The 137,195-nt window shown below is 39.0% G+C and overlaps 18 protein-coding genes and 2 long non-coding RNA genes across 27 annotated transcripts; 10 read left to right on the forward strand and 10 right to left on the reverse strand.

Moving 5' to 3' along the window:
- Nucleotides 1-6,256: 6,256 nt before the first annotated feature.
- Nucleotides 6,257-8,624, reverse strand: LOC116188281 (zinc finger protein GIS2-like). 3 transcript variants are annotated; one of them, XM_031517530.1, is made up of 5 exons: nucleotides 8,329-8,624; nucleotides 8,041-8,244; nucleotides 7,723-7,943; nucleotides 7,204-7,296; nucleotides 6,257-7,105 (listed from the first exon to the last, which is right to left on the reverse strand). In XM_031517530.1, exons 3-5 carry the CDS (start codon nucleotides 7,818-7,820, stop codon nucleotides 6,589-6,591), a joined length of 708 nt encoding a protein of 235 aa, XP_031373390.1. In that variant the 5' UTR covers nucleotides 7,821-7,943; nucleotides 8,041-8,244; nucleotides 8,329-8,624; the 3' UTR covers nucleotides 6,257-6,588. The 3 variants fall into 3 exon arrangements, with proteins under 3 accessions (XP_031373390.1, XP_031373392.1, XP_031373391.1); XM_031517532.1 differs by lacking the exon at nucleotides 8,041-8,244 and having other exon boundaries at nucleotides 7,723-7,898; XM_031517531.1 differs by lacking the exon at nucleotides 8,041-8,244.
- Nucleotides 8,625-9,169: 545 nt separating this feature from the next.
- Nucleotides 9,170-12,984, reverse strand: LOC116188279 (UDP-glucuronic acid decarboxylase 5-like). Of its 3 annotated transcripts, none has more exons than XM_031517528.1 (13): nucleotides 12,796-12,984; nucleotides 11,941-12,047; nucleotides 11,667-11,753; nucleotides 11,376-11,463; nucleotides 11,090-11,181; nucleotides 10,878-10,942; nucleotides 10,708-10,796; nucleotides 10,542-10,619; nucleotides 10,285-10,378; nucleotides 10,098-10,164; nucleotides 9,942-10,005; nucleotides 9,799-9,839; nucleotides 9,170-9,621 (listed from the first exon to the last, which is right to left on the reverse strand). In XM_031517528.1, exons 2-13 carry the CDS (start codon nucleotides 12,028-12,030, stop codon nucleotides 9,439-9,441), a joined length of 1,038 nt encoding a protein of 345 aa, XP_031373388.1. In that variant the 5' UTR covers nucleotides 12,031-12,047; nucleotides 12,796-12,984; the 3' UTR covers nucleotides 9,170-9,438. The 3 variants fall into 3 exon arrangements, with proteins under 3 accessions (XP_031373388.1, XP_031373387.1, XP_031373389.1); XM_031517527.1 differs by lacking the exon at nucleotides 12,796-12,984 and adding an exon at nucleotides 12,311-12,556; XM_031517529.1 differs by lacking the exon at nucleotides 12,796-12,984 and adding an exon at nucleotides 12,260-12,278.
- Nucleotides 12,985-14,333: 1,349 nt separating this feature from the next.
- On the reverse strand, nucleotides 14,334-18,149 carry LOC116189063 (UDP-glucuronic acid decarboxylase 5). Of its 4 annotated transcripts, none has more exons than XM_031518592.1 (13): nucleotides 17,994-18,149; nucleotides 17,048-17,154; nucleotides 16,770-16,856; nucleotides 16,569-16,656; nucleotides 16,281-16,372; nucleotides 16,070-16,134; nucleotides 15,900-15,988; nucleotides 15,733-15,810; nucleotides 15,481-15,574; nucleotides 15,296-15,362; nucleotides 15,140-15,203; nucleotides 14,994-15,034; nucleotides 14,334-14,823 (listed from the first exon to the last, which is right to left on the reverse strand). In XM_031518592.1, exons 2-13 carry the CDS (start codon nucleotides 17,135-17,137, stop codon nucleotides 14,641-14,643), a joined length of 1,038 nt encoding a protein of 345 aa, XP_031374452.1. In that variant the 5' UTR covers nucleotides 17,138-17,154; nucleotides 17,994-18,149; the 3' UTR covers nucleotides 14,334-14,640. The 4 variants fall into 4 exon arrangements, with proteins under 4 accessions (XP_031374452.1, XP_031374454.1, XP_031374451.1 ...); XM_031518594.1 differs by lacking the exon at nucleotides 17,994-18,149 and adding an exon at nucleotides 17,890-17,911; XM_031518591.1 differs by lacking the exon at nucleotides 17,994-18,149 and adding an exon at nucleotides 17,393-17,692.
- Nucleotides 18,150-19,910: 1,761 nt separating this feature from the next.
- On the forward strand, nucleotides 19,911-21,505 carry LOC116188922 (dolichyl-diphosphooligosaccharide--protein glycosyltransferase subunit 4A). Its single transcript, XM_031518372.1, has 2 exons — nucleotides 19,911-20,054; nucleotides 21,123-21,505. Exon 2 carries the CDS (start codon nucleotides 21,123-21,125, stop codon nucleotides 21,234-21,236), a length of 114 nt encoding a protein of 37 aa, XP_031374232.1. The 5' UTR covers nucleotides 19,911-20,054; the 3' UTR covers nucleotides 21,237-21,505.
- Nucleotides 21,506-21,680: 175 nt separating this feature from the next.
- LOC116188921 (CASP-like protein 4C2) lies at nucleotides 21,681-23,091 on the reverse strand. Its single transcript, XM_031518371.1, has 3 exons — nucleotides 22,482-23,091; nucleotides 22,225-22,360; nucleotides 21,681-22,118 (listed from the first exon to the last, which is right to left on the reverse strand). Exons 1-3 carry the CDS (start codon nucleotides 22,736-22,738, stop codon nucleotides 21,897-21,899), a joined length of 615 nt encoding a protein of 204 aa, XP_031374231.1. The 5' UTR covers nucleotides 22,739-23,091; the 3' UTR covers nucleotides 21,681-21,896.
- A 2,231-nt stretch (nucleotides 23,092-25,322) lies between these two features.
- LOC116189531 (ubiquitin-conjugating enzyme E2 14) lies at nucleotides 25,323-28,128 on the reverse strand. Its single transcript, XM_031519228.1, has 6 exons — nucleotides 27,963-28,128; nucleotides 27,746-27,848; nucleotides 26,903-27,000; nucleotides 26,711-26,811; nucleotides 26,008-26,085; nucleotides 25,323-25,737 (listed from the first exon to the last, which is right to left on the reverse strand). The coding sequence occupies exons 1-6, from the start codon at nucleotides 28,006-28,008 to the stop codon at nucleotides 25,660-25,662; spliced, it is 504 nt and encodes a 167-aa protein (XP_031375088.1). The 5' UTR covers nucleotides 28,009-28,128; the 3' UTR covers nucleotides 25,323-25,659.
- A 2,191-nt stretch (nucleotides 28,129-30,319) lies between these two features.
- Nucleotides 30,320-33,097, reverse strand: LOC116187061 (probable mediator of RNA polymerase II transcription subunit 37c). The gene is made up of 2 exons (XM_031515647.1): nucleotides 32,780-33,097; nucleotides 30,320-32,290 (listed from the first exon to the last, which is right to left on the reverse strand). The coding sequence occupies exons 1-2, from the start codon at nucleotides 32,991-32,993 to the stop codon at nucleotides 30,558-30,560; spliced, it is 1,947 nt and encodes a 648-aa protein (XP_031371507.1). The 5' UTR covers nucleotides 32,994-33,097; the 3' UTR covers nucleotides 30,320-30,557.
- Nucleotides 33,098-38,436: 5,339 nt separating this feature from the next.
- LOC116187062 lies at nucleotides 38,437-41,537 on the forward strand. Its single transcript, XM_031515648.1, has 2 exons — nucleotides 38,437-38,870; nucleotides 39,393-41,537. The coding sequence occupies exon 2, from the start codon at nucleotides 39,663-39,665 to the stop codon at nucleotides 41,181-41,183; it is 1,521 nt and encodes a 506-aa protein (XP_031371508.1). The 5' UTR covers nucleotides 38,437-38,870; nucleotides 39,393-39,662; the 3' UTR covers nucleotides 41,184-41,537.
- A 1,796-nt stretch (nucleotides 41,538-43,333) lies between these two features.
- Nucleotides 43,334-46,062, forward strand: LOC116187063 (heat shock cognate 70 kDa protein 2). The gene is made up of 2 exons (XM_031515650.1): nucleotides 43,334-43,675; nucleotides 44,101-46,062. The coding sequence occupies exons 1-2, from the start codon at nucleotides 43,462-43,464 to the stop codon at nucleotides 45,831-45,833; spliced, it is 1,947 nt and encodes a 648-aa protein (XP_031371510.1). The 5' UTR covers nucleotides 43,334-43,461; the 3' UTR covers nucleotides 45,834-46,062.
- Nucleotides 46,063-48,084: 2,022 nt separating this feature from the next.
- On the forward strand, nucleotides 48,085-50,747 carry LOC116187289 (heat shock cognate 70 kDa protein-like). The gene is made up of 2 exons (XM_031515943.1): nucleotides 48,085-48,324; nucleotides 48,650-50,747. Exons 1-2 carry the CDS (start codon nucleotides 48,111-48,113, stop codon nucleotides 50,335-50,337), a joined length of 1,902 nt encoding a protein of 633 aa, XP_031371803.1. The 5' UTR covers nucleotides 48,085-48,110; the 3' UTR covers nucleotides 50,338-50,747.
- Nucleotides 50,748-61,202: 10,455 nt separating this feature from the next.
- LOC116187997 (heat shock cognate 70 kDa protein-like) lies at nucleotides 61,203-66,073 on the forward strand. Its single transcript, XM_031517078.1, has 3 exons — nucleotides 61,203-61,557; nucleotides 61,686-63,503; nucleotides 63,587-66,073. The coding sequence occupies exons 1-3, from the start codon at nucleotides 61,344-61,346 to the stop codon at nucleotides 64,969-64,971; spliced, it is 3,417 nt and encodes a 1,138-aa protein (XP_031372938.1). The 5' UTR covers nucleotides 61,203-61,343; the 3' UTR covers nucleotides 64,972-66,073.
- A 289-nt stretch (nucleotides 66,074-66,362) lies between these two features.
- On the forward strand, nucleotides 66,363-66,827 carry LOC116187764 (RING-H2 finger protein ATL32-like). The gene has a single exon (XM_031516693.1). It carries the CDS (start codon nucleotides 66,363-66,365, stop codon nucleotides 66,825-66,827), a length of 465 nt encoding a protein of 154 aa, XP_031372553.1.
- Nucleotides 66,828-67,322: 495 nt separating this feature from the next.
- LOC116187998 (geranylgeranyl transferase type-1 subunit beta) lies at nucleotides 67,323-70,512 on the reverse strand. Its single transcript, XM_031517079.1, has 11 exons — nucleotides 70,133-70,512; nucleotides 69,650-69,725; nucleotides 69,414-69,472; nucleotides 69,171-69,310; nucleotides 68,827-68,882; nucleotides 68,667-68,743; nucleotides 68,463-68,508; nucleotides 68,152-68,276; nucleotides 67,953-68,020; nucleotides 67,783-67,870; nucleotides 67,323-67,677 (listed from the first exon to the last, which is right to left on the reverse strand). Exons 1-11 carry the CDS (start codon nucleotides 70,364-70,366, stop codon nucleotides 67,513-67,515), a joined length of 1,134 nt encoding a protein of 377 aa, XP_031372939.1. The 5' UTR covers nucleotides 70,367-70,512; the 3' UTR covers nucleotides 67,323-67,512.
- Nucleotides 70,513-70,527: 15 nt separating this feature from the next.
- LOC116187999 lies at nucleotides 70,528-73,356 on the forward strand. The gene is made up of 9 exons (XM_031517080.1): nucleotides 70,528-70,729; nucleotides 70,860-70,921; nucleotides 71,187-71,277; nucleotides 71,447-71,533; nucleotides 71,680-71,733; nucleotides 71,847-72,031; nucleotides 72,493-72,575; nucleotides 72,658-72,758; nucleotides 72,872-73,356. The coding sequence occupies exons 1-9, from the start codon at nucleotides 70,682-70,684 to the stop codon at nucleotides 73,076-73,078; spliced, it is 918 nt and encodes a 305-aa protein (XP_031372940.1). The 5' UTR covers nucleotides 70,528-70,681; the 3' UTR covers nucleotides 73,079-73,356.
- A 3,956-nt stretch (nucleotides 73,357-77,312) lies between these two features.
- On the forward strand, nucleotides 77,313-79,454 carry LOC116216056 (dof zinc finger protein DOF3.6-like). Its single transcript, XM_031551975.1, has 2 exons — nucleotides 77,313-77,624; nucleotides 77,846-79,454. The coding sequence occupies exons 1-2, from the start codon at nucleotides 77,565-77,567 to the stop codon at nucleotides 78,809-78,811; spliced, it is 1,026 nt and encodes a 341-aa protein (XP_031407835.1). The 5' UTR covers nucleotides 77,313-77,564; the 3' UTR covers nucleotides 78,812-79,454.
- A 10,489-nt stretch (nucleotides 79,455-89,943) lies between these two features.
- On the reverse strand, nucleotides 89,944-91,207 carry LOC116188950. Its single transcript, XM_031518402.1, has 2 exons — nucleotides 90,665-91,207; nucleotides 89,944-90,562 (listed from the first exon to the last, which is right to left on the reverse strand). Exons 1-2 carry the CDS (start codon nucleotides 91,158-91,160, stop codon nucleotides 90,057-90,059), a joined length of 1,002 nt encoding a protein of 333 aa, XP_031374262.1. The 5' UTR covers nucleotides 91,161-91,207; the 3' UTR covers nucleotides 89,944-90,056.
- A 9,620-nt stretch (nucleotides 91,208-100,827) lies between these two features.
- On the reverse strand, nucleotides 100,828-102,225 carry LOC116189155. Its single transcript, XM_031518700.1, has 3 exons — nucleotides 102,093-102,225; nucleotides 101,699-102,006; nucleotides 100,828-101,566 (listed from the first exon to the last, which is right to left on the reverse strand). Exons 2-3 carry the CDS (start codon nucleotides 101,964-101,966, stop codon nucleotides 101,049-101,051), a joined length of 786 nt encoding a protein of 261 aa, XP_031374560.1. The 5' UTR covers nucleotides 101,967-102,006; nucleotides 102,093-102,225; the 3' UTR covers nucleotides 100,828-101,048.
- Nucleotides 102,226-111,776: 9,551 nt separating this feature from the next.
- Nucleotides 111,777-112,986, forward strand: LOC116189275. The gene is made up of 2 exons (XR_004152369.1): nucleotides 111,777-112,612; nucleotides 112,720-112,986. It is a non-coding gene; the product is annotated as an uncharacterized LOC116189275 (long non-coding RNA).
- Nucleotides 112,987-117,582: 4,596 nt separating this feature from the next.
- On the reverse strand, nucleotides 117,583-118,228 carry LOC116189612. Its single transcript, XR_004152434.1, has 2 exons — nucleotides 117,800-118,228; nucleotides 117,583-117,679 (listed from the first exon to the last, which is right to left on the reverse strand). It is a non-coding gene; the product is annotated as an uncharacterized LOC116189612 (long non-coding RNA).
- Nucleotides 118,229-129,022: 10,794 nt separating this feature from the next.
- Nucleotides 129,023-129,670, forward strand: LOC116187767 (NDR1/HIN1-like protein 1). The gene has a single exon (XM_031516696.1). The coding sequence runs from the start codon at nucleotides 129,023-129,025 to the stop codon at nucleotides 129,668-129,670; it is 648 nt and encodes a 215-aa protein (XP_031372556.1).
- The last annotated feature ends 7,525 nt before the right edge of the window (nucleotides 129,671-137,195 follow it).

Genomic DNA, 137,195 nt, shown 5'->3' on the forward strand with positions numbered 1-137,195 from the left:
ATAGTTCATGAGGCCCCCATGGCCCCTACCTAGACTAATATAGTGTGGCAAGTTCCACGACCAGCAAATATGGCTAAGAATGGAATGGAGTAAAGAGCTGCAAAATGGAGAGAACATGTGAGAAGTTCCCTGAATCACTAAGTACAAATCTTTTATGCAGATCTGGTCATTCCCTTTCCTTCCAAAAATTCATTTGTATTCTAAAACTCCGCCATTGCATGCACCCGAGGAGATGAATATTGCCTATGAGCTCAACTTAATCCGATTTGAATTTCATTGCAAAATCTCTTTCTATGATTGTTTTGTGGGTTTTTCGCAAGAATCCAAAAATAAAAAAGAAATTAATAAATAATTATTTTTGAGATTTAAAGTCATTGATTAACATATATATTATGTAATTCAGAGTACTCATACGAGAGTCTCCCATTAAATTGACGGGAACATGCCACATAAACTCTTAAAAAGACCCGCAGTAGCTTTTAAAAAGACCCTCAGCTCTTGGTGAAACGTCCCTCCACCTTTCATGCATTTAAATATATATATACACACGAACCATAATTAATGCCATATTATTCTAATAATGATTTAATTGTTTTACTGAAATCCATCTTTGCGCGGGCAACTTGCCCTAGATTAGTACTTAAGTTTTAATTATTTGAATTTTATCAAATTATAGGATCTCCTTCCCACATTTAATCATTTCTCCTTTATGATTTTTTTTCTTTCTTTCTTTTCCACTTTATGATGTTTTCTTCTTCCTTCGGGCTGGAATAACTGACAGACAGAACGACAGAGGCTTAGAGGGAGAACAGAGATGGAGGGAGAGGGAGCGAAAGAGAGACTTCAGAGAGCAAGGAGGGCACCAGAAGTTCGAGGTTCCCATGTCCGGCGAGCAGTCCGCTCCAAATTCCCTTCTCCAGCCAAGCTGCAACTTCTCCGGTCTCTTCCACTGTCCCATCTTCTCTACCTTCGACCCCAACAAATCCACAATAGAGATGAGAAATGATATGAGCTCGGTGATGTGAACTGACCCAACTAGACGGAACTCGCGTGTTTTAATCCTGATCAACTATGAAAGTTCTTCTCTTTTTCCCGTTTGTTAGAAAAATAAATGGGTTTTGTTAACGAAAAACAAATTCCTAAAAGCGGCAATATTCCTCCATTTGGTTCTTGTTTCTGATTAGCTATGAGAACCCTTTTTGCCTCCTCTTTTATTGCCAAGGAGTATCCGAGATTGATGTTTTAAGTGCTGGAAACCAATTGGTTTCAAAGTTTCTGTGGGAGTGGCCTCCTCTTGTTTTACTATTTCGGTTTTCTACCATCTCATTTTCTGATCATCCTTTCATTGTTTATTCTTGGATATAATCGGTGTTACTGATCAGCTCTTAAATGCCATGGAGATTTATCCTGTTTAGCTCATTAGAATATAGTTTCTACCTTTTCTTGATCTTTGGGTGGAAATTCTTTGTGATTGACTGTAAGTTGTTTGGTTCTTTTGATTGAGATTCCCAGTTGGTTGTGAGTTCTCATTCTGTGCCTATGCTATTTGGCTGGTGTGATATTTTCATTGTCCTTGATTGAGGTTGAATTAAGTTCTTGTTTGTATCTTCTCACGTGCCCTGCTTCAATTGATAGAATTTAATATGGTTTGTGGTTGACTTTGACTGACTTTTTGATTTGGGCATGTTATCTTGACCTGTTGTGTTGAGAGTTGTGTTATATATGGTTTTGAATTGGTTTAGTGTTGATGGGGAGATGCATATATGATATTAAGGCAAGTTAGCATGATTAGAGCGACTGCTTGCGTAGTATATATAATTTCTTTTATAAGGACAAAGTTATGTATAGGTGGTCCTTTAGTTTATAATTGAAACATGTTGTGTGTTCAGATATGAACTTGTATGCTGGTCTCGGTAGAACAAAAATGGACATGACGGCCGTTGGATCCGACAAAATATAAGATGGGCTTGATTGGCTGTTGGACCCAACATAACAAAAAAGGGGTTTGATATTGACTACTAGATCCGATAGAACAAAAAAAGCTTGATCGGCCACTGGATCTGGTGAAATGTAAAAACATGGCATCATTGATCCCTGGACTTGGCAAAATATGAGAACAGGGCTTGATCAGTCGCTAGACCTACGGAATATCAAAAAAGAGCTGAACTAAGATATGCTTATGGTGTTGCATCGGTTGAGAGGGAGATGTACAGGTATAGGATGTTGACGAGTCGTGTCACGGTACCGTAAATTTTTTTTTTTTTTGCATAAATGGTAGAAACTTTCATTAATCAGAATGAATTTACATCAAGTCATTTACCCAGTACAACTCTTACAAAACTAAGATGCCCCAAGCTTCACCCTAAAGTATACCAATTAGCTATGAACAATATCATGAGTTTTAAACATGTGACTCACTAAGATAGAGTGTACAATTTTGTTAGAGATTCGAGGGTAGAGAAACAACTTCGCTTGCACATCTGTAAAAATCCTCCAAACTATAGCAACTGGTGATAAGATCCGCCCTTGGTAGATTCTAGTATTCCTCTCTCGCCAAATACAGTATATGTAGTGAGTCCATAGAAGCTTCAGATAGATAACATCAAGCTTCTTGCCACGAAGAGAAGAAATCTAGCAGAATTTCGTATTCCAACTCACCATAGTTCAGTGCAAACCAACTCAAGCCAATAAACTCCTCCAAATTCCTTGGGTGACCGAACATTCAAAAAAAAAATGGTCACGAATCTCCCACTGCATGCTGCAGAATTCACATTCCGCTACCGCGAGCTGAATCCCCCAATGTAGCATCCGGTCCTTCGTAGTTAACCTATTATGTACACAGAGCCAACTAATAAAGGAAGAACGAGGAAGTCGTCCGTCAAACCAAATTGCACATCTCCATTCCTTTTTTGGACCTTGAGCTCGTAAACACTTCCAAGCATTGGCCATGGAGTACTGTCCAGATTTGTGGAGTGTCCACAAGACTATATCTTGGCTAGAAGGCTCGAGGGCTGCAGCTAAGTCTCAAATCAAAGTACCTTGTGGGTCTGAGCTCCTCGGCCATTGCCATTGGCCTTCTACAAGAACTGCACTAACTTTTACATGCTCATTGAGTGATGGGAAACATTGTAGCCTTCTGCAACAAAATTTGATCAATGGGCCAACTGGTAGTCAGGTATCGTACCAAAAAGACACATTTGTACATGAGCCAACTCTGTAGCTAACATAAGGGAAGATAAAATCTCTAAGCTGCATTAGAGCAGTCTCCAGGTATCCGTAGTGACCAAATACTGCGGCCTTTTGTTACTATTGTATTGGAAAATCTTTGTGATATATATTGGATGTGAGATGATGTGTACTTTATTATTTTATTTCTGATTCATAATTCTCAGATGGAAATAGTCGTCTATGACTCAATCAAATGTAAGCAAAAGTTCTTGTTCTTGCTACGTTCTTTTTGTTGATTGTATTTAGCTGCTTCTGATGTTTGGAAGTACCAAAGGTGAAATGTTCAGGCGGGTTCTGCAATTATTCTTCGAGGTGATGACAACTCTCAGGAAAGAAGTGTCCGCAGCATCAATACATTATACTCCTCTGCCAAAACTCAGCCAGTAGATGATTACGTTCCCGAGTTCACAAGGGGTGGACACTCGCAGAGGTTTCACAGACCGTCTCTACAATTTCCTCATAGGTGCGGTCCACATCGTCTGGGATGACAAGGGGCTCTGGAGAAGAGATCGGTTATGAGCTTCTGGAAGGGATTGGGCAGTACGAGACTTGGAGAACATTCAGTGGTTAGATTAAACAATTCGTGACTTCTTTCCGATCATGAAGGACAGGAATCTTTGCTTCTGGTTGCATAAAAACGAGTGCGAGCCTTCTGAAAGAATTGGTGGAAGAACGTCAAAAAGTTCAACAGCCATATGATAGTTGATATTTGTACCCTGTGTCGGCGGGAATGGCAAATCAACATGTATGATCTAAACCTTTCTGACCTAGTTTGACTTTCGCATAACTTTTGGCCTCTGGCTGAATGTTTTTTCTTCGTTTAAATTCGATCAATTTGCCAATTCCAAGGATTTCTCAATGACCGTATGAAAATTCAAGAACTGATTTAATTATTCTGTTGAATGAGCGGTCCCCTGAAATCCTCGGATAATTCAGTTAGAGCATACTCTTAAATTGTGAATATACGATCCCCTGAAGCTCAGGAAAACGTCCTAGTCCTATCCCGGTTGAGCTCTAGCCGTGGATGCGGATAAGTGTCCGCTTACGGAGTTAGAGTTCCCGAGAGACAGCTTCATCCCAACTAATAGCCATAACTCCCACCATCAACACCCATTGCTACTGAAACCGAAAGAGTTTCGATCAGCTTCGGGGAAACATGGAAACTCGATTCTCTCTTTCTCTCTCTGTCAAACCAAAGCGACCCTTACAGTGCATGGTAAGGATATGGAGACCAGAAACCGAAATATTGAAAGGCCAGATCAACGCAATGAATTGGTAGTTGATATTCTTTGTATTCACAAGCCACCTTCGACTAAATCGTGCCACATAAGTGCACATATAATAGTTTTTGCTTGATGCATGTAACGCGCACTTTGGGAACAAAATAATGGTTCAATGATCGGATAACATCGGCGGACAGTTTAGGAATTGAGAGTTCGAAGAATTTTATTCCTCAACGGGAAAACCTATATCATGTGCTCAAAATTGTCGGCACGATCCATTCTTTCCAGGTACTTAAAAGTTGGAGAAGAGTGGATCAGCTTAAATTGGAGGCATTGGCATAGTTAGATATCCGTGGATGTAAAGCAATTAAAGTTCAACAAAATTGCCAGCACGAACCTCTGCATGCTGATGGTTGTGAGAAGCTACAGGAACTTGAAAGGCTTGAAAACTTGTGAGAATCTACTTGATCTATCAGATCTAACAATATTTCAGGATCAATTTCATTGAGAATTGCCCGATGTACCTTTTTATTTTTCCTCATTCAGTGGATGGAGACCAATTTCACTAGTGTTGGAGCAAATTTATTGAGAAAACCAAAATACTTGCAGCATTTATTTTCAGATATATACAATTTACTTTATGGCAGGGCGACGAGGGATCAGATTGCCTAGAAGATTCCTCTAATGAGGAATCAAGTGATAACTTTGACGAATCTTCCATTGAGAAGCAGCAGCGGAGAGGCTATTATATTTCCCCGACTGGAAGGCTGAATGTGTTCTAAGTCCCTTGTTAAGGTTCATAGGCTGCTTTTGGCTGCCAGGATAAGGATATAGGTTTTAAAATATATTTTTTTATGTAACTTTCATTATTGGTGGGCCGAGGATTTTTCAGCAGGATTCGTGCGGATTAATAGTTCGATAATAATCTTATGGAGGGTGGGCATATAGTTCAAATCCTATCCCATCCCCCCTTATTATCCTATGCTGTATATTCGACTGTTTTGACAACCCCTTAGCTCCGGTTGTTTCGAGGAAGACCGTCAATGGAACGCATTCCTTCGTTTCTCTAATCGATTAGATTGTCCCTCCCCAAGCCAGAAACCGAAATGGAAAGATGAGGTATCGACCTTCCTTAACCCTTCCTCCTTAACTCTGCCTACCACGGCCAATCGGGAGCCCAGCTCTAGGATCTCCGCCGCTCTCCAGCGTGTTTAGAAGCTCAAGCTCCCTTGAGAGGGAGAGTGGGTGCAAGGGTCCAGTGTGATCTGCCCCTTCAAAATCTTTTTTTTTTTTTAAATTCGAAAAATAATTATTTTATTCTTTATTTGAACATAAATTAATAAGTTACATAAAATGATGTCGTTTTAGGGGATATATTGCCGGCGTGACTTTTAACGGGCTAGGTCAGCAGATAACAGGCCAAATCGGCAATTTCCGTCAGGGACTAGATGAAAACTTGGACACAATGACCAAATTATTTTGACGTTTCAAATGGAGGGACCAATTAATATACCAAAAATCTTTTAGGGATCAATTTGTAGCGAGGGACCAATTAATATACCAAAAATCTTTTAGGGATCAATTTGTAGCGAGGTGTATGTTTCAAGGACCAAATTGTCAATTTAGTCCTTGCTCTAGGGGAGGTCAGGCTCCCTATTAGCGGCCCAAATGGTTGTTGGAGCCCCTAATTAAAAAGAACCAAAAAAAAATCGTTACTTACTCTATGTTAATCGTGCAATTCAACAGATCTCGAATGTGATTCTCGTGTGTGCTCCTGCGAATCACATGGGAATCCTAGAATGGTATTTCCTTCTCAATGATCTCAGGATTAGCTCCAAGTCCAAACATGTATTATTGATGTACATAGGCATACAAACAGCATAATCTGATCTTAGATGCAATAAACAAGCTGTACAATTTGGTGCTTACTGGATCAAACTCGAACATCAGCGCCATCACTTTGCGGTTTCCTATTGATGTACCCCCCACCCGCAATAAAAAAGAATGAATAGCTCAGGACTTTCCTCGAATCTCTCTCGCCTGGAATGAGCACAGGTCAAGCAATGAAGAGGCTTATCTGGCATATAAATCAATCATGTCTAGTAGATGGGAAAAGAAGCAGTAAGTCTCTGGGAAACTAGTATCTCCGAGGTCCACGTTCAACCAATCGGGCTGAAGGGCAAACGTAAGCCTCATGGCCTCTTCCCCCACAATTAGTACAGATGACGATGGACACGCAGTCTCGGCTGCTGTGGCCTGACTGGCCGCAGTTCCGGCACCCAATGGCCCTGAACGTGGCACCAATCTCAGACTGCAAGCCTGATTTGGAGCATTTGCGGGCCACGTGGCCCGAGATGCTGCATATATTGCAGATTGGCTCATTTGGGCAATCCCGCGCAAGATGGCCAGGCTCGTGGCAGTTGTTGCAGGCCCTCTCATTGGTGCATTCAGCGGCCAAATGTCCCGCCTTGTAGCAGTTGTTGCAGAGCCTCGAATCATGGGCAGGCAGCCCTGAGCCTGGGCAGTCCCGGACAAGGTGGCCCGAATTCCCGCACAGATGACAGACCGGGTCATTCGGGCACTGGCCAGCCACGTGACCATGCTCCTTGCAGTTCCAGCACATTGTGGTCAAATTGCACTCAGCAGCAATATGGCTAATGTAAATAACAAAATAATAATCAGAGAGAAACTGGATATGGCAGTTCATGAGTTCTTTCTTTGGGAGATAGAAATAAAGTAAACTGCATCTCACCCAGGAAGCCCACAATTGTTGCAGACAGTCGTGTTGGAGCAGTCTCGAGCAAAGTGGCCTGGCCTTCTGCATTTGTTGCAAAGATAATTCTGCCTGGAGACAATACAAGTTTCACATCACGTATGACGCCAAAATTTTCAGCTAACATGAAAGCATCAGAAGCATAAACAAGCGAACAATAGCCCATAGATCATCATTCTTCACAACCAAGAGTACCACTCAATCCTACTAACTTAACCCGAACCGACTTTGGAGTTGGGATATCTAACTCATTAGTCCGTGTTCATGTTCAACTCTTTTGATATTGATTTGCTGAGAAAAACTAAATAAACTTCCACGTAAAAATCGTCTCCATTTTATCCGAGATAAAATTACATGTCATAGAATAAAATTTACCAACACTTCTTCATAAAAGAAAAGCACAAAACACCCAACTGGAGATTGAAAATATGTTCACAACAAAGATAGTGTAATTAAACTAAAATTATGACACAAACTGACAATCTATTATATCCATACCTTTGGGTGCGATCCCGAGAGTAAGGAGCGTCACGATACAATGTACGCTCGTTTCCACGGAACCTCCTGGCTTGTGGTGGACTTCTGCTTCTATCCATAATGATCTTAATAATTATCTGCTGAGATCCAAAATCTAGTACGAGGGCAGAAAAGCAGGAGCATCCAGCTGCAGCCCTCTGATATCACCACCAGACAAGTATCGCACGGTTTCAGCTCATAATCTACATGCAAACAAGCAAATCCAAAACCATTCAGGCTTCGGTTCGTTTTTCCCAAAAACTCAGTGATAACAAGTGTTTCCATGTTCTCCGAACTAACCGAAAAGCTAGTGAAACAGAGGGAAGCATGCTGCACGCCTGATAATGGAGGCAGGGGCCATTTTTACGACCCATTTCGCTTCCTTTACATCAAACTTGAGAAGATAACAGCAAATATTCCCAAGGAAACAGCATTGCAGAAATCTCCATTGTCCTAATGGTTTCGTTTACTGAAATTAAACACACACCTAAGTTCTTCATTCCGCTGGATTTGCAGAGAACAATGAATCACAAAAAATCCCAGCATAAAAAAGATGGAACTTAGTTATATGGAAGAAACGTTGATTACCACTTCCGGGTGATTGGGCAGCAATCTCCCTCCCCAGAAGATTAGGGTTCGACACAGAATCGGGGGAAACTCGACAAGAGAGCCCTGTTCCTTGGAATTAATTTTGTCGGGGTAACGTCCCCAGACGCTGTCGTATTAATGTTCGGAGTGCGCGCGACACATGGCCAACCGACGGTAAGTATGGCATGCCTTGCAGATGAGGGGCGGTTCTCTGTTCACTCACATTCGGCCCCGCCTCGGCACATCAGATTCGGAGGATATTGAAGCAACTCTACTCGCGAGTCCTTGCAAGCAGACTACGAGGTAATGTAACGAGGGTGTGTCAATTGTGAGGAGTATTACAAGGTTAAGTATGTTTGATAACGGAGTAGAGTGTGGTTTAACTCGACTCTAAATTATTTAAAAAAAAATTATAAAATGATCTAAATTTTTAAGATTTTTCAAAATATGCCCCATCATCTCTCCCTCTCTCTTCCTTCCCAACTTCTCTTTCTTCTACAATCTGTCTCTCTGTGAATCTCAAACCCTCAACCGAGCCCCAAATCGGAAGATCGACACAGGTTGAGCCTTCAATCGTGATTGTGGAGCGAGGATGGTGTCTTCATCTTCTTCTCTGTCAGAGCTGATTGGAATAAAAATTAGGATTATTTCTGTTTTGGCGGCCGATTTGCAGAGGAAGAATGGAGACTGCAATTGATTGGAGAGGCAATTAAGCTCATTGACAGGAAGAAGGAGGGCCTTAGGAAGGCATACGGCGATCGACCGTCGACCCATAGGAGACAGGATTAGGATTTAGGATTTGGGGACCTCAGGGGCAAGATTAAGGAGGGGGAAAAAAAAATATGAAACTTTAGGGTGCAAATTATTATAGAACAGTAAACGGAGACAATTTTAAACTCCAACAAGAAAGAGAATCCTTCGCAGCTTTGCTGATAGTTTAGGAACATCGTATTCACCATACTGTATGTATATAGACCATCATCCATCACACTATTCAAGGAAATATAAAATGCCTATCCACTCAACCCTTTATTACACTTATGCAGTAAGCTATTCCCGGAGAGCACAGAAGACGTATGGAAAAGTCCTTTGATTCCGGTGAAGGGGTTCTCAGTTTGTCGGCTTCCCGAGCCTCGACCTGAAGTCCTCCTCCATGAGAGGAAGCCCATCGCGCAGCTTGATCTTGGGTTCCCACCCGAGCAACTTCTTTGCCTTGGTGATGTCGGGCTTCCTCTGTCGGGGATCATCGGGTGTGTTCTCAACCTTGGAGATCTCCACATTAGGATTGATAAGCTGCAATGAATATCATACAGCCCAGAGTTGGATCAGCTTTATTCTATCACTATGATACGTCCACTCATTATTCACGATATCAATGACAGCAAAATCGTCCCGGTTCTGAAAATCCTGAGCATCAGGTTGATAATAGTGATTAAAAAAAAAAACTGTATTTGAATAATGTTACTTTACCTCTTTGACAGTCTCTGCAAGCTCTATCATTGTGAATTCACCTACAAGACAATATGATATGGGTTCATACCGGAGCCTATACAGAAACGCTTCATATTCAGTAAAGTACTTATGAAGTAAAACAAAGACTGCACAATATTTACCGGGATTCCCGAGGTTGATTGGTCCGGTGTTCTCTCCTTCCATAAGTCGAATAAGGCCATCAACCTTCCAGTTCCGTAAGAATTAGTTTAGGGCTCCCATTCTCGACATATATCACAACTCGCTAATCACAACCATAAAGATACAATACTACGTACCATGTCCGAGACATAACAGAAGCTCCTAGTTTGTGTTCCAGGTGCCTGAACAGTCAAGGGTTCACCACTGCAACAAACAGGACACTTGAGTAAATATACAAACTCTCAATTGAAACATGACAGCAGCATCTATCCAAGCAGGGGGGAACCCCTTAATAAAAGTCGAAATGTAGGTACGAGATATTACCGAACTGCTTGGGCAATGAAATTGCTGACGACGCGACCATCATCGATATTCATGCGGGGACCGTAGGTGTTGAAGATCCGAGCAACCCGAATCTCTGTTACGGGTTCATTACAAAAGATAAAACAGAGAACATGGCACGAGACAAACTGTAAGTACTTATATATTTTAACAGAAAAACATCTGAGTTACTGAACATTTTTCACAGAGCTGAAATTCTTCTTTCTTTTTTTTTCTGCTACAATTAAAGAATGCCTTACCAATACCATGCTGCCTATGATAATCAAACATCAGAGTTTCAGCCACACGCTTCCCCTCATCATAGCAACTCCTGACACCTGCAGCATTGAAACATCCATGCTAAGTAGAGGCTCGTAAATATAGTAATAAGGATTTCTGATCTTTCTGAAAAGAATTTCCACATACCAATCGGGTTCACATTTCCCCAGTAACTTTCATCCTGAGGATGCACAAGGGGGTCACCATAGACCTCCGAGGTTGAAGTGAGCAAAATCCTGCCATGATACATGTATCATAAGCAGAATAGCGGCCTAGCAACAAATGATTCCATAGGAATGGTAGAGACGACTTCATACCTCGCTCCAACACGCTTGGCAAGCCCCAACATGTTCAGTGTACCAATCACATTGGTCTTGATTGTCTGCCCAAAAAAATGCAGCATTATTAAGATATGAGATCCCAGTCGGCGGCATTGCTTTCCATAAAGGTGTTAACTAATAGGTTTCAGCCGCGAGACGGAAAACAAAATTTCAATTTCAGCCATGAGATGGAAAACATAGTTTCGCACCTTTACTGGATTGTATTTGTAGAAGATTGGAGAAGCAGGGCAAGCAAGGTGATAAATCTGATCAACCTCGACTAGCAATGGTTCAGTAACATCTAGAAATGAACAACATAAAGAAATCAGGAACTACTCAGCTCACCCACTGAAGCACCATTCTATGATTATGTACGAATGTTCATATTGTAACAATATTAAGCAGTACAGGGCATATGGCTGAGAGGTTCTTATGATAGTCAAAAACCAGAGATTAAACATGTCAAACAATGAATATAAATAACATTGCACTAACCATGACGAATGAGTTCAAATCTCGGATGACCGATCCATTTCTTCGAGTTATCCTTGGAGCCAGTGAAATAGTTGTCTGCAACAATCACCTGGATATGATAAAACTATTAAAAAGCATTCCTCGATTTTAGAATATCCACGAAGTATCACGTTTGACAAAACTACATAGTACATATTCCAACTCGACAATCATCAGACAGAGTATTCATGTTTCTTCTCCTTAAAGATGTTGCTGCTTGTGCATCTAAATCGTTTGAGAATCGGGGATTCCTCAGTTGAGGTAAGCACTCACCTCGTTCTTCTCATTTTCCATCAACCTGTCCACCAAGTGGGAACCAATGAATCCAGCTCCTCCAGTGACCAAAATCCTCATATTGGGCTGCAATCAAAGAACAAACTTTCAGATCAGATGACAAAGAAGGTACCATCACATGGACATGCAGAATGCCAGACTTCATCACGGGGTCGAGCTATCGATGAAAAGAAAAACAAGAGTAACAGATTGTATGCGTGAGCCATAAAGAAGAGACTTGGGCCCAACAGAAATACGTAGTAAGCAAAATTACCTGAAAGAATTTGGAGAAACGGAGAGGAGATGGGGGTGGAGGTGCTTTTGCAGCAGAGTTGTTGTCGCCGTTTGTAACTTGCTTAGCCATTCTTTTCCACTAGAATTCTGCAACCAAACAGTATCAGATAAAAGTCAACCAAACCCATCAAACACAAGAACTTACTCACAAACAATGTACTCTCTGCGGGGGGTTGGGGGGGAAGGAAGAAGAACTCAATTCAGAATCACAAAAGCAGCTTCGAACCCAATTCAGATCAAAAAACAACAATACAATTCGCATTCGAGAGACAAACATTGAAATCCACCAAAGCAACAACCTTTGAAGAGACTCAGCTATCATCATCAGAAGAAAAGGAGAAAAAGAAGACCTTCTTCAATAAAATTAGCAGATAAAGGCAGAAAAAGGGCAGGGCTCAGACTCAAAGGACGGTCCCCTGAGCAGGTTCAGATCCCAGAATTCGTTCTTTCTGTCAATGCATGCAAGGTCAAACGATGGACCTTTATATATGCAGAAGCAAATTTGGGTCTTAACGAAAAGCCACCGAACACCACCAACTAGAGAGAGAGAGACACAGAGAGATGTAAACTAATCAAATCACAGAGAAATCCTTCAAAACCAAGGAAGCTGAAGACAGAGAGAGAAGGGGAGAGAAAGTGTGATGAAAGCTGCAGGGCAACAAGAATTCGATACCCACCCGACGCCAAATTAATAAAACGCCAGATCTGAATCTACCTCTTCCGGCGACCGATTAATTAAATATTATTCAGAATGACACCGAGACAGACTGACGGACAGAGGAAGACGAAGCAATGCTCGATCGATGATTCATCTCGTCTGAGGTTATTGCCTTACCTCGAAGAAGTGAAAAATCTGAGCTTTTGGAGCCAACGGAGAAGAATAGATGAATGAGGATAGAATAATTTGCAAGGGGTTTGTGTGTGTGTGTGTGTGGATACGGAGAGGAAAGGTGAAGAGCGTTTGATAACTGGTCTGAGCATATTCCTTTACTTGGGGAGGACAAGAGTCATAGATAGATATGGCGTTCCCCTGCATGCTTTCCATGGCCACTGCCCTTGGGCGTGCCTGCTGGGTGGGTAGAAATAGAACATTTCGATATGATGGGAGTCTGCAAACTTTACTGTCAAACGTGCAATTGCTTCCAGAGAAAAATGATGGGATCATTATGGCTACCATACAGAAGGGGCAAGCTCACAAGTATCCAGTTGCATGGAAATGCCATTGGACCAAAAGGCAACCACGTCACCTGGTTCTTTAAATTGGTCTGGTTTTTCTCCTTGCATCCCTCGGCAATTGCTCCATTAGTTGGCTTGCTATCAAGAGCGGAATATTGGTACTATTTGTGGTCTGAAGTTGTGTTGAGGGGGGGGAATATTGTGCTTTTCATGCAACTTTAGCAAGCAGATCCGGGAGAAGGCTCTATGGAAATGTGGCATCAGAAGAGCTGTTGGAGATTGGAACTTTTGAATTCATTATGGGCTGTCAATCATCTGAAAGGAAGAGCTGTGCAGACTGTCCGTCCTCCTGAAACTGGCACGGCATGCTCATCTTTATTTTGTTTGGAGGGCAAGAAACGGGAAGCTGCAGGGTGAGGAAACACATCCTGTGGAGAGCGTCTCGTGCAAGGGAGCATGACGGGGATCAAGGATTTGCAGATGAAGGCAGGACAACCCTCCCCAGAAGGCTATTTTAGCATAGCATAATAGGGAATTGTCGTTAATTGATTCAGATCCCTGAGCTCTGTTTTTGGGTTTCCATCCGTAATGTTGTTTTGGCCAAACAATTGGAATTGCAATTGATCGACTTTTACTTACTCACCATACTATAAATTGTATAAATCATTCCACGTTAACAAAGCATTAAATATACCAGTTTCGATTTGCGGGACATACTACGGTTTCATGGAATTTAATGGCCTGCTATGCTAATGTCTGCTGGTATTAAACTTTCCTAGAAAGAATTGCCAATCCACTTTTGGGGGTTCACCGTTCATTCAGCTGTAGCTGCAGAGGGAACTTCATTTAAAGAAAACGTGATGCTATAGTCCGCTTCTTCAGTTTTTTTTTTTAAATACTCTAGTACAGTAATTTTACTGTATCCCGCAAAAGAGGTCGAAAGTTGATTTGCTGCGTCCTGAAGTCCATCATTCGAGGCAATTTGGTCCACAACTAGAGTTTGGAGAGAAAATATTTAATAAGATTACTCATCCAAAGTGAATAAGTAAAATCCAATCAAAATACTTATAAGTGAAAATCCGTAGGCCCATTGTGAGGCCAACTCTCCACTTATAAGCATTTTCATTGAATATTATATATCTAAATAGATAGATAATACTCGGCTTATATTCGCTCGAATCTGGGGAGCTTAGTTTCTGGGGGCAAGATGAATCAAAATTGAAACTTTAGGGTACAAATTATAGAAGACAGTAAACGGAGACAAATTGAAAAACTCCCAACAAGAAAAAAGAATCATTTGCAGCTTTGTTGATGGCTTACGAACATCATATTCACCATGCTGTATATATATATATATATAGACACCATCATCCAAACACTCAACCATTCAAGAAAATATGAAATGCCTATCCACTCAACCCTTTATTACTCCTTATCCAGTAAGCTATTCCCGGAGAGCACAGAACACACACGGAAAAGTCCTTCGATTCCGGTGATGGGGTTCTCAGTTTGTCGGCTTCCCAAGCCTCGACCTGAAGTCCTCCTCCATGAGAGGAAGCCCATCGCGCAGCTTGATCTTGGGTTCCCACCCGAGCAACTCCTTTGCCTTGGTGATGTTGGGCTTCCTCTGTCGGGGATCATCGGGTGTGTTCTCAACCATGGAGATCTCTACATTAGGATTGATAAGCTGCAATGAATATCATATAACCCAGAGTTAGATCAGCTTTATTCTATCACTATGATACGTCCACTTATTATTCGCAATATCAATTCACAGCAATATGGTCCCACTTCTGACCATCCCTATCGTCAGGTAGATAATAGTGATAAAACCATATATACATAATGTTATTATACCTCTTTGACAGTCTCTGCAAGCTCTACCATTGTGAATTCACCTATAAGACAATAAGATACGCGTTAATACGGGACTCCATTACACCGAAACTCTTCATATTGAGTAAAGTACTTATGATGTAAAACAAAGACTGCACAATATTTACCGGGATTCCCAAGGTTGATTGGTCCGGTGTTCTCTCCTTCCATAAGTCGAATAAGGCCATCAACCTTCCAGTTCCGTAACAATTAGTTTAGGGCTCCCATTCTCGACATATATCACAACTCGCTAATCACAACCATAAAGATACAATACTACGTACCATGTCCGAGACATAACAGAAGCTCCTAGTTTGTGTTCCAGGTGCCTGAACAGTCAAGGGTTCACCACTGCAACAAACAGGACGCTAGAGTGAATATACAAACTCTCGCATGAAACATAACAGCAGCATATATCCAAGCAGGGGGAAACCTTAATAAAAGTCAATATGTAGGTATGTGATATTACCGAACTGCTTGGGCAATGAAATTGCTGACGACACGACCATCATCGATATTCATGCGGGGACCGTAGGTGTTGAAGATCCGAGCAACCCGAATCTCTGTTACGGGTTCATTACAAAAAATAAAATAGAGAACATGGCATGAGACAAACTGTAAGTTATATATATTAACAGAAAAACATCTGAGTTACTGAACATTTTTCACAGAGCTGAAATTCTTCTTCTTTTTTTTCTGCTACAATTAAAGAATGCCTTACCAATACCATGCTGCCTATGATAATCAAACATCAGAGTTTCAGCCACACGCTTCCCCTCATCATAGCAACTCCTGACACCTGCAACATTGAAACATCCACACTAAGTAGAAAACTCGTAAAAACAGTAGTGAGGATTTCTGATCTTTCTGAAAAGAATTTCCACATACCAATCGGGTTCACATTTCCCCAGTAACTTTCCTCCTGAGGATGCACAAGGGGGTCCCCATAGACCTCCGAGGTTGAAGTGAGCAAAATCCTACCATGACATGTGTATTGTAAGCAGAATACCGGTCTAGCAACCAATGATTACATAGGAATGGTAGAGACGACTTCATACCTTGCTCCAACACGCTTGGCAAGCCCCAACATGTTCAGTGTACCAATCACATTGGTCTTGATTGTCTGCCCAAAAAATGTCGCATTATTAAGATATCAGATCCCAGTCCACAACATTGCTTTCCATCAAGGTGTTAAATAATAGGTTTCAGCTGCGAGATGGAAAACAAAATTTCAATTTCAGCCATGAGATGGCAAGCATAGTTTCGTACCTTTACTGGATTGTATTTGTAGAAGATTGGAGAAGCGGGGCAAGCAAGGTGATAAATCTGATCAACCTCGACCAGCAATGGTTCAGTCACATCTAGAAATGAACAACCACAACGAAATCAGGAACAACTCAGCTCACCCACTGAAAGGACTATTTTATGAATATGTATGAACGTTCATATTTTGACAATATTAAGCAGTAGAGGCACATGGCTGAGAGGTTCTTATGATAGTCAAAAACAAGAGATTCAACATGTCAAACAATGAATACAAAATAACATTGCACTAACCGTGACGAATGAGTTCAAATCTTGGATGGCCGATCCATTTTTTCAAGTTATCCTTGGAGCCAGTGAAATAGTTGTCTGCAACAATCACCTAAATGATAAAAAGCATCCTCGATTTTAGAATATCTACGAAGCATCACATTTGACAAAACTACATAGTACATATTTCCAACTTGGCAATCATCAGCTGAGGAAAGCACTCACCTCGTTCTTCTCGTTTTCCATCAACCTGTCCACCAAATGGGAACCAATGAATCCAGCTCCTCCAGTGACCAAAATCCTCATATTGGGCTGCGATCAAAGAACAAACTTTCAGATCAGATGATAAAGAAGGTGGTACCGCCACATGGACATGCAGAATACCAGACTTCATCATGAGGTCGAACTATCGGCGGAAAGAAAAACAAGAGCAAGAGATTGCATGCATGAGGCATAAAGAAGAGGAATTGGCCCCAACAGAAATACGTAGTAAGCAAAATTACCTGGAAGAATTTGGAGAAACGCAGAGGAGATGGGGTTGGAGGTGCTTTTGCAGCAGAGTGGTTGTCGCCGTTTGACACTTGCTTGGCCATTCTTCTCGACTAGAACTCTGCAACCAAAAGATATCTGATTAAGGTCAACCAAGCCCATCAAACACACGACTGACTGACCCACAAACAATGTACTTTCTACGGGGGGTAGAATCTCAAAATCAGCTTCAGACCCAATTCAGATCAAACAAAACAACACAATTCATGTTCGAACAGACCAACATTGAAATCCATCAAAGCAACGAGCTTTCAAGAGACAAATTCATCATCATCGGGGGAGAAAAAGAGAAAGAAGACCTTCTTCAACCAATTCAGAAGGGCACGACTCAGAAACTTCAGATCCCAGAATTTGTTCTCTCAGTCAATGCATGTAAGCTCAAAGGATGGACCTTTATATATGCACAAGCAATTCTGGGTCTTACAGAAGACTCACCGAACAGCACCAACTAGAGAGAGAGAGAGAGAGAGAGAGAGAGACAGGGAGATGTAAACTAATCAAACCACACCAGAATCCTTCAAAATCAAGGAAGCTGAAGACAGAGAGAGAAGGGGAGGGAGAGTGTGATGAAAGCTTCAGGGCAACAAGAAGTCGAGCCCCACCCGACACCGAACAAAAACGCCAGATCTGAATCTCACTCTCCCGGCGACCGATTAATCAAATCAACAACAGGCAACCGGAAAAAAATAAAAAATTAAAATTAAAATTAAACCAACAACAAAACGAAGACTTTCTTTTCCTTTTTCCTTATAACAATTTCATAAATATATTCAGAATGACAGCGAGACAGACTGACAGAGAGAGGAGGAGGAGGAGGAGGAGGAGGAAGAGGAAGCAATGCTCGATCGATGATTCATCTCATCTCATCTCATCTCGTCTCATCTGAGGTTATTGCCTTACCTCGAAGAAGTGAAAAATCTTTGGTTTTGGAGGCCACGGAGAAGAATGGATGAATTAGGTTAGAATAATTTGCAGGGGGGTTAGTGCATGTATTTACATATGTAGAGGAGAGGTGAAGAGTGTTTGTATTGGATTTTTTTTGGGGAGCCACAATTGGATTAGAGTTTCTATTTTTGGCCAACAATTGGATAACAATTAATCGACATGTAAGCACGTTTGGTTTCAAAGTAATTCTACCCATAACAAAACAAAATAATTCATACAAAGTCAATGATGGATCTCATTTATATCATTTTTTTTCAAAATCAAAATCAAAATCAAATAATCCATATAAAGTCGAATGATGAGCCACATACATAATCATTTATACCACTCATTTTTAAAATTAAAATCTAATTTTAAAATATTACTTACAAACTAAACGCGCTATTACTCACTTACTATAAATACAAATTGCATCAATCATTTCAAGTAACATCCGATAAAAATATCATTCGACCGTACGAGTTTTACCATAAAAAAAATTCGTATATTAAGTCACTCGGTCTGTCAATACATCTGGATTCGATCTTATCCTTAATCGGACGCGCTTAAGCTTTTCTCGTGCAACATTAAAAGTAACCTAGCTTCGCTATACGAGTCATCCACGACAATTGGGCTGTGCTATAAAGTTTAGGGAAATTGTAGCATTTTAATTTAAAGGACATTGGGACCACACTGAAAGTATGGAAGAAGTTTGAGGACCAAAATTCGAATTTTATCTTCCTTGAACAGCAACCCCGCAAGACCAGCGCTTCACCCCCCATTTTTATGGGGGCCACCTCATGCAGATCGTGACTGGTCGTGACTTCCATGGACTTTTTCTTAATCACAGCTAAGATGCAATTTTTTTTTTTGTTTTGATGATAAGGTGTTGCTTAATGTGAATTGCCTAATATTGGATGTGGAATATTTATCCTGCCCGACTCGATAAGTTTCGAGGTGTAATTTTGAGTGGATTGTGCTATGTATATACCGAGATTGTTTTTTTCCCATTAAAGTTATGATGCCAACCACACCGCCACCATACGACTAATATATATCGGGATACCGCTGTATTATTTGACGAGGTTCCGTAATTCCACAAAGTTTGTGTAATTATGATTCCAAAGTTAGACCCAACTGAGGACGGTACAGATAGAATATAACCGTTTTTTTAAATATAATATATATAAGTAGATAGAATAGAACTTTGCTATGTCAGCATGAACCATGAATCACTAATCAGTTTCTTTTTTTTCTTTTTTAACCCGGAAAAGAAAAGAAAAAGAAAGCACCGTATAATTCGTACGGTAAGTCGGGGGGTAAGACGGCGTATCTACTAGTGGGGCTGGGAGAGGGAGCGACGGTGCAAGCGCGAGTCCACGGTAGTATGTTGTGGCGCGCTTATCTTCCACCTCCGATCCAACCAATCGTGTTTGACCATTTCCAAAAAAGTCCCATCATTCCACGGTGATGATTCTTTTCCTACCTTTTTCTTTTTTGGTTAAAAAAAAAAAAAGGAATTTGGTTCAATGGTTAGTCACACTCTCCCTAACTCCATCGTTTTACCAGCATGGCTACCCTACCAAAGCGCTAGTGGTGAGCAGGGGACATCTATCTTACTTGAAATCTCCCATATACGCTTAAATTTTAGAGCAACATGCAGAATTCTTGCATCGGGAGAACTGTGGTTGCAGAGGAGGTAACTCGGCCTCGCAATGTCAAGGTAACTTTCCCAAACTTTTACCACGTGTCTTTGGTGGTCGACGGTGATGATTAGTATGTCATCATTTTGGTATATAGATTTAAAAGAAAAAGGGCAATTTTGCTAATGGCCTAATGTCGGCCCATAGAGCCCAATAACAAATGACGGCCCGGCCCACTCTCATCCGACAGGTGAACGCTGGAAACCACAGCACGTCTCTCTCTCTCTCTCTCTCTCTCTCGCTCGCTCTCCAGTCTGCAGAGCGAAGTGGTCGTCGTCGTCTTCAGCTGAGATCTGTTCGCTCGAGTCCGAGATTTCAACCTGCTCAAGCAAAGGTAGATGCTTTCTCGCTCTCTGTCTGTGTTCGTGGAGTTTTTCATGTGAATTCGAACTCTCGGGTGGAGTATCGTAATCAGGAATGCGAACGTTTTGCGTCTTCTCGCCTCGTTGAGATCGTGCTGCTCTTTTGTTCCCATATTTCCGTGTCTGGTTATAACGGCTGTCTTGAATCAATTTCCTTTGTTCCTATGGAGAATCGAGTTCCTTGTGCAGCGCTTGTCACAATTATTCCCGCAGCTGAATTTCAACATTTTAGTTTCCCTTTTTCCTGCTTTCATTGATCATTCCCTGATATTCTTCCCGAATTTCAGTCGTTCAGTTCAGCAGAATTGAGGTTATAATCGTCGTCATATGTATGAGTTGAAATGGAAGGCCATGTACCCTTCCCTCAACTCCATCAGATAAAGTTGAATGATTTAGCAGTTAGCATCTGCATTGCCCCCTCCGGGAGTTTATGTTGAGAGCGTCAGATAAGATTTCTGTTTCTACGATGCAACAAATTTACTGAACCCGAAAGCTCTTGGTCACCGGTCGATGTCCGTGAATTAGATATGTATGTATTTCATAGACATCGCAGTACAGAAATCCATTCTATAGGTCTGCAGAACCACATAACATTCTCCCCGTTCTAAATTCCCCATGCTTCTTATAGGTGCCAAAGTTTATGCTTCTCTGGATGCATTGGGTATCTACAATTGTTACTTGAACAATTGCTCGGCTTGGTAAAATGTCTTGTAGTTACACTGGCATGTTTAGAACGCACTGTCAGTGTCAGAGTCTCTTTTCATTGCTTGCCATTGTCCGTTCCAAATACAGGGGATAAGCTTAGCGTTATGGAGTACAGAGGGCAATGGCAGTGCTACGGTGAATGTGGTGGTAGCATTTACGATATTATAGGCCCTGTTGCATACCTTATCACAATTTGACATGGTTTATTTTTTGGCTTTACCTTTGCTTTTTTGGTTTTATACTGTTAATTCCAAAGCCATTGAGTTTTCATTAGAACAATCCCTTCCACTTATGATGCCGAACGAATGTCTATCATTCCGCTTATATGTTTGCAGATGTTCGATGATCAGGACCTCGGATTTTTCGCCAATTTTCTCGGTATCTTCATATTCGTCCTAGTGATAGCTTATCACTATGTGATGGCCGACCCCAAGTACGAAGGCAACTGAGTCGACTTACCGGGCAGAGCCACTACATGTACTTCTTGGAGAGACATGATTAGATCGAGCTAACTATAAAATGGATCTCCGTAGCTTTCTTTGCTTGTCTCGTAACGTTGTGATGTCAGAGCAGCAGCAATACGCAACAGTGCTTAGTATTACCATGAATCTTTTGCTCATCGTACTGCTTGATATTATTCTAAAGAAAGCATTCATGATGTAGTTTGATGGGAAAATTGCAATGATTTCGTGGAAGATGAGGATGAGGATTAGGATCATATTGGACAGTTCTCTTTTAGCTGTCTGCCACTCCCCCCCGTCTAGTCTGTCTTTTCACAGAGATTCATGTCCATTGTGGTCTGCTGTTGTCTCTGTGATAACAAATCTTAGACAAGACTCGGTCGAACTTGACATCACTAATTGAGGAGAGTTTGGAATTATTTACCCAATTAGGATCCTGCAAAGCAATTTCTTCTGCAACACTTCTCATTTCAGTTCCGAACTTACATTCAGACAGTCGGAGTTAACCTCCGAAGAAGAAAAATTGAATATTTATCTTCATCATCAACAAATTGATACAATACACTCGGGGCTCGAAAAAAAATGGACACACTCCCACCCCCTTAACCAATCAATCAGTAAAATTAAGTACAATGATCAAAGGCATCTCTAGAGATGAGAGCGAGAGCCCCGGATGATGAAGCAGGCGACCCGGAAGCCCGACAGCAGGCAAGAGAATCCGATGAAGAGGAAGCCCGCGAACCCTAGGGCGACCGCGATGTCGGCCTGCAAGCAGAATGCGGTCTCCTCCTTGCACGCCTCCGACCCTTTCAACGTCTTCGCCAGCTCCGTTCCTGCCGATCCCGCTGACAGAAGCATGTATGCGAACACCTGCAAACCAAACAAACAAAACAAAACCGATCTCCCCTGGCTTCAGCTTTCAGGAGCAAAAATGGGAAAGAACTCGGAGCTCAGTGATTAGTTCTAGGGTTTAGACCTGGTCGTGGCCGAAGTCGAACCAGACTTGGAGGACTTCGGGGAACAAGGTGGCGCTCCGGGAGATATCCCACACGGACACGGCCAGTTCGAACAGAGAGTACAGCGTTACTATCGCGTTCGCCGCGAATACATACCTGCGAGCAATCCCAAACATCAAGTTGGAAGACAGCCATTTCTTTCATGGAAGAGAGCATTTTCAAAGAAAAGGCGCCCATGGGAGCGGAACGGTGGAGTTCAAATGAAGTTTTCATTTACCTGAAGGCGTCGAAGTCGTACCAGCGGGGGGAGCTAGCCCCGCGGTAGTCGGTGGCCATGAAGATGGCGGAGGCGAGGGAGAAGCAGAAGGAGGCGAGGCGGAGGAGGAGGGCGAGGTAGTTGAGCCGGCGAAGCTTCTGAGCGGACAGGGTGGACTGGAACTGCGGGCGGGGGCTGAGGTCGGGGCCGAGGGGCCGGCGCGGGGAGGGGGAGGAGGCGGCGGCGTCGCCGTTGCGTGGGGAGTGATGGGTTCGCATATCGCGGGCGGAGCAGCAGCAGCAGAGGAGAGAGAGAGAGGCGCAGTGAAGGGAGAGTCATGAGAAAGGTGGGAGCTCTTAGCAGCGGCAGCGTCGGGGAGAATAGGAAGGAAGTAATGGGAAGGTGATGAAGGTCACGGGGAACGGTGAGACTTCCATGAGAGCATGCCAGAGGGAGACAGAGAGGAAGAGAGAACCGGGGGGGGAGTGAGGAGGAAGGTGAAGGAAAGGAAAGGAAGCAGAGGAAAGGATGAGAGAGAAAGCAGGAGACAGAGTGAGAAAGAGTTCAAAAAGTGTTCAGCTTGTACTACAGGGGAGAGAGAGAGAGAGAGAGAGTGAGAGAGAGAGATCGTTTGCCACTTTTCCATAATTAGAGAGTTCAAATTCGATTTTTTGCCCATGCTAGATTTCTTTTTTAAAAATTTTTCAAAATAATTTTTAATAGATTTATGTCAATTTCTTTATTATCTTTTTAGTCCTATAATTTATTGATTCGTTTCTTTTAAATCCATTTACAAAAAAAAACCCTAATTTAATTATTATCATGAATGAATTATTTACAAATTTGCTTTAATCATATCTTAAAATAAATTTTACGTTAAGGTTTATGGATGAAATTACGAAATACATGTTAGAATTTTATTAGAGTTTTGTTAAATTAAAAGTATAAGAAACTAGGTAATCAAAATGTCTTTATGTAGAATAAAAAAATAATGAGAATATATATTTCTTTTTTCTAGATTTACGGGAATATATATTGACAATTGCAAACCAGTTAATAAGAAACATGATTATAGTAAATCTAAAAGATGTCGAATTAAAATTCTCCCCTTAGAAAGAGTCATAACTATGTACACAATTATAATAATTAAGATGTACAATCTTCACATAATCGTCATACATATTGAAAAATACACCAAATTTACAATAAACATGTTCTAAAGCATGCATGTACTAACTAAAACTACTCTCCGTTGTTTTATTCCCATAGTTTTAAATTATTTTTAAAATATTGGATTCTCTGCATAAAATTCTCAATAGTAGAATTTCTCCAATATTTCTATTAATCAAATAGATTTTATAGCTCACATACTCGGATTAACATAACTCTTAAAAGTTTCAAGAGAAATCTTTAGCAATTTTTTACATAAAATTTAAATTTAAATTGATGAGAGAAATTTATTAAAAATAATTTATTTGAGAATAATTACCAAAAAAAATATTTGAAAAAGAGTCATAATAATAAAACATATTTTTTAAAAGAATTTAGATAAAAGAAATCAAAAGTGGTTGGACTAGAAGGATTAGAAGAATAACCAAAAGAATAGTATAACTCTATTTTGGGAAATGGATTTTGAAGAAGTCTATTGTGAGAAATAGTTTCAAAAAGAAGTTTGTTTCGGTAAAAGTTCTTCAAGTTTCCACTTGTCGAATCAATCATAAATGTTGAGTTACGATATGAATTACGGATCAATAATTCAGTAAGATGTTCGTGAAAGTTAGTTGGGTTGATCTATTTTCCAACAACGAACGTGTCAATGAGATTCACTTCTTGTTTGGATTTCACCAACGCGGGCTTCTTGAATGTTAACTTCCGGATTTGCTTGCTCGTCGACTCGAGACCCCCTTTAGAGAAAATTTCGGCCTACCGGTAAATAATTTTGGATCAATCAGTGCAATTATGTCGGTTAATCAAGAATTTTACCGTAAACGTCAACGCATCAAAAAGTCATGAGCCCCCTTCATTGGTCTCCCCTCTTGGTGGGAGTAAGTTCAGTGAAAGAACAAAACTATTCTATTTTATTAAGAAACGTTGAAAACTTAATCACGGCCTTGATTATGACTGTTTTGGAATTTCATTGACGAAAAAAAAAAAAAAAAAAAAAGAAGAAGAAGACGAAGAAAGAAATTCGAAATCGTGGTTAGACATGATGCATAAACTAAGCAAAAGCTAATTTAGTGATCAAACTGTGAAGTACCTAATCTCTCGTGACCGACCGATGAGTTTACGAAAAAATATTATATGAAACTAACGCACCACTAAGAAGACATGCGCTAATTCTAATCAAATATCAAGAATGAGTAAATATTATGACCTTTGATGTATACATAATCTCACCTAATATTTCCTCAACTTAATAAATCGATGCACCGTTGGATCGGATGGGATTGGTAAATTTGATGGTGGCATCGGAATCCATAATCCAAGAAGAGTAATAATAGAAGGAAGATAAGGGCTGCCATAAAGAAAAGGTGACCCAGAAATAAAGGGGAGGGACAGAAAGAGGCTTTTGATTATATATCATATCATCTCTCTAGAGATATCTTCTTAAATGAATCTTTGCCATCCCCAACATCCATCATCATAAAAGGGTACTTTGCCCCTTAGCCCATCTCAATGGTCCTGTCCGTACAGCACCTATACTTACTCTTCTCAGTCCTTTAACATATACAATGTCCCGAGAGATCAAGAAAAATCCCACCCAACCTGCACCTAGAGTTTGAGTAAACAACTGCTTTCGACCGGAGAAATTGAAGGTTTCATGTAGGTAGTGGTACGGATCGATGATGGCTTATGAAAAGATTCGACGAGAACAATAATAATTGAATCATTATCAGGTCCATCCATGTCCAAACAAATCAAAACATTTAACAATCCCAGGAAGCAACCATTGTCCCAGAAGTTCGAGTCCCGAGTCTCCCAAGACACAGCACATAAGAATTTGAAGATGTTACCATCACTGCTTGAGAGGCAGAGAGAAGAAGTAAAAGAGAAGAAACGATAAAATAATCGAATGAAGATTCTACATGAAGCTATCGCGGAGCCAAACAACCCTGACAGTCCTTCCTTCCACTCCCTCACAGTAAACAGAATGATATTACAAGGAGGCAAAATCAGGCTAGCGGTGATGGGACAAAGGTCATAGCATTTCTTGAGATCGTCTCACGCAGCGAGCAACCTTCTTCCTGAACTCACTCCTGTTGTCTCTCCACTCTTTCTGCAATTTCCCAAAGTCAAGTGATAACCAAAGATAAGATGCTCGGATTACTGAGCGTGTCCGATAGAGAAACCAATACCCCCAATAAACACGAACACGAACACAGCTTTTTGGACCCCACTCATTAAGAAGAACGTCACCATGATCCTAATTAATTTTTATAGCTTTTAACACTTCTTTGTCAACTGCAGCGCTAAACATTTGCCAATGAAACAAACATATAAAATTTCAACAAAGATTCCTCAGGATTAAAAATTTAGAATTACTTACCGCTGCCTCGACATTTGCTGGGGATTCATCATTAGGGCTCGAGAGCATTGATATGATGCTTAAAACTATGCTTTCGACCTGCAAATCCAGGTCACATCAGAGAAAGTAATGATATTTCATTTCCAACACAGCTTCATTTTGGAATAACAGGAGAAAGTAATTATGTTGAACAGTAATGGAAGATATGACTTGATAAATTAGAATGAATTGTTTGCATGGCACACATCCCACTGAGATACCGCACACATCCTATTGAGATACCATCCAAAGAGACCAAATACGTGCAGATTCTCGCACATGACTGATGATTTATCACTTACAAATTTCCACGCCAGCATAAACAATCTTTTTGTTCTTTGAATTGCATGAGAGAGATGATTAGAGTAAGTTATGGTGACAATTTAAAGGGCGTAAAAATATTATGCTCACTTAGAGTGCATAACAAAGATCATTCCCCACCTCAGTTTAATTGTGTACAAGCAACCATATCACATTCTTGGGTGCTAAAATGGGGCTGAAGGTGAAAGCAAACTAAGCAATTTATTGATCGATTCAAAACCCAACGCTTGTTGAAGTTGATTTTCAAAGAGTGACAATCACTTGATTCGCTAGTAACCAAGGTGAGCATACTAGAATCAGCCAAGCCAGAGAAGAAGGAAATAAATGGCAGGGAGGAGATGAAAACTTCAATTTAAAATCTCACTGTGTGCACAGGCGTCCAGCGCTCGCTTGCAAGCTCATATCCATTCGGGTCATCACCAGGTGGGTGAAGAATCGAAATGCAGACTTTTCCATCAGGGTAAACTGATTCGTTCAGAAGGCAACAAATAAGACAGTTAATACTCAAACAAATCAATGAAGAAAATACTGCCAATCGGCATATAAAAATACTCACCATTAGGATGCCACATCTCCGAGGTAAACCTGACTGCTGGGGGACTAAGTGGATAATTAGGTGGGAAGCTCATTATGGCATTAAAAAAACCTCCATCGCTGCACAATAACACGATTGTTTAGTAATAACGTAGAAATATCATGCCTCGCTTTAAGGTGATCCTAGCAGTACTGCATGTTAATCAACAAAGGTCATCCGAGGAGCAACCGGGAAGTGAAGTAAATAATACACCATCTCGGTCGAAGGGTCCTCGTCATCCACAAAGAGAGAGAGTATCATAACAACATTGACGCATTACAAGTTAGCGCCGGCTCTTTATAAATGCCGAATTCCATAAAAACTGGTAATACGAGCAGCATCTTTATCAGCTAATAAATTTATTACTTAACCGATTAAGCAACCCTGAGAGAAGGTCACATACCTGATCTTCTAATATAATATCAGAGGTAAAGCCAATCTAATATCAACGAGATACTCTTAAAAAGCATATAGACCGATTACTTTGTCATACAATCCATAAACCCCTCAGCTAAAGGTAGAAAACGTAGACTTCATAGAATATTACAAGCACGCAAGGAAATCTCTTTTCAGAAAAAGCAATTAATCAGGGATTCAGGTAACCAATAACATCTCCATCACGAGACTACTAAAAATCCAGTCTTCAATCGAAGAATCAACACGACGATCAACAATCAAATCCCAGCTGCATAAACCAGAAGAAGTTCCAACTTCCTAAGCCGGGCATAATCGATCAAGCAACGAGAAACATCATCTAAAGCAAACAGCTCCAAATTCATCAAGGCAGCTGGTGATAAAGCTTCGAGATTGAGCTCGAGGACTCACTAGAGTGTGTCAGGAGGACCAATTATGGAGACGCTCCACTCAAACACGTTGTTCTCGTCCACCAGACCCGCGGAGAATCCATCAACGGGGTGTCTACAAAGATCTGCAGCAAATCAAGCAGAAAGTGAGAACAATCAAGCCCCGGAAGCCCCAAACCCTAGAAGGGGGGGAGCAAAGATCAAGAACCCCAGAAGGGGATTCGGCATAAAAATCGGACCTTTAAGCTGCTTCTGGAGGAGGAGGCTCGCTTGAGTGGAAGCCATGGGAGATTGGGGCACAGATTACTGGCGAAGGGAGAGGAACGATGATTTATCAGAAATTTCCCTCAGTAAAAAAGTTGAAACTGTTTTATAGATTGGGGTTCTTCTTATAGAACGAACGAATAGACGGAATGATTTGATTATCTTTTAAAGTCAGGAAATAAATAATTATAATTATTAAGTATAAAATAATTTGATACGAAGGAAAAGTATAATAAGAAACCAAATCTGATTAAACACCCCGAAAAGATTTTTTAAATTAAAATTATTTATTTTTTTTATAAATTTAAAAAGGGTTGCTTTTATTTAACCCCCCCCCCCCCCCCCCCCAAAAAAAAAAAGGGGATTGCTTTTGTTAAAGAAGCAGAAAACAAAGAAATCCGGTTGGTGAAATCTTTTCATGTCATCTTGTTATAAGGAGGAAAAAATGGGCATTCTAGAGCCTTCTTTTTCATGTTTTTCCCCATCGAGTGAGAGATCTTTTCAACTGATTCTTAGAATTCTCTTAATTATTATTATTATTATTATGTGGTAAAATTTTAATTAAAATTTCCTGAAAGGATGGATAAAATTCGACAAATATTAGGTGCTCATCAAACATGGCTTGATAATTTATATAATGTTAATTTCGCATTTATTCACAGGTTGGGTTATATGCAGTCCTCCTTATCAGTATAAGTGGCCGTATCCATTCGGCAAGTATAATATCCCTTTCCATTCATATGTATCGTTTATGTCTAGGGTTACCTTGGCATGATAGTTTTTAAAGGATATATAATTGTCACGCCAAACGATGTATTACAACAAGTCAACATTACACGATAGATGGTACGACGTATTACAAGTCAACATCACGTGATGAATTTATTCGAACGCTATTGGTTGGCGGGTGATTTTTATTTTTCCCCCGGGATAACAACCAGCACGATACCATTAAATATGTCCTTTCCGCTATCGATCAAACATGTGAATAATCTCGAGCATAAGAAAGTGTTTCGAATCACGAGTAACGGAAATCAGGCGTTGTCTTTCTCAGTGATCGATAAATATGGCATTATAAAGCATAAAAGTGGAGGTCTGCGGCCTTTCCCTTTTAGAGGCCAACATGGAGGAGCTGTTTTGTGCTCATCGTGGACCAGAGCATGCATGAATTGTGGTGAAGACTAGATAGAGATTCTATATTATGATATATACGTAATAATATCTCTATATATATATTTATTTCAGCGGTCGTTGATAAATATTTCTGTATCATGTCTATGTATATATAGGTCAAAGGCCTAATCAAGAAAGAGCTTTACTCCTCTATGAAAAGTCTTTACATTATCTTATCTCTACAGGAGATGGGCAGAAGAGGAAGATTCTCATTTTTAGTATTTTCTTTCAGCCATTACCATAAGAAGCACTTATTAATTATTATATGCTATAAACATGACGTAAAATACATTCGTCAGTTCTTTTAAGATACTTCTTTCTACCTCAGTTCTTCAATCATAGAAAATGCAAAATAGAGAATATAATGCTCCGTTTATTTTCAGGATCTGATTTTAAGATTTTAACTCTAACTTTAACTCTACTCACTACACAACAAAAATCAACTCTTCAAAGTCAAAAAGGTGGATCACATACATAAATCTACATACAACTCCATTATACTCAATTTAATTTTTAATATTAAATTCTCATAACTATTCATTACTTTTTCACACTTTTTCTCATAATTCAATACTACAATCATTACAATCCAATTAAAATCAAAATCAACCAATTAAAATCAAAATTCAACTCCCAAACCAAATGCAGCCTAATATTTTAAAAAAATGATATTACCCACGGTACAGCTATGCAGAAATATTGATCTGAATATCGTCCTGACCCATGCCAAGAACCAAAGTGAAAAGATTAATGTGAAATGGATCTATACCAAGAACCAAAGCGACAAAGATTAATGTGAAATCGACAGAGGGAGACGGCAAGGAGTTGGGTCAAACTATAACTTCGTCAGCAATTTGCAAAAGGCGGCTGCTCGAGTCGATCGATTTTGACCCCATCCCAGCCACAGGAGCTGCCTGCCCCAATAACTTCCGTCCGTCAAAGTGGTTGCTCTCTAACACAAGTGGGCCCATACCTGGGCATCACTGTCTATTTGGGGGGGGGGAATGATTCATCTTCAGTGGGCTGTCGACTATGGCAGAGTAAGCCCGCCCACTCGTGCTTGCCATTTATAATCCTAAACAAACCCCAATATCATGGGATGGTCCCACTTAAAGGAGCTTCGGCTAAGCGACTAACACACAATAATGAAATGAAAAACTTACTTCAAATGATTGCATAAGCATCATCGTAACTTCATCCCGAAAGAAAAAAAAATAACGTGAAATCATCCGATGATTTAACCTACCTGAGATCGGCAGGTATAACGTTCCAAAATTCAAACATAACCAAGTATCCCAAAAAAATAAAAACAGCACATTCCCTACTTAAACCTTGATAGCCTAAAAAAACAATAACAGCATCTCCCAGTCTCGTTCCAATTCAGCTCAACCTCTTACTTAGTCGACCTCCTCAATCTTGGGGCCTGCACCGCTGCTGCCAGAAGGAGGAGCATCCTCATCCATGCCACCGCCCATGTCTGGGCCAGCACCCTGGTACATCTTGGCAATGATAGGATTGCAGATGCTCTCCAACTCCTTCATCTTGTCTTCAAACTCGTCAGCCTCTGCAAGCTGGTTCCCGTCCAGCCATTGGATGGCCTGGTCGATCGCATCCTCAATCTTCTTCTTGTCGGCAGCAGACAGCTTGGCGCTTATCTTGTCATCCTTGATGGTGTTCCTCATGTTGTAGGCATAGTTCTCGAGGGCGTTCTTGGCATCGACCTTCTTCTTGTGCTCCTCGTCCTCAGCCTTGTACTTCTCGGCCTCCTGCACCATCTTCTCGATCTCCTCCTTCGACAGCCTTCCCTTGTCATTGGTAATTGTGATCTTGTTCTTCTGCCCTGTCGTCTTGTCCTCGGCCGAGACGTTCAGGATACCGTTGGCATCGATATCGAAGCAAACTGTAATCTGGGGAACACCCCTAGGAGCTGGAGGAATGCCGGAGAGCTCAAACTTGCCAAGCAGGTTGTTGTCCCTTGTCCTCGCTCTCTCACCCTCATAGACCTGGATGAGGACACCGGGCTGGTTGTCTGAGTAGGTGGAGAAGACCTGCTCCTTCTTGGTGGGGATAGTGGTGTTCCTTGGGATCAGGACGGTCATCACACCTCCAGCAGTCTCTAGACCGAGGGACAGTGGGGTGACATCCAAAAGAAGCAAGTCCTGGACCTTCTCATTGCCCTCTCCACTCAAGATCGCCGCCTGAACAGCAGCTCCATAGGCCACGGCCTCGTCAGGGTTAATGCTCTTGCAGAGCTCCTTACCATTGAAGAAGTCCTGCAACAGCTGCTGCACCTTGGGAATCCTAGTGGAACCACCAACAAGCACCACATCATGGATGGTGCTCTTGTCCATCTTAGCGTCTCTCAAACACTTCTCAACAGGCTCCATACACTTCCTGAACAGGTCCATGTTGAGCTCCTCAAACCTCGCACGGGTAATTGTTGAGTAGAAGTCAACACCCTCGTACAGAGAATCAATCTCGATGGTAGTCTGGGCAGTGGACGAGAGAGTCCTCTTCGCCCTCTCACAGGCTGTCCTCAATCTCCTGAGAGCCCTCGGGTTTCCACTTATGTCCTTCTTGTGCTTCCTCTTAAATTCCTGTACGAAGTGGTTAACCATCCTGTTGTCAAAGTCCTCACCTCCAAGGTGAGTGTCCCCAGCGGTTGCCTTCACCTCGAAGATACCTTCCTCGATGGTCAGCAGAGACACATCAAAGGTACCACCACCAAGGTCAAAGATCAACACATTCTTCTCACCGACGCTGGTGGCCTTCTTGTCAAGACCATAGGCAATGGCCGCAGCGGTGGGTTCATTGATGATGCGCATCACGTTCAGACCAGCGATGACCCCGGCATCCTTGGTGGCCTGCCTCTGGGAGTCATTGAAGTAAGCAGGAACCGTGACAACAGCATTCTTCACAGTCGTGCCGAGGTAAGCTTCAGCAATCTCACGCATCTTGATGAGAACCATGGAAGAGATCTCCTCAGCAGCAAATTGTTTCTCCTCACCCTTGTAGTTGACAACAATCATGGGCTTGTCACCAGGACCAGCAATGACCTTGAAAGGCCATAGCTTCATATCACCCTGAACTGAGGAGTCACTGAATCTTCTTCCAATCAACCGCTTAGCATCTGTCGATAGTATTCAAACATAAAAATAATCAGCCAGGAGGAAAACAATAACAGAAGTACATAGACACCACTCATAGCTTATATTTTTACAGCCATATTGCAATTTCTGACATCCCTAGAATATCTGCCCGCGATTAGTGGTCCAAACCAACCATCTTATGACGAGGTTGCAAACATCCAGCGCATCGTACCAACAGTAATACAATAAAAATCAACCCCAAACGCAGATCGAGCAAACAAGGCTAAATCATAAAAGGATCTCCAGCACTACTTAGGAAGTGAAGACCTTGATCTAGATATACACCACCACCCCACATATAAGATCTTAGCACAAACCTTTATACACATACAACTAAAACACTGGACTAGATATCAACTCATCAGCATATAAACCGAGGCAGCAGACCATTCGGACACAGATCTAACAAAGAACTAGCCTTTCAAACACTTACGAATCGAACAAAACAAATCCAGAGCTGGAGAGCTTACCAAAGACGGTGTTGATCGGGTTCATGGCGACCTGGTTCTTAGCGGCATCGCCTATCAGCCTCTCGCTGTCGGTGAAGGCGACATAGGACGGCGTCGTCCTGTTACCCTGGTCGTTGGCGATGATCTCGACACGGTCATGCTGCCACACTCCGACGCACGAGTACGTGGTTCCGAGGTCGATGCCGATTGCCGGTCCCTCTCCCTTTCCGGCCATTGCGATCTGAGAGAAATTTCACGGGAGAAGAGAGAGGGGAGGCGGGAGAGAGCTAGGGTTTGTAGATTGAGACGGGAGAGTGAGTGGAGGCGGAGAGAGGCTGCAGCAGGGGTTAATGAAGGACCAGATCTGGAGGAGCTGAGTTCCAGAATGTTCGATTCGTGCTCTCTCAGCCGTTGGATTCAGAAGGATGGACGGATGAGGACCTGTTGGACTCGGCGCGTCAAAGGGGAAAACGTGTTTTCACATTCACCTGTTGTATGTAAGCCCAGGAGACAAGACCGTGGTCGGCCCGGCCCACAAGTGGGCTGGGCCCACGCGTTTGAATCTGGGCCTACGTACGCCAGGTCCATTTCCTCGCACCGCTGGGTGGAGCGAATTTTCATGCCGTGTTGTTGTGGGTCGGATAATAATTAGTAAATTATATTCTGCACCCTGAAGTTTTGAGTGTCAACCATTACATTCACTCAAATTTGATTGTTGACAATTCGCGCACTGGAGTTGCAAGAATAGGACAAGAAATTACAAAAGTTTCGATTAATTCAACTTCATGCGAGCTGTCTAGGTCCACCACGACACATTGATAAGATCGTGATAAAAGTTGCGGGATGTGGATCGATCATAAGATTTCAAAATGCAAGGTAATGCCAGACTTGACAATGCAGAATTCGAGTTGATTGAGAATTTCCTTATGATGAGCAATGTAATATTTTGATAAAATTTTGAATTCATAATATGATGATTTGCGTCATTCACCTTGTACTTTTCCTGCTTTATTTGCTTTTGCAGTTAATTGAAAATTAGACTTTAGGTCCGCGTGTAGCGAACGTTCGTGATTTTTTTAAAATTTGTCTTAAATAAATAAATAAAATCTTTATGTTTCTATTTTTTTTAATGTTTATAGCTTATATATAGTATTATCTATAATAGATGTAATATTGATCAAGAGTATGGATTTATTATTTGCATATAGTATTCTTTTTTTAATAAAAACTTTTAAATTTATTTGTCTCTATAGATAGTTTTATTTATTTTTCATTGAAATTTATTCAGAAACAATATACGGCATAATACTAAATCCAATACAACTTCCCATATGAATAGTTATATTAAAAAATACATATTTTGCGTATCGATATTATAAAAATATGACAATTTATACATGTTGTAATATAGGAGTTACATATTAGTAACTTTTATCTTAAAAGTTAACATATTGGACATATAATATATGTGTCACTTTGCAGGGCTCAGAAGGGGGAGTCCTTGATCTGATCCCCCTCTCGGCGATCATCCAACCCCTCGACATTATTTTTTAAAAGTTTAATTCATTTAATTTATTTTAATTTCTCATTTTTCTTTAAGTTTTTAAATAAGTTTAATTTGCGACCACTGATAAATTACCACGTAGATAAAATTAATGATATCGAGTCCACATTAAAAAAGTTTTTTTAAAATAAAATATGAAAAAAAGCATAATAAAAATAAGAAAGTTTAATGGAAAGTTTTGAACACAAGACAATTGACACGATAATTATATTTCTACCACTACAATACTAATAAACTCATACTCATCTCTTGCATTCTTTAATTTTTTTAGTAGTTACTTCCGATGGGTTATTAAAATTAAACAGGATAATGAAAATACACTCAATTAAGAGTTGAAGAATTGCTCGAAAATTCTATGTAGCAGACTCACATCAGACAAACGAAAGCTCCTCATCGCAAAAGCTCAAGAAGCCTATTTTAAATACTTATAATAGATTGCAATCTTTTTAATTGAGAGTTCGTTTGGATAGTGCGGTGGGATGTTTCGTAATCACTTTTGTTTATAATCCTAAGCAGATTTGGTGTTTGGTAAAAGTTGTTAAAACTGTGATTTTAGTCGAAATTGTGGTTGCAAATATAATTTTTTCAAACAGGTTAATAGGTGCTTATAAAATTCGCTTCTACTTATAATATTCTAAGTATTAATAATTACTTTTTTTTTATTTTCAATAGTTTTCAATTGTTACCTCCCAAACGCTTTTACTTATTCTAAAATCAACACTTCTTTTTTAATAGTTATAATTCAGCACTTATATTTCAGCAGTGACATTTCCAAACCAAGTATAAGCGGTTTTAAAGTTGTGGAAAGGCCAATTAAGGTGACCTCTTAGATTAACAACGTTATTTTGGATAAGACAAAAGATATATGTTTTACCTAGGCACGTGTTTTATCAGTACAAGCAATCTTTAATCAGCCAACTTATTTTGTACGTTATTAGAAGTTGACTTGCCCTCCTTATCATTCGACTAGTTTTTTCAATAGTTCCAGGTGATCTCACGGGCTTCCGTTCATTCGACCAGACACGCATATCTCTAATGATTTCAGTAACTTATAATTAAGTTATATGCGGCCGACATATTGATGAAACCTTAACAACGTCGCAACATATGGATAAGCAGATAGCGTGAACATATACTCTTTGGAAAAAAAAAATGGTTAGTCACGGGACTACTATCTTTTTATATTAAATTAAATTAAACGTTAAATGCAATGATGATGATAGTATCCCTGGAAATAAATAAACCCATGTGCGATGTATTTTTCTCGGATGGAAAAGCAGCTAAGCAGCCGGCCAAGAATGACCCCAACTTCCCCATTGACAAAACGCAACACAAGGAACGCAAAGACGTGATTAAAATTATGTTTCCATTGTCGGAGGAGGATAGTACAGTGACATATATCATCATATGATAAATAAGAAATTTTTAGATTTTATATTTAGTGAGACCATCATATTCAATTATTAATTATTAAAATTTATATTTTATTATATTAAACATATAAATTTCTCTTACAATCGAAAAAATATCTTTTAATAAAATTGTGAGATATCCTCAATCAATTTAATTAAAATTTATCTTTGTTTGAATTTTCGCTCGATCCTATCTATCTAAATAATCACGAGATACTTCTCATGAATTTTAATGGTTTCAAGTACCAATAAAGGCCAATTACGAACAAGGGCATGCGCGATAGTAAGTAGAGGGAAAAAAGAATAAAAAACTCGGGGGGTTTGATGTTCAAAATGTTTGACTATGTTAAACATGGTGGCTTGACATGTGTTGAGTTGCAGCCAATGGCGTCCGAGATCCATGGATCGTCCACTCATGACTTGAGAAGGTGCGACCTCCCTCGGGTGATGCCTTTCGCACTGCATGCAACGGGCGGCGATGTCTCAGGGGGACATTATTTGATAAGATAAGAGAGTCCAAATATTAATATTATTTTAATCAGTTTGTTATAATAGTTCAACGCACGTTTCCCCCCACCCTTCTTGAAAAGAGGACCAATAGTTGCGGTGACGGTGCAACCATTTTCTCACTTGATTTTGGATAATTAACCAAATCTATCACCGCTTTTTCAATCAGTCAATTTGTTGTGTAATGGCACCATTGTATGTAGACAGATATCCGGATTATTGAATCGGTATGCACTAAACTACAGTCATTCGTAATCGTTCGCTGCACTTGAATTTGCAATATTTTTTCGTTAAGTATCTAACTTTACGATTCATCTTCAATAAAGGTGCCGACAATAAGGACTTAAAATAACTTCACATGTAAGAAAGAAAGATTAAACTATACTCAGTGCATATATAATTTTAAAATTACGTACTTTTTTTGGTTATTTTAGTTCTATTTTGTGGTATTTATATTTACATAAATGAATTTTTTCAATATGTACCATGATATTCAGAAATTCAATGAGGCATGACTAATTCAGTTTGAGTCAGGTCGCCCACTAAAAGGTAAAGTTTTCCTAATCGAGGAAGACTCGAATCCAATACTTTATTTAAGGAGAATAAATGCCGAATCGATTGAATCAACTATTATTGATTTCACATAAATAAATTTTAAAAAGATTCAAATTCAAAGGAATTAGGGTTGTTAGAAAAAAATTAGAGAATTGTCAAATTGGGCGATTATCCTTTATCCCAGTTTCACTCATTCTTAGACTATCTAGTAACAGTTCATCAAATATAAGTTTCCCGACCTCCCGTTGATAACGCCTCGTGTTTTTTTTTTGTCTTAATTTGGATTTTGCGATTCTTTTTGGATAACTAAGATATACGTGCCAAAACTGGATATCAAATGCGATTTTTAATGCATAAGTGGTCATTTTCCTAGTAAGACTGCATATGGTCTCGATGCATAAAGTAGTGCTGAGCTAAATTATGACACGCTTTTGCGATATTACAGCGCACTTATACGATTTTAAGACATTATTATAATGGATTTGCAAGTAAAAAGTGGATACGTCACCCAACAACCAGCTAAATTTTATATTTTATTATGTTGTACATAAACCCAACATAAGAAAATTGGAAGAATGCCTAGCTGGGTACATTATTGCAGTTTTTAAATAAACATTATTGTAGCTTCCAATGCCTACATATATTTATTATTTATTTATTCATTTTAATCGTTAGAACTGATTGGCAATAAATTTACCATTCCATAGTGCACAAAAGTCGTTCATCAGATAGGTTGGTAGATGTATGATAGCAAGTTATTATTGATCGCGATCTTTAAAATGTGCTCAAATTTCGTGCCGGTGTGATAATTGGATTAACTTATATATTTTTATAAGCAACGCATTTGTTTATCATCGTTATTACTAATTATGGTCACTTCCCAAAACCAAAAATATACAAAAGTTACTATTTTTTTCCTTTTGTCGTACAATTTTTTTTTTTCTAAAATTCCAGCTGTTCCGTCCCAATAATGCAAGAAACATTTTGTCTGGACAAGATGGCAGAATCCGCAGTCCTCAATTCATTATAAATAAATGAAATAATAACTTAATATATGTATATATATATATATATTTTAGGAAATTGGCTATTGAGCTAGAAGGATAAGTTTATTTTCAATATGGTAGCTAGAATATGGTCAATAGTTCATCAAGGGACGTATAAAATAATTGTAGAGGGTTCTCACTTATTAATGAAATTATTCATCGACAATAGTATAATTATTAAACTGCGATTTGTATAAATGAATTTAATTTGCAGTGTAAGGATTCCAAATCCACTTGGAGCACCTCGTTCTTGCCAAGGGCAATCCAGCACCCGCGATAGCTGAGTATACCCCGTTTGACTCGGCCGAAAGCTAATATAGTAATATTAATGAAATAATATGAAACAAACTTACAAAATAATGGTCCATAATAACCCAATACAGGACAAAAGATACCTCAACTTGTACTTTGAATTATTTCCTCTTTCTTTTTTCTCCAAAAATTTCTTTATCAATTTCTGTCATTTTCTCTCGCGGATTCTTTTTACCTTCGGCCAAACCAAACAGAAAACGAAAAGAAAACTGTTTTTTTTTTTTTTTTTTGTTCTGTCTGAGAGCAGACACAGAGGGAAGAAAAGAAAAGTAAAAAACTAGGAAAGCAGAGGGGGAAGAAGGGATGGGGGGGAAAATGGGCGATTATCGTGGCATCACTACAAAAAGGTGAAATGCGCTTTTCATTATCACTCATCTCATCATCAACCACTCCGAGCGGTGAAGAAAGCAGCAGCGGAAAGGAAATGGGCTGTCTCTGTGTGAAGGAGAGAGATGATTGGCCGTTGCTTTCTACAACTAGGGTTTGATTATGGAAGCCCTTCCAGTCCTTCCCTCCCTTCCTTTTTGCACTCTCCCACTCGCTGTCTGTTCTCCACATTCGCCTACCGCCGCCACCGCCATCGCCTCCTCGGCTTCTGCATAACGCCGTTTGATTGATTGAGGGGCCGCCCCGGTTCTTGTTTTTTCTTTTTTCCTGACGATGCGGATCGGTCCTGGTTCTTGCTGTTGATGCGGATTCCGGAGCTTGCTTTACAGGTAATAATCTTTGAATATCTGATTGGACTTTTGGATATTCCATGCGGTGGAATATATATTGGGCTCTTGTTGGTTTGAATCTGTGATATCAGATTTGTCTGGGTTTGGAACTGTTCGGTGATTCTAGGGTTCGTGGAATTAGGGCTTTTCCCCCTGTTTGGCGGCCCAGAGAGAACAGGGAAGAGGTAAGGTAGGGCTAATCCCCGCTGGGTTTTCTCGATTTTTGTTGATTGTGATCGTAAATTTGATAACTTGCATCTATCTGAAGTCGTCCCAACTGATCGGAGAAGGGAAATTTTGATGATTTATCCTTATCCAGCAGAAATCTGAATTTTTTTATTTTTTATATTAAGATCTCGTAGTCGTTTATGAAACTGATCTTCTTCCGAGCGGAGTATTCTGCGGCTTCTTTTGAATCGTTAAACCGCAGCATCTGTATTGCAATATCTAGACTATCTTTTGTATCTGTCTGATGGGAGTGAATATTGCTTGATATCTGTAAGACTCGATTGCTTTTCTCAGGGTGGTGATTGGCCGAGGATAGGAATGTCAACTGCTGGATACTCGTTGAATGTGATGGATGATTTATTCGGGTACCTTCTTGTTGGATTCTTGTGGGCTCCGTTTACTACTGTGCTTTTGAGGGGACTCTGCGGGTTTGTGGATTGACGAATCGTTCTGCGTGTGAGATCTGTCTGTTCCAACTGAATAAGTGGATTGAGAGGATGTCCATCAGATTTGGGCTCTAACTAGCGACTTAGAAGTGCATCCACCTGAGAGAAGTAGGAAATAATGGGAGAGGCTCCGGTCACTGCGCTCTCAATGGAGAATCATCATCCATCAACCCTTTTGTCCATGGATTCTGGGTTTCTTTCGCATGATGAATTGGAGAGAGAGCTCAACCGCTCGATCATCCATTCTGGACCACCTGACATCAATCTCCCATTGTCATGTAGGCCTAGTCCACCTCACCTGACTTGGAATGACCCCTATGACATCTTAGATGTTGGACTAGGACCTCAAGTTTATGAAACTGAGACCACTATTACTATGCCAAAAGCAGTGCGGAAGAGCACCAAGCGTCTCGACAGTGTCTGGGGTGCCTGGTTTTTCTTCAGTTTTTACTTCAGGCCCGTATTAAACGAGAAGTCGAAGTCCAAAGTAATTCAGGATAGTAATGGCGTGTCTGGATATGAGAAATCGGACTTGCAGCTGGATGCCTTCTTGGTTCAGCATGATATGGAGAATATCTACATGTGGGTGTTCAAGGAAAGGCCTGAAAATGCACTAGGGAAGATGCAGCTGAGGAGCTATATGAATGGGCACTCTCGGCAAGGGGAACGGCCTTTTCCTTTTAGCGTGGACAGAGGTTTTGTCCGATCTCACAGGATGCAAAGGAAGCACTACCGCGGCCTTTCCAATCCACAGTGCCTTCACGGGATCGAAATCGTTCGCACTCCGAATCTTGCCAGTCTTGACGAGGAAGAGAGGAGCAGATGGGCTGATCTGACTGGCCGAGATATGAACTTCTCTATCCCACTCGAGGCCAGCGATTTCAGCTCGTGGAGGAATGTCTCGAACACTGAATTGGAGCTCGAAAGGCTGCAGCCCCCTCAGAAGAGCAACACAAGCCACCACCCTCGGAAGCTGCTCAATGGATGTGCCTTAAACCTCTCCACACAGCCATCCGACAATAGCAATGGCGATGTGGTGGATGTCTCCCCTGTCTCCAACAAGAGGAAGAAAGATTTCTTCCCTCGTGGACCCGATGAGTTCTGCTCATCGAACAGTTCCCACTCCGACAGGGCTCTGGACCTAAAGATCAATTCCATCGGGCCTCAATGGTCAAATGATTTCAGCGGGGTCATGAAGAATGTTCATGGCCCTGTCACTGCAGCAAAAGCAATCTACGAGGATGACCAAGGGTTCCTGATCATTGTGAGTCTGCCCTTTGTCGATCTTCAGAGGGTGAAAGTCACTTGGAGGAACACCCACTCTCATGGGATCGTGAAGATATCTTGTGTTAGTAATTCGTGCATGCCATTCATTAAGAGGCATGATAGGACATTTAAGCTAACAGATCCAACACCAGAGCACTGCCCTCCTGGGGAATTTATTAGGGAAATTCCCCTGCCCACCCGCATCCTCGAGGACGCCAAGCTTGAAGCCTATCGTGATGAGATGGGGTCCACGCTCGAGATCTTAGTCCCAAAGCATCACGAGGGGCCAGAAGAGCACGAGGTCCGCGTCTGCCTCCGCCCCTCCACTTGGACCGAGCGGGGGTTCGTTGACCTGGAGGAGGCCTTGGTGTGAGAAAGAGATGCGCAGTCGATTATTTCTCATGGTCTGTGCTTCCCTCTTTACTATCTTAAGAATAGAAGTTTGAACTCATGGAATCGAAAACAGTACGTCATGGAACATCGTTAGTTTCTACTATTAGTTATGCATTGCGCTGGAGGTGATGGTGATATCATTAATATTGGTGTCTTCTTTTTAACTCATAGCGTTGTTGTCAGGTTGTTGTCTTGGACCTTTAAACAAGGTTAATATGTTTGATGCTTTTTTCTTCTGATATTCTGATGTCAAGATCTGAACTTTATTATTAGTTGGTGTTATTTTGTACTTGTCCGTTTCCTTGTTTAATGCATGATAGTCTTGATCCTTGAATTAGTACCTTCTCTACTTTGGTACCCGGTTAGCCGACGCCACAATGAGGATTAGAGATACCAAAAGACTGAAAGGAAAATCTCCCAAGGCCAACTACTAAAGAATGGTGAGGCCTGTGTTGTTCTGGTGTTGTCTGGTAGGCATGGTCTCATGGCCGACGTGGCCCTTCGAGAACATTTGTTTTCGCATTTGCTCGGCCGCGTTTAATGATCTGAAATGAAACGAAATTATTTCTCCCAAAAAAAAAAAAAGGAGCTCAACAATGGGCTGAGCATCCTTTTGGGCCCATCATAGCCCAAACTCGACTTGGGATGATCTCGATTTTGGGTTAAGAGAGTGCGTTTGGTCGGATCTTTAGTCGATCATAATGTGAATGTGGTTCCATAACACTATGATCTGATAATCGTATGGCACGTTCTATCACCAGGTCACTACGACTTGCTCATTGAATTCTAGTAGCTCCAAACTAGTTAAACTATTGCTGAGTTACTTGTTTTAGCTGGCATTTGGTATATTATCAAAAACTATTATTGACAATTTAAATTACCACCAATTTAGATTACCACCAATTTAGATTACCATCGAATAAAATACTGATAATGTTTAATAGAAGCATTGGAACTAGGGGTGGAAACGGTTTGGGTTTTTCAATTTTTCGGGTCAGTGCACAGACTTTTTCCGGGTTGGTTTGGGTCTGGGAATTACACACCCAAGAGGACTAACTCAAGTAGAAAACTCGACTGTTAGTGGTTTGGGTTATTTGGATCGGTTCCTCGAAATAAGTGGGAAAGGATAAAACAAAACCAAATAAAAGGTTGACTATCAACACAACATCCAGAGGTCCACGAGTAAACAAACAAAAATAGCTCATTCATTCTACAAAAGAATCACTCTTTCACTTGAGAAAAGAATCAATATCATTTGAATTAGGGTTTATGACTGAACATGAAGTGAATTTTTTTTTTCTCTCTTAATTTCGGGTTGATTTGGGTCCCCGTCGGCTAGTCGTGTTGGTTCGGTGGCTGACCCGAGAACCAATAACAGGGACTTGAACCGCCGAATTTGCAATTGGTTTTTTGGGTTTCGGGGATGATTATGTCGGGTTGGGTTGGTTCTTGGGTTAGTTCAGTTTCACTTCCACCCCTAGATGAAACTTGCACCAAGGTTGGAATTTGCTCGATACCTCATGGTGGCTATCCATATTATCACTTTAGTGGTAATATGCATTACCATGGTAATCAAGATTGCTAATAATAATAAAATAATATAATGTAATCAAATACAAAAATGTTGTAAACCCATGTGATTTAATGTAGCATTATTGTGAATCTACTTAGATTCTCTCGTGCTAAACGCCCTCTTAACATAGTAGATTAGTTTCTGAAATGCATGCAGTATCTCTTCCTGTGTTTATTAAGATTGAACGTCCGCTAATTTAGAGGTCGTGTAAATATTATACACCGCTCATCGTAAAATCAGATACAAAATATTTTCATGGGCTAAACTATATATTTGAGAGATTTAAATCAAATTTGGAGGTGGAATGGAATTCAAAATTTTCAACCCAAAATTGATTGAAAAGAGTTCAATTCAAAGATGAGGAACAGTCCGGAAGGACCAAACCAACCAACCAAAGCGCAGGAGAGGAACTTTTCGGAGTTTCATTCTCCTCCTCTTATATCTCAACCGACTCCTGCCGTCCGCACGATCCCATCCAACGGCTCTAGTCGTCCCCATCGAACCTTCTGGAACCCGAACCCCTCTGGCCGCAAAGCCTATATATATGAACTTTCTTCACTTCTCCCAACACTCCAAGATCCATCTAACCCTAGCAAAGCAGCCTCCATTGTTTTCTTCGAATTTTCTTTTTCTCCGATTCCTTATACGTTCGTTTGTTGTCATCGGTAGATTTCTCTGATCTGTAATGGCCGGAAAGGGCGAGGGTCCTGCGATCGGGATCGATCTCGGCACGACGTACTCGTGCGTCGGTGTCTGGCAGCATGACCGTGTTGAGATCATCGCCAATGATCAGGGAAACAGGACGACGCCGTCCTACGTAGCCTTCACCGATACCGAGAGGCTCATTGGTGATGCCGCGAAGAACCAGGTCGCCATGAACCCGATCAACACTGTCTTCGGTGAGATCTGCTGCTCCTCCTCGTTTTTTTCCCCTTCAAATTGTTGTTTCCGGCTTTGATTTAGCCCTGTTCGGTCGCTTCGAGCTCGAAATCCTAATGGTCCTATCAGATCTGAGTTCTCGTTAATCTGAGATGCTGCTTGTTGTACATCGAGATTGATTTGTTTGTTGCTCATGGTTTCCATATTAATTTAATCTTCAAAATTTTTAAGAAAAATATGATCTTTAGGAAATATATGTGATAGATTGAGCTGAAAAAGTTATATCTTTTTAGTCTGGTAACTGTGTTTAGAATATGGGCTGTGTTTCTGGATGGTTTTCAATGGAAAATCGGTGGGTCTATATATGTTTTCCTTGGATGAGCAGAAAGCGCAAATGAATTAAGCGGAACGGCGTCTCATTATATATGTTTGTGTTTAATGACAGATGCTAAGCGGTTGATTGGTAGAAGGTTCAGTGACTCCTCGGTTCAGGGTGATATGAAGCTATGGCCATTCAAGGTCATTGCTGGTCCTGGTGACAAGCCCATGATTGTTGTCAACTACAAGGGTGAGGAGAAGCAGTTTGCTGCTGAGGAGATCTCTTCCATGGTTCTCATCAAGATGCGTGAGATTGCTGAAGCTTACCTCGGCACGACTGTGAAGAACGCTGTTGTCACGGTTCCTGCCTACTTCAATGACTCCCAAAGGCAGGCCACTAAGGATGCTGGAGTGATTGCTGGTCTGAACGTGATGCGCATCATCAATGAACCCACCGCTGCAGCTATTGCCTATGGTCTTGACAAGAAGGCCACCAGCGTTGGTGAGAAGAATGTGTTGATCTTTGACCTTGGCGGTGGTACCTTTGATGTGTCTCTGCTGACCATCGAGGAAGGTATCTTCGAGGTGAAGGCAACCGCTGGGGACACTCACCTTGGAGGTGAGGACTTTGACAACAGGATGGTGAACCACTTCGTGCAGGAGTTCAAGAGGAAGCACAAGAAGGACATCAGTGGAAACCCGAGGGCTCTCAGGAGATTGAGGACAGCCTGTGAGAGGGCGAAGAGGACCCTCTCGTCTACTGCTCAGACTACCATTGAGATTGATTCGCTGTACGAGGGTGTTGACTTCTACACAACGATTACTCGTGCGAGGTTCGAGGAGCTCAATATGGACCTGTTCAGGAAGTGCATGGAGCCTGTCGAGAAGTGTTTGAGGGATGCTAAGATGGACAAGAGCACTGTCCATGATGTCGTGCTTGTTGGTGGTTCGACTAGGATTCCCAAGGTGCAGCAGCTGTTGCAGGATTTTTTCAATGGCAAGGAGCTGTGCAAGAGCATTAACCCTGATGAGGCCGTGGCCTATGGAGCTGCTGTTCAGGCTGCGATCTTGAGTGGAGAGGGCAACGAGAAGGTCCAGGACTTGCTGCTTTTGGATGTCACCCCGCTGTCCCTCGGTCTAGAGACTGCTGGAGGTGTGATGACAGTCCTCATCCCGAGGAACACCACTATCCCCACCAAGAAGGAGCAGGTCTTCTCGACCTACTCAGACAACCAGCCTGGTGTCCTCATCCAGGTCTACGAGGGTGAGAGAGCAAGGACGAGGGACAACAACTTGCTCGGCAAGTTTGAGCTCTCCGGTATTCCCCCTGCGCCAAGGGGTGTTCCTCAGATTACTGTCTGCTTTGATATTGATGCCAATGGTATCTTGAATGTCTCGGCCGAGGACAAGACGACAGGGCAGAAGAACAAGATCACCATCACCAATGACAAGGGTAGGCTGTCGAAGGAGGAGATTGAGAAGATGGTGCAGGAGGCCGAGAAGTACAAGTCAGAGGACGAGGAGCACAAGAAGAAGGTTGAGGCCAAGAACGCCCTCGAGAACTATGCCTACAACATGAGGAACACCATCAAGGATGACAAGATAAGCGCCAAGCTGTCTGCTGCCGACAAGAAGAAGATCGAGGACGCGATCGACCAGGCCATCCAATGGTTGGATGGGAACCAGCTCGCAGAGGCCGACGAGTTTGAAGACAAGATGAAGGAGTTGGAGAGCATCTGCAACCCCATCATCGCCAAGATGTACCAGGGTGCTGGTTCCGACGCTGGTGGAGGCATGGACGAGGATGCTCCTCCCTCTGGTAGCAGCGGTGCTGGCCCCAAGATTGAGGAGGTCGACTAAGTGAGGAGGATGTAAAGTCACGGAGATGTTGGGGTGTTGGGTTTAAGGATGTTCGCTTAGGTTCCGTCACATTTTGATTTTCTTCTTTCTTTTTCAAATTTTGGATCGATTGGGGATATTATTGGTGCGGTAAGTGAAAGTCATTTTGTGAAACTTGCTTCAGGATTTGCAATATATATGTTTAGTCGAATTACTCTTCATGTCGTGGTCAAAAAGGAATTGCTCTCCATATCGCTGGTTTTTTTATTTTATGTTCTATGTTTTTGTTCTTTTTATAATTGCCCTGCATCTTTTATTGACCGTATCAACTGCCTACTCAACAAATTTAAAGCAATTTGGGAATGGTGCAGTTTGCCCAAGTTCTTTTTAACAAATGTATTAATAATTTTGGTAAAAAATGTGGAAATAGTTTCTGTAAATAAAAGAATAATATACATATTTATTCACTATTAGAGAATGGTCTCGTTTGTCACTTTAGTCACGAATTTGATTCTATAGAATTTGGTTCTCTATGTTTGTACGACTATCCTTGTATCCCGAATTATTCTCATTAATGAAGGTCATTTTTTGTTTGTTTGTTTTATTTTGTTTTGTTTCACTTTTGATTCTCTAAGAATCTTTTTTTTTTTGCTTTTTATCATATTTTTTTTAATATTAGTGATGTGAGTATCGTCATTCGAAAGGTATTACTATCTCTATATGTAAGTTATCATAAAATAAGATCGTCTACTGTTAAATTTGAAATTATTTATTTATTTTATTCTTTTGTTTCACTTGTGATTTTCAATAAATTTTTTTTTTCAATTTTTAATTATAATTTTTTTTCATATTGATAGAACTATTTCGTGCAACGTAAGAGCTCTACGACTAGTTACGAAGAAAGGTGAATATGCTACATGGAACTAACATATATATTGTTGTTAAAACCAATCGGGACAATGTACCGAGTCTACTGACCATTAGCCGGTATAAAATGTAACTCCATTTCTAAAATCATAAACAATGCTTTTGAGATTTTAAAATTTAAAGTTTCTAGTTTTTATCTGTGTTTGTACTTGTTGCAGAAAAAAAAACTCGTACTTCATGTTTTCACCAAAGTGATGTTATAATTTTACCACTTATCCCCCCCAAAAAAAAGTTATGTTTTAATTCTAGAACATACAGATACAGGGCGATCATGACAAGAGTTTACATACTATTCAAAACTAATTCTTGTTCTATTGTTCAACCCAAAAAAAACATATATATTTTATTGTAAGAGTTGATCGTTGCAATGCATGAGCCATCCCCTCTAAAGCTTTTGAGATTTTAAAATTTAAGGATTACGGAACACAATTTCAGTGACAACATTGTGTATGAATAAAAGATTCAAGAACTAATTTACCGTATTCTCAGGCACAAGTCGAACTCTTTGAGCCAAAAAAAAAAAAAAAAAAGAGGGTACAAATTGAACTCTCCAGTTAAGCCCTAACGTGCTCAGCATAATTCATACCTAAAATTCCACGTTATCCTAAAGTCAATCGAAGGATCCTGAGTTGAATAGAGCTGAATCCACGACTCTTAATCAAGAGGTATCATGTAAATATACCTAGATTCATCATATAATGTCTGCCCCTCCAATGAGCCCTTACACCCGAGTACGTCTCAAGAGCTCTATGTTTTACTTTTATTGTGCGATTTGCACAAAATATCCGCATTAGATAACTGAAATTTATACGGGTCTATGCTATCTTCCTGGTTTTAACCCGGGTCGGGCGTTTTTAACGGTACTTATGATTTTAATTGTGTTTATCTGATTCGTATATTTTGCCTATATTATCTTTTCTAATTTGCCTTGGGCATCACTTGTTCATGTAATCTTCGTTTTCTTGAACATTTGTACACCGTTTTAAAGTAATTAAACAATCTCATTATTTTTCGAGAAAAAAAAGTCTGCCCTAATTTTACTTTGGCCATTCAATTTATTTATTTATCTTCACATTTTTTTTTCTTTTAAATTTTTTGATAGTGTCTACTATCTACCCATGAGATCCACCATTTCAGGAGTCAATAGTTCCTTAAATTCCATTCTCTATGTTTTCTTTTGTCGTACCTTAAATTTTTAATTAACTAGAAGACTTTGACTTTTGAAAGAAACATTAATCAAATACGAACATGATTGGCACAACCCAAAGTCAGAAGTGTTAAACCTTTGTTCTGTTCTGCGTCTCATACAGTCCAGCGCAAAAGAATAGAGAGCCTCTTCTGAGAGCGTGGACAGGAATACATACAACATCAATGGCACTAGTGTTCGATGGACCGGTGGTAGGTATTGACCTCGGAACCACTCACTCGAGCGTGGCAGTGTGGCGAGATGGTCAAGTGGAGATCATCCCCAACGATCAAGGTAACAAGAGGACGCCGTCCTATGTCGCTTTCACTGACACCCGAAGGCTCATTGGTGATGCTGCCAAGAACCAAGTCGCAATGAACCCGACCAACACGGTTTTTGGTAAAGACCTATCTGTTTCCTTTTCGCACTTCCTCAGATTACTTGTTCTCTTCCAATGGAGTTGATGGCCCGGATTTCATCTTGACCATCCAGTGAAGATTTATCACCAACATTTTCCCGTAGTTTCTATTAGCCGGAATGTTTTATTTTAATTGACTAGACCAATGTTCTGTCAGCATAAATTTTTTTTCAATAAGCAATGTTGTATGAATATCATCACAAATATAATACGAATGAACCGCGAATAAGGGGAAGCTTCTCCTTAGAGAAAAAAGAGTGGGGCAACTGTGAGAATGAGAGGATCATCCAGATGTTCTGTCTACAGGGGCAAAGCTGCTGATCGGTAAAAGATTCAGCGATGTCTCTGTCCAAACAGACGCGAAGCTCTGGCCTTTCAAGGTTGTTGCTGGTACCGGTGACAGAGCTGTGATTGTTGTCAACTACAAGGGTGAAGAGAAGCTGCTTTTTCCGGAGGAAATCTTGTCTATGATCATTGCAAGAATGCTGGAACTTGCGGAGGCTCATCTAGGCACCGCTGTTAAAGATGCAGTCATCACTGTTCCCGCATGCTTCAACATCTTTCAGAGACAGGCTACTAAATATGCCGGACAGATCGCTGGTCTCAATACTGTACGTGTTGTAAGTGAACCAACGGCTGCTGCCATTGCTTATGGCCTTGACAAGAGGAGGAATTTTGTCAGGGAGAGGAACGTGTTGGTTTTTGACCTCGGCGGCGGCACTTTTGATGCGTCTATCCTGAGCATCGAGTCGGGTATCTTTGAGGTTAAGGCTACTGCAGGGGATACTCATATCGGAGGTGAAGACTTCGATAACAGAATACTGTACCATTTTATCCAAGAGTTCAGGAGGAAGTACAAGAAGGACATCAGTGGGAACCCCCGAGCTCTCAGGAGATTGGGGACTGCCTGTGAGTCTGCGAAGAGGACTCTCTCCTCTAATACTACGGCTACAATACAAATTGATGCTTTGCACATGGATGTAGATTTCCATTCCATGATAACGCGCAAAAAGTTCGAGGAGCTCAACATGGATCTCTTCAAGAAATGTATGGAGCTTGTCGAGAAGTGCTTGAGGGATGCTAAGATGGACAAGAGCCGTGTCAATGATGTGGTCCTTGTTGGTGGGTCCACTAGGATTCCTAAGGTGCAGCAACTGCTTTGGGAATTCTTCGACAGGAAGGAGCTCTGCAAGAGCATTAACCCCGATGAGGCTGTTGTTTATGGAGCAGCCGTTCAAGCTGCGATATTGAGCCGAGAGGTTAATGAGAAGGTCCAGGACTTGCTGCTCTTAGACGTGACTCCATTTTCTCTCGGTCTAGGAAGTGCTGAAGGCGCGATGACCATTGTGATACTGAGGAACACCCCAATCCCCACATCCAAGGAGCAGGTCCTCTCGACTAGCTCAGACAACCAAGAATGTTTCACCATCTCAGTTTATGAGGGTGAGAGAGTGAGAACCAGAGATAACAACCTGCTTGGGACGTTTGAGCTGTCGGGGATTCCGCCTGCACCTAAGGGTATTCCTCAGATTACTGCCCGCTTCAGCATCCATGCTGATGGTTTCTTGTATGTCTCGATGGAGGAGAAGACAACCGGTAATAAGGCTGAGCTTAGTGTTATCGATGAAAGAAGCACATTGTCCAGGGAAGAGGTCGAAAGGATGATTCTGGATGGAAAGAAGTACAGGGCCGAGGATAATGAGTACAGGCTGAAGGTTGTGGCCAGGAATGCGTTGGAGACCTATGTTTACAGCATGAAGAACGCACTTGAGGATAACACGATTTGTCCCGATATATCACCGGCAGCAAAGAGGATGATCCAGCGTGCTTTTGACCGAGCTATTGAATGGTCGGATGAGAACCAGCTTCGGGAGGTGGATGAGTTTGAAGAGAAGATGAAGGAGCTGGAAAGAATTGTTGAGACAGGAGGCATGGGGCCGGTATTGATTTTGGCTATAAGATCGTCACTGGTCCTGGCGGCATACAACTCATAGCTGTAAACTATAAGGGCAAAGAGAAGCAGCTTAATCTCAGAGAAATCTCATCTATGATCCTTTCAAGGATGTGGGAGATGGTGGATGCCCACGCTGGCTTGACCATCAAGAATGCAGTTCTCGCTGTCCCTGCTTCCTTCAGCCGCTCTCAGATAACTGCTGTTCGAGATGCTGCCCTGACAGCCGGTCTCAATGTACTTCATATCATAACCGAACCAGTTGCTACAGCAATCGCGTATAGCCTCCTCGGGAAGGGGACAATGTGTAGCCTATGACGGAATATAATTTTGTATGATTTGTTTGTTTCCATGTTTAGTTCCATAGATTAGGAAGTCAGTCTAATTATTAGTATAGGATCCCATAGATTTTATTAGCTTCCTTCTCTGTAAAGGCACGATGGCCTACATATACTTTTCTGTATCAATGAAGTCTTTGAGGTTGGTTACTCCAAATTTATGATGGTATCAGAGCGTTGATGCTCTGGGACCGATCGAGATATTTATATTTGAAGATGAAGACGTTGTGGGATAAGCTTGAGAATTATCTCGAGACGCTTAACTGCAATTGCAGGGTGGCAGCAAAGATTGTGGCACAACAGGAAACCATGATCATTTGTTCTACGATCCTGAGCATTGAACCAATTCAAAGCTTGAACAAAGAGTACAATACAGTGGTGAGTGAGGAGCAGCAGAAGGGGATTACTCTATCAAAGGAGAAGGCTCCTGAAGCAGCTCCTTTTGCGGTGAAGGCTGGTGGAGGACAGCCTGGGCAGAGCAACGAGTCTGGGCTACAGAATGAGGGCTCGACTAGGCCGAATTACTTTGGTGGTGGACAGCCCACTCAATACTCAATTGATTTGGACAAGGAACCTCAGTCTTACCAGGAAGCAGTCAGCAATCCACGATGGAGAGAGGCTATGGCAGATGAAATTCTGGCATTGGAGTCTAACGGGACTTGGACTATAGAGACTTTACCTCCAGGCAGACATGTTGCAAGTGGGTATACAAAGTGAAAGGGAGAGCAGATGGGGGCGTCGAGAGGTATAAAGCTCAACTGGTGGCTAAGGGTTTTACGCAAGCGGAGGGCATCGACTTTCATGAGACATTTGCTCCAATAGCTAAACTGGTTACTGTTCCTTGTTTAATTGACGGTCGCTCAAGCTCGGGGATGGGAAATGTATCAGATGGATGTCAATAATGCATTTCTTCATGGAGATGTAGAGGAGGAAGTGATTGCTTCCGGTCTATCCTCGGCAACTTGGGCATTCGTGACCTTCATTCCAGTTTTACCCGTTCTTGTGCTTTTGACTCTTCGATGGGAAATGGTGTGTGGATTAAGAATGTGGTTTCTTTTGATATGAATGGTTGCTACTGATTCCTTTGCCTATTGCAGTGATAGAACAAAGGGAGCGAGTGATGGCGGCGTGAAGCTGAAGATTCTAGCAGACCGGGAAAACAACTGAGTGCTCTTTGCCGAGGCAGGGAAGGAATTCGTGGACTTCATCTTCTACATTCTTGCTTTGCCCGTCGGGACAATCACGCAACTCATCAATGAGAAGGATATGGTGGGCTCTATCGGGAACCTTTACTCAAGCATCGAGAACCTTAATGACACATACGTCAGATCTAGCTTAAAAAGAAATCTCTTGGAGCCCAAAGCACCTGGCTATGGCTCACAGAATCTTCTCTCATTGCCTGTGGTCACGTCCTCTACTTCAACTACCAAGAAGTACTGCAGGTGTTCTTGAACGAGTTGGAACGCTTGCCTCGAGTATGTAAGAGAAACTCATGGTACCAGATGCCCGAAGTGTTACAATTCCATGACAAGTTCTGCCACTCTAGTTCAAGCACAGGCTACTCCTTCAATGCAGGAATGGTCGACCGAGGGCGGTTATGTGAAAGATGTTGTTACGTACATGGTGTTGGACGACTTGACCAAGAAACCGATGTCTAGGATATCTTGCATTTCTCTGCTCACCAGATTCAACATCAAGGACCTTGGTGTCCACGAGGAGAGGGAGATCAACGTTAGCGTGAATGAGGTATTGTGTTCTTTCAAAAGCTCAAGTTTCTATCCTTTACTACATCGAAAAAATTTCTTTTCTATTCCTTTTTACATCTGAGAATGACCCAATTCCTCCAGAATTTGCGTAAGTTTCTTGCAATGGTTTTGGCTGCTTTAAGGAGAAGAATTTATGGCTTCAATTTTGGGTTCCTTTTGGTTCGTAGAATGACGTATCAGGAAACAATATATATATATATATATATATATATATATTTGGAGAATTGTATCAGGAAACAATATTAAAATGATCTGTTCTATGCCTTGGCATTTGCTGCTTGAGATGGAATTGGTCATCCATTTCCAATTCCTTTCCCTTCATTTTATGATTATTCCACATCATGAATCAAATGGCCCCTTGTAAACTGACAAGATACCTGAGAAAGATTGAAGCCAGTCGTTTCTAAGTTAAGACTCGTGTCTTAATTAAGGAACAGTTGCTTTTAGTTTCCTCTGTCCATGATGCAGTGATCTTGCACCGCCATGCATTAACGGGATAGTGCAATCAGTTGATACGTTATAATCATCGGAGTCTCATTCGGGCCACTTTGGATGTTCTGTTTGCTGTGTGAAAAGCATTCCTTAGCTTCTGTGATTGAGACTTCAACAAGTTGATTCGCGTTGTTATCAGATTTGCATTAGATTGTGACATTGTGGGCTTTTCGATCGTTTGCAGGCTGTGAAGTTGTTGAAGGCTTCCCTGCAGTCCAAGAGGGTTCTGACTGAAGCCTTTCTAGGAAACAAGGGAGAAGTGAAAGTGAACTGAGATGGCATCATTTTAGCAATGGCTTGGGGTTGTTTCTTTTTCAAATGAAAATATTAGGAGCGGGGGGCGAGTGCTCTTTCTTAAGCACTGACAGACTATCCATTACATTACTTTTAAGTAAATATATTGAACTTTTGTTTGATGTTCTGTCTGATGAATTTCAGTCGTCTGCCTACGTTTAACTTTGTTAGTAGTCTCTATGGAGGGTAAACGTTTTTATGTTAGTCATGGCTTGTGATCTGTTTCTCTTGAAGGAGGTGAGGAAATTCACCCGAAATGCTTCTTCTGTAAAAGAGAAGCTAGGAGTAGTTAGTTTGGGGATGTAACAAGTAAATGGTTTGGTTCTGCACCTAAACCATAGTTCAAGGCCGGTTTCATTTTGTGTTAATTGTTGGTAAAGCTGGGCAGCAAAAATCCCGACTGTGAACTGCAGCATTTCCTGTAGTTTTAACTGAACCAGATTCCAGAGGCCATGACGGGGCAGCTGTGTTGGTTGTTTTCCATGATCGGCTTGTACCATTCGGTGCTTGTTTGCCGTGCTGAGTCTGTGCCAAAATAACCATGGATCGAGAAGAGCTAGGAACTAGAAAGAGAGCGGCCGTGGACTGTGATTTCACCTAAAAAAGGTGAGGAATGCTCACTGATGGTGACTGTCCATTTTTGCCATCCCTACAGTGACTGTCCGCTGTCTGCCTAGAAAAAGTCCAATCATATGCTACAGTCCAACCTTTACCTTCTCGGGGCAGGTTAATATTACTGTTTATCTTTATTAAAAAGAAGCTTAAACGCGTTCTCGATATGTTTTATTAATGATCTGTCCCTTTTTGATATGTTTCTTTGAAAAGTTTCATTTTTTGTTTTATTAATGTTTAATGATTCTCACGATCATTATGCTATATGTTCGTGGATAATTCTACGAACCCGCAGGCCGTATGAAACCGCTTCCCTTCCATTCTTCCAAGCCACTCCAGCAAGTTTAAAACCCCTTTTCTATGCAACTCCAGCACCTTTCTTCTCTCTCTTTCTCTCCTCGTTCTCGGCCTCTCTCATTTCTCTCTTGACTCACTGTCTCTACTCCGCGAGATGTTCCTTTCGTCGTGCGCCGATAACATCTTGGTGTGATCAAGGCGGAGGCTCCTTTGCTCTGTCCCTGTGAGGTGGTGTGTGGGTCATTGTTGCACTGTATTGCTGAAAGTACGATCTACTGTCCTTCCAAGTGAATGTATCGTGTAAATCTTTAGGAGCACTTGACGGTACAGACCTTGACCCCAAAAGTTTTTATTTTCATTCGAATTCTCGACTTTGCAATTTAATTTTTGTATTTGGGATATGTGATGAGCATGGATTTGGTTATGCAGTAATTTTAGTTTAGCAGAATTTGATTTTAGGACTTGGGGATCTAAAGTTTAGCAATTTATTTGACTAGGTAGAACATTAATTTAGGGTACATATGTGAATTGGAGCCCACTTATGTTTTATTGACGGACAAATTTACGGCATTATAGATTTAGAACAAGATGTAAATTATAGGCCTTTTTGGGTAGTTTTCAAAGCATACGATAAATTTGAAAAAATGGTAAAATCATGAGATATATGACGTAAAAATTCCTAAACATAATGATATATTCATACCTTTTTTAAAGCGTGTGTACCACGGTCCACGAGCCTGGGCTCTAATAGATCTAATCAGGAAATTAATTAAAGATCGTTATTCATAAGTCCATATACAAATAGCAGGTTTTTGGTAAAAAGACAACTGCTTCCAATGATCCCATGTTCTTATATACACATGTACTCTGTAATGAAAGACCGTTTATATCTGATGATATAAGTGTGACTACATACTGGGACCAAGATTATAACATCAATTATTCAGCCAGAAAAAAAAAATCATAACATCAATCCACGCATGAATATAGTCTACTAGGGGAAATCTTGCCGCAACTCAATCGATACAAAAGTTACCTTTGATGTGTGTCAGTCAAATTACAATCATGTCAACCATATATGGAAGATATCATTTCACAAATCCTACGGATTGCAAACCTTTTAGCTAGATGCAGGTCCACCGATATTGTCTAGATAAATTAATAATTCCATATATAGGTAAAATCCTCTTAATCGATAAATCATCAGTGGCTTAATTGAGCACCCCAAATTGATTGATTGGCCATTAGATTTGTTTAGGGACCTGAGTCCTCTTATATTCTGCGAGTAACTCTTCGATAAAATGCAGAGGTGTAACCTTCAGATGGGGATTTGAGGAGGATTATTGACGGAATTGGTTGATTGCAGCTTTGAATTAGTTTGAAAATTTATTCCGTATCTTAGCTTAGGAAGTGCTTGGCCATTGACAGCAATTAGTTGCTGCTCGCTTCTCAAGCAGACTCCATAATTGGACTTTCCAAAATTACATATATTGAAATTGACTCACCGCAACTTCTTGTTGGGAAGGGATGTACTCAATCAAATAATAACGCAACGATTAATCTTCCTCCCCTACTGGTGTAATCGAGATATGAACTAATCAAATCAACCAACAAGGAGTAAAGTAAAAGAACACCAAGAATTTTACATGGAAAACCCTGATGTGGGGAAAAACCACGGGACCAACTCCGAATCAACGATCCACTATGAATGAAGGTTAGACAATGTCTTTCATCAAGGGTAAACCCTTGGATCACCAAAACTCAAGAGAAACACTCTCTTGGATCACCCAAACACTAAATTCGTCACCCACACCAGGTGGTTCACAAAGTCAGCTGAAACAGCACCTACAGAGCTCGAATATAAATTCTGACCGTTTAGAACTTAGCCCCACGTGTTGTGAAGCTGCTGTCAAAATTTCGTCCCAATCGGAGTTCGTTTGACGTCCCGATCGAGGTTTGCTCTCCAGCTGCGCGCTGTCCCTGTTGATCCGAATTCTGCTCTGTTCTTCTCTGTTATTCTGTGCTGATCTGCTGCTACAATTCCTCAGCTAGTTTGCTGAAAAATAAACCCTAACAAAAGTGGGTCCTTGGGCCTATTAAAACCCGATAAAAACCCAATACAATTTGAGCCCAACTTCCTCCAAATTGGAGGGATACTCCAAATTGGAGGGATACCCAACAAACTCCCCCTCCCGACTATTTGGAGGTTTCGAGCATACCGGCTATACTTCGGCAAACATGAAGTTTCTCCCTAGCGAGAGGTTTTGTCATCATATCAGCTTCATTCTCATCAGTGTGCACTTTGTCTAGCTTCACCAGCTTGGACTCCAACACATCTCTAATCCAATGAAACTTGATATCGATATACTTCGACCTCGAATGGAAAGTGGGATTCTTGCAAAGATGAATGGCGCTTTAACTATCACAGTGTAGAACATACCTTTCTTGCTTCAAGCTCAACTCCTGCAAAAACTTTTGCAACCACAACATCTCCTTGCAACCTTCGGTCACCGCAATGTATTCGGCTTCCGTTGTAGACAAAGCAATGCACTTTTGAAGCCTTGATTGCCATGAGATAGCTCCCCCTGCAAAAGTCATCAAGTATCCCGAAGTGGATTTCCGGGAATCGATATCTCCTGCCATATCCGCATCCGTGTAGCCTACTAACTCCGGCTTACCAGTGCCAAAGTGTAAACACACCTTGGATGTTCCTCTGAGATACCTCAGGATCCACTTAACTGCATTCCAATGCTCTTTCCCCGGATTGGAGAGAAAACGACTAACCACACCAATAGAATGAGCGATATCTGGCCTTGTACAGACCATGGCATACATTAAACTTCCTACAGCTGATGAGTAAGGAACTTTCTTCATCTCTTCTTTCTCCTTCTCACTTGTAGGACATTGCTTCGAGCTAAGTTTGAAATGAGAAGCAAGTGGTGATGAAACTGGTTTAGCATTACCCATGTTGAACCGATCCAAAATCTTCTCGATGTACTTCTCTTGAGAAAGCCAAATTTTTCCACTTGATCTGTCACGAGAAATATGCATTTCAAGGATCTGCTTTGCCGGTCCCAAATCCTTCATGGCAAAGGACTTACTGAGCTCTTTCTTCAGCTCTGCAATCTTGCTCATATCATGACCAACAAGTAACATATCATCCACATATAACAGTAAAATGATAAAATCACCATCTGAGAATTGTTTTACGAACACACAATGATCTGAAGTTGTCCGTGTGTAGCCATGGCTCAACATGAAAGAGTCAAACTTTTTGTACCACTGCCGAGGTGCTTGCTTAAGCCCATACAAGCTCTTTCTCAGCCTGCACACCAAATGCTCCTTACCTTTAATTCGGAATCCTTCAGGCTGCTCCATATATATTTTTTCCTCCAAGTCACCATGCAAGAAAGCTGTTTTTACATCGAGCTGCTCGATCTTCAAATTCAGACTAGCTGCCAGTGCGAGAACAACTCGGATCGATGACATCTTGACAACGGGTGAGAATATCTCCTCGAAGTCAACTCCTTTCTTCTGGTTGAAACCTTTCACTACCAGTCGAGCTTTGTATCGAGGTCGCGAGTTCTCTGTCTTCAACCTGTAGACCCATTTGTTCTTCAATGCTCTCTTACCTTGCGGTAGCTTCACTAGGTCATACGTGTGATTTTCAGATAAGGAGTTCATCTCTTCATTCATCGCCTTCAACCAGTGCTCCTTGTGCTCATGTGCCACAGCTTCACCATAGCACTCAGGTTCTCCCCCGTCAATCAGTAGCACATACTCATGAGGCATATATCTTGTAGATGGTCGTCTTATTCTATCAGATCGTCTAGGTAGATCTGCAGGCTCTAACTGTAACTGCGAGCCTATATCATCCGTAGTCACATCATCATCTACCTGAGGAATCTCACCCCCAGTCGTGGTTTCTTCATACTCACCAGGTACCTCTTCCACTGGATGCTCTACATCAACCGGTACAGGAATAGAGATCTCGTGAGGATTGCCTACTCTGGCCTTCTCTAACTTTTGCAAATCCTCGATTGTCTGGTCCTCAAAGAAGACAACATCCTTGCTCCTGATGATCTTCTTGCTATCAGGGTCCCAAAACCTGTACCCGAACTCTTCATGTGCATAACCCAAGAAGATGCACTGTTTTGCCTTGGCATCAAGTTTTGATCTTTCATCTTGAGGAATGTGAACAGATGCCCTGCACCCGAAGACTCTGAGATGCTTGTATGATACTTTCTTGCCGGTCCACACCTGCTGGGGTACATCTCCATCAAGTGCAACTGACGGTGTAAAATTAATAAGATCAACCGCTGACCTCATTGCCTTGCCCCAAAAAGACTTAGACAGTTTCGCCTGAGAAAGCATACAACGAACTCTCTCAACAATTGTGCGGTTCATCCTCTCTGCAAGCCCGTTCTGCTGTGGTGTCTTCGGTACCGTCTTCTCAAGTTTGATACCGTGAGTCCTGCAATAGTTCTCGAAAGGACCCCTATGCTCACTACCATTATCAGCTCTGACACATTTCAGCTTCATGCCCGTTTCTCTTTCCACTGCTACATGGAAGTTCTTGAAAATCTCAGTCACCTGATCTTTAGTTCTCATAGGGTAAGCCCAAACCTTCCTGGTGTGATCATCTATAAAGGTCACAAAATAGAGAGCACCACCAAGAGATCTATCCGACATGAAACAAACATCAGTATGCACAAGATCAAGTATATGATCGCATCTAGAGGGACGACTTCTAACAAAAGAAACTCTCCTCTGCTTACCAGCTAAACAGTGATCACAAGTGCTCAAGTGCATACCTTTAACTGGCAAAGACTGTTTTCTAGCAAGAATTTGAATACCTTTCTCGCTGATATGCCCAAGTCTCCTGTGCCATAGCTCGATAGGATAATCCTCAGCAACATTAACCTGACCGGAATTGTGCCTGGCACGCAGCCTGTAGAGAGTGTCGGTCTTCTGACCCCGTGCCACAATCAACGAACCCTTTGAGAGCTTCCATCTCCCATTGCTAAATTCGTTACTGTAGCCTTCTCATCAAGCTGACCCGTCGAAATTAGGTTAAGGCGAATTTCTGGAACATGCCTCACCTTCTTCAGAAGCAACTTGCAGCCAAGCTCGGTTTCTAGACAGATATCACCAATACCGACAATCTTGTATGACTGTCCATTCCCCATTCTCACATAACCATAGTCCCCGGTAGTGTAAGATAAGAAGAAATCCCGATGAGTAGTGACATGAAATGAGGCACCTGTATCTGCAACCCAGGTAGAGTCCTGACAAGTGAAATTCACATAGGCTTCATCACAAATGATATAGGTCTCTCCATCAGATGCCACTGCTGTAGTGCCTTCTTCCTTCTTACTCTCACCGTTGCCATTCTGATTTTTCTTCAGAGCTCTACACTCCCTTTTGTAGTGTCCCTCTTTTCCATAGTGATAGCAAGTGACCCCTTTTCTCATATTCGACTTTGATCTACCCCTCGATTTGCCACGTGAGTTACTATGCTTGGAAGAGAAATTTCTGCTTTGACTTCTCCCCTGTTGCTCAGTAACCAAAGCTTCAGACTGAATGGAAATTCCCGTGCCTTTCCTTCTAGTCTCCTCATTAAATAAACTATCTGTCACCGTGGCCAACGATAGCTTCCCGTTTGGCGCAGAATTGCTTAATGCAACCACAAGTGTGTCCTAATTATCTGGTAGAGTCCCTAAAAGTAGACAAGCCTGCAACTCATCGGGTAATATTATCTCCAGGTTCGTCAACTGGTTATAATATCCTGGAAATTACTCATGTGCATAGCCATATCACCTCCATCCTGGTAACGAAGATGAACCAGCTTCTTCATGAGAAAGGCCTTATTTTGCGAAGTCTTCCTCGCGTAGAGATTTGTCAATTTATCCCACAAAGTTTTCGCATTTGTCTCCTGAGCAACATGATGATAAATACTATTGTCTATCCACTGCCGAATCAAACCAATAGTCTTCCGATTTGTGCGTTCCCAAGCCTTGTCATCCTTATCTTTGGGTTTCGCGGAATCCCCTTCAATGTGATCGTACAAATCCCTGCAAAATAGAAGATCCTCCATCCGAGACTTCCATATAGAGTAGTTGGTTGCATTCAACTTGAACATAGATCCTGCAGACTCCTCCATCTCGAAAACACCGAAAAAAACTCAAACTTCTCTAACTTGGCTCTGATACCACTTGTTGGGAATGGATGTACTCAATCAAACAATAACGCAACGATTAATCTTTCTCCCCTACTAGTGTAATCGAGATAGGAACTAATCAAATCAACCAACAAGGAGTAAAGTAAAAGAACACCAAGAATTTTACGTAGAAAACCCCGATGTGGGGAAAAACCATGGGACCAACTCCGAATCAACAATCCACTATGAATGAAGGTTATACAATGTCTTTCATCAAGGGTAAACCCTTGGATCACCAAAACTCAAGAGAAACACTCTCTTGGATCACCCAAACACTAAATTCGTCACCCACACCAGGTGGTTCACAAAGTCAGCTGAAATAGCACCTACAGAGCTCGAATAGAAATTCTGACCGTTTAGAACTTAGCCCCACATGTTGTGAAGCTGCTGTCAAAATTTCGTCCCAATCGGAGTTCGTTTGACGTCCCGATCGAGGTTTGCTCTCCAGCTGCGCGCTGTCCCTGTTGATCCGAATTCTGCTCTGTTCTTCTCTGTTATTCTGTGCTGATCTGCTGCTACAATTCCTCAGCTGGTTTGTTGAAAAATAAACCCTAACAAAAGTGGGTTTTTGAGCCAATTAAAGCCCGATAAAAACCCAATATAATTTGAGCCCAATTTCCTCCAAATTGGAGGGATACCCAACACTTCTCTTGTATTATTTTGTAAAACACGTTGATACGTGAAAAAGACGCACCAGACAAGATCGAACGGATCACTACTCTCTGCAGTCAAATCCTTCGAACTCATTTTTATTCATTTTTATGCCTTGAAGATCTGCTAACTCTTTTACTTCACCCTTCCCTCTATTTTTATTGTGTCGAAGATTCTTAAAGAAATATTAATACAATGCAAAAAGACATAATGGCAGCACAACCCAGGCAGAGTTGACTCTGTGAAGTCTCGTTAAGACCAAGCCTTGTTTGATCCGTCTGGGCACACAGTTTAGCAAACACAACAGGAGTATCTGCTAATCCTGTTAACATGTTCCAGGACTTACATCGGAGAGCAAAGAGCACGTATAACATCGTCAATGGCGCAGATGTTTGATGAACCGGTTGTCGGGATTGATCTTGGGACCACTCATTCGAGTGTGGGAGTGTGGCGAAATGGACATGTGGAGATCATCCCCAACGATCAAGGTAACAAGAGGATGCCGTCATATGTCGCTTTCACTGACACCCGGAGACTCATCGGAGATGCTGCCAAGAACCAGGCCGCTATGAACCCAACCAACACAGTCTTTGGTAAAGATTTATTTGGCTCCTCTATGAAGTTCTTGGATCAGTTTGTTATTTTCAGATGGGGTGCGCTGCTTGTCCATTGACATTTCCTGGAAAGCAACTTACAAATGATCAAGATGTTCTGTCTACAGGGGCAAAGCTGCTGGTTGGTAAGAGATTCAGTGACCAGTCGGTCCTAACTGATGCGGTGCTCTGGCCTTTCAAGATCGTTGCCGGTCCGCGTGACAGACCCACAATAGTCATCAACTACAAGGGTGAAGAGAAGCGGCTTTTTCCTGAGGAAATATTGTCTATGATCCTCGCAAGAATGATGGAGACTGCTGAGGCTCACCTTGGCGCCACTGTTGAAGGAGCTGTAGTCACGGTCCCGGCGTGCTTCAACCACTTTCAGCGACAGGCTATTAAAGATGCAGGACAAATCGCTGGCCTTAAAACTGTACGCATTATAAGCGAACCAACTTCAGCTGCAATTGCTTACGGCCTTGATAAGAAGGGGAGTTTTGCTGACGAGAGGCACGTATTGGTTTTTAACCTTGGTGGTGGCACGTCTGACGTATCACTCCTGAGCATCATGTCGGGAATTCTTGCAGTGAAGGCTACTGCTGGGAATGCCCATATTGGAGGTGAGGTCTTTGATAACAGAATGTTGCGCCATTTTATCCAAGAGTTCAAGAGGAAGCACAACAAGGACATCAGTGGAAATCCCCGAGCTCTCAGGAGATTGAAGACTGCCTGTGAATCGGCAAAGAGGACTCTCTCTTCGAGTACGAGTGCTTCTATAGATATTGATTCTCTACATGAGGAAATTGATTTCCAGTCTGTGATTACACGGAGCAGGTTTGAGGAGCTTAACATGGATCTCTTTGGGAAATGTATGGAGCTGGTTGAAAAGTGCTTGAGGGATGCTAAGATTGACAGAAGCGTCGTCGATGATGTGGTCCTTGTTGGTGGGTCCACCAGGATCCCAATGGTACAGCAGCTTCTACGGGAATTTTTCGATGGGAAGGAGCTCTGCAAGAGCATTAACCCTGACGAGGCTATGGTTTATGGAGCAGCCGTTCAAGCTGCGATACTGAGTGGAGAGTGTAATGAGAATGTCCAGGACATGCTGCTCTTAGATGTGACCCCCTTTTCTCTTGGTCTCGATACTGCAGGAGGTGTGATGACGGTCATGATCCCGAAAAATACCCCTATTCCCATATGTAAGGAGCAGGTCTTCTCAACTAGCTCAGACAACCAAGAATCTTTCGTAATCTCGATTTACGAGGGTGAGAGAAGAAGTAACAACTTTCTGGGAAGGTTTGAGCTATCAGGGATTCCTCAGGCACCTAAGGGCATTCCTCAGATTACGGTCCGCTTCAGTGTTTATGCTGATGGTTTCTTGTATGTCTCCATGGAGGACAAGACAATCAGTAATAAGGCTACTTTTAGTGTTGTTGATCAACGAGGTACATTGTCCAGGGAAGATGTCGAGAGGATGGTTCGGAATGCAGAGAGGTACAGGGTTGATGACGATGAGTACAAGCGGAAAGTCGTGGCCAGGAACGCTTTGGAGACCTATGCTTACAGAATGAAGAGCGCAATCGAAGATAATATGTATCATCCCGAGCTACCACCCACAGTAAGGAGGACAAGTGTGAATGCTATTTGCCGAGCTATTGAATGGTTAGAGATGAATCAGCTAACTGAGGTGGATGAGATTGAACAGAAGATGAAGGAGCTAGAAAGAATCATTGAGACAATGAGGGTCATGGGGCCTGTGGTAGGTGTTGATTTTGGCACCAGTTACTCGAGCGTAGGAGTCTGGCATAACGATCATGTGGAGATTATTGCCGATGAGCAAGGTGAAAGGAGGATTCCAAGTTATGTTGCTTTCACGGGGACCCGATGTTTGGTTGGTGACGCTGCCAAGAGGCAGGGGACTATTAACCCGATTATCACAGTATTTGGTAAAGAATTTGAAATGTCTTTCTTTTGTTAAGTCACTTTTTCTTTCACTCTGTCTCATCATTTCCATGGTTTCATGCAATAGGTCCGGAGCTGCTACTTGGAAGAAGATTCAGCCACACTTCGGCTCAAAGCCAACGGAAGCTCTGGCCATTCAAGGTTGTTACCGGTCCTTCTGGGAGACAGCTGATAGCTGTCAACTATAAGGGCGAAGAGAAGCACCTTCATCCCGAGGAGATCTCATCTATGATCCTTGCAGGGATACGGGACATCGCAGGGGCCCACACCGGCTCAACCGTCAATAATACGGTTATTGCTGTCCCTGCTTCCTTTGACCGCTCTCAGCGAATCGCTGCAAGAGATGCTGCCCGCATTGCTGGTTTCAACGTAATGAGAATCATCAATGGATCAGTTGCTGCAGCCATTGCTTACGGTTACAGCCTCCACAGAAAGGGGACAGATCTGGGCCCAAATAATGTTTTGGTCTTCGATCTCGGTGGAAATACTCTTGATGTCTCAGTTTTAACCATTGAAGAAGGTGTAGTCGAAGTGAAGGCCACTAAAGGGGAAAACCATCTAGGAGGGGACGACATTGATAACAGAATGGTCGATCATTTCGTTCGGGAGTTTGAGAGCAAGCATAACAAGAATATTAGAGGAAACATTAAAGCTCTAAGGAGATTAAGGAATGCCTGCGAGAGTGCAAAGAGGACCCTCTCATTGGCTTCTCGGGCTACCGTGTTGATTGATTTTCTATATGAGGGTGTCGATTTTTTCTCCACAATCACCCGTGCAAAATTTGAGGAGCTCAACATGGAACTCTTTATGAAGTGCATGGATGTCGTTGAGAAGTGCTTAAATGATGCTGAGGTGAATAAGAGTAGCATCGACGATGTTGTCCTTGTCGGTGGTTCAAGCAGGATCCCGAGAATGCAGCAATTGTTGCAGGAATATTTCGATGGCAAGGAGCCCTGCAGGAGCATTAATCCCGATGAGGCTGTCGCTTACGGCGCAGCTGTTCTTGCTGCGCAGCTGGCTGGAGAGGCTGACGAGAAAGTGCAGGACATGCTGCTCCTGGATGTCACTCCTCTGTCTCTCGGCCTAGAAAATCCGGGAGGCATCATGACTGTCATGATCCCGAGAAATACCACCATTCCTACAAAGAAGGAACAGGTCTTCTCGACACATTACGATAACCAAGAGAGTTTCTCTGTCAAGGTCTACGAGGGTGAGAGCGTAAGGACGCGTGACAATGACTTTTTGGGCGAGTTGGTTCTTTCTGGGATACCCCCGGCACCGATGGGACTTCCACAGATTCACATCTGCTTTGATATTGATGCTGTTGGCAATTTACATGTTTCAGCAGAGTTGAAATCCGCCAAAAAAAGGGCTAAGATCAATATGAATGATGGTAGAGGTGGGTTTTCAGACGAAGAAATCCAGAGGATGATTCGGGCTTGGTCCGCATGAATCAAGGAGAGGATCAAATCGTCGATGGAAATGAACTTCAAAACGCTGTTTTTTCGTCGCGAAGGATCACTGAAGTGCAAAGCTGGTTCTTATTTCGAAGGCTTTTTGGAGGCTGAGAGACGAATACTTGCGAGGATGCTGAGAGGAATTCCCTGATGGATAATTAACGCCACAACCGAGATTCATGCGTTTTTTTTTTTCCTTTTTTTTTTTTTACGGAAATTTCCTTGGGATGCAAAGGAGTATGAGGCTGGAAAACATTACCCAGAATTTGTGTGCTGCATCTATCTAGAGGATCAGTCGGGTAGGATAAGAGAGTCGGGCCGTTTCTGTAATAGAAAATGATCCGCAGTACAGGAGAAAAACAATCAGGATTGAGGATACAAGAGATGAATCCTCAGATCAAGGAGACATAAAGAACGTACAAACCGAGTATCGGGTGACCCAGTTCCTCCTTTGTCATCATCATTCGACGGTTGTACATGGAGGCGAATTACTAGCGCTGGTATTAGTATTGAAGATGTATATCATAGCTTCAGTTGTCAGAGTCCATAGCCTAAACTTCTTAAATCACATCCAGTCAGATAAAATTGATTCACTGCAGCATCTGCTCTAATTTATGATCCATAAGCGACTATCAACAGTTTGTTTATGAGTGAAAAGACAAACTTGACAAGATTGAATGAATCAGTATTCCAGAATCAGAACGAACGGTTTAAGGTGTTGCTGATTTGCAGAGACTTGGCAGATCCCTCGAAGACGTGCTAATTGATCTGTGTGCTGCAATTCGATCTATCCTTCCTCCGCGCTATCACCTTGTTTTCAGCATATCTTTGTCTCTTCGGGAAAAATATGTAGCTATGACCCTTTCAATCATACATAACAGTTGTGCCACAAGCATAGTCTCAGGAAGCTTTTTCACATATCAATACCAAGTCTAAGAATCAAACAATTTACTGATTTTCGGCGAGCTGAATGTCCAGGTAGCTCTTCAAACTTCAAAGGGCTTCCATTAACGGAACTGATACGATACTGAAAGTCAAAATCGATATCGAATTTTCTATCAAAAGGGGCAATTTTCAACCACGCCTTAGTATTGTATACTAATCACTTATCATTATCTTATCTGGGTAAACTCCACATATCGCGTTGCTTATCATTAAATAAATAAATAAATACGACTAAAGAATCTTTTTGGGGGGGTCGATACTCTGGCAATAATGTACTAATTAATGAAACAAAGCTGTCTGATCCAATCCAACGATTTTGTAATTGGAACAGATGCCAAGCTGCCATAATGTTGTTTATGTCAACTCTTTAAGTTGAAGACTTCTTTCCTGTCCCTAACTTCCCATGTATGGCCACTGTCTGCAGCTCTTCCTCAGTCTCAGATGAGCTTTTCAAGCTCCTCCTTCGCGATCATAGCGATCGTATTGGGGATTGTGATTGCGGTACTCTACAACTATGTCTTCTCACGGTTATGTCCACGCAGAAGGCCTGATGGCACAAGCCAGAACCAGCCTCTTGCAGACCTGGAGAGATCAGGGTCGTGGAGTAGTTCCGTATCTGCTGTCATTCCGTCGTGCAAGTATTCCGGTGATGCCAGGTTGAGGACAAAGGACAAGACCTGCTCGGTGTGCCTGGCTGAGTTTCAGGATGGGGAAGACATGAGGCTCCTGCCCCGGTGCTCGCACTCATTCCATGTTTTGTGTATCGACATGTGGCTCTACTCCCATCCTGACTGCCCGGTATGCCGTACAGATACAGGCATCTCTGTCCCTCTCAGTTGTCGCCTTCAAACTGAGTCGAGTGAAACCTCTCGCTCAATGGTTTCCTCATTTGGTTCAAGTCCTTGATTCAGGTCCAGCGCTGGCAACTCATCATTCATGCCCTACGTTATTAGTTCATGCTACTTGACTTCGAACTATCTCGAGTTGTACGAATCCTTGAATTTCTTATGCACCACAGAAAGGAAAAGAACTGACAGAGAGGTGCTAGACAGCCATGCTAAGTCCCAGCTACTCAATCTCAGGCCGATGATTGTTCGATCTTACTAGGATTTTTCAAGCTTGAGCCGTGTAGCATGGCTTAAGAGCGACATCAGGGTACTCTTATATCATCAAACTTATCAAATACTTGTAAGTCAAAATTAAAAAATTCCTACATTATGAAGTTGTTGCAATTCTTGCAGTTGACTCCAGCCTAAGATCAGAACTCAGAAGGATGATCAGAGATTGAGCTCAATTCCAAGCTCCAATTTTGCAAGTCTTGCTGAGTTCAGGACTGAAAGTACTCAGCTCATAACACCGATAGATCGTAAACACGCGACCTTCAAACACACAAAGTAGAGCTCTCTGGAACTGAAAATTGCCTTTCATTGGTCTCTTCTATCATGTGTACATAACGAGAGATACTACGAAATCACACAATTATGCAGCAGGGCTTGCAGCAGCAGTTACTTTTCATTCGATTAACACGAGCAAATATTTGGTCCTCACTAGCCCGAAAAAAATCTCAGAGAATTGCAATAATGAAGAGTACCTAGCTGAATGTTAACTCAAATTCTATCAAGGCAATTTCTGTTATCCCGAGTTCGACGTGAAATGGGTTCAGGCCTGGTTCTTCCAAAAGGCTGAATGCGGTGATGCCATAGTAGGAGTGGTAGAGATCTGGTAGATCTCCTGGGAATTTACTGAAGCCACCAAACTAAGACGACACACGAGAATCAAAATCACAAACTCCAGTTGATCATAAATGTATTCTAATATGGATTTCGATACGAAAGTCGATAAATGCAGGAAACAAGAATACCTCAGACTGACACGTTAGCAGAAATCTCCGCAATGATCTCTTGTCTATGAGCCAGTAACCACCCAAAGTCCTCAGAGTAGCTCCGAGCCTATAACAGAAGATCATTAGGATTTCATCATACAACAGTCATTTAGAACCAAAGTACAAAAAATTTCCGAGTACGGGCATACCAGAACGCATAACATGTGTCACTAGGTTTATTTGGTCTACCTTGGAGGCCACCATCAACGAACTGCCTCTGTATCACATAAAAAATAGAGAAAAATCATAAGATAGCAAAATATACGGTCCATCAAACATTAAGAAAAATCTTCAAGCCATTAAAAGAAGCCGTGGAGTGCATATCTCTGGAGATATTATATATAGTACCTGCAAGCTCCAATCCACCAGCGAGGGGATATCAATTATTGAAGCTTGTTCATTGTCATGCAAAACATTTTCTTGGATGAAACCCATCAGTCTGAGAGATGCAACAGCACAATATGTAGCACCACCTGTGCCACTAAAGTATTTAAATTGGTAATTGATCAGAGTGAACCCAGTAGAATGAAGTTAACCCAAGAAAAAAAAAAATTGTGCCGGTTGGAACTTCCATTTGATAATCAGCACTTGCATTTACTTCAATTCTGAAAGACAAGTATAGAGAACTAAATAAGACTATATATACTGATATGACTCACCATGAGATTCCGAGTCCGGAATTAACCCAAAACCACCATCATATGACTGTTAAGATAGGAGACAAATATGTGAGAACAAACGGGGCAGATATATTCAGCTGCTGTCAGAGTTAATTGAAAAACTTGCTTTTGACAATTTTGAAACAGAAAGAAACTGAGAATGATAACTCGAAGAAGGAGCAGTACAGCAGTTGAAGGACCAACCTGGCAATTTAATATGTAGTCTTTGGCCTTTTCTCTATCCATTCCACTCCAATCCCCCAACATAAAACATATGGCAGCTGAAACATTAATAAAGCAAGTTAAGCACTGCCAATGAATATCTCTGCTCGTGGAGTTTAAATAAATAATTTCACTCTCTTACCGGCACAATAAATGAAACGGAGATCTGTTTCTGCTCCGGTATGGATGGGCATAAAGCTGAGAATGAAAGAATAATGGTGCTAGTAAAGAAGGATTTCGAGCAGAGCTGATAAAGATAACATAAATGGTACCTGAATTCAAGAATTAGAAGAATAACAAAGTAATACTTCTATTTCATCTAATTTATGCATCCCTAACTGTGCATTTTTTCCCTCAAGTACATTTATTCAGGGGTACACCACGAGGGAGAGGAGTCGGGTGCCGCAAGTATACAATAAAGCATGCAGATTTCTGCAGTCTCATTGAAAGAAACCAAAAAAACATCTTGAGAATTGTAGTTCGTACCTCCCATTGGTCTGTTGAAGATTTTTCATTGATTTTAAAATCACTTCATAGTCCAAATTTGATAGACTATAACCAACAATTTTAAGTATCGCCAAGGCACAGTACGTGCTCGCCAAGTGGCTTCCATTGTGAATCAAAACCTACAAGCAGATAAAATATGAGTCTTATGCTCAAAAAACAGAAAAGCAAACCATCAACTGTCCGTAATGGTCTTTTCTAGTAGCAAAAAAACCACTTGCTCACCCCATTCTCTTCCAACGGAAACTGGGAACTCCTCGAACCATGGAACCCATAAAATTCTCCTGCACCACAGAGGAACCGTCTGATCTCATTTTGCAATGAAATTAGAACTTTCAAGGCAAGGCCAAGAATATAGAGACAACTCTAAAGAAATTAAATAAGACTGAAACTAATCGGAACCCGCCGTAGTTCTCACACTAAGTCATGCCAGTCAAGTGTCTTAGCACACGAGATCATACCATTTTGCAGTTCATCTTTCCTCCTTGGATAAGCTTGCAAAGATAAAACCCATTCGGCAACCGCATCCTTATCGACCTGAACGATAGTAAAGCATTGAAACCAGACTAAATTCTAGTTTTCTCCAATGTGGGGATGATAGGATCCAGCAGTAAATGAAATATCACATTACAAAAGAAATTCATAGCCAGAATGCTGAGAATTAAACCGTTCTCCTACAAATAGAAGCATTTTTTATCATCAAACTACCGGAAGAACTCGAAAAGTTATTGAGATCAAGATCAAAATTTCATTTTTTTTTCCTTAACACGTCTCATTCATTTCAAAGAGTTCAGGATGTAAAGAGTTTCAGCTATGAATAGTGAATACTGCATTTGAGCTAAGAATATCACATAAAGTGTAATCTCTTCAAACTTAAAATAGAATCAAGATCAAATTTTCCCTTAAATTTGAGAAAGACTAGAGAGAGAGGGATGAAGCCTTACACGATCGAGGGCATTGAGGAGGTCGAGGCCGGAGATGACGAAGTAAGCGAGGGTGAGGCGGTTGATCTCCTGGGACTGGTAGTGGTGCGGCAGCATCTGGTACATCATCTCCAGGTACGCGACATGCTTCTCCCGGTCGAAGAAGCTCCGGGCAGGCGGAGGGGACAGAGAAGCGGACGGAGATGGAGGGTCGGAGAATGTCTCCTCCTCAGCTCCTGCTTCCTCCGTTGCCATGGCTCTGCTGAGAGTACACACCCCACGCCACGCAAGGAGATTCCTAGATCTGAAGCTCTCGAGGTTGACGACGAAGCAACTGGGCGGGCTTGAAGGCCCAATGACAACCTCGGCTCAAACAGCAGAACCTCCGGCCCACTTCTCAATCGAACCGACAAGTTCGCCCCTTTCCGACGAGAAAGATAAAGTCAAGGCGCCGCCTTTTGGAACCGGTCTTAGTGGGAAAGATAGAACGGTGAGCCGCGTCGGAAGCATTTCGTCGAGCAGTTGGTATGCGAGCAAAGTGACGCTTACTGGGAATTTGGGACCGTCCCCATGAAAGCCAACAAAGCAGCGGTCCTTACAGTAGCTGAGAAATGCAAGGTGAAATCTTTCTCCTCCCAACGAACTCTTCCGTTTGTTTTTGTCGGTAAATGGGCATTGTGATCCTTCCCCTGCGCGTGATTGTTGAATCGGTATCTTGCTTGGTTCTTGTCTTTCAATGATTTCGCAGAACATATTGGCTTCGAACTGGCAGTGTCACCTCAGCACCATCAAAGCGGACGCCAAAGGAAGGTGACTCTTCTGCCCCACTGTTCCTTTTTCTCCATAATCCTGAAGAACACTTTTCTTATTACTATCTTGAAGTGTTTTGCTGTTGCGGGTGCTTAACTGCATTGAAATCTATGTCTAATGGACGGTTTGATGAATAACATGACGGGATATAAGGAATCCTCTGGCTTTAATCTGTTCTCATAGCACTGATACAGATGAGCGTGAATGTGGAATGTCATTGAAGCATTGAAATGGCGAATTAATTTTAAGCATGCGCTTGTTTCAGCAAAGGGGAGATATACACATCGAAGGTTAAGTATATAGTCAAGAGAGGGAAGCCCTACGTTTGGGTTCCAGAAAGCGATGCACACAATGTGGTGAGCATTACTCTCTTTCTAGTTCGATTTTGTGTTAGTGGTTTTCTTACCCATTGTCTAGTTCTCAGTTTTGTTAATTTCGACATAGTAATGAGAAGCATTCTCATGATTTTCACTATATCATCTAATCATCACGTATGCTGATTTAGAACGTACTTCCTTCTTGTAGAATGCCATCATCGACGAGCGAGGTTCCTTGGCAATTACAACCCCATTCCCTGGTCCACTGGCGCATCTTCTTAAATCCGTTCAAAAGGTAAGTTCTTTTGGTCTTCCGTTTTTCTGAATGGTCATTCTTCTTTGTGGATGCATCAAATTGCTACCAGCGATGTAATGCATATTGAAGCTCAACGAGTGGGGCGCTAACTCTACCGCTTAACCTGTTTATTTGCTATGGTGCAGTTGCCATCTCGGATAGCTCTCACTGGTGATGTCGTGCTTCTGAAAGAAAAAAAGGTTAGTTTCTTGTTCTATTTGTGTGGAAACTGACATATTGGTTGCAACAATGTTTGGACATATACGGGAGAATCTTATACTTATTGGAGGAAATGTTTTCGATTTGCTCACAGGCCCAGCTGGCAACTGAAAAGTTAGAAGCACTTATACTTTCCGAACAAAAAGCAGTTAACGAGCTCAGTTATACAGTTCGTGGCGTATTAAGTTCAACTAATCCTGTATTTACATCTCGGTCAGAGAACCTTCAGGGGCTAACAGACGGTGGTGAAAATTACAATATTTACAAGTTTGATTTGAGGTAGGCATTCGTCTTCACTGTTTTAACTGTACCTGTGACCACTTGTCTTTAGCTCGAACAGGCAAGAGCTTAGTTTCTATCAGATGATCTGACCAAATGATATAAATAAACAAATTCACGAACTCTTTATTTGGTTTGGTCATCAAGCTATCCTATCGACCTTTTTAGGTTTTTGATGACCTGAAATTGTGTACTTTGTGAATTGCATATATGGTGCTGTATTATGGTGAAATAGTATAATCACAACTTATGTCTTTTTGTTTTCGGCTTTGTTCGGTGAGAAACCCTACTGATACGAAGGTGAATGTCAGGTTACTTGAGGTTCCAATATTTTTGCATTAGGATTGATCTTAGACTCTTAGTTACTAATGTCAATTTGGTATAGTTATACTTTCCTCCAAATCGTAAGCAACAATGTTCTCACCTATTAATGGCTTTTGATTCACCAATATGTCCAACAGATCATGCACATATCTCAGCGGCACTGGAGGAACTCATGAGATAGATTTGGGGGAGCTCCAAACATCAAAGGCAGATTCATTAGGTAAAATTCTTCGGTAGTTGCACTGCTCGGTCCAGTGTGATGCATCCATTGAAACGTTCTGTTTTACTTGTGTTGTGTGTAGCTCCTTACTCTGCCATGCTCATTGATGGAATCAATCAAAGCGAATCAAGGAGAAGGGCCCTGGTGCTTTTCTGCTTCACCTACTTGAATGCACGTGTTAAAGTAAGTTCCTGGGCGCATTATCGTGTTTCTAATGGTAAAACTGGGTAAAGCAGTGTTGGGGCTATTATTTTGAGCTGACCTGAGGGATTTCTTTGTGTTGGTCTTCTCTCTAGGATGCCTATATTCTGTCTCTGGACCGCAAGGGCACAGATGTCCTTGGAAAGGTCCCCAATCCCACATCAAACGAGCAATTCCAATGGAAAGAGTTTCGCTTCACTTTCAAGGAAGAGGCACCTGATGTGGAGGCCCTCTGCTGCCAGCTCGTGGAAATGGAAGAGGAAGCCATCAAGAAGGTCTCGAGCTACAGCGGCTTAGGTTGAGCTTAGCAATAGCACATCAGCTTTCGAAACCATAGCTTCATTAGTTTCTATTCTTGAGTCTTGGGGAGATTTGGTTTCTCGAATTGTCTCCTCCATTTTCAGAACAAAATGCCCATCCATTCTATCGAAATGTGTTGAGAAAGTGCTTTTAGCTTGTGTTTCCCGAGTATTACCATCGCATAGTCTGAGCGAAATACAATGTTGTATTGGGCAATAAGTTTGTTTGTGTGCATCTCTTGTTGTTTTTATGATATGGTAGTGATGATTTCTTCATAAAATATCACTGTCAAGTGTCACTGGCTCGATTTTAACTGAAAATTTAAAAACTTACTTAGGGAGGAAGCTGCGCTAACCCAAGTTTTGACGATGCCTCCATTGCTTGTGTGGAGCTCACAGCCCTGTCGCCGAGTTCTTAATCACTCACAAAAGAGTTCAGATTCAAAAGGTCAAACCTTGTTAGACAAGAAAACCAATGCTGCTGAGAATGTGATACAGCTTCCAAGCCGGTTCTCAGCTTCAAAGAAATGCCGAATGCAGATTAATGGGACGGAGCTCAAAACTCCACATCACGGGCCACGAGAAGCAGGCATCGACAGAGCTAATTCACTCTCGGCCCATGTGGGCCCAGTTATGCCACAAGGGCCCATTACCCCGTATGTCCTATTGCAGTATATTTATGGTGGTCCCCGTTTGATAAAATGCGATATCCCCATGAATTATTTTATCTTACGGCAGCAGGACCACTTCATCCCTAAATCGAGTTGCACGCATAAAAGGTGTTGAACAGCTCCCGTGGAATCTCTTCGGAGAATCTTCATCAAGTGTCAAGTATGGTTCGTGTTCAGACAGATTAACACGTCAAGGCATAAAATCTTTTGGAATCGGTGACTTTTAATCTTAGAGTACATATAATATAAATATAGAGCGTGCCTGACCTACCTAGTAGTGTGTAATGAGGGATATCTCATCAAATTATAGAATGTTCTCCAGCCTTAGATTCCACAGTATAGAGAATATTTTGGGTCCAGGATGCGCTATTAGTCCGTTTTAGCCAGCGATGGCTTGTAATTGAATCAAAGCAAGGAAAAGTAAGAGCCGTACCATAGTCCAGGATCAGATAAGAAGCATGAGGCTGATTCTTCTGCTTTATGACCTAATATCTGTTTTCTTTGATATGAGATCGATTAATGAATCATGGAGACATGTGCTATATGTATACAGATCAGGCAGCCGAAGAAAAGCTTTATCAAATCCAAATTCTGCATGCAATTCTCTCTCTCTCTCTCTCTCTCTCTCTCTCTCTCTCTCACGTTTATATATATATATATATATATATACATCTTCCATTTTTCTTGTGTATTATATCTTATATACTTTACTATATATATATATATATATACGTATATCTTGAGAGAGAGAGAGAGGAGGAGGGAGAGGGGCAGAGAAATGAGATGATGGGTGAAAAAGCTGCAAAACCCATGCTAAGCTAACTTTACACCACTACATGGTAAGAAGGAAGGGGCCCTTACTGCTTTTTGCATATTTTTTGCATGAAAATGAGTAAAAGAGACACACAAATATTCTGTCAAAGATTGATTAGACAGAGGGAATTAGATTCCAACACCACCCACCCAACGCTTATCACACACACACACGCACGTTTTCTGATTTTATTTACCACTTACATATATATACAATTAATGAACAATATCCTATATGTATGTGTCTATACTCAATCTATGGTAATTGATCTCGATAATCATATTCTAGATATGTATATGGTGAGAGGGACGAGATTCATTCTAGATACCTCTTTTATTGGAGTGCTGCGCGCACTTGCTCACATACGCAGACACGCAACACACAAATATATGTATATATATATATATATATATATTATTCCTGTTTATTTAATCATTTATCCAATTAATTTTGAATGCTATATGTGAGACTGAAAGCTGTTTTTTCTTCAAACCGATCGAGAGCTGTGTATCGATCGATGCTTAGATCTTTAAAAAGTAATAAGACTCTTCATATTTTGTTAAATTGAGTTGAAAATCAAACATGTTAACAAAACCGAGTCGCTTTCATAGAAAGAATTATGAGCATCGGGACAGTGACATATAAATTGTTCGTAAGCTTCAAGAAGAAAAGAAAGAAAATTTGTGTGAAGTCCATCCCATGAAGCATGGTTAGAAAGTGTTGCATCCCATCCTTAGGATGCATATGTGTCCAACTTGATCGTGAACCACAACTAAATTAAAGATTCTCATATACGTATGTCACACAAACACACATGCGCGCGTGCACACACATATATATGCACGGATCAAATTCTTACAAATAACAAATCTAGAATCAATTTTTGAGCAAACCGCACAAAGTTTTTTTGTACTTCGGATATGTTGGGTTTTTCGACAAACGTAATGTTATCTGACCGATCATGATCAAAGAACGATAGATGACAACATCCGAAAAGGGGAAAAATAAAAAGAACGCTGGATATTGAAGCTTCTTGATGCCATGAATATCCAATTTAGGTCTATATAACTCACATGAAACTTACGCTCCCGACCTCAAATTTAGAATGACAAGGCCAAAGTTTAAAGGATGAATAATATATTCCCGTCTAGATGCATCTCCCACTAAATGAGATTCACGAGACCAAAGTTTAGAACACACCGTGATAGACAGGTTTCGGGTAGATGCATAAGTCCATGAAAACTGCATTATAGATTAATCATGGCCTCATGTTCCCCTTGTTTTGTGGGGACATGAATTTTGGGATATGGTGTTTGTTCTAAATCAACTTTTCTCGACCAGCTGCCCAAAAGTTCTGAAATTTAGTTGAAGGGTTACATATATAGTTTCTTTAACTATATATGCTAACATGATTTATTTTTTACCCTAGAAAATGTACTTTTATCGATACCTTGAAATATTTAATTTAAACATGATGTTGAAAAAGTTTATGTATGCATGCAAGCATATTGTTTAATTTCATCATGTGTCCCGTGTGCGTGTGTATATGTACGTATACTTCCATTTATTATTACAGTTTATATGTACTAGTATGAATAGCTAATCTTGGTAAAGGACAAGAAATTCATGTGGGCCACGTGGCATCTGACGTGGACGTGGGAAAAGTAAGGAATTCCGACCTTAAGTATCTGATAGGGACGACTCTCCACAAACCTTTGGTCCATCGTCTTTGGTGCCTTAGTGCAAATGATCGATTGATTTTTCACGTTACTTCTCATACATATATTTTCTTTCAGCTCACTTGTAAAAGATATGAAGAAAACAACCTTCCTTTGATTTGGATACTCGATGAAAGCATTTAGTCGTCATATGCATGTACACATGACATGATCGAAGATTAGCTGTTTCCGAGGATCAATATTATATACCTTTATCACGAATGATATATATAAGAATGAGACCAACATTAAAACATATTACGCTATCTATATTATCTTCATAAGCAAATTACAATTTCATATATGTGAAAAGAAAGACGAGAAAACTATATTTTTTTTTGGTTAAAATAGAATTAGGTATTTGGTTTTAAACATTTTAGTATAATTGACTAGTTCTATATTTAAGTAAAGTTATTAGTGGATGATAACACAAAAGTTGGCGTACGCTTTTGATGCCTGGCAATTTGTAAAATTTTGTCTTCTTTACAAATGGCGCTCTCTCTTTTTATCTCCTACATATGATTAATATATGCAAGGGTGATCATGAATAGGGCACAACTCGAAACTTTAATGCTCTTGACCCAAGTAGGTTTGCTAAACCTTTATAGTCTTATCGGTACCCATAGCAATAAAGAGATATATAACCATGCATGATATATATTAGGGCTATTAGCTCAGCGTCCTCAATAAGCACTTTTTGGACAGCTTGCAATCCTAATTAAATTTGCGCCATTCGTCGAGCTCTTCCAAATGAACTGTACTAGTATTGCTTAGGGTTTACTTGACGATAACAATATTAATCCCCCCAATTTCACGTTTTTCGTATCCAAACATATATTTGACAAGGTATGCATGAGATGAGCTTTCTTTTCTAGGAGGACACTGCTTATTTATGATGAAAGAGCCATCAGGAGAAATATATAGAATATGAAAGGCTTATGGGCTAAGGAAGCTGCTGTGTGCTCCATATTGTACAGAAACCCTAACTTTATTGGTTAATAAACAAAAGAAAATAATAAAAGGTGGTTGTGGCCCTGTGGGGGGATGGCAAAAACGGTGATGAAAGATATAGCCATAGCTACACACACACACAGTCCTCCACTTTCTCTTTCCATGTCCTCTCTTCTCTTTCTTCTCTGCAACTCTCTCTCTGTTTGTGTCTTCTGCTGATTTGATTCTCCAACCACAAAAATAAAAACCCTATCAAACCTTTTTTTCAAAAGAGAGAACAATCACACACATAGCACTAAAGCTAAACTAAGCTCTCCAAGAGAGAACTTAATCCCATGGTTTTCTCATCTATTCCAGTCTATCTAGATCCACCCAATTGGTCTCATCAGCAGCAGGTAGATAATATATATGATATATGATGATTCCTTTTGTTTGAATCCAAATCATCATGTGTATATATATGCCATCTTTGCTTAAAGCTAACAATCAAAAGATGGCAGATATTCCCGAGCTCATCTTGTTCGCTTCTTTTTGTCTTGAATATACCGGATATGGATTTTGTTTTGCTAATTTTCTAGCTTTTGCTTTGTGTATGTTGTGTGGTTTAATTACTTAGCAACCAAATCAAGAGCCGGGAGGAGGAGGAGGAGTAGGAGGACTGCTTACGAGCAATGAGGCTCCCCAGCTCCCACAGCCGCCGCCGCCAGCACCTCCAGGAGGGCCGGGCTCGGTTCGTCCCGGTTCGATGGCTGACAGAGCTCGTATGGCGAAGATCCCTATGCCAGAGCCTGGGCTCAAGTGCCCTCGATGTGAATCCACCAACACTAAGTTCTGCTACTTCAATAACTATAGCCTTTCTCAGCCTCGCCACTTCTGCAAGACCTGCAGGAGGTACTGGACTCGGGGAGGTGCCCTGAGGAGTGTTCCCGTAGGAGGAGGCTGCCGGAGAAACAAGAGGAGCAAAGGTAATAACAGATCCAAGTCTCCGGCAGTGACGGCGGCGGCCTCTAGCTCCACCACCAGTGGTGGCTGTGGCGGTATTTCTTCCACCAGCACTGGTGCAACCGCATCGGCAGATGTCATCATTGGCCATAGTCTGCCAACGTCAGGGCCATCACAATTGTTTCCTTTCTTGCCTCCTTTGCACAATCTCAACGATTATGTTCCAAACAACATAGGGTTAAACTTTGAGACAAGTCGAAAAATTGGTGGCCACGACATGGAATTTCCAATCTGCAACACCACCGCCGGAAATGGAATGATATTGCCAAATGGAATAGCCGACCAACAATGGAGACTTCAGCAGTTTTCTTTCTTTGGCAATAATAATCTGCAAGCATCAGCACAAGTCGGGTTTTATCCCATACAAGGTGATCTGCAGGGCGCTTCTAGTGAGCATCCAATTTTGTCTAAGCCTCCGGATTCTGATCAGATTACGGGCGTTAAGATGGAAGAAATTAGCCAAGGGTTGAATCTGTCGAGAAACTTTTCAGACCTATCTGGTACCGGTCAGTACTGGCAGGGCAATGGCACTGGAACTGGCAACGCTGCATGGGGCAGTGATCTTTCTCACGGCTTCTAATCTTCCACAAGTCATCTCTTGTGAGTGCTTTCACTAACCCTCTGTCACTTCGAAAAGTCTGTAAACTCTTCGAATTGAAACAGTTATATATAAGGAGAGCCGGTGCAGATACACTTGATAGGATGGTTCCCCGGCCATTTGCGAATTCCCCAGTAAAGGGATCTTCTATGGGTTTTAATTTCCCGTTACACAGTAAGCTGTGGGATCTAATATTCCTCCTTGAAATTCATTTGGAGTAGAAGAAACTATTGCAAATTTTGAGGTGGATGTGAAGAACGAGGAGGTATAGAAGCTGCTAATTAACTTGTTATCAATGTGCTTTCACTCGTATTGTTCATATAACTTGGGATTCAATGGGTTAGGGTCACAATTTGTCCCAAAAATCTTTTATTGTTATTCTTTTTGTCAAGTATTTTCATTGGAGGAATTTGTTTTGGGTATAGTAGGTTATTTGGGGTATGAATGGACCATCTTTGGGCGCCTAAGAAAAAATCATATGAATTCTTATGATCGAGAAACATCGAAAGTGATATTTCCTTGTACTTAATTAGTATATACTGACTGAATCATATATTATGTTTGCTCGAATCTGCTCAATTTTACGTTTCCTTTCCCTTATTGTATAAATTTGTGAAACTTTATACCATCTCGATTTGGATGTGATAATGTGGTGGTAAACATTTTATTTTTCTTTGAAGAGGGAAACTCTATATACACTCTTGTTTCTGCACATGATCTCTCTTTTCTCTCATAATAATATTATTGCTACTGCCGTTCAACCGTGGACTGGAGTGTTGTCAAAAGTGACAATAATACCTGATATCCTATTCTAGTGACATATGAATATGATTAAGAGTACGTTTGGATTTAGAGTTGAGTTGAGCTGAGTTTTGATTTTAATTGATTTGTAATGATTATATTGTTGAATTATGAGAAAAAGTGTGAAAAAGTAATAAATAATTGAGAGAAAGTAATGATTAAGTAATGATTGTGTTGTTGAATTGTAAAAAAGTAATGAATAGTTGAGAAAATTTAATATTAAAAATTAAATTGAATGGTTAAAATTTTTTTTTTAAAAAAGTAATGATTGTGATCTTGAATTGAAGATAAGTTGAGTTAAGTTGAACATTTTTTAGAAAATAAACACACCCTAACTCTTTTTATCCTCTTGGCAAGATAAGGAGATAAAACGGTTTCACCTATACTATTTATTAAAGATTATTTCGAGTTGAGCTTGTGTCTTCCTCTATAGGTTCCCGATAGAACTGGGCCACGGGCAATTAGCTTTCCTGGAAGAGCTAGCAGTAACAGTCTGATTAATTCTCTAACATTTTAAGTACGCTACAAATGATCGACCCGAGAAATTGAAAAAACCATACTATGGGTAATCAACCAAAGAAAGGGACTGAGAGAGAGAGAGAGAGATGAGTCTGCGAAAGTACTGACTGATAAGCAATATGTACCACCACTGAAGTGTGAAATGTGAAGTTTTCTGATGTTGCCACTTTAGCCCAATCGAGAGGGTACGTAATATGCCCTCTTTTTTTTTTTTTCCCTTTCTCTTTCTGAGAAGAAAGTCATTTGTAATTATTGTATATATTGTGCAAACATATCATGGGGTCCTCTATAGGATGTTTTGTCTTTAATTAACTAGCTTTTTTACCCGCGTGTTGTGCGGGCGCCTTCTTTTACGTATTTTAGCTTATTTTTTTTGTAAGAATATGTTATGAATTGTAAGAAAATGATGACTTCGAGTTTAATTATTGATATTTTATAAATTATATTCACAATTTTATTGTTTTCCAAAAATCTGCAACTATATTCTACCACAATCGAGTCCCCTTTTAAATCTAGGATGTAAATTGACAAAATTAATTATCTATATCATTCCATCATCCATGTTTCTTCTACACTGTACGGATGTTCAAGGAACAAAATAGGATTTGGACAATAATTTTTCCTTGATAATATCTTAGTGTACATGTACATATATATACTCTGAAGAATGAGTGATTCCTCCCTACTTTCCTTTCAAATGAAAACCTCTTGATAAAGAAATAAAAGTAGTCAATTGAGAGATTTGAGAAGGGAGAAGGAAACAATAAAATATTGAAAACTTTCTTTCACCCATGCATGCAATGTTTTCCCTTCAATTTTGGCTTTCCTTTGAGGATATTGATCGCTGGCTTTCCTTGATAAGAGAATTTGATTGCAGCAATGATTCTTGAATTAAGGCTTTCCTTGATTCAGCTCATAACGGACAAAAGAAATTACGGTCATAATTTCAATTAATATCTTGAATTAAATTCATGAACATTAATGGAACAATCTTTAAATATTACATCATCGTAGAGAATATCCAAGCTTCTAACATGTAAAGAAGCACACACTGCGTCTCCATCCTTTTGTCCAGCATTATTATGTTCACGTCCCCAATCAACCATGCATCCACCTATTGATTAAATCATCGAAATTCCGAGTGTAAAAATTCATTTGAAACTCATAAATGTATGTATATTTAGAAAACTGCAAGCATACCTTCCGGCATACTTCTCTGTTGAAACAACATTTACACCATGGTTACTGTGGCTTAGACCTCTGGTGCTATAGGCACCTGATTCATTGCCGACATGAAATATAATTGGTTCCCAACTTGTATCATGATGTATAAGAGTTTCCCATTAACAATTGCCATTTAGGATGTTTTAATGCCTAATCAAATATTTTAGAAAGAAAAAAGTAATCAGCATGTCAACTGACGAAAGGAAAGTCACAACAACATTCCTCAATGGTCGAACATTCTATTCCATTTTAAGCTTGATAGAGCTTCATCATATAAACCATAGACCCAAGAACAACCAACAGACAACTTTATAGTGCACGAACGTCGTCCTCGCTCACAGATCGACGCACTCATGCGGATCAATTGGTGTGAAAGACTCGATTAGGTCCCTTAGCCAGCAAATTTAGAAGCAAAGATCCAACTGACATTGAAACCAAAACATTCCCCCAATCTCTATTTCAAAACAAATCAATCTATTTAGAGTTGATATGATGGCCAGATCAGTGGACAGCGGTCGTGGTTGACTTGGATGGGAGGGCAAAGCCGAATGTGGTGGTGATTACAATGCCGACCACGATGCAGAGCAAGCATTGCTTGGAGCATGTAATGGAATGGGCAGCAAACGGCTTGTCGGGCACTGCCAATTAAAAGTCTAGCACGTAATGCATGTCACAGCCATAGGTACTGCGATCCCCCATAATTCTAATCGTTCTCTCATTCTCTGAGATCGAATGGAAATGTAACAATAAAGGAATAATGAAGATTAATTTATTTCCATACGAAAACGGGGGAATAAATTGCTCTAATATTGAAGACTAATTTATTTCCATATCAAAAATTGGCGAAATAAATTCCTCTTTATTGCAATATTTCCATATGGATACATTCAAATTGACTTTCAATGACGATGGATGCAAAAGCTGACGTAGCAAGTTATTATCGAACGAATGGAGGCCTCTCGTCGTTCAAGCTCTCAGAGCCAGCACTAAAATAATATAAATAGATAAGAAAGGAATAATGAAGATTAATTTATTTTCATATGAAAACGGGGGAAATAAATTGCTCTAATATTGAATACTAATTTATTTCCATATGAAAAACTGACGAAATAAATTCTTCTTTATTGCAATAGATATTTCCATATGAATGCATTCGAATTGACTTTTAACGAGGAGCTAATAAATGAGTGAAAAAACTAACGTGACAAGTTATTATTGAGCGAATGGAGGCTTCTCGTCGCTCCAGTTTTCAGAAGTCAACATTAATATAATATAAATAGACGTTCCAGATGTGATCTCTATTCTCTGTGTTGTGCGTCCTGAGGAACTTTTGCATGAGTTAGCACGCCGCTTTGATTGATCGACATCACTTATCAGTCATTGCTTTATTATTATCCATATGGGAATATATATATATACATATATATGTTTCTGTTCTAAACTATACACACACACCCTCTCTTGATTCTTGCAATCTGATTTTCTTTGTCATTTCTACGGAAATTTTCGAATTCCCAGATATCTCTCCGGCCTCGTTCTTTTAGGAACTTTACTTGAGGTTAGCTTTGTACCTTTCACCACACCGCCCCCACCCCCCTCAAGATTCTCTATCTGCTTTTTTGAATAACATTATATATATATATATATTAGTATGTATGTATATTTCTTAAAGGAAAAACCAACAAATTTTCTCTGAGAAAAAAAAAACTCTTAATTCGACGACAAGTGAAAATTCATCCAATGGCATCACCAAAACTCACTTCCAACTCTCCATCACTTTCTAATTACATAAAAATACCTAAGCGTGTGTATAGTACTCTAATTTATTAAATATCCACATGCATATTTTCACAGCAACAAAATAATTTATTAATAACTAAATGATTAATTTTAGTTGCTAAAAAGTAATTTTTAACAACCAAAATATTTTTTCGACTGTACATATATTTAATCATAACGAATAAAAATAAACCACAAAATTTAATTAGATAATTGAAGGTTTTTTATACGATATATATTTTCGGAGCGTCAAACATATAAGTAGATAAAACTGCGACATATTTTTTAACTGAGGCAAGTTTTAAGCTCTTTATTTCATCATCCATCATTATATTTTGTTAGTTTCCTTACATGTGTTGGTGACTAAATGATTGGAGTAATTATGGGGACTTGGACTCATATATATAAGAGGGCGACGTACTAATTTGGTTGTATGTGCAGTTACTGAGAAGGGCTTAACAAAAATGGACAAAGAAGGCAGTTGGGAAACGCCAAAATCCCACTCAAAACCATGCAAACGAAACGCCCCATATCCATTCCCCAAACAAATTCTTCGGATATTTTTTTGTTAAAAAAAAAGGAGCAAACTAATGTAAGTAAGACGAATCCAGTCAGGCAGTCAAAGAAATGATGACAAGAACATCATAGATTTCAAACAAAAACCCTCTCTTCTCTCTTTCTTTTTCCGCCCTCTCTTTCTTCCCCTCCTTCTTCTGCTATTGTATATACTTTTTTCCTTTGTGACTGTGAGCCTAGTCTCTGTTAGAAGAAATCATTCGTATCTATATGTATTGAGAGATTCGATGAAAATGCACTCCTCTCGTCAAGATTTGATTCGAGCCCCCCTTTTTTTTTTGTACCAAAAATTCTTCTTTAAAATTCGCACCCCGATCTCTTGACTCTTTTTTTTTGTGCAGCGAAGATCAAGTCAAGAGTATATATGAATCGATAAATTTTGTCCGATAGAGAAAGTTACAAACAATAATTAGAATCCTATTTTTATTTGTCTTCGTAATGCGGGTCATGTCTCTTATGTATATTGATTTAATTTAATTAGCAAACAAAAAATAATAAAGCTATCAATAGTTCATTCCAAGAAAAAAGTGACTCTCTCTATGTCCAAACAGGAATGATGGGACGATGATCTTTAGTTTTTGCTCGGTTGGTCGATATATATGCATTTGGAGCACAGTAAGGTTTATATATCTCATTTCGCAAACACATAATAAGTTATTTAAATAAAGAATTGGTTAATCTCGCCTACAACCATTTTTTTTGGACTAGTAAATATTCGGCTATTTATACGATGACGAATACATGGTGATCATAAAGCAAATTAAAAGCAAATTCTTACTGGGATTATACTGAGAACATAGTTTTTTTATTTTTCAAAATATATAAATAGCTCGAATTATCATGGAACTTTTATAAAAAATATATAAAGAAATATTGTATAATTCTCGGTGCACATGGAATAGGCGTGGGAGATGTGGCATATGTTGCTATTTGCAGCTTTCGCTTTTCGAGACGTCGTTGTTCAATTACTTCACCAATTCTCTCATACATATCATCCCCACCTCTCTTTCTCCATTTGTGGTCACATATATCATTTCAAATCATAATATTGATGAGATGAGAGATTCCAAACAATGTTCTCTGCTCAGCTTCTTTAATATAAAGTTGTCCCCACACATGTATACTAGCTGCTCAATTATGTACAAACATATCTATAAACTATAAAGAAATCTTCGTCATCTCTAGAGAAACCCAATATTAATTTTCATGACAAGGAATATAAGAAAAAAGATAAAGTTCATGTAGATGTATAACAAGTCATACACCATGCATATCCACATTATATTGTGATCTTTAAAGTAGTGCTCTCATTGCCAATTATTCGCAGCTCTTTTATGATCTTATTGAAATTTCTCATCAGCCCATTCCATGATTAGTGCGAATAGAAACATCCATATTGATATTTAGAATTATATCATGTGTTAAACCAGTATATTTGAAGTTCAGATGAGTAAGGAAGTTGACTAGTGCACAAGAATAAGTGGCTTCGGTCGAGCAAACTGTGAAAGATAATCGAGACATATTCAACTGGAATAAATTCATAAACTCTCATTTATTGCGGAAAGAAATGTAATTTCATGATCATGTCTCACATCTCGTTGTAAACTTTAACATAACATGATACTCATACTTCTTTTATGAGGTTGGATTTTGAGTAGATATAATTCTTGGATGATGGAAATAATCATTTCAACAATGTTATACCAGCCACTTGATCCTCAAGTGTTTTTTCTTTTAATCCATAGGAAAAAAAAAAACACTTGATCCTCATTTATTATCTTTTCTTTTTCCCCAAAAAAGAAACAGTTATTCTCGTTGGTAATTATTAAAGACATCGAAACAGTTGGTCAAAGTCGGGTTAGTGCTTATATACTTTTTGCATGAACTTTCTTTGACTATCCTATGATGTGGAAATCTTAAATAAAATTATTATCCGTAATAACCACACAATAATAAAGAATTAATAGAATTTTTCAATTATGGCCAACATAAATGTGATGGGTCACAACGCTACTTGCTGCAGTTTTAATATTATTTTGTCTTATCGGGTGATGTGATAAAAATTGCCAAAGAATTTTCCATTATCTATGCATTAGTAATTGGGAAAATTGATATAATCAATAAACAATGATTAAAGTTTCACTACGATAATTCGTCCATATAGCCCCTAACATCCTTTTCTGCTCTCACTCACTATAATAAAAATATATAAGTGGAAGCTTACGTTATTGAAGCATATTAATGCTCACATTTTTTTTTTGAATGACTTTAGCCGTGCAACTAGACAAAAAATAATCCATAAAGTTTGAAGAGAAATAGTCGATTGATTAAGTAACATTTTCAGGCAAAAAAAAAGAAAAAGAAAAAGAAAAAGAAAAAAGATTGGTTAAGTAACGTTTGTTTGACCAATCTTTTCTGGAGCGACACGAGGTCGCTGTCGTCAAAGTGCGTGATGATAGACCCAATACTAATTTTTCATCACTTTCTGATTTATCTTGATCTCTTCTGATTCTGTATTTTATTTTATTTTATCTTAATAATACATCTTTTCTGAAATCTTCCTTTATGTATGTCTGGCAGAGACTTGTAATTAGCATAGGCTACTACAGTGGGCTGCCTGAACCCGGTAATTAAGGCAGAAACCCAGTCCGATAAACCGGGGGCCCTAGGTCTGATTGAATGACCCAAAGAAGGTCGGGTCCACGAAGGGTTGTAAGCCTGCAGCTGAAAAAGTGCCCCAAGTTCTGGCTGGTGCGATGAGCGACGCCTGCCGAAGGTTAGATCTTCAACCTACCATCACCGTTTACTGACCGTGGGGGCACCATACTGTCAGTAGGGCACTGCACCTTACCGGCAGTAGGTCTTGCCCCATCACCGTCAGTAGGATATCACCTCCCACTGTTGGTGGGCACCAGTGCTGAACGTAGGGGCTCGTCCCTACTGGCAGTGCCACCCGCATGCAGTGTCCCGCCGCCGCTGGTGACCTTCCTGCACCTTGGGCTCGAAGGTAATCTCTTTGGGTTTAAAGCCCTGTGGGCCCAACTATTGGGCCCGAGATGAAGACATCCAGGCCCATCAGGCCTCTCAGCACCAATTAGCCCACCAGACAATGAACACGAGTAAGTCCTCTCCCAAGCCTTATATGAGAAGCCATTAGCCAACAGATTGCAGAGGAAGGATAAGTTGACTGTTTATATTGGAGACTTTGGCTCTTTTTTCAATGGAGGCTGACTTGAACATTGGAGGAGGCTTCTCGGGATCACTAGTCAGCGGCCGAGAATAGCAAATATATAAATAAAAAAATAAAGCTATAGAACTACAATGGCAAAAATGCCAAAAGATTAGGGATTAAAATGTTTTTCTCTCAAGAATTAATAATTAGTCGTCAGTCAGTCGTCACTTATCATTTTTTTCCCCTCTTGGCCATGTCACTCATTAACTCCTAAATCACATACTTTTGCCTAATATTTGTGGATATGAAGCGTCCACGGCATATAATATTACGTAAAGCCAACATTCAGAGGATCCGAAACAATACCTACAGATATTGGGTGGCGAAAACACATCGATGAAAAGTAAATTTTCAAGATAAGATTTAACCGGATAAGAGCCAATGCAAAGTGTAAGGATGTTGCATACAACTTCAACTCGACTAGTGGTGAGAAAGGAGTCAACTTACTCTTGTTTGTGTAAGATTTCCTATGGACTTTTCTTGACATCAGGCAAGACTCTTACTTTGTAAAAACTCGATTGCACGAGAGGCGAATCAGAATAGTGACATCAAGAGGCAACTGAACCAAGCATTTATCAAATTTGATAAAATGGGTTCCATTCATTCAACGCAATCAAATGAGTGTTATATATAGGTGGCTAGACTCATCTAAAATGCCCCATATGGCGATCGTCTCTGTTTGCTTTAGATTGAACTATATAGCTAGGCTAATGGAGTCAACAATAAAACTCAATTCAGTGGGTTTAATTTCTGAAGCTGAATGCAGTTCATCGTTGCAATCCTACGTGTTGGCACCCAAAATTTTTTTTTTCCCAATTTCGGAGAAAATAGTTGTACAAGCCCGAAATCTTGCTCAATTATGTTACAATTGAGAAGGTTGATAACAGCTGTCGAGATACACAATTAATCAGACTGACTTTAATATGCAATTGATGGACTGGGTCCATTCAACGTCCGTATTTAAATCGTAAATAGGACGAGTCCATGAATTTAGCTCATACGCGAGAGCTGAAGGCCATTACAAAGTATCTTATCCATGCAAAGCCCATGGATATTGGCTTGTCGATGGAAAGAAATAGAGAACGCGTCACTTACCTCCTGTTTTTCTTTTTATTCGTTCTTTCTTTCCCTTTCCTTCTTTGTTTTTTTACCATGTTATTACCTCCTTAATCACTTACTTATGCCTCATATTTGTGGATCTAAGGCGTCCACGACATATGATGTTACGTAAAGCCAACTTTTAGAGGATTCGAAGTGATACCTATTGATATTGGGCTGGCCAATACATATCGATGAAAGTAAATATTCAAGATAAGGTTCAACTGAATGTTACTTCCAAGAGCCAATGCAAGTGTAAGGGTTTTGCATACGATTCCTTTTCACATATCGTAACTCTTGATAGGGTCACTCTGCGCGTGCAAGCGCATGAATATTGGAGCTCATCATGCGGGGGAGGTGTACTTCATCAATCGGCTTACAGCAGCTCACGAGGCCACCGTGGGTGTGGCAGTTTGTATGCAGGAGCGGGGGCTCCTCCTCGAGGACTTCCCTTTCTGCGAAGTGGAGGCCTTCAAGGTCTTGGAGCCCTATGAACACCATATCCGCGAGAAGGGCGGTGTCGATTTCGAGGACATTTTCTCTGTGGAGACGCCACCCGTGGAGCCCGTGAGAGAAGGAGGAGAAGAAGAATACATATAAATTCTATTGACATAAGGGAAAGAATGTGAGTGGAAAAACGAATTCCTTTATTTTCTTTTTGAAAGAATTCTCTTTTAAAATTTTAAAATTTCATTTTTAATCAAAGAGAACGCATTTTTCTGTTGACTGGACATTTTGTGTTGTCAATTATGCGAAATGGGGAATTTATTTTCCTTCAAAATACTTGCCATGAAATATATGAAGCCTAAGAATACAAATGCAAATGCTCCTTATTAGATAACTCAATGATGATCATTCTGGAGCAGAAAACACAAATATTATGACAAAGGAATTAGCTGTCTCCGGTCAGCCTAGACCAACCGATCCGATCAGCATGAATCATCAGATCAGCTCTACCAAAATCTGGGTTAATTCTATTCCAACGACCTCCTGGGCAATATCAAAGTCCCCCTTCAGTATACCTTTCCATTCATTTCCACCTGTATTCTTCTTCCGCCTCAGGACTATGAGTATTATATCGTCATCATCATCCTTGCCACCGTTGTAATAGTGGCGTCTGCAATGCTGTTCAAGACCCGAGTCATCATTTCCGAGTAGCAATGCACATGAATCGTTCCTTGCCTCCAGTCAACTTGTACGACCAAACGTACAGTAGAAATCCGTCGGTCCTGCTGGGGAGGCCTCGCTGGGTCTTATGTTGCCGGACTACACACAGCTCTGTCTTTTGCCCATGTGGAGCTCGAGGGGCTCCACCGCCCGGCTGTTGAATCTGATGACTCTGCACAAGGAGTGTGCACATTCAAGTCCTTTTTTTCCATGGTCCATCCGTGATAGCTGTAATGCTTGATCATCATCCCGCAAACCAGGCAGAAGTTTTTAGCTGTAATACTCGGGTCCATACGTATTTCTTTATGGATCCATGGCAAAGTGGACAAATTAATGATAAAGTACCCAACAGTTGAATCCTCATTATACTATCAATTCGTGCTTTGTTGGCTTGTTGGCGATGTATCACCCATAAGTTTTTATAGTTTTCTGGTGGTCTTATGTTTTTTTCATTGGTAATTATAACCAGTTTTTGTATAGCTTAATTTCTTTTTTGGCCTCGAGCCTATGAATCATTGAAAAAAAAAGAAGAAAAATCATAGAAATAATTAAGGTGTCTACAAAATCAAAAATTTCCTAAAATAATATATATATAATTGTAGATTTATTAATGATAATGCCAATATGGTCCATACATACACGTAACAATACAAAGGGAAATTAACGGACAAATCAACCCAATTGAATGTAAATACAGTCAACAAAACAAAAATCAACATGACGTACAACTGGCAGCCCCTATCAGGTATGCTTCACTAATAATTTTCAAGCAGAATTGAAATTACAAATGCATGAAACACAAAAACTGGCCCATTTCACCAATATAATTTTTTAAGTCATTCGATTAAGGATAATATTTGCCCCTTTCCTCAGTAGTCTCTCCCAGCTTATATCTATGTCCCCATTCCCCCTTCCAGTGTCCCCATTCCCCCTTCCTTTCAGGACAATCTCTATGGGATGATTACCTCCACGTGCGTTGTGGCCTGACTGGACGATGCTTCTCCGGGCCCGATTCACCATTTTCCTGTAGCAGTGCACATGAATGCGGTATCTCCTGCCGCCTGTCTCTGTCAACTTGTACGACCAACAGAAATAGTTCATTGGGCCCGCATGGGAGGCCTCAGGGGGTCGGTCCTTGCTGCACCACACGCACTTATGCTGTTCCTCCAGCTGGAGCTCGTATGGCACACGGTTGTGTCTGGCGAGCTCCGCGCAGCAAGGGTGCATATTCAAGTCCTGATTGCCTAACGTGGACCGGAAGTGATAGCTGTAGCTTTTGATCAGGAGCCCGCAAACCATGCAGTAGTTGGCCCAAGTTTCATTCTGCGAATTCCGTGCTGCCATTTTTTTTTTTTGGGTTAAGGGTTTGTATCATTGGCAAATGAAAAGCTCAAAAAAAAAAAAAACTAGAAGTTAATATGTAATCGGATGATCACAACCTTGCTTTGGCTTCTTGTGAAGCTTGAATGTGCAACCTCCGCGAAAGATGTCATTTGGCCCGGGGTCGATGTTAATTTCACTGGCTAGCTTGATGCAGCCCTTGTGACGAGACAGATTGCAGTGATTACAATGGTATCCTTCAGTATCATAACTATCCACCATGCATATATTACACATAAACGCGGTCTCGTATCTCTTCAATTTGAACTTGCAGATAAGCCCACCGGATGGTTTTGCAGCAAGTCCTTGAACAGCCGGAGTCGCCATCCTTCCCGAGCTGAGCAGAGTGGACGGTTCTGCATCAGGTCCTTGAATAACAATAGATCCCGAGCCGAGTGGACCGGGTGGTTTTGTATCTGGTACTTCGAAAACAATAGGAGTCGCCATCCAGCCATTCCCTCCCGAGCCGAGCCGAGCAGGTGGTCTTGCAGCAGGTCCTCGAACAACACTAGGACTCGCCATCCTTCCCGAGCCGAGAGAAGTTGAAAACTGCATGTGAGAAAGGGAGAGAGCGCTGCAGTGTAAGATTTCGAGATTGAGTTAATTTCTTCATTGAGATGGTCTTTTTAAAGACAACGTTTGGTGGCAACGACAAGATTGAAGTAGATCTAAAAAAATGAAACTAAATTGAAAAATGGACATCGCACCGACCTACAATATTGAATCGGGTCCTTAAAAATTTCTATGATATATGAAACTATCATATTATCAAATATGAATATGATATATGGAGAAGAAGATACATTGTAAGTTAGGTGCACATAAATATAATAAAAGTTTCACGTCAAGTATAATAATTATACTATTGAATCGGGTCCTACAAAATCGGAATATTCACAGCAAATCGTTTCGTGTTAATCCGAGTTTTCGAGTCCTTCAATTTTTTCCTCGGCCCTAAGGGTGACGATTTCTCTTTTTACCTTGATTTTGACCGCACATGGCCCCTCTTTTTCCCTTTTTCTTTTAATGAATTTTCTTTCTCTTTATATACTTTTCACTTTACAAAAGTTAGTATGATTTACACTACATTTTCATGAAACCACGTTATAGTCGAAGGTATATTTCATATGTGTATGTGTATGTGTGTGTATATATATATATATATATATTAAATATGGATTTGGAAAAAAAGAAATGTAAACGTATGATACATGAAACCATCATATCATTGAATATGATATATGGAGAAGGAAGATACATTTGTAAGTTAGGTGCAAATAAATATAATAAAAGTTTTACGTCAAGTATAATAATTACACTATTAGTAGATAATTAAACCAAAATTATTCAAAAATTTTGAACTTATATAAGTGCGTGGAATTTTTAATGTGTGTTTAAACAAACTTAAAAAAAGAAGAAAAAGACATCTGAAAGACTGAAAGTATGAAGGAATTGTGACATGTATGAGCACATAAATCGGTCTAATATAATTTAATAAATGGCTTTTTATAAGAATTATAGGAAATTATGATGTCATAATGTGAGAAAATGTTCTCTTTCATATTATGTATTTTTATAAGTTGTTATATTAATCAAAGTACAATCATTCTACTATATTTTCAAATGAAGATATTGTATGAATTAATATTTGCACTTGATTTTACCGATATGAATGGTCATTGATGGGATTCTATTTTGCTTCAACCATGATCCATTTTTATAGAAAATTCAACTTCATTTGTAATTAAATTTATGATATGTATTGATAAAGTTTTTAGATTCATTGGATATCTAATCGCTATTAAATTTTTGTCCAATTTATATAACTCAAACAAAATGCAGATTAGGCATGCATTTCATACAAAAATTAACTATTATTTAAATTATGTCCGTCTAAAATAATGTATCAGAATCCCAAATTGGAAAAACACATTACTGTAAATTTTATTTTATTAAGAGAAGAATTAATAAGAATTCAATTATACAGTCTACTAAAGAGAGGAATCGATAAATGAGTAAAGATCATCATACAGTTTGCAACAAGACAAAGACAAGAAAAATTTTGGTTTTCTATTTTCCTTTTTCATATTTAGTCTGAAAACAATTTTTGAGAGCTCCAATGTTCGATTTGGTTTATGTATATCAAAATTCCGAAATAAATTATTCATATGGCTAAAAATCATATGCATTGGATCTATATATAATATGAATAATGCTTTGTAACGAAATTCGTTCCGTGAATAAGTGCTTAAAATTTGCACACATATCATTTTATTAGCTTGTGGCAAATTTCTAAAGATTTGATAACTATTATTATTCCTAGCTATTAATCAAAAGAGAATATTTTTCGATCTGTGGCATTGACGCGGCAATTTTTCTTTTTTCTTGTAAAGTTAATCACGGTAGGTAGAGAATTTTAAACATATATAATGATATATTAATACTTTTTAAAGTACGAGCCAGGTTACCATTAAATCTAACCAGGAAATTAATTAAAGATCGTTACTTACAAGTCCATACACAAATGCTCCCAATAACATGTTTTTGGTCAAACAACAACGGCTTCCAGTGGCTTGATCTACGCGTACCTTATTACCTAATGATCCCATGTTCTTATATTTATATTCTAATGAAAGACCGTTTATATTTGATGATTTAAGTATGACTATATACTGGACCAAGACTATAACATCAATTATTCAGCAAAAAAATAAAATAAAATAAAAAATCATAGCATCAATTGACACATGAATAGTATAACTAGGGAAATCTTGCGGCAACTCTCGATCGATACAAAGGTTAGCTTCGATGTGTGTTAGTCAAATTTTGTGTAGCTTGTAGCATAATCCTACGTGGTACCACTGTTGTACACAAGATCTTCTTCTATATAGGACGTCATTTCACGAATCCAATGGATCGCAAACGATTTTGCTTTATCATGCCAGCCGGTCCACAGATATTGTCTAGATAATTAATAATTCTATATATGGGTGTGAAAAGATTGGATAGAAAGATCACTCCGGTGCAGCATCGAAGATTGCTCGAAGGATGGGGGATGCCTCTGTGTTTATTGTATGCTGTAATTAATCTGCAGTGCAGATTATATCCTTTAGTTTGAGTGCCTTGGACCTGTTTTATAGGGTATGAGGTTGGTAATATGACAGTTTGAAGTTAATAAGAGAGCTTACATGGATTTATCCGAAAAAAGAAGCTAAGGAAAAGAAAATTAATCAATGAAATGTGAACATATTGAAACATAACCTTTCGAGAATGTTCATATCTTTTTAGATGAGAATATAACATTCGCTAAACATATCACAGAATACATTCACATAACACATAGTGAATACATGGAATGTGAATATATTTATTTATATTTAAATATATATAAAAGACAATACATATTAATTATATTGATCAAAAAATCAATATGAATATTATATTTATTTAATTATCACAGATGGCATGCCCACTTTGATAATAAAAAAATCAATATGCATATTATCTGTACTATCTACACCGTTAAATATAATCTATACAACTTCGTGACAACGGCGCATGCACTGGATTAGTCACTGATGGAGTCTAAATTCATACAAAAAAAAATCCCGGTGGATATTGGCGCTCCACAATCCCTATTCCCTACTAATCCGTGCTTGGTCGTTGCTCCACAATCCCTATTCCTTGATTTTCCGCTCCAATACTTGAATCAGATCTTATCTAAGTAGAGAAATAATAGATTGGAATTAAATGTGATACCTGAAGAGTCATGTTTGGCCACTAGATGCAGATCATCACGAAAGTAATGTGAATGGGCAAAATCATGAGATGTTATTACAATGGCGTATCAATCAGTTCAGTTGAGTGGACTCAATATATATGACAAAACAAAGTTGACTAAGGTTAAGGTTTTAAATATCTCCATATACGAGATAATATACAATGATCGAGTTGCTCGACTTGAGCTAAGTATCTCCCTGTATGTTTATCAACTATGCAGAAAGTCAACACATTTTTAAAATATTTTCCACAGTGCAGTGTCTATGTTTTATTAATTGTGTGTCTTCATGTGCGGTTATATATATATTTTTTATTGGAAGTTAACATTTTATTGAAAGCAACATATTTTACATTGGCATGTCGTCGAGGCCACGGGCCAATACAGTTGGCCATGTGGTATATATATGTATATGTAATTACTATAAATTTAAGCTCTAAAAACCTTCGGAACTAGTCAACACGTAAGGGAAAATGAACACGGCCCATGGGAATGAAGGGATTCCTGATCATTAGCTAGCATACGATAATTACTCAAAATTGTCATTGACAAGACTGAAGATAATTGACCAATTAATTATTGATCGATCCTATCGATTTTCCATAAAATTTGTTAATGACGTACTTTCTCATTGTTTCGATTGACAAGTTCAAGCATCAATTCACCCCGCACGCTTGATCTCTTTCCTCTGTGCCGGTTTTTCTCTCTCTTCGAAGGCGATATATATATACACATATATATACATATATATACATATATATATATATATATATACTTTGTCAAGGCCAACTGGAGTGTTGAGATCAAGTCATGATTTGATATGATTACTACACATGTTATGATAATTTAGGAATGGTCTCCTCCCTACTGCAAAATTGAATGAATTCAAGCATCTGTCTCCCAGATGATTTTTGCTTTTAGGTTTCTAGCAAGCTTGTGTTGGATTGCAACTGCTCTCATAACAATACACTAAAGTATCTTATTTACAGAATGTTCTTTCGGTGTGAGGTTTCTGTGAGGTTACACTACGCTTATGTCGGAACTTGTAATGATTCATCATATGTACTAGTCAAAATTCGACGGGAAGAGAATTACAAATTGTGCACTGAGTCTCACTTACTGCAAATTAATTCCATGTGACACACAGATATCTTCTCTCTATATATAATTTGCCGTTATTATTATTAGTGTGTCGTATTTTGGGGGAGGTGAAGGGACAAAGTGTTGGCTTATATGTGTTCTCCTCTTGACGTTCAGGAAGACTTACATACGTACGTGATACACGTGCAGATATGATAACGTATCAGGAATTCTATGATTTTTTGGGAAGCCTGGTAGCTTTCTATTAGAACTAGTTTAGTAGCCTGCGCAAAGTTTACATAAGATTTAGTTGACAGAATGCCTGAATAGTCTATGTAGAAAACTCTCCTAAATCAAATGATGGGCTCCTATTATTGGATCCTACTTTAATTATATTTACATCTATCTATTTTAAAATTTGTCAATTATGCCCACGCAGTCATTAAGTAATTTTCGAATACATCTTAAGCATTTGTATTTTTAAATTAAATTTAAGGAGTGGAACCTTTACAATAATCTGTGCATGTATTATTGAATGGATAAATTTAAAATTTTTATTTTCGAAAAATATTTTGCAATAACCAATATATGCATTAGTTAAGAGACAAAATTAGAAAATATTTAAAAAAACTTTAAATATCCAAAATTTATTAATATAGGGAACTCAAAAGGGCATCCAATCACGACCTATGGGATTGCTCAAGAAGCTATGTGGGAGTCTCTTGTTAAACGAATCGAGCAATCTCATGATCTTATGTGGAAGTCTTTCGTTAAATGAATGGAGCAATCTCATGAGAGTAAATGGAATTAATATATATATATATATATTTATTTATATATATTCGTTTTTTGACAGTAAAGGCTATTCTCGAGAATTATTGAGGCAATATGGCATTTCTCTGTATTTTCTTTTTTGAAAATTGAAATTCTATGGTCAGTTTTTGAGTTGTATTGTTGTTAGACTAATATATCACGGAAAAAAAATATAATAGTGCTGATTATTTTTTTGGGTAGATATAGTATAAATGATCGCGTTATATTTCGTAATGGTCGTTTGACGTCAGACTATTCTGCCTGATGGAATCAACTTTCAAGAACTATTTTGACAGCAAAATTCTTTTAAGGGCTAAAATGAAGGCTAACAAATCATTCGAGAACCATAATGGCAGTTTAACTTTTCTTTTTTTAAAAGTAAATTAACGGTAAATAAATATCTCTAAAATGTGCTTTTTCTCAAATGACAAATTTAAAATGTTTTATCACATCGAAAAAATTTAAAATGTTTTATAGATAAATTACTTGTATGGATCTTTATCAATGAATGTTAATTAGTACATTGTGTTGATTTCGGATATTTAGCCTCGATATATATAGTAATTGGGCACTCGAGTATCACGTCACGTCATTCACGGAATCGGAGTCCAAGATCATCACAAATTATTCTTCTACAAGTTGCTTAATGGATGAGGTCTAAAAATCAAATATGCATCAATGACGCGCTGATGATCAAGCCCAAAAACTCTAGGTTTCGGCCAGGAGCAGCCCAAGCATCGGGCCCAATGATTTTGGAAGCCGGTCGAGTGAAAAGAAAAGGCTTCAACAAGCCCGCAGAATCCATGATTTAAAAGTCATTGGACAACAACAATGCGAGATGGTTCAGAAAGTTCGGCGTATATTTCCTTTAAAATATGTCTCAGGTTCAAGTCTTATAAATGAAAAAAAAAATACGATTGAAAGAAATTTACCTCTTAAAGGGTCAATCTAACTCGAACTGGATTAGTCGGAATCCTAGGAGGTTTCAGAATATTAGGAAGCACCTCAAAAAAACTCAGTTCGAAAAAGAAAAGTTGCTTACAGAAACTCTCACTCCTCTTGCGAATCAACCCAGCAGTATATAACACCACTCAGCACAAAGTATAAACTGTAGAGATTGGAATTCAAGAGGGATTTATGAGGGCAAGAATTCACTAGCGAAAGAACTTATAATAACAAAATGAATTAGGGTCTGTAAAATTCCTACTAGGCGTATAAGCGATTGGGCCCATCTCCAATCCAAAAGTTCGAACTGATAGGTTGTGGTACACGATCTCTTATAAACTTGTGGAATTCCTTTTATATTTTCGATGTTGGACTTAACTCTCAACACCCGCCCTCACGTGGCAACGTGTGGCTTTGACGCTTCACCTATACGTGCCACGTGGACTTGAACACCCGCCCTCAAGAACTGACTATGAGCCGGGACTAGACTTCCGTGCTCGGAACTTAACCACGAGGTGGACTTTTTCTTACACCTCGGGCGAGAGGAGTGGAGATAATTGATAATAAGGCCACACTTAGGCCGGACTAAGATCAGGCGTACTTTGGCTACTTCGAAACTAGACTTAGCGTGATGTGAGCCCACACGTGTGCGCGAAAGCGTAATCCGCTCTAATACCATGAAAAATTCCTACTAGGCTTATAAGCGATTGGACCCATCTCCAACCCAAAAGCTCGAGCTGATAGATTGTGGTACACAATCTCTTATAAACTTGTGGAATTTCTTTTATATTTTTTATGTGGGACTTAACTCTCAACAGGGTCACCACAAAAGGCCGGTATTATACAATTGTGAGATGTCCGTAAGATTGACGAAATTTGGCAAAAAGGCAAAAAAATAAGCATCAAAAGTGTCTTTTTTTTAATAAATGTATTTTTTTGATAGATTAAAATATATCCGCATTAATTAGAACGAAATTTATCAAGTCCAAGACGGAACCAGTCCAAGAAGGCCCAAAATAGTAGACTGTAAAATGAATATAGTTGACTTCAGTTAAAGTGCAATCTACTATGTTGAATTTTGCGGTCGACGACGTGTATTTGAGAACTTTTTACTGATCCCACTTGGGACCAGATAAGCTCCCTACTTAGAAACCAATTCATAACAATTTGATACATCGAACAAAATCACAGCCGAACCAAAAGCCGAACCAAAAGCCACCTTAAACTTCAAAAAACAAAATCATCGTGGCAGGCCCCAAGCTTCTGATTTATGCTTCGGAAGCATCAATTAATTAAAATGATATGGTAGTAGCCCAAATTGATGGAATGATCACCACAACCGTAAATTGATAATCTTGAGATCACCCACATCTTTTATATATATACATATATGTCTATAGAAGAACCTGTATAGTTGTGGATATTGAACCATTCTTTAGAAAGTGGATAAAGAAAGACGCCGACAAGATTGCCCAACAACAAAAATTTAAGATTATTATTTCTTAGCATGTAAACATCGATTGAAAGTTCTTTTTCCAGAACTTTCAAAATCCATATAGATCCAAAGTATAAGTTTTCACTAATTGAGTCAATACCACATTAGTCATATGGTTGGTCTCGGTATGTATAAAGGGAATGCCTCTTGTTACTGGGGCCAAGACAACACTGGGACGTAATTAATATTATCAGTGCACAAATAAGCGAAGACCATCTATGATCATACCAAAAAAAGGTAAAAAGAAAAAAAAAAGCAAAAGGAAGAGTACAGGAGCGATTTTAGAGTTTACTCCGGACGTTGTGTGTGACCAGAATAATTTAAATTATGATACCTCTTTCGCAACGTTTGTTATTTTTCATCGACTTAAACCTTTTGCTTTAAAATTAGCTTCAAGTAATCCCGTTCAATAAATATAGATATACACATACTGGGCCATGTCCCCGTTTCCAGTCCACCGAAAAAAGGAATCGCGTTTTGTTATGAGCTGTATAGTTATCTTTGTTTTTTTTGGTGAATGAGTTGTATATTATTTCTGATTGAATTACCACCATCCATCTATCAAACTAATTCAATGAACCTCCAACTACGTATATTTTAGATGTTTATATTCCACATCGTATACCATGGGAATTAATTCCTTCCACTCCTTTCAACCTTTGGAGACTAATTAGAAAAATAAAAAAGAAATTACTCATTTTTATAGAAAATTAGCAGAGGAAATAAAATTGAAAGATTTGCTCTCTTGATAATAAGTTGAGCGTTAACGTGTCCCACATGTCTTGGTTTGGATTGTCATGGAAGTTCTAGCTAGGTATTATTGGTACCCTTCAGCAGACTGGTACATACCAAGTTCAACTTTTTATATAGCAATCGGATTGATTCCCTCTTAATTATGCATGATATAAAATGCCTAACTCTTACTCAAAGGAAAAAAAAGGGTTTAATTCTTTTAAAAGGCTGAATTTATATATAAGACGCTTAATGGTTATTGCATGGGAGGATTCCGAAAAGTTATATTCATAATTCATAATGTCTCCATATCAAAATTTTTTTTTGCCCCTTTTTTCGCTGAATTGGCTCCATATCAACTTAACTAGGGAACTCAAGATTCTATAGACCGTCTATATAGAATTTTCTTTTTCTTTTATACCTACCAAAAAAAAAAATTACATATTGAAATTGAGTGAGATCTTTTTTTTTTCGATTACAAAGGAGGATCAGAAGCTAGTACAATAAAAGAAATTCTAAATAACTAATAAGGGAGCACGATTAATCCCATTGGATATCGTACGTGTAATCTCTAAGTCAATAAGCAAGGGTATACACCACTGCATTACACTCTATTTTGATGATCGACTGAGATCTTTAATTGTTATGTATTGCCACAAGCCCCAGACTTTAAGGGGGCAAATTTTTCTTTTGGTGAATAAGTGGTCTAATTCTTGGCACACAAATATTAAAATATCATTTTTTTATCCAGACTTAATGGCCGGGGCGTATCGTGCGGATGGGGTCTTTCTGAAATATTTGCTTTCATCATCATCATCATCATCATCATCATCATCATCATCATCATCATCAATATCATCATCATTATAATATCATCATTTCTAATCCATTTTTGAATTTGAATAATTATTCTTGTAGACATTATTACGTCAAAACAAGGTTTAGATTAGTTTGGTTTGACATTTTAAGAGTTTTATTTATTTTATATACCCATCGCATTTCCCTTTTACTTCCTCCTTCTAGACGCATGGATCTCAGTTTATTTATGTTATTTAACTTATTTTCTGAGTTCATGGATCGCAATTGACATACCCAAAAAGACAAAGTTTTAATTAATTTCTGTTCTTAAATTCAAATAAGCTAACTCCTCGATGGCCTGCAAAGTTTGGAGTTGTGCCGTCAAGGACTGAGAACAACACACACAGCTTTGAAATGATCAACCCTTATTAATGCATGGAGGTATTCTTTTCATGTCCCGATGAATGAAAATATCAATTACTACAAAGTACAACCATCGATGAGACTAATTAAAATGCATAAAATTTTGAAACAGAATTTTAGAAAAATGAGGTTTCCTATTTCACAATTGCATCTCAGAATTTATATCATCATATAAGTGTATAACATAGATTTATTAACGATAATGCCAAAGTGTTGCAAACGTACACAAATAGCAATAGACGTACAACTGACGACGAGACATAGACGAACATTAACATGATACAACGTACAGCTGCAAACCCAGCTTATTTAGATATGCTTAACCTTAATTTTGAGCAGAAATTACACATGAGACACTAAAGGCCCATGTATTCCATAATCAATCAATAAAGCTTGTTATGATTTGGGTGGGATCTACTGCAAGTTCCAGGACCGTTTTAATTGCTTCCTTTAATATTTTATCCAATATATTTTCATCATGATTCTGGCTCCGTTTCAGGATGATGTTTATTCTACCATCACCACTAACATAGTCGTCTGATTGAACAATGCTCTTCAAGGCCTGAATCCCCATTTCCGAATAGCAGTGGACATGGATTCGGTTGTTCTTGCCGTCCGTTAACTTGTACGACCAACAGAAAAAGTCTGCTGGGGCCCCCCAAGGGGCCCCCTGGGGTCGTCTTTTGCCGCACCAAACACAGTTAGGCTTTTCCTTCACCTGGAGCTCGTACGGCCGGGGTTTAACCTCACCATCGTGCCCGATGAGTGCGGCACAGCCCGGGTGCATATTCACATCCTTTCTATCTGTGTCCTTTCTGTAGTAATAGCTGTAGTGTTTGATCAGCATCCCGCACACGATGCAGTAATCGGCCCATTCTTGATTTCTTGAATCCGGCGCTGCTTTTTTTTTTAAATCAAGGTTAGCACTGGGAAAGGAAAATCAAAAGATCGAGGAGAAATGAAAATGAAGAACAAAGAAAAGCCGGTGCATCAGTTAATTTTTAGTATGGATTCGGATGATATATAAACCTGTGTGTGGTTTAGGTTTGAGCGTGAACGTGAAACCGTTGATAAATGTGAGGTTTGGCCCGGGTTTGAGTTGGATAGCATCTTTTAGCTGGATGCAGCACTTGTGACGAGCCCGATCGCAGTGATTGCACCGGTATCTTTCAGTATCGTAGCTCTCCACCATACATACATAACATGTAAACACGGTCTTGTATTTCTTCAATTCGAACTTGCAGGGGTCCCGAGCGACTGGTTTTGGAGTAGGTGTTGGAACAGAATTAGTCGCCATCCCTTCCTGCCGAGCTCACACTCGCCTCTTTTTCAACCAACTATATGGAGAAGAAGAAACGACGTCAAAGTTCTCAAGAAATTGTTAGGCAAGAAAACTGAAAATACGCTTGAAGTGATTTCAAACCTCGATCTGGCTAGATCGGCTTCAATTAGGATGCCGCTGTAAGAAAGAATTATCAAAGTAGCTAAAATATGGATGCACGAGGAGTAGCGGAGGAACCCTCGAGATATATATAACATGTGCGTGTGTGTGAGCACTGATCAATTGATGAATTACTAGAGAAGATGATGCATGGTAGATAGGACGTGGTTAGATGGACACAACATAAATAATTGGTTGATTTTTAATACGAAATAAACCGATTATTATTAATAGAGAAGACACAAACCTTATCAAGGAATTAAGTCATTCTACATTGATCGTTGACAATTCTTTTGAGAGTTACAGCAAAGCAATGGCTAGCTGTACCTGGTAATTACTTTTATAACCAAGTCACTGGTTGTATGTTTGTTGGTCTTCAGACAAATGGTAATTATAATATGCGAGTTCACCCTATTATCAGAACATAATAACGTGACCGTATTAATTAGGACGTTGAAATACATTAATCACTTTATTATTCTGTATTTATTTAATTTCTTCCACGCTTACGGACCTTCTTGACGGGAATGTATCTACAAGACAGTCGGAGAACAACTTCGCACGAAAAAGACGAGTTCAATGATGAAACTCGAAAAAGTTGGATGGGTCGAGGCGTTGATGAACGCTTTCCAAAGATACTTGAGGGTCTAGGAAAGTTCTTCCTCAGAACACAATAAGCATTATGAGAAAAAATGATAAGCGAACTCGTAATTCTCCGTAATTTTATCTTACACTGAAAAATTCAAGAGAAAATCGCAAGTTTTATAAGAGATTAGGAATTACAACTTATAAGTTCAAGTTTTTAAGTTGAAGATGAATCCAATGACTTATAGGTTCAGTGAAAATTTTTACATGGTATTTATGCTTCTCTACATACACCAAAGCGCGCCTCAATTTAGTCCAGCCTAAGTGTGGCTTCATTGTCAATTATCTCCCTCTTCGCTCCTTTTGCCCATGGTGCAAGAAGAAGTCTACTCCATGGTTAAGTCCCGAGCATATAAGTCCAATCCCGGCTCGTTATGTTAGGAACAATCCATGGGCTTATTTTAGACTCGGGCCCATCTGCAACCCAAAAGCTTAAGCTAATGGGTTGTTAGACCATTATCTCTTATAAACCTATGGATTTCCTCTCAACTTTTTCCATGTGGGACTACCTCCAATACCTATCCTCACCATTCTCCATATATGAGAGAAACCGGCCCAACAATTCCCCCCCTTCTCGACTATACGGAGGACTTCGAGCTGGGCTTCCACTTCCGGACTCGGATACCAATTGTTAGGCCCATCACTAGCCACGAGTTTCACACTCGGGCCTTGTCGTGGTGTGGGTTTCCACGCATAGCGTATGCACTTCCCCAGGATCGTTACCTTGGGCTCTGATACCACTTGTTAGGAAAAATCCATGGGCTTATTTCAGATTCGGACCCATCCGCAACCCAAAAGTTTAAGCTAATGGGTTGCTAGACCATTATCTCTTATAAACCTATGGATTTTCTCTCAACTTTTTCCATGTGGGACTACCACCAATACCTATCCTCACCATTCTTCCTATATGAGAGAAACCGGCCCAACACATTATCACTTGAGGGTAGGTATTAAGAAATTTTATCCCACAAGGAAAAATTCAAGAGAAAATCACAAGCTTATAAGAGATTGAGAATCATAACCTATCAGCTAGTTTATAGAGCTAGTGAACTTTTGCAAGTAATTTCACTTGAAATTTTCTATAACTTATAATAATATTTTGAACTCGACTTTTGACACTAGAGCCTTTTATTGGTAAGGATTCAATGGGTACAAATCGAAAAGACTCATTTTAAGTCTTGCGTCTCATCTATATATCTTTCCTCTAAGACATGTCTTTTTGCAATAAACATATACCACGGAGGAACTATTTCATTTGTTATTTGTACATTTTCTAGGAAATATATACCTTAACCCGCCCTGAGAGTGTGGCGTGGGGCATGTTCACTGCGAATGAATGGGCAATTTGGTCCCTGAGATTCGGATGTAACATCAATTCAGTTCCTGACTTTTTTTCGCATCATTTGGGTTCCTCTATTTTGAAAGTTACATCAATTTAGTCCTTAATAAATCAGTTAGGTCTCCAAATTTTCATGGTTACATCAATATGGTTCTGATCACATCATGAAGGTCCCTCAAGTTATAATGTTACATCATTATGGTCCTTCTGCTACATAAATTTGGTCCTGTGCACCATCAATTTGATCCTTCAAATTATTTTCGTCCAATAATGTCGCTAACTTCATAAAAACATGGAAAATGCTACGACAAACAGATCCAGCGTTATAGCAAATTGGTCCTTTTGCCTACGGCACTGGTGAACAAATTGATGTAACCCTAATTAAATAGTACCCCCACTATATTATTTTTGGTTTACATTACATCATATGATCCCTGGAACAGTTAACGGCCTTCTAATGCCAAAACTGCCATTGTCTCTAGGGATCTAACTTATGTGCCTAGGGAACCCTATAATGTAACCCCTTCTCTAGAGGACCATATTGATATAACCATGAAAAACTTGGAGACCTAATTGACGTAACTTTCAAAACAGAAGGTTATAATTGATGTAAAAAAAAAAGTTAGGGAGTGGATTGATGTTACATCCAAATCTCAGGAAACAAATTGCCTATTCACTCTGTTCACTGCTTTCACTACAATAAAAAGGGCTTACAACGACTTTTTTGGTGCGACCCATAGATAAACGTTGCCAAACGTTCAACACGGTGGGGTTTGGAGCGATCCATTAGTAAAAGTTGCCTAAAACGTGCTTTACATGACCCATAGATAAACGTCAACCATAATAGTTACGAAAAGATGGGCTTGAGGCGACCCATAGATAAACATCGCCTGAACACGCTTTAGACGACTCATAGCATAACGTCAGCAGCAATAGTCATGAAAAGATCAACCTACGCCGACATTTGTGGAAACGTCGCAACATGCATACCTATGACAACCCATGTCGTAACGTCACCTCCTCATATCTACAATGACTTATAGGTGGGTCGTCAAAAGCCAATTATTTCAAATTTTTTGTCAACACTACTGTTAACAATATGTCATCTTCTTGACAGATGGTAATCCATTATATGTTGAGCTAGAACTAGATGGTTAGGAATCTAGTTTATTTAAGTATCTGATTGATAGATTAATGAAATTGTCCATAAGCATGGTCTCTTCTTTTCTCCTACCTTGAAAACTCATTGGACATACGTTGGGTTAGTTATCCAAGGTTTCCCAAGCCATTTGTGACCGTCTCGATAGATTTATTACATTCGCAGTTGAGAACTTTACACTTAATGGGAAGATTTATTGTTCGTGCCGTCAATGCAACTACGTGTCTATACATCCACCGGATATTGCATACAATCATATGTTTGATCACTACTTTTTACAAGATCACAAGCATTGGGTTTACCACGGAGAATTGATTGAGAGGCTATTAATTCAAACAAGGCATCCTTAAAGAAGTTCACCGATGGCTCAAGCAATTGTAGACGATCAATTGCATGTAAGAGAACTCATTATGAACGCCATTGGAATGAACAATCGTATTGAGCTTCAACTCGGACTATGAGCACCACACATAGTACGTGACTGGTTCTTTTAATTCCCTACAACTTGGTATCATGGGTTTGCATCAAAGCGTCGTTTCTCATATTATCAATATATAGTTACCCTTGGTGAGAGATCAAGGTCGGGTAACAATTGACATGCACTTGCAGCTGTTGATTGAGGGGTGAAATAGTTATGGGTTGGAGTTAAAACTTTTGATGTAGTATCTACTTTTGATGCTTTGATTATAAATGATTTTCGCTTCATACCATGAGCTGGAGAGGATTCATAAAGCTCAAAATTGTGTGATGTTTCTTACCGATGACAAACTATATTACGGATGTTATGTAAATATGATCGATTTGGGCTAATACGATGATTTTTGGGTAATCACATTTAGATGCGATTGTGTTGACATTAATTTCTCGATATATTTGTATACAAATCACGCGAGATTTGAGCAAACAAGTTTGATTTGGACTATTACGGTGATTTTTTGGTAACCATGTTTAGATGTGATTGGGTGTACATTAGTTCATCGAGAGGTTTGTATACAAATCTTGCGAGGTTTGATGTAGGTATATTAATGGATTAGAAGCTCATTTAGAAGAGATATGCAATGGTAACTTATGTTTTTCTTTTTTTTTTTTAGATTGGAGCGCTAATACTTGACTATGCTTTCCCTTTATAACTTTATCTATGTATGCTATAGATTAAACTCGAATTTATTGGTTGTACTGTTAGTAGTAGACATTGGTAAGATGAAATCATATATATATAACAAACATATAAAGTCTGACAATGGATGGGAAAGTAGTTGCCATTGGACGAAAGGGATTCGTTTCACCAAATTGCATGTCTGTAAGCTTATTAACATTTAGTCGATAATGTGTGAATTGATCAAAATTTAACAGTCACCAATCTGACAACTTGTTGGCAGCTTGTTAACAAGTCTTAGGTGATCCATAAAAGCGTAGCCCAAAGTCTTGATTTTTTTTAAAAAAATTAAATCACTAGGTGGGAAAGTTTACGCCCACCGCCAGCCGAAGTTTCAAAATCAAATTAATTTTTTTCTTTCCTTTATCATTTCTTTGAAGGACTTTGTCTCTCACCTTCCACAAAAAAAAACCCTCCCATCATTCGATAAAAAAAAAACTCTCATCTTCTTCCTCATTTCCCCCAAGTGTATGACCCCATCATCTTATTCCTTCCAAGAACCCGCCGCCTCCAATAAAAGAACCCTAGAGCTTCTCCCTCTCCTTCCTCAAGTCACTGCCTTCTTCGATCCCTTCATCTCAGCAACTAGCAGCGCCACCACCGACGGTCTCTACTTCAAGCACATCACCTCAACCTCCTGTACAACCGTCCAACATTTTCTCCGGCGAGTTCAGCCTAAGCTTTCTCCAGCGCAATTGACCACATCTAGTGTGCACCAAAGCCCCCAGCCCTTCATCGAGCACGCTGACCAAGACTCTACTGTCAGCCCTCAACACCGTTGCCCTCCTCAATTTGTTGCTGAGCTCCACTCCTCCTTCAAAGCTACCCAGAGCTCCGGCGGTCCTCCGATGAGTCCGACATCGAGCCCTATGTCTCAACCTCGAGCTAAGTCCCTTCCTATTCTCGATTACTCTCTCTCTATCTTTTTTTCAATCTCTGCTATCGTCTCTGTCTTGTAACTTCGGAGCCCCGACCACCCCAGCCGTCGTTGATGGCCCTAGCTACTCTATCCCATCTTGTAGCTCTGCCTTGCTAAACTCGTCTTTGATGTGTCATATCATCTCTCCCAATAGACCTAGGCCCAACCCCTTTCTAAACTCCTCTTCAATAGTGGTTCAACTGGGGATAAGACGAGGCTAGGTGAGATTATTAGCCTCGAGCTTGGCTATCCATGTGTGGACTGAATTGCTTTTTTTTTTTAATCGATTGTTGATATGATGAAATTGGAGAATCTCGATGCCTCCCAAGGAGGAGAAGGAGTATGGAGTCAAATTGTGAGCTTTACAACAAAAACTCAGTGAGGAGGCAAAGGCTCAAGTAAAAAGGGAAGAAGAGTATAGAGCTGAGCAACGAGCTCTACCAGAAAAACTTTGAAAGAAAGAGAGGCTGTGGCTCGATAAAAGACTCAAGAGGCGATGTTGCTTAAGATTATCGACTAAATAAGAAGGTAGTATTGTATGAGTATGACAAATTTTCAGTTGTTGGGATTGTTATTGGTAATATTTCCGTTGTTTTTAAACTTGTGACGTTGGCTTAATTTGGTTAGGAGTTGTAACATTAGGTTTGATAATTATGGTGCAACAATAATTTTTCACATAATTATGTGATGTAGTTCTTGGGTTTACATGCATATTTGTTGTAATTGTTTGGGTTTGAATAAAATAAATTTCACGACAGTATCTAGCTAATAAACTCACAGCTTGCTAATAGAAAACTCACAATCTGAGCATCGGGCAGCTCTATCAAGGTGATTATAGGCTGACACAAACATGGGTCATCCCATGTTGATGTTCGGCGACGTCTGCTAAACATCGGCGTAGGTTACTTGACGCCAACATTAGCATGGGTAGTCAGAGGGTGGTCATGCCCAATGTTTACCAAACGTCACCACAGTCAGGTCTAGGGCTACCCATACAAATGTCACCCTAGGTGGTTCTCCGCCGACTGGTTGTTACAGCGACTACTGTTATGGGTTGGCACAGACGGGTCACTGGCGATGTTTCTTATAAACATCGCGAAACCCTATCAAGACCGAACCTTAGGCGACCATAGCTAAACATCGGCACAAACGCCGCAAGACCTATCACGACGCCTGTCGCCCTAGGTCCCAACATGGGTTCCCCTAGACCCTTTTTCTTGTAGTGTCTCAACCACGGTCAAGGGCTTCCTGCCCACGGTCAGGAGCTTCTAAACTCCTAAAATCTTAAAAATTCTAAAACTCTAAATGCTCCAAGACCGTGGTTACGGGCCCTTTGATTGTGGTCACGGACCCCACGAGCCTCCAAACACGTGTCTATTAGATCTCTCTTTCATATTAAAAGAAAAATGTGTATCAAATAATTCATCGAAATACATATTCGCAATTAGTAATCTAATTTCTCAGCACATATTCAGTTCTTCACTAAAATGTAAGATTCACTAATAATTAATGGAATGAGAAGCTATGGTCGGAATTTTTTAATTTTTACCGGGGCAAAGTGTCCGTGTGTTGCTGCATGATAAATTTTTTTTGGACTAATAATTCTGTTTATTGTAATATATGCATACTCGATATAATACATAATCTCAACATGCAGTAATAGAATTAAAATTATGAACTTTCAATTATTGTTAAAATGTTAGATATCTTATATGGTATATTGATTAATATATGTTACGATGTTGAAGCCGATATCTCTTTATACTTTGTCTAAATTTTTTTTAATAATCGGAAAGCTATGTTCTATTTTATTAGGTGGCGATGCATTTTGCTCAACTAAAATTTGTAAGGATATTGAAATGAATTTATATGATATTTTTAATAAGAAGAAAACCATTACGATATGTCAATACTAATTATATAGCCAGAAAAGTGTTCCGAAATTCTTTTAAATTATACTACAATTATAATATGATTCATCATTCAAATTCATGATGAGAAAAATTGGAAAGAAAAAATCAATTATCAATTTTACTTTTTGCAAAATTTTCCAAAATTTTAAATTAGTATCTCCCGAATAGTTTAACTTATTATTAAATCATTAATTATTTTACAATAATTTTTTTCGATCACAAGGGACGCCCATGAGCCTAGAACAATAAAATACGAATTCTAAATTTCTAATAACTAATAAAGGGGCACGGGATAATCCCAACAAGTATCGAATCTTGAATTTCTTGATTATTAGGCGATGACATGTGCCGCTACGTTATTACATTCTTTTGATATTTTGCAATAATTTTATTTAAGCACTTCTCCATTAACAACAATGCTTCCAAAACGAGTCTTAACGATTAAGATAATATAGTCATATCAAATATTCTTTTAATTATAAAAAGGCAAATCAATTAAACGACCAGAAATTAATAACATGGTACACACTTCATTATCTTAAAGATATTTGCCATTGAAAGGCACCAAAGATAATTCTTATTTTATTTAAATCGAGCCAAAAGATCTTAATGGAAAGAAAAATATATAGTATATATAAGACATCAGAAAATAATGACTCTTGGTTTATTAAACTCATATACATATGATACCCAGGGAATTTCATTGTGGATGATGCAGACACTGTTCTGCATGAAGCTAAAATTGTTGGCTAGGTGTGTATGAAATCACTTTAGCTAGGTGTGAAATTACACACTGATTAGTTTATAACTCAACAAGAATGAAAGAGATGCATAACTAGCTAATCGGTAGGTGGACAATGTTAAATATAATGATATATTAATATTTTTTAAAGCATGCAACGCGAGCCTGGGTACCACTGGATCCAATCATAATATCCGCGGACCTGTAAGTATCAACTTTCATTGGTTTGTTGTAAACCTGTAAACTTTACGGTGTATCCACATGCACTGTTCAGTCTAAATTCGTAAGTTTCTTGCTAATTAGATAGAGCAAACACGACAATTGATTTGTACATCACTCTCTTTTCGTGTGAATTACTCTCAGGGTTTTAATATTGACCACATACAGATCGGTCAAATTAAAATCTTTGCGACGTCATTTGAATTAATATGGGGGACTAAGGAAGCGAACGTGGGACCAATCAACCCAAAAAATAGGGGGGGGGGGGGGGGGGGGGGGGGGGGGGGGGGGCGCGCGGGAGTTGTTGGAAAAATCGAAAAGGATGTATGGGAACGGTCCATCGAAATTCCATGAAAATTAATTAAAGATCGTTATTCACAAGTCCATATATAACTGCTTCCAATGACATGTTTTTGGTCACAACTGCTTCCGAAAAATTTATCTAAGCGCGTACATTACGACCTAATGATCCATGTTCTTATATATATTTTAAAGACTGTATACGTTTCATAATATAAGTATGACTATATATACTGGGACCAAGATTATAATATCAATTAATTCACATGTGAATAGTAAAACTATGGGAAACCTTGCAGCAACTCGATACAAAAGTTAGCTTCGATGTGTGTCCATCAAAATTTTGTGGTCCAATAATGCATGTCAACCATCTATTTAAGATATCATTTCACAAATCCTAGGGATTGCAAACGATTTAGCTAGATCATGCCGGTCCATGGATATTAATTGTCTAGATAATTAATAATTCCATATATACATAATAATAATACGAGAGTATAGCAAGCAGGAAGCTAATTAAGAAAAATTTTTAATCAATGAAATGTGAATATATTAAACCATAACCTTGGAGACAAATTTATATCCTTTTGGATTCGAATATAGCATTCATTGACTAAACATCCCAGAGTACATCTGCATATAGTACAAAGCATCATGTTCCCCCGCCACAGAACAGAATCTCCTCAATGTGGGGAGAAATGTTATTATACCACCATATATATCCCATAACACTAGAAGAGAAAGGACTTCTGGCGACCATTTTTTTGCCTACCCATCAAAATGGGTCGTTAGAAGTCCCACAGAATGGGTCTGGGGCAATCCCAAAAACTTGGTTGCGTAAAACAGGGCTTTGGTTGACCCTTTTCGGTGAGTCGGCAAAAAATGTTGGTCGTAGGCCAACCTATGCCGACCCACAAAAAAGAGTCGTCCTAGGTATGGTTTTTCGCGACCTAATGTTTAAGGTCATCACAAGTTAGTCATCCTAGATCAAGTCTATTTTAGTTCTTACAATTGGGTCACCCTAAGTCTGGCTTTTAACTACCCAAATTTTGGTTCGGCCAAGCAAGGTCTATAACAACCCAGAATGAGTCGGCCTAGACATCTCAAAGCCAACATTTACATATGGGTTGCCGAGGTTTGTTTTTCGTGACCCAAAAGAAAGGGTTGCCTTAAATAGAACTTTAGGCACCAAATGAAAATTTATAAATTTGAAAATTTAGAATTTGAGAATTTAAATTGATTTGTTTTCCACGTCTTTTATGACAAACAAAACATATTCTATTTACCAACTCAAATTTCCACTCTCTCTCTCCCCCCTCCCTCCTTTTTGTAAAATAGATGTCTGATTGATTCCCCATCTGTGTGTGTATCTGTATGGATGTAGGTATGGTACCCATACATCAGCACCAGAGCTTCCAAATACCACTTCTTTGAATGACTCATGTGATTGATTTGCTTCCATTGAATTGAATTCTGGTCGAGAGATCATCCTTTCGGAATTGTGTGGTGAACTTCTTGCTGGAAGAGAACTGCTTACTCACTCCATTCAAGCACCTCCATGAGCTCCTCGACAATGGCCTCGACACTCACGCCATTCGCCTCAAGGAGTTCTTCTTCCTCTGTTCCAGCAACCGAAATCCCTAATTCCTCAATCAACACATCCACCCTACCTCTCCGTACCTGCATCACTTCGGACGAAACCTGAAGGACAACCTCGTGATTAAGCTCATGAACGATGTTGTCAGCATTTGTAGGTTCTCAAGGTACTCATATCTTTCCTTGTTTTAGGTTTTCAATTTGATATATTATTTGTTTGAGTTCACCAATGATCCTGAGGTCTAGATTTGCAAACTGATATGGTGTATTTGCATATGGAATTCTTTGCTGAAGTTAGTCCCGTGCAGATCTTTGTTTCGAACCATGTGGGTTCCTTTAACATCGGCAAGTTGTTTCTTTTGATAGCCCAATGTGTCTAGAGATGAGTGAAGTTTGCAGGATCCATTGATTGTAGCATATGCTTAATCATATTCTTGTTGTCCTTCAACTGATTCCCGATAATATGGAGTTCCAATCTGATGACATGCCAAATTGTGCAACATCGAATGGCTTGGTAAGTTGTTACTCCTTTGAAGAAACAACAAATTATGATTGATAGTTACTTTCATCACTTGTCTTTTGTTATGCACATGCTCAAAATGATGCGGCTTTTTGCCCTAGGTTTCAAGTGAAGATTCAAAAGGACAGCGAAGGGAGATTGAAGATCATCGGTCTCATGTTGAAGAGAAGGAACAACCATTGAAGGAGAACTTGTCCTGGTCTCAAAGTTTCGAACTGAAGTTGCTACAGAATAAGTGTAAATTTATTTCATAAGTATTTGGTTTTATCTAGTATTGTAACCGTAAAAATCTTAAATTATTATGTAACGACTATGGGCATAATTATTTGAATTGTAAATTTGATTAGCGTGTAATTTATATTTGTCTATATTGCAATTGGCAAACAATCAATAGGCGAGCAACAAACTGATAACACGTTAATAACGTGCTGGCAGTGGCACCCGTTCGCTGTCCTTGTGGACTGGTAGTTGACTATTAGCCTGCTGCCATAGGACGAACTTAAGAAAAGGTGTCGACCAAGAAGAGGCTTTTACAACCCAAAACATTGGTTTGACCAAGCAAGGCTTTCCCGACCTAGATTGGGTCGAATCGGGTTTGCTTTAGACAACCCAAAATTTTGGGTTTGCTCGGACCATAGCTTTGCCAACCCGAATTGGATCGGCCCAAATTTACCTTGGGCGATCCAAAATTTTGAGCCGTCCCTAATCAAGACATTGCCGACCAGCACTTTAGCCGACCCATTATTTTGGGTCACCTTTGGTCGGGTCAATGGCGCACTGGTCTAAAACGATTGTACTTTAGGCAACCCTTTCTTATATATATCTTAAAGACCGTATACGTTTCATAATATGACTGTATACTGGGACCAAGATTATAACATCAATTAATTCACCTGTGAATAGTAAAACCATGGGTAACCTTGCAGCAGCTCGATACAAAAGTTAGCTTCGATATGTGTCAATCAAAATTTTGTGGTCCAATCATGCCTGTCAACCATCTATATAAGATATCGTTTCACAAATACTAGGGATTGCAAACGATTTAGCTAGATCATGACGTTCCATGGATATTAATTGTCTGGATAATTAATAATTCCGTATATATAATAATAATACGAGAGTATAGCAAGTAAGAAGCTAATTAAGAAAAAAATTTAATCAATGAAATGTGTATATATTAAACCATAACCTTGGAGACAAGTTGATATCCTTCTGGATTCGAATATAGCATTCCTTGACTAAACATCCCAGAGTACATCCACATATAGCAAGTCCAAAGGATTGAACCCATGTCCAAGATAAAAGATGAAAAGAACTCTTCCACAGCACCATCCATAAGCTTCTATCACATAATTTTTTACATTTATACTATTTAAAAGAAGGATGAAAAAGAAGAAGAACAGCATGTATGAAAATACAGGGCACTCGCCTTCTGAGCTAGATGGACCCGTAACTATCATTTTATAAATAAATAAATACCCACAAGTCAAATGAGGTAAGGCTCCCCTAAGATGTACAATAAATGTCATCCAGAACCCCGAACAAGACTGCGGGCTGCACGGTACTACACCAGGTAATAGTACTTCGATCAACACTGCGAGTCCGTCAACAGGATGAACTCCTTGACCGAAGGCGGATACGCCATCACCAATTGCACGCCCTGTCTGCAGTCGATGCCTTCCGCCAAGAGTGGATTTGACCCCAAATAACATTGCGTGGCCACCGCAAATAGTATGTGGAACCTTCTAAAACAAAATACCTATAAAACAATTTGAAAAGGTGCACGTGGAACCTGTCAACGGATACGTGAATGAACCAGTAAATAACACCACTTTGCACGGCCTATAAATAATAAATTTTGGAACTGGAGAGGGATTTATGAGAACAAGAACTTACTCGTTCGTTAAGAAACTGATTAGTGTTGTAAAAATGAACCGAATGTCTGGAGAGGGGAAGGCCACCATAGAGAACGATGTGGCTTCGAATGCTCATACAATTAATAAACAAATAATCCTAAAACAAGTAATCAATTGGAAGAGTGATAGGAGGTTGAATCAGAGCTTTTCTGTCAATTTTATTTTAAGTAGAACCAATGTTTGATAAATATTTCAAAATTATGGTTTTTCTTAATTTTGACAATTGCAAACGTGATTTTCTCTAATAAATTAATAGATGTTTATAGAAATTTTTTATTTAATCTTTTTTAAGGACCAATTTTACTTTCAGCAGTTTAAAATTAATATATTCCAAACACTTTTTATTATGAAATCAGCGTTTATTTTTCAGCAATTCTATTTCAACACTTTTCCATCAACAATAACACTCTTGAACAAAGTATAAATAAATCTAGATCAATTTACAAGTGAGAAATAATTTATCAATATGATGATTTATTCCTAAGATCAATAATTTCTTAAATATCAAGGCCACCATTCTCAGTTTTAACAAGGTGAAGCGTGGATGATCTAGTAGAACACCTCCAAATTAAATATTAATAACGCGACTACAGCAGCCGCCACATTGTCCCACATCCGATTATAACATCGACTGCTCTGTTCTCCGGTAGTTATCACAGCCACCACCTTAACCCCACGCCTCGCCACTTTAGCCACAATCTCGGACCCCCTCTTCTCAGGGATCTCAACCTCCAGGGAAACGATCCTGCCCAAAGTTTCTAAACCGGCTTGGACATGGTAGCAGATAACTCGATTGACCCATCAGGCCAAATGAGCATTATGGTTGGACAATTGTTTTTTTTTTGGTATGAACTCTAGTAGCCGAAAGTCCATTTGAACTTGACTAATCCAATCGAGCCGTATCAACTCATTAAGAGGTAAAACTCACCCAGCGTGAATTTTTTACATTCACAATAATTCGAACCCAAGATATTGCTTAAGCGAAACAAGCAGCGAACCACTTGAACCCATGTTAGTTTGGACTAGTTGTTTCAAAAAAAAAAATAAAAAAAAATATATATATATATATATTCCCATGCTTTCATCTAGCTAGATGAAATTCAGTATTGTATTAAGATATATGAAATTTCTTTCAAATTTTAGATTACATGTGAGAAGCCTTTTTCCACTCCTCGTATTTCTTTCTTTTTCTTTTTTATTTCCTTCTTTTTTGGGCTATTTACTCGTTTCGTTTAATTTACCATTTTTGTCCAGTATTTTTTGTCTCAGACTCATACGGTAGCCAGTAACTTGACAAAGAACGATGGCTATAGTTGAACCAGTTATTCTGAAATTCGTTTTTTTTTTTTTAACTTCTATCGACATTTGTCCTTGCTCTAAATAAAGAAGGGGGAAGAACTGCGTTAACCCGCCTACGTTGATAGCTTCTTTACCTTTCTTTTTTTATTACAAGGAAAGGATCTGTGGGTGTCTAATATAATAAAATATAAATATTACTAACTCCTTTAACCTTTTATGTAGGCATGAATATATTATTTTTAAATCTTGAAACTCTTCTTTTTACTACTACTAGTGTATTAGCACGTTCGTTGCACGTGCATTTCTTTAATTAATTTTGTTTGCAGTTAAAAGGTATAGTTCATTATTTCCACTAAAGTATTATCACTTGAAGTAAACAATGATTTGTTTGTTTATCTTTGAAATAAAACACAACATCCATGCAAGAAACTACTTAGAATTGGAACGGATTATATAAATTCACACAATATTGCAAACCTTCTGTAATTTAAAATGAACAATATGACAAAGCTCCTGTAAATTTAAAATGAACACAATACACTTTTTATATTATATCAAACTAAAGAACTCTTATAATACAATTTACCAAATAATGGACGATCTGCTGTGTAAAAAATAATAATATGGGGAAGACTTGATAAACAAAACAAAATGAAACATACTGAATATATTAGCAAGTTTCTAATTTCATGGTATTTTTGGGAATTATTATAAAACTAGCGATTTATTCGGTTGTTCAACTACAAAATCAATGAAAAGAACCTATGTTTCTATGCTAGCTATTACGGTATTACGTGACATTCTCTCGTGATTTCCGTGATTTGTTTCCTTACTGTATTTTGAGATATTTCTTTGTACCTAGTCTTGTATTATGGGATAGATAGGTGGCAGGATTAATTACTTGTTACATTTAACATTCTTTCCTCGTATTCCTTTGACTGATACCTATTGTACAGAGACGACATATCAATGAGATGATAACAAAAACCATTCACAAAAGTCTTGCGTTTGTACATGGTATTATAACAAAGTTTGCTTGAGACCAATCTAATTATTGTTAATATCCGATTTCTGTTCATCGATCACTCTGTGGCTGCTAATACTTCATCTCCCTACATCGTGTCCTCTCCAGATGGACCAGGAAATCAATGGATCTCGTGCACTCTCAATGGCGAGAACTATCTCACTTGGTCGAAACTCATGTGGATAGCACTAATTGCAAAGAACAAGATATGCTTCAGCAATGGGACCATCCAAAAGCCGAATGAGGGAGATGCCAATTACCAACAGTGGATTACATGCAATTCCATGGTGGCGTCAGGGCTGTCCAATTCTATTGATCGGGAGCTCCAGCCCAGTCTTGTCTGCATTCAAAATGCAAAGAACCTGTGGGACAATCTCAAGGAAAGGTTTTCCCGAGGTAATGAAACAAGAGTCTATGAACTCAAGTCTCAAATTTGTCTTATGAAGCAAGAAGGGCTATTCATCTCCAAGTATTATTTTGTGTTAAAAAGGCTTGTGGGATGAACTCAAGAATTTCCTCGAGATCACTTAGTGTACCTGTGAAGTTGCCGCATTCGGTGCATCACAGAGGGAGAAGGAGAATCCTATCAATTCCTCAGGGGGCTCAACCCCGAATTCAGCACGATACGATCTAATATCCTAGGTATGGAACCCTTTCCTTCTCTTAACAAGATATACTTCATGGTCATACACAAGAGAATATCACGTAATCCCGTAATAGTATCCTACATAACAAATAATCGATAAAAGGGAAATCTAGTAATTGAGCTCTCAAATCCACGTAAATCAAGTGCCGGAAGTTAGAGATCAAGGGCACCTTCAGCTGCAATGTTGAAAGTAACTGAGGTCTCAAAATGTAAAACCCAAAAGATTTATATGTTAAGTTACTAATAAGGATTCAACAACTTAAGGGAGGATCATATAATTATTAACATTAACTTACCTTCTGCTGCCAAGCTTCTCAACAGTTTGACTTCGACTTCACACTGAAAAATGGACAGCAACATGCCGAGCAATCTCAGACTTTCTAAGTTTCTGCTGCATCGCACAAAACCACAGCTAAAACTTCCCAACTGCTCATGATAGGAACCAATTCTAAAGCTATACACCACCGAGCATTCAGTAATTGTCATGTCAACAGGAGAAGCTGAATCATGATTACCACTTTCAATAAGCTTGGCTAAGTTAACCCTCTTGAAAGGGAGAACAAACCAGTGAAGAGTTAGGCTTGAGACTGACACTTAAAGCATTGGGCTGATTATTATGAGAAATTCCGCTCTACAGCAAAGGCCTGCTGCCGTGCTCAACATTCAATTCTCTCAAAGAAGAACACCCTTATAAATTCCCAACCAAAGGATTACAATCAAAAGCAGAGCCTCCATGACAAACTGTATAGAACGAAAAATCAAGGTGTCACTATTCCTTGTTTAGCACAACTAACCAGGCAAAAATAAAAAGTTGTGGAATCACGTGAATAATACATTCAATGAACCAAGAATGGCAGGTTTTAATCTGGAAAAAAAAAAGCAATGGAAAAGATTTCCAACTTTTCCATTGAAGTTCTTATTTAGTTTTGATTAACAATCTTCTTTTTAAAAGCATAGTTCCTAAGAGACTTATCATTATTGTCTATAGAAGCTATTCTTGTCCTAGTAAGCAACTTTCATATCTGCATCTCATGGAAACATAAAATTCGTAGCAAATGAAGATGGACATCCACAAAATGAGGTGAAACATTTAAAGAAAGAGAATTTTTGGGTAGAGTGTGCCTCATATCGTCTTGGACAAGATAAGGTTGTAGCACCAATGTGTGGACGAGAGCTTAATAGACTATCAATTCTTTTCTATGCTAAATGAGAAGTTGACAAGAACATGCTTTGAACGTCGATGAGTATATTAATATGAATATTAAAAGACCATACAGTAATTCATCAATATGAGATTCCATTCATAAACTTATACCTGCATATTTCTCACTTGGGGCTGCAGAACCATCAAGAGGAAAGTTACTCCCAAAGTGCATTGCCTGGAAAAGTCGCGTGACATAATTTTTTCATCCAATCAACCGTACAGTCCTTGATCCAATCGATGGAGATATTTTTCAACATGTATAAATAGGGAAAATCGTATCAATTATATACGAAAAAAGAAAAATATAGGGAACATGATATTTAGCATTACCAGTGTGACAACTAAGAGCTTGTAGAATTTGATATCTTTGCGGAGGGCCTTACAAGCACCAGGTATGGGACAGATCCCTATCCTGAAGTATGAGATTTTGCAGGGCTAAAAGCCTGAAGGTCAATTGTTCTTCCAATCAAGAAAGAGTATTATTTAGTTCTTAAACCAACTCTTTGCATTTAAGAAGGATAATAAATAGAAGGAAAAATATTAGAAGACAAACTTTGCAACAGATTTCTGACTCTATAACAAAAGCATATTAAAAGCGAATGAATTTACTATGTCAACCGAGAGAATACGACACTCAATTCGATCAATTGATCATTTTTTAATATTTTTGGTAAAAAGACTATACCCAACTCATTCAATGATCAGTGATGCGGCAAAAGTAGTGGCAAATCGGTATCTCGAGAAAAATAGATTCTGATGATCATGACTCAAGGGAAACGGCCTCTGGAGCACATCTCACTGCCTGTGGCTGTGAAAGGACGAGATTTAGACCGGATTCCATCGTTTAGGATATCAAACAGACAATTTTATGATATTTGAACGTTTTTGTAATTTTGAGGGCATAGTTTATTTCCATCGTTATAATTTCATTTTTTTCTATTTAATCGATGTAAGTCATAGGGCTAAAGAAAGTTTTTTTTGGATTAACCATAAAATTTTGGAGCTACCGTGCTCTTTCACCTATTATTGGATTCGATTGGAGTTTGATGCCGGTTTCCTAGGAATTCGAAAAATCAATAGGAGATTGAAAGTTGTAGATTCGGTATTCTGCGAAATCAACGGATCTGTGACAGTTACTCGCGTGTACGCCGTGTCAATTAGTCAGTAAAAAGATGAATAAAAAAAATTGTCAACACCAACATTGAGAAAATAATTCCATATTCTGCCTTGTAAAAGGAATATTAATACGAACAATGTGCCTATAAGACAACGATGGTTTAAAATCGCACTAAAACTGCGAACCTAAAAAAGCAAAATCAAAGCAATCAATCAGTCCCCAGGAAAATTCAGTCTTGTTCTTTTTACATGCCTTCGGTGTTCAAGTTTTTTATTCGAATTTCAGTTGTCAAAAGCAAAAGAGGTGTATAACTTTACATCACAGTATAGTATGAAATACAACTTGGGCGAAATAAGAATAATGATCATCGGTTTCAATTGTTTAAGACACTCTTGACGAAAATGAACCTCATGTCATCGTGTTAGTCTTAGAATTTGATATAAATTCTGTAAGCGGGAAGCAAAAATCGACAAAAATAAAACAGACAAGATATCTGCTCGAAGCATTAAGGGGGTTGAGCAGAAAGCAGGCTACCAGAAATGAGAGGTTGTAATGGGTGTTGACCTGCTACGACAATCTGTAATTTGCGGCATGGGTAGGAGCAGAGCAATTGTCAGAGGCCCTTCGCAGAGCACCTTGCAAGCGCCGATTGGGGCGGAAATGCGCAAGAGGGAGAACAAAGAAAGGCAGAACAGGAGAAGATGAAGGGGTGAGAAGGGGCGAACAATTTATGTGAATTATTTCAAGGAAGCCAGTAATACGACCTTGAATTGTTGCAAGCGAACCACCTCTGAGAAGGCACAAGTGTACAGATAGAAAAAAACGACTTTTCGGGAAGAATTTCTATGGGCCAAATGCAGAAACTTCGCAAAGTAAAGGTTGGTCCAAAGGCACCGGCTTGGGGGATGCTGCGATCGGAGGTGGATTAAGGAGTGGGCTGAAGGTGGTGGATGGAGATGCAAACGGTGAAGGCACAAAAACACAGAGCCTTCACTGGCGACAATGGTGGGATTGGATGGGCACTCGACAGAATGAAGAAGCAGGCCAGTCGGAGGAAGAGAAGCGAGGTGGTGGGCGGAAGAGGAGCGAGAATGGGGCTGGCGGCAGTTGACGAAACTTTGTGGGCAAAAAAGGAGTGGGCGGTGTGGGTGCAGGGATGCATTGGCGGGAGCGAGGGCAGGCTGTTGTGCCTTAATGACCGGAAGCGTCGTTTGGAGAGGACCAGATTCTTGAATTGAGAAGTTGAAGGGGTAAGGGTATTTTCGGAATAAAAAAAGTACCGGAAACAACTCTTATTTTTTAAGGAGAGAGATATATGTATTATATTATATAGGGTAAAATACATCCTCCTCCCTTTATCTTTTGCCAAATGACATTCAATCCTATTCTTGACACAAAAAGACACTCTACCCCATTGACCATTGTTGATATAATAAGAAATATCTCTTTTGGTTCCCAAACTTTTAATTGCTTTCCACTTCATCCTTTTTTTTTTTTTTACTCTTAAAGTCAATATCACATGGTTTGGCCAGCGTGCTCTTGCAAGTAGAAATTTCGATAGACCTACTAATGTACAATATTTTTTAAGAGGAAAGGTTTTTTGAAAATAAAAAAGAAAGACCAACACTTCAATAATAACTTAGGCTTTTAAACAGTCCAGAGAGCTGACGATGGTAATTGACGAGACCCCACTCCTTAAGATCGATATCCCAAACTATTATATTTCACATCTTGATCTTAAGAGACAGAGCTTACTACCATATAATATTTTTGTAATTAAAATATTTTTGAAATAAATTAAAAAATGAGACAATAACTGTAAGGAGCATATTCAAAGAAGATGACTATAATATTCTCTAAAGCCATCAGAGATTTAGGAAAGGATGTGGCTGCCCTTTGCCCCGACCCCTTCGCACTCGTGCCCCTCATACATAGATTATTGCCAACTAGTGGGCGATGCAATATTGTTAAGAATGTGACCGTAAAGTCCCTTTTTCTACTATTTATTATTGTTCTTTTTAAATTTAGGGTAAATTGCACCGGTGGTCCAAAATGTTTTAAAAATGTTTCATGATGGTCCAAAAAGTTTTTTTCATTACATGATGGTACAAAATGTTTCAAAGTTGTTTCATGATGGTACAAACCGTCAACTCGAGCTGACGCCGTTAACATTTTGCTGACGTGGCGCGTCCTATGTGTCACTTTTGTTACGTGGAACCAATCATAATGCGCCACGTCATTTAAGACAAAATAAAATTTTAAAAAGTCCAAAAAAATACAAAAAATTAAAAAAATTAAAAATTAAACATTAAAAATTTTGAAAAAAAATAAAAAATATTTTAAAATTTTGAAAATTTAAAATTATTTAAAAATATAAATTTTTAAAATTTTTTTAAAAATATAAAAAAAATACAAAAAAGAGTAAAAATTTAGAAAAAAAATTTAAAAAATTATTTTAAAATTTTGAAAATTATTTTTAAAAATTTTAAATAATTTTTTTATTTTTAAAAAGGGTAAATTTTAATATTAAATTTTAAAAATTTAATTTAAATTTTAAATTTTTATAAATTATTAAAATTCTTTTTAAAATAAATAAAAATTAAATTTTTAAAAATAATTTTCAAAATTTTAAATAATTTTTTTATTTTTTTCCAATTTTTTACTCTTTTTTGTATTTTTTTATTTTTTTTAAAAAATTAAAAAATTTTAATATTTAAAAATAATTTTAAAATTTTCAAAATTTTAAAGCATTTTTTTATTTTTTTTCAAAATTTTTACTCTTTTTTTGTATTTTTTTAATTATTTTTTGTTTTTTTTGGACTTTTTAAAATTTTATTTTGTTTTAAATGACGTGGCGCACTATGATTGGTTCCACGTAACACAAGTGACACATAGGACGCGCCACGTCAGCAAAATGTTAACGGCGTCAGCTCGAGTTGACGGTTTGTACAATCATGAAACAACTTTGAAACATTTTCTACCATCATGAAACATTTGTAAAACATTTTGGACCACCGGTGCAATTTACCCTTAAATTTATTAATTTAAAAGATGGTTTTATTACTCATAATACTTGCTAAAATACTTATATAAGAAGAAACTCGCGGTTCTGCATCAGATCTGGCGAACACAATAGCGAAGTTGTGGGCGACAATTCCTAACGGCTAATAACCTCATACAGCAAAAGGAAAAAGAAAAATACTTGCTGCTTTTGAGGAAAACTTGAGATTAAATTTTCCATTGAAAATTTATAATGGATTTCGTAAGGAATTCTGCCAAAAAAACTCATAAAAATAAAAGTTATTTTTCAAGAAAATTCCCTCATAAATTAAAAGAAAATTTTAAAATATTGTTTGAGGGAATTCTCTCAAAAAAATCAAAACCAGAAATTTCTTAAAAATTTTAAAAATAATATTATTTCAGAGTTCCTAGTTTGACAAATCCATGTTGAGGGAACCCCTACCCGAAAAAAAAAATTGAAGATAAATGAAGGACTTAATATATGTCGGCAACCTCAATAGGAAAACTTACAAGTGTTCTTTTTTATTTTAATTTCAAAAAATTTACAAGTCAATAATTTTAGTGAAAATTCAAATAGTAAGACTAACGTAGACCAACCATGACAATATAAAATGAACCAGGATGAAATTGATAAAGCAATTAAAGTTTTGAGGACAAAAAAATATTTTTGTACTAGGTCAATTAGGTCAATGGGATAAAATGTCAACTTCTTTTAATGAGAACTGGGTGTAGTGTCATTTTTTCTGAAGAATGCAGTAGATTGTCATTCAACAATACCTAAAGGTTTAGAGGAGTGTAATTTACCCTATTATATATATATATATATATATATATGTATGTATGTATGTATGTATGTACATATAAAAGCTGAAAAGCTCCGTTGAAATGCTTCCATTCAAAAATCCTCGGCTTATGCTTGCTTGAGTTTTCACCCTCAGCTCGTGGTTCGATTCTTCGCTTGCTCAGAATATCATCTAGAATCATCTCCGGCTATATCATTGACTGCTCAGTTGCTCTAAAAGACGTTTCATCTCACGTTCCCGCTAATAGACATTCACTTTTCCTCTTCTCTATACTGGTGCTTTCCCCCAGAAACTCTTCACCTCTCCTCTTCATCCTTCTCAAGAGGAGGATCTCAAGGAGTTCTGGTGCAACGGGAATCTTGTGCAGGACAAGGTGCTCAGGCAGATCATCCAGCTCCAGGGCGATCAGCATAAGGACGTGAGCCACTTTCTGGTCCAGGCTGGGCTGGTGAAGAAGGACCAGATCAAGAAAATAATTATCATTTGCAAGTCGATCATCCCCTTTAATCGGCTCTCTCCTCTTTTCACTTTCTGCATAGTCCCATTGCTTAACTTCCTATTGATTTCTTGGTGGGATGAGTATCCGCAACCTGTGTCAAAAAACAACGATGATGCCCCTTTCAAGGGTGTGAAGCTCTCGATTGAAAAACAGTATGAAATGACTAAGGCTGACAAGCTTGTGACATTCAATTTTGTAGCTGATGCCGGTCGATTTATCAAGCATGTCAATTGCTACAGGTCTGAGATGGAACAAAGCAGAAAACTGGCATCTTGATTTTTGGAATAATAGATTACTCTGAGGTTCTTAAACTTCTAAAATGCTCTTTTATATTTCATCAATATTGGCACACGTTAAGTTAATGAATCCGGATATGAATCTAGAACCACCCACTATATATTGGGAGTTACATACATGGGTTTGCAAAATTCTTGGCGGGTTTTCTCTATATTCTACATATAGTTTAAAATCAAGTATGCAAATAGAAGGGGATGGAAGAACTTCTTTATATATATATATATATATATATATAGGTGGGGATGGAAGAACTAGATGTGCTGATTATATTTATTTTCTTTTTAATTTTTTATTATTTCTATTAAATTTTGGATTCATCAATTGTCAGAAGTATGTTTGGTGATGACAAAATTAATATTTTCCTCAAAATTTGCTAATTAGTGTATTATGATTCATAATGGACCAGCAAAAGCTGCAACCAGCTGCACCAAGGAGGTTTGAGGCGTCGAGTACTCATTTGAAAAGGATCTTGTAGCAAATTCTTTCTTTCCGTTATTCCACTATAGTCTAAACTCAGACTTTAGTGAGTCTTACAAATTGTTTATCTTCTTAGTTTCATGGTTTGCTGCAGGATTTAAAAAAAACCGAATGTCAGTCATGTTTTCATGTGCTATCATAACCAACTACTGCTATTTTGCGTGCCTGTGGGTCTCATTGTCAACGACTTTGGTAAGTCTTACATGAGGGTAAGAGGAATCGAAAGGTATTCAAACTCTATTGTTGTTGCATGTTTGGACTTGCGGAGAGAGCTCTTAGATGCCATAAAGCGGAAAATTAGAGCAAAGTACGAAGCAATAAGTAAAGAAGCCCCTAAATCCGACTACTTTCTGAATATCATGATTGTGATTGCTGCTTTGCCAGTTTTGACATCTCCACTCAATATGTAATCTATGGGTCAGTGATAACTATCTCCACTCATTATTTTCACCATTATTAGTTGCTCCTAAATCTGCATTCGACATTTTAAAAATCTCTACTTACATATTTTGGAAGATTGAGAGAGAAGGGTTCATGTCATATTGGAGAGGGAACACCAAAGGTCATTAGGTATTTCCGCACTCAGGTTTGTCATGTTTCATAGTCTGTGTGCCAGTTTTCTTTCAACGGTTTCTTGCTTTCACTTGAGTTCTTACTTTTCCCTAAAATTTGTGTCAGGCCCTCATCTTTGCATTCAAGGATTCTTTCAGGTCTCTTTAACTTCAAGAAGGACAAGGATGGCGGCTGGCACTAGAAACAGTTTGCAGGTAACCTGGCATCATAAAGGTTCGATTGATACTTCATTTTTCCTTTCAATGTGTTCTCTGGATTTATGCCTGTACACATCTTGCCAATGATGCTAAGGCCACAAAGGAGGGTAGAGAGAGGCGTTTAACGGAACAGTTGATGTTTATGGGAAGACTCTAAAATCTGATGGTATCGTTGGGCTTGTATAGTTGTTTTAACAGTTTCATTTTCACAATCACGGTGTATTGTCTTTTGCCTTTTCCTTTAAAAATATATGGCTCTTCATACCCAGTGATCTTGACTGGAAGGTAGCACTACGGTATTTTACTTATTCTTTTGGACTGATCAAAATCAATTAGTCGTGGGTTGGGGAGCCATGGCATGCTCTGCTGCATTGTTGTCTATCCTTCAACCTAACGAGCTCTATCTTTTTGTCAGGTTTGCAAGCACATCATTTGCTAGCTTTGCCTTTGGTTGGCTAATAAAAAATGGCTTTAGCAAGACCTATCCGGGAACATCATCTGTAGAAGAATGATGACAACCTCCGTTGAATCAATCTGAAAGTGTTTTGGCCCCAATCTCCTCCAGCCATTGCTGACCAAGCATATGGTGCACTTGCTGGTTATGACCAGTGTCATTTCATTCTGATTTTGCCTCAGTTATCTGATGTTATGAGTTCTGCATCCATAATTTATACGGGGGAAAAAAATATTATTTGTCAAAGAAACTGGAGGATGAGCTAGGAGAGACAACTGGTGGAGTAGGCAGTCGATGATGCCACATCCTTTCTCATAGTCATCCGGTGACGAGCAATTCCCCACACATCACACATCCATCAACACCAACTCCAGCCTCTTGGATCCTACCTTTCTAATATGGCAATCTCCTCAATTTTCTTTTATCTTAATTTATTTTATTTTATTTTTTGGTAGTATATGATTATTAAGATGAAATCACATTTGATGGAACATCTTATTTGTGTAACGTTGTTCACCATCAAGAAAATCTTATTTTTATGGATAAATTGATTCACGAAGATTAGGCAGCCATTTATTTAAGGAATAAAGCTGGGGAGTATTGGTGAATATAACGTGAAGAATACTGTGGGTTTGCATCTTATAGCCAAACTTCAGAACTTGTGATGAAAAGCAAGAAAAAATTTGTATCTTTCAGCTAAATGTATGCGAATGTGAATTTTACCTCTTGCTGTTAATTTTAATTAAAAAAAATATAGGGTTCATGTATATTGATTTGCTTGATGATCTTATCATATCATGGTTATGTTGATTACCCTGAATGTGGCCAGCTAGAAGAGCCATTCCAGAGCAAGATGTGGAGATGTTTCGTTTCTTCCAAAGCCTCGGTCATTCTCTTTCCATCTTCAGATCAGCCTATTATTTCCGAGTTGCACATTTGATTAAGTGGGAATTATTAACTAAGTCTTCATTACAAAGAGATGTACACCATTGAATGTAAGAACAGGAAAGTCGGCAAGATTTGCATGGAAGCCGGGAACTGTGGAACATATTTTTTTCACGAAAATAATAATAATAACAAGGTCAATAATAATAATAATAATAATAAGGTCAATCTTAGCAATTTATAAAGCAATTACAACATTCGGGACCGACTTAGTATTTTGGTCGAAGGAGGCAAGCCTTAGGGGACCAAAAGAGAGAATAATTTTGCCGAGTTAGGAGACGAGTATAATAATTTCATTAAAAATAAAAGAGAAATTTATAATTTTGCATATAAATATCAAAATTTTAGAGGGTGACTGCCACCCCAGGCACCCCCTAGAGCCATCTTGACAACATCGACTTTTAGTTTATATAATAGTATTGTAAGTATTAGATTAGATATGATATAACAAAATAAAAAAAAAAGAATTAAGAATGACAAAGATTAAATAAAAATAAAAATCATAAAAAATAAAATTTTAAATTTTAAATAATTAAAACTTAAAGTGGAAAAAGGATGAGAAGGATTAATGCATTCACAGGCTTAGTTCCCCGAATTCACAAAACAATAATAATAATAATAATAATAATAAGAGCAAAGAAAAGAGGTGGTAGGGTCTCGAGTCGAGTCTAGGAATGTAGGGCGAAGGTAACTTCTCAACAACAAAATGCCATAGGCCATTGCTTTTCCTTAAACTTTACAGAGCGTATATCCAATATAATTCAGGGAGCACATGCTGAGCACCTCCATACATAAGGAATCTTCTTAGAGAAACTGCAATTACTTACTAGAGAAGACATTCAGTGGTTTTTGTCGATGTTCTCATACAAACGTGGATTTTGATTAATTCTTAGAAATGTAATTTAGCACGTCCTCCTCTTCCTTTTTGGTTCATCATTGTCGCACTTCTTGTCGTCTTTTTCATCTTTGCATCTTTCCCGCATCTCCTCACATGATAATCACTGCAATAATGTCAAAGAAGCCTCTATGAGGTTGTGTAAGTGTTTGCGCAAGAAATAGTCAGTGTTTCTAATAAACTCTCTGCTTTATAACTTCAGCTCCTTTATTCTGTTTATGAGTTGCATGATTTTTCAAGTACTCGAAATCATCTCACAAACCAATTCACAAATCACAAGTTTAGTTAAAAAAAAAAAAAGAAAATGGCCATGTTTCTGTAATTATTTTATCCTGCATATGTACATCTTTAACCTTTTCTCTTCCTTCTCGAGCTCTGGACCCATATTTCCAAAAATAAATACATATGATTTAAAAAAAATTACACACATTCCAAAATACTAAAATATTAACTGAAATGAAAAGGAGGGTGTAGCTATGGATATAAGTTGATTCAAGCTGTTTGGAGTTTATTCTCCTTAATTAATTAATGTCTTTAGTTTGAAACTTATAAATGAAAAAAATTTATACCGTGAGAGTTTTACTCCTTTAGTGAGCTAACCCAACTCGAATTGAATTAGTTAGAGCATAGTGGACTTATGAATACCATGGCAGATATCGAAAAAAAGGAACATAGCACAATAGCGCACGGTTTCGATTAGTAAGCAAGAGATTACATGTTCAATACTAATTGTGGAACTAATCGCGCCTATTATTTCCTATGAGGATTTTTATTTTATTATAATAAATCCTTACACCTCCCTTATAACCGAATATATATATATATATATATATATATAAATGAAACGCCCATTGGCCACAGGACTTCCAACATTTCCATTACTAATGAAAACGCTTTTTTCATGCATTGGATTTGCAATGTATATATTTAGTTCTTTTGCCTCTGCCTTCCCATTTTCTCTAGGTGTTGGACTTGGAGTCGGCGACGGAATCTAAGCGAAATAGCTTGTTTCACCAGCCTCAGCCGCATCCGCCAAGATGACTCGTGAAGTAGAAATGGTTATTCCACCCGACAGAAACCGCGGAATCCAGTGGTCGTATATCATAAAAGTTGTTGGGGGAATCCTGTCTTTGTTCACCGTGAGCTTCTTGCTGTGGCGGGCCGTTTTCGTCGGCCCCCATAAGCCCCGGTTCACCCTCCAAGATGTAACCCTCTATAACTTCAACGTCACTGTGGACCCGAGCTGCCTCAGCTCCGCGTTTCAAGCCACCATATGGTTGCAGAACCCAAATGCCCGGATTGGCCTATACTATGACACCGTGGGGGTGTACGCCACGTACGAAAACCAGCAGGTGACCTCGAGGACGGAAATCAATTCAACGTATGAGGGGCACAAGAGTGCAGATCTTTGGACCGTGCTTGTTGCTGGGACCTCGGTGCCGGTGGCACCACACATCGGGGCGGCACTGAATCAGGATTGGGGAAATGGCGTGGTGGTGATCATGATAAAGCTTGATGGAAAAGTAAGATGGAAACTTGGGATATTGGCCAAGGGCGAGAATCATATCACCGTTTTATGTCCGGCGTACATCACGTTTGGACCAAGCAGTACTGGCATCTCCGTCGGCAACAATGCCATCAAATATCAACTTTTCCATAATTGCGATGTCAATCTCAGTAAATGAACAGAGTTGCTTCGGGATCTCAGGTGAGATTATATATTTTATATGTATAATCTATATTAGTAATTTATGAATGTATAGTTATCACCTCTTCACTTGTGAACAGTAATTTTCCGTCCTTTTATCAGAATTTTAATCAGCTAGCCTCAGTTATACATCGTAATTTTTCATATTGTACGTCAGGGGCGAAGCCAGAATTTTTATTCAGGATGGGCAAACTGATACTTTTGGGGTAAAATTTCAAAAATTTAAAGTTAAGGGGAGCAAAATACAAATTTTACATAGAAAAATTCATATTTTTGGAGTAAAATTGAAAAAAAAAAGTTCAGGGGGCTAACACACTAGCTTCGCCCCTGTTGTACCTTGATATTCGGAAACCCAACGTGTCCTGACTAATTGCCCCCTGTTAACACACTGGCTTCGCCCCTGTTGTACCTTGATATTCGGAAACCCAACGTGTCCTGACTACATGCATGTAATTTAATCCATCTTAATTATGTATATGAAGCCATGCATGGATCACATGGCAACATATATAATGGAATAACAGTAAATTTTGCCTAGTTCGGTATGTATCCGATGTGTGTGTGTGTATATAAACGTGCAATTTTGGCCATGGATAAATTAATCATATTACTATTTTACTATTTACTCAAATAATACAGATGTTATTAAACATTATATATTTTTAATTGAATGACATCATTTCATTCGTTTTAATAAAAAAAACTAGCATTTATGTATTTTTTTCTCATGAACTTTCGACTTCAAGATACCATTTCATACTTCTTCACTATAAAAGTTACCTAACATATTCTTTCTCATAATTATTCATTCTGACGAACGCATCAAACATAAAATAACTTCCTCATTCAATACTCACGGTTCCTCTCTCCTCTTTCCTATTTACATTTGTATCTTCTATGTTCTCTCTTTCTATTTTTAATTACTTCTTCTTTTAATTATTCTTTTTCTTTGACTTTGCTAATCGTTGGAAAAAAAATTTCTCGTATTCTCTTTCTTCGACCATAATCCTTTAGTTTTTCAAGTTTCAAAAACTAACTTATACTTATTTTTTCTCACGGCATTTTGATTTTTAAGGTATCTTTTCATACTTTTTCACTATCAAATTTACTTGACATGTTCTTTCCCATAATTATTCACTACGATGAACGTATCAACTATGAAATAACTTCTCTGCTCAATGCTCACGATTCCTCTCCTTTTCCTATTTACATTTGTATCGATGGATTTTCAAAATTTATATAAAGAATTTTTAAAAATTATTTTATAGATGAATATATTCTGATGAGTTATTGACATATATCATGTGACTAAAAAAATTATATTTTTGATGGATTTTTCAAAATTTATATTATTTAAAAAATTATTTAAGATATTATGTCATCGGTAATTTGTTTTCAATGTTCAAATTAAATTTTTTATGGGTTCTATGGATATAAAAGTACTCATTTTGGAGAATAAAAAAGAAGGAAAAAGAATAAGTGTTTCAAATAAAAGAGATATCATATCATTAATTTTTTATTTAATTTTGTGTTCTCTTATCTCAAGTTCCTTCTTCTTCCCATTCTTAGTCTCTTCTTTTTATTTTGTCCACAAACATCGGCTACCGTTTTATCCATTGCCTTTGTAATGTCTGTTACCACCACATGCTAAAAATGTTGCACAAGCTTAAAGTCCACATGCTGTCGATGTCCTCTTTCACGAGCTCTAGGTACATTTTCGTTCTTGCTCTTCAATGGTACGTGTGTAAAAGGGAGAAATAAGTTGCTTCCAATGTAAATCTAATATCAATTATCAATACAACTTATTAATTTACAACTGAAATTAAATTTACTCTGATGCCTTAGGTGGGATCTTTAGTGTATTGTTTATTTTTTTTTATTTTACTTGTTAAGAATAAATTATAATATATAATATGAATTACTAAAATAAATTTATATATACATAAAATCGGGTCCGATCAACTTCCTTCAAATTTTATTTCTTTAAAAATTAAACTCGGCCCGTAATGTCTTTTACTTTCAAAATTTTTTGATCAATTTGGGTTGAATTTTTCTGAATTTTCGAGTTATGGGTGTCATTGCATGACTATTCGTGAAAATAATATTTCTATTTATTATTTTGTAAGTTTTTATTAAAAATTTAAATTCATATCTCTACTCTGTCTTTAGGATATTCTATTGAAATGAAAGATCAAGTCAGAAAATACTATTATTTGGTATAACTTTTCATGTTACACATAAGTAAATACTATTATTAATATATATATATATATGTTTTCATTAAATTTAATATTATTTATTTATTATATTATAAAATTAAATGAAATACTTTTTGTGAATATTAGTTTCATTTAATAATTTTTATTTTTATTTTAATATTTAAATACCCATGGGTCTACTTGGTAGATTTTCAATTTCCATGTCTATAATGTTAGTGTCATATTAAAAAAATCCATTAAAATTAACAAAAAAAACGATGGCATGCTAGATGTGATAACAAACTCATAATTTTTATAATCTTTTTCAATTAAAAATAATTCGTGGTAGAAATAATAAAAAAGCCAAATTTTACTTTTTTGAGTCATCAACCCTCATAAATATTATTAACTATTTTTATTTTATTTTATTTGTAAATTAAAGTAAGAACATATTTTTTACTAGAAATAGTTACAAATACATTCAAAAGGAGATACTATTAATTTACTTATAATTTGTATAGTTCTTTTTTTGAAAGTGTTTTCTTATATATTCTGTCATTCGAGTATTATGTATTTAAGATTTTACGTGCAATGCCCGTGTAAATTCACTAGTCTATATATGTATATGTATAAGAAAGCGGAAGCAGAGGTGGGCGAACATGATTACAAATTTTGAATTTTTAGATTTAAGTAAGTTGATAGAATTTATAAAATACTTTAGATTTTTTTTATTTAAGTTTTGGCATATTTTGGAAGATCTTTGAAACTTTAGATCAGGGAGCACATGCGGAGCACCTCCATATATAAGGAATCTACTTAGAGAAATTGAATCACTTACTAGAGAAGTATTCGGTGGTTGGGGTATCGAGTCTTACTAGTACGGCAATCTTTCAGTCAAGCAGCCGCCTCCTCCTACTTTTGGTTCATCATTGTCGCCCTCCTTGTTGTCTTCTTGGTCTTTGTTTCTTTCGCGCATATCCTCGCATGATAATCACTACAATAATGTCAAAGAAGCCTCTATAAGGTCATGCAGGTGTTTGTGCAAGAAATAATCAGTGTTTCTGATAGACTCTCTGCTTTGTAAATACAGCCCCTTTGTTCTTTTTATCAGTTGCGTGATTTTTCAAGTACTGGAAATCATCTCACAAACCAATTCACAAATCACATTTTAGTTATTAAAAAAAAAAAAGAAAGTGGCCATGTTTCTGTAATCATTTTATCTTGCATCTGTATATCTTTAACCTTTTCTCTTCCTTCTCGAGCTCTGGACCCATTTTCCCAAAAATATATATATAATCTAGAAAAAAAAATTATGCACATTCCAAAATACTAAAATATTAACTGAAACCAAAAAGATGATATAGCTATCGATATGAGTTGATTCAAGCTGATTGGAGTTTATTCTCCTTAATTAATCAATGTCTCTAGTTTGAAACTTGTGAATGAAATCTATAATGAGAGAGTTTTGCCCCTATAGTAGGCCGATCCGACTCAAATTAGATTAGTTGGAGCATAATGAATTTTCGAATACCATGGTAGATACCCAAAAAAAGGAATGTAGCGCAATGTCGCACGGTTTCGATTAGTAACCAACACATTGCAAGTTTGATTCTAATTGTGGAACTAATCCTGCCCATTTATTTGTTATGAGGAGTTTATTTTATTGTAATAAGTCATTAGACCTCCCTCATAATCGATTCGGTTTTATATGATTTCAGGCTCCCGTGAGCACATGTAAGCTCACACCACGCTAGATTCGGTTTCTAGACAGTCAAAAATGCGCTTCATATTTGTCAGGTCCAAGAGTGACCTGGTTCGGTTTCTAAGTAACTACAGGTGCACCTCTAGTTATAGCCCGAGCGTGGAGCTTGAGGTTAGTTTAGTGTTTGCCCCATCGTCCGAGCACGGAAGAAGATGCGCAGCTCGTAGTTAGTTGTTGAGGGCGGGTGTTTGTTTAAGGACACGTGGCATGTGCCCACACTTTGTCACGTGAAGGCAGATGTTGAGATATGTTATCACACACGGAAAAAAAAATTGAAAAAAGATCCGTTAACTTATTTGAGACTTGAGTCCGTCTGGACTCAAGTCTGTTTAGACCCAAGTAAAAATTTTACAAGTATATTAATAAGACAAAGACGTGACTTTTTATATAACATTTTATGGGATCCACTAACAAGATCTATCATCACATAATTAAGATACACTATTCACAGGTAGAATCTAATTTCACTATCAGAAAATACTGAATCATAAGCCATGAAGGTGATTTCTTTACCTATGATCTTTTTGTCTTATTGAAACACATAAAATGAATCAATTTACAAACATATTAATTATATTTTTAGTATATCTTATAATTTATATTTTTTATGAAGAGCTAAAAAATTCTCTTTACTCTATTCTTTAATGAATGAAGAAAAATAATATGACATTCTTGCCTTACGTCTTGATATCTTTTATCTAATGAACAATAAATGGTGTAATATTCTAATGGTATATGATTTTCCGTTGGATATGTTTTGAATTTTTCATTTGTTCTGGTTATATAGTCTTTTAGAAAATGATTTTTTAAAAAAAAAAACTTTTTACACTTTTCAAAAATGTATATATATTTCCTACAATTTAATGCGACTCGTAAATTTCATTGTCTAGTTTAACGTATCCAATGGTCGAATTTGAGGTATGTTTTGCATATCACCTGCCCATGCATTCTAGCCCATTGAAGCAACAAAGTATTGCATTACAGGATACAGTAGACGCATACTCGCATTATGCTGGGGAGTTATGTGACTTGAATTATTAAAATAATTTGACCAGAAAATTACTAAAATAATTTTTTTTTCGATGATGAGAAAATTACCAAAATAAATTTCATTTTACAATATAAGTAAAAATATAACTACGAATTTCGCTTCACCCGATAGAGAAATATATCTAGTCCCAGGAAGGACCCAGTCTAGGATAACATATTTCACTAAAAATATAATATAGTCGACGTCCCTGATCAACCACCTTTAAGAAAAAAGAAAAAAGAGAAAATAGTGAACCTTTTGGGCTCAAATTGCAGTCAGTGGTCCCTATCGCAGCTTAACGGGGTTAATGTGCACATTCTCATATCATTATCAATTCATAACTCACGTCCTCACAGCAGCGAGGATGGTTTTCAGTCCCTTCATATGGCCGATTCGACTGACAAAGCACCCAAAATTTTCGATCTCTCCATATTATTATATTCTATTCTAGTTATAAAAATATATTTAAATTAAATTCACTATGAGAGAGTTTTATTCTTGAATGGGCCGATTTAGTTCGAATTGTATTAGTTAGGACTCATTAAAATTTCAGATTCCGAGGAGTACCGAATTGAAAAAGAAAAAGGAATCGTAATTCTCTTAATTATCACCCAGATAAGAAATTGTAATGATCTAAATCTGGTGCGTAATTTATAATTGTTCCAACGACTAAAAAAGTATGGTCAAATGGGACCTTTGTCGAAAGCGTGAGATAAGAAGCAAAGAATCCACAAACCCACATGCTGATGAGAGAAGGAAAAAGGCTTATCTTGTTTGAGGAGCATGTTAAGGTACAATTGATTCCAAACTTTTTTGTTTTTTAATTAAAAAAAATAGAGAGTTTGGTGTAGTGGACGGTTACACTCCTGGATTCTGACGTTATTGGCTAGCACAACAATCCTCACAGGGGCAGCCCACACCGAGATGCTAGTGGTCAATAGGGCGAAGCTTACTTGAACTCTTACGGGCGATCGACCCCCCAACATTTTTAGTAACCTACGAGGCTCTTGCTTTAGGAGGACCGCAATTGTACAGAGAGAGAATCGAACCCATGATGCCAAGGCAACTCCACCAAGCCTTAACCACCCGGCTATCAGGCTTCGGTGATAGATTCCAAACTTATATGAGCTAGCTTGTATTTTGATGGATTTCTCAGTGAAAATCAATAAAGCATTCACGAAACTGAAGTTCCTATGCATGTTCAATGAATTAAGACGACTTTTTTGTAATTTTAGGCCCGTCTGGAGGACCATGACCGTGGTCATGGAGCACAATGACCGCTGTTTCGAGTCCATTGATCGCGATCTCATGTCAGGACATGGCATTTACGCTCCGAATGTTTCCAAAAGATAATTAATTGAATGAAGGAATCCACTCTTGGGGATGTCCCACACAAAAAGACATTATATAGAGCACAAACCTTATTGTGAGCCTTTCCAATAAAGAGTGGGACATATTGTTGCGAGTCGAAAAGATATACAAGAGCAAACAAATATACATGCCGCAAAAAGCAATAAAAAATGAGTATGATCGCATCGTTCACAACAGAACTAATTTACTATACAATTTCACTAAGTATCAGAATTAAAACGATTGACTTTATTCACATTTATTGAATGGGAGTTGATTAACAAAACCTAAACAAAATTGAGTGCAATAAAAGATAACAATTAAACCAATGATATTGAGGCACTTAATTAGGTCATGCAATTTTCCTTAGGGATAATTCTAATTTGATCCCTCTGTTTTTTTTTCCCTTATTTCTAGAATTTGATCCCTCTTTTCACTTGTTATCAAATGAGTGATTCATTGCTAACTTAAAGTTTGATATATCCTAGCACCTTTTTCCTATTGTTAGAAGAATGCACTCCCTTGTATCGAACCCTTTAAACTATTCCTAGGCAAACAGTAAATGTGGACCCATTAAGAACGAACCTTAGTTGGCTATCTAATGTAATCGGAATATTCCAACATGAATCAATCTTAAAATACTCTATTTGGGACTAAATTTAGAATTTCTCTCCCGAATTCATCTAAGCTTCTAGATCAATCTATTTGGTGTCCAGTCAATCTAAGAAAATGAAACACAAAATGAAGGTAAATGATCTCAAATCATTCCATTCACAGATGAATAGTGGATGAAGTGTGCTAAACAATTTTGAAGTGTTCTATTATATTAAAGCAAAGTATAGGATAAATTAGATAAATTACAAGTTCGGTAAAATATAGATACGTGAAAATTTCATGATATATACATAAATGTCTATAGTATTTTTAAATATAATGAAACAAAATATTGAAGGGATGAGATTGGGGCAAGTCATAGTCAGATGTTGCACGTGCCATTTGATGCAAATTGTAGCACGACTTCAAGGGATCCAGTTCAAGTTCCAATTGGACCGATTACGCGAGCACGAGCAAAGAAGTTTAAAGATGAACTCAATGGCCTAATTCATGAGGTTTATGCTCAAGCAAATTCGTGGAGGCCCATTGGACATGAACCACGTGATCA

This window comes from Punica granatum, chromosome 8, assembly GCF_007655135.1.
Source record: "Punica granatum isolate Tunisia-2019 chromosome 8, ASM765513v2, whole genome shotgun sequence".
Lineage (NCBI taxonomy): Eukaryota > Viridiplantae > Streptophyta > Magnoliopsida > Myrtales > Lythraceae > Punica > Punica granatum.

What these genes read in the sequence shown, in the direction of transcription:
- LOC116188281 (XM_031517532.1), bottom strand. Translation starts at nt 7,820, where the DNA reads ATGGATAGAAGCAGAAGTCCACCACAAGCCAGGAGGTTCCGTGGAAAC. An exon ending in TCTCGGGATCGCACCCAAAG is followed by an intron (nt 7,297 to 7,722) that starts GTATGGATATAA and finishes TATTGTCTCCAG; the next exon opens with GCAGAATTATCTTTGCAACA. An exon ending in AACAATTGTGGGCTTCCTGG is followed by an intron (nt 7,106 to 7,203) that starts GTGAGATGCAGT and finishes TATTTACATTAG; the next exon opens with CCATATTGCTGCTGAGTGCA.
- LOC116188279 (XM_031517528.1), bottom strand. Translation starts at nt 12,030, where the DNA reads ATGGCTAAGCAAGTTACAAACGGCGACAACAACTCTGCTGCAAAAGCA. An exon ending in TGGAAAATGAGAAGAACGAG is followed by an intron (nt 11,464 to 11,666) that starts GTGAGTGCTTAC and finishes TATCATATCCAG; the next exon opens with GTGATTGTTGCAGACAACTA. An exon ending in TCTGTTATGTCTCGGACATG is followed by an intron (nt 10,006 to 10,097) that starts GTACGTAGTATT and finishes CGGAACTGGAAG; the next exon opens with GTTGATGGCCTTATTCGACT.
- LOC116189063 (XM_031518592.1), bottom strand. Translation starts at nt 17,137, where the DNA reads ATGGCCAAGCAAGTGTCAAACGGCGACAACCACTCTGCTGCAAAAGCA. An exon ending in ACAAATACAATCCAGTAAAG is followed by an intron (nt 16,135 to 16,280) that starts GTACGAAACTAT and finishes TTTTTTGGGCAG; the next exon opens with ACAATCAAGACCAATGTGAT. An exon ending in GCCAAGCGTGTTGGAGCAAG is followed by an intron (nt 15,989 to 16,069) that starts GTATGAAGTCGT and finishes ATGTCATGGTAG; the next exon opens with GATTTTGCTCACTTCAACCT.
- LOC116188922 (XM_031518372.1), top strand. Translation starts at nt 21,123, where the DNA reads ATGTTCGATGATCAGGACCTCGGATTTTTCGCCAATTTTCTCGGTATC.
- LOC116188921 (XM_031518371.1), bottom strand. Translation starts at nt 22,738, where the DNA reads ATGCGAACCCATCACTCCCCACGCAACGGCGACGCCGCCGCCTCCTCC. An exon ending in TACGACTTCGACGCCTTCAG is followed by an intron (nt 22,361 to 22,481) that starts GTAAATGAAAAC and finishes GATTGCTCGCAG; the next exon opens with GTATGTATTCGCGGCGAACG. An exon ending in TCGACTTCGGCCACGACCAG is followed by an intron (nt 22,119 to 22,224) that starts GTCTAAACCCTA and finishes TTTGGTTTGCAG; the next exon opens with GTGTTCGCATACATGCTTCT.
- LOC116189531 (XM_031519228.1), bottom strand. Translation starts at nt 28,008, where the DNA reads ATGGCTTCCACTCAAGCGAGCCTCCTCCTCCAGAAGCAGCTTAAAG. An exon ending in CCTCCAGAAGCAGCTTAAAG is followed by an intron (nt 27,849 to 27,962) that starts GTCCGATTTTTA and finishes GATTTGCTGCAG; the next exon opens with ATCTTTGTAGACACCCCGTT. An exon ending in GCTGGACGCCTGTGCACACA is followed by an intron (nt 26,086 to 26,710) that starts GTGAGATTTTAA and finishes CTGGATTTGCAG; the next exon opens with GTCGAAAGCATAGTTTTAAG.
- LOC116187061 (XM_031515647.1), bottom strand. Translation starts at nt 32,993, where the DNA reads ATGGCCGGAAAGGGAGAGGGACCGGCAATCGGCATCGACCTCGGAACC. An exon ending in CCCGATCAACACCGTCTTTG is followed by an intron (nt 32,291 to 32,779) that starts GTAAGCTCTCCA and finishes TACTATCGACAG; the next exon opens with ATGCTAAGCGGTTGATTGGA.
- LOC116187062 (XM_031515648.1), top strand. Translation starts at nt 39,663, where the DNA reads ATGGGAGAGGCTCCGGTCACTGCGCTCTCAATGGAGAATCATCATCCA.
- LOC116187063 (XM_031515650.1), top strand. Translation starts at nt 43,462, where the DNA reads ATGGCCGGAAAGGGCGAGGGTCCTGCGATCGGGATCGATCTCGGCACG. An exon ending in CCCGATCAACACTGTCTTCG is followed by an intron (nt 43,676 to 44,100) that starts GTGAGATCTGCT and finishes GTTTAATGACAG; the next exon opens with ATGCTAAGCGGTTGATTGGT.
- LOC116187289 (XM_031515943.1), top strand. Translation starts at nt 48,111, where the DNA reads ATGGCACTAGTGTTCGATGGACCGGTGGTAGGTATTGACCTCGGAACC. An exon ending in CCCGACCAACACGGTTTTTG is followed by an intron (nt 48,325 to 48,649) that starts GTAAAGACCTAT and finishes TTCTGTCTACAG; the next exon opens with GGGCAAAGCTGCTGATCGGT.
- LOC116187997 (XM_031517078.1), top strand. Translation starts at nt 61,344, where the DNA reads ATGGCGCAGATGTTTGATGAACCGGTTGTCGGGATTGATCTTGGGACC. An exon ending in CCCAACCAACACAGTCTTTG is followed by an intron (nt 61,558 to 61,685) that starts GTAAAGATTTAT and finishes TTCTGTCTACAG; the next exon opens with GGGCAAAGCTGCTGGTTGGT. An exon ending in CCCGATTATCACAGTATTTG is followed by an intron (nt 63,504 to 63,586) that starts GTAAAGAATTTG and finishes TTCATGCAATAG; the next exon opens with GTCCGGAGCTGCTACTTGGA.
- LOC116187764 (XM_031516693.1), top strand. Translation starts at nt 66,363, where the DNA reads ATGAGCTTTTCAAGCTCCTCCTTCGCGATCATAGCGATCGTATTGGGG.
- LOC116187998 (XM_031517079.1), bottom strand. Translation starts at nt 70,366, where the DNA reads ATGGCAACGGAGGAAGCAGGAGCTGAGGAGGAGACATTCTCCGACCCT. An exon ending in CCGTTTCATTTATTGTGCCG is followed by an intron (nt 68,744 to 68,826) that starts GTAAGAGAGTGA and finishes TTAATGTTTCAG; the next exon opens with CTGCCATATGTTTTATGTTG. An exon ending in TGGTGGATTGGAGCTTGCAG is followed by an intron (nt 68,021 to 68,151) that starts GTACTATATATA and finishes TATGTGATACAG; the next exon opens with AGGCAGTTCGTTGATGGTGG.
- LOC116187999 (XM_031517080.1), top strand. Translation starts at nt 70,682, where the DNA reads ATGAAAGCCAACAAAGCAGCGGTCCTTACAGTAGCTGAGAAATGCAAG. An exon ending in AAAGCGGACGCCAAAGGAAG is followed by an intron (nt 70,922 to 71,186) that starts GTGACTCTTCTG and finishes CGCTTGTTTCAG; the next exon opens with CAAAGGGGAGATATACACAT. An exon ending in ATTTACAAGTTTGATTTGAG is followed by an intron (nt 72,032 to 72,492) that starts GTAGGCATTCGT and finishes TATGTCCAACAG; the next exon opens with ATCATGCACATATCTCAGCG.
- LOC116216056 (XM_031551975.1), top strand. Translation starts at nt 77,565, where the DNA reads ATGGTTTTCTCATCTATTCCAGTCTATCTAGATCCACCCAATTGGTCT. An exon ending in ATTGGTCTCATCAGCAGCAG is followed by an intron (nt 77,625 to 77,845) that starts GTAGATAATATA and finishes TTAATTACTTAG; the next exon opens with CAACCAAATCAAGAGCCGGG.
- LOC116188950 (XM_031518402.1), bottom strand. Translation starts at nt 91,160, where the DNA reads ATGCAGTTTTCAACTTCTCTCGGCTCGGGAAGGATGGCGAGTCCTAGT. An exon ending in TCACAAGAAGCCAAAGCAAG is followed by an intron (nt 90,563 to 90,664) that starts GTTGTGATCATC and finishes AAAAAATGGCAG; the next exon opens with CACGGAATTCGCAGAATGAA.
- LOC116189155 (XM_031518700.1), bottom strand. Translation starts at nt 101,966, where the DNA reads ATGGCGACTAATTCTGTTCCAACACCTACTCCAAAACCAGTCGCTCGG. An exon ending in CAAACCTAAACCACACACAG is followed by an intron (nt 101,567 to 101,698) that starts GTTTATATATCA and finishes AAAAAAAAGCAG; the next exon opens with CGCCGGATTCAAGAAATCAA.
- LOC116187767 (XM_031516696.1), top strand. Translation starts at nt 129,023, where the DNA reads ATGACTCGTGAAGTAGAAATGGTTATTCCACCCGACAGAAACCGCGGA.